Source organism: Struthio camelus, chromosome 3 (assembly GCF_040807025.1).
Source record: "Struthio camelus isolate bStrCam1 chromosome 3, bStrCam1.hap1, whole genome shotgun sequence".
Taxonomy (NCBI): Eukaryota; Metazoa; Chordata; class Aves; order Struthioniformes; family Struthionidae; genus Struthio; species Struthio camelus.
Window position 1 is genome coordinate 112,756,713 of NC_090944.1, and position 144,179 is coordinate 112,900,891.

Here is a 144,179-nt window from a genome sequence, read left to right on the forward strand (position 1 = left end):
GCATATATAAACAAATATGTGCATTCAGGCCTGAGTACATTCCTATGTATGTAAAGGCAACTTGAGTCTCAGTCAGTCCAGGCAAAGCTGATGACAGAGGCTCTGACACATATAGACTGTGTATCCGTTTACAAGTAATAATATGCAGCAGTGATACGAACAGTTCTAAACCGAACTACTCAACGAGCTAAAGTTACTGCATGGGTCTGGATAATTATTAGCATTCCCTTTACAACTAAACTGGTCTATGTAATTAGGAGGCGATGTGTTGAATTATCAAGGATGCATCGAGGATTTTCACGTAAGTACCTTCTTTACGAGCGAAAAGTCAGCAGCGTGAGGCTCTAGGCCAAAGTAACAAAGCTGTTTCTCCTGGCTAAAAAACTAGAGATCAAAAGGCCACTTCAGTTTAAAAGCTTTCAGGGGGTCACAGAAGCTATCTAGGAAGACAGACTGATAGAGAAAGTGTTAGTGAAAGATTAAGCAGCGGAAAAGCTTCCTCCTTTATGTATTACGAACAGCAAGCCTTAGGGAAAATTCAGGCAGTCTGGTACCTCAAAAACATTGCTTCTGAAATAAAAAAAATTTGAAGTAAATATGTCTTCAAAAATAGATCTTTACACCAAAATCCATTTATTCTACACCACCGAGATAGAAGAGAACTTCTGATTGCTCTCGTTCTCTCGGAAGGAAGAAAAATGAAAGGCTGGAGTCTGGAGTCATTCCCACAGAAATGCTTACAGGTAGAGCAGAATACACAATTCGGATTTGATCTGAAAGTGAAAAAATTTTCACAAAGTGAAGTGCAATTTTCAAGTGCATCCAAAAAATAATCAAAGGCTTGACCAGACTAAAAGATTTCAAAGGCGTTGTGGGTTTCCCACCTCTCATTTCCTCTCAGCTCAAAGATAAATTCTAGACTGAGGAGAACTGCGAAACAAGTATCAGAAGTGAGTACATGTATAGAATGCAAATCCCCAAGAATACTAGTTATTGCTATGTAACCTCTCAACAGAAAGTCTGTACGTTTAGCACACTTGATGCAGTATAAAGGGAGCTCCAAGTGGCTAGACCACAGGCGTTCCTTAGAAAGGTGAATGACAATGCTCAGGTTTTACAGTCCTGATCTCCAACCACTGTGGCTAAATCATAGAAGATCTTAACACGGCCCATCATCTTTGGGACTTTACTGTAACAGAGATAAATCATTTTGCATATTGTCTGAAGCACCTGGGAATGGAAAAAGGCAAAGCCCTTAGGGTACAGAAAGAAATGAATATACAAATTGTAGGAAAGAAAACTGATAGAGTCACGTTTTGGTTCCGGTGAAAATTATCAAGCTTTGGGAGTTCAGTAGGTCAGATCAAGGGATAGTCTCATTGGAAAAGACTGCAAAGGAATCATATGAGCAGTTGTGATATGAGGACTACCAAGAAAGCCACCTTCTTGGAAAGGTATAGCCGTGAGCACATTGCCTGCAAGGACTAAGGTCAGAAGTCACTTAGACACGGTGCCTTAACGACGTAAAACCCTAAATTATATTCTTGAGAACTTGAAGAATTCTCCATTGAGAGCAATTTTTGATATAGGAAGCTAGTTGGAAGAGAGAGTCGTTGGAAAACCAGTGGATAGCCCAGTATCTAAAAGGATGAAGAACTACTCTCAAGGAATCCTTATGCAGTTCTGACTTATCATCAGCCTAAAAAAAATGGGTTTATTTTGCTAGGAAAGTGTATTCTGTAGAAGCCTGCTGCTATTAACCCTAGTATCCCCATGTAGCATGAATACACTCCTATTGTGTGATGAGAATCACCCAGAATTCACATGAAGGAGGTTTGGAAGATAGCATTTTTCTGCATTCTGTGGGAAAAAGACTGCCAGAAGAGAAAGGGTCCTTGTGTCACTTGCCAATAGGTCAGACGGAACAACAAGCACTTTAAGTGTTCTCACTTTTCAAAGTATAGCTAAGAAAAGAAGACCGAGACAAAGTGCATAGGTCAGTCCTGCTCCCCCCACCCAAACAGGGAGGCCAGGCTCAGCCTTGTCTTAGAGGGCATGATACCCAGACATTTCTGCTGCAGCCTGAAGTAATTAGATCAGTCTTGGATCTTTTCCACTCCCCCCCCCCCAGGAAACTGCCCCCCAAAAATCTCCCGCTCTCGGCCACAGCCAGGTGAGGTCATCCACCGACATGTTCACCAGCTCACCCAAACTTAAAACTTCTATCCTGTATGTCCTAATGGGTACAGAGTCCTGTGCTCTGTATCTGGCCTCTAACAGCACGCAGTCTTAGCTGCGTTGTAGGAAAAAAAGTGTACGACTATTTGGATTGGATTCAGCAGGACTGAAAATAAACTGTAAAAATATTATGAGATTAACCAATCACATAGCACTGGAATCCAGAAACACTGACCCAGACAAAGAGAAAAAAGTTTCTACTTGGCAAAGAAGAATTCCCTGTATGAAACCTTATTGAGGTGTACCTTATAGACACGGTCACAGTAAAAATGCACATCACGTTTGTTATTTAACTACAGTTACGCTTCAGAAGGACCCAAATTTTAATTGTGCAATGCTGAAATAGTGAGGCAGGAGAAAAATCATCAATTGTTACTTGCAATAAAGTTGAAATCTTTCCTCCACTGACAGCAGTGAAAATGTTTAGGTTAGGTCACTGAGTTCAGTCTTGGCCAAACTGTTTGGGCATCAGAATAGGTTTTTCGTTTGCTGAGACATTAAATGCCCTGTTTTGAAAGTACCAAAAGACAACACCAAAAAACTGCGGAGGCGTTTTTCAGTACTCTTGGGCTTACCTAAAATAATATCCGTTTACTCTGAACGTTAGAAAAATAAATGAATTTTAAAAATGCAGGAAATTCCACATCATACTACAGAAATACCTTGAAAGTGTTATTTAAAAAAAAAAAGAAATCCAAAACTCCCACCAACAACCTCCACATTAAAAGAAAACAGAGGTCATATGTGAATCTGAAGAATAGTAAGTTAATAAAAGTATCCTCTTCCAAGCTTCCAGGAGAAGAAAAACAGAAGGGGGTGTTAAATCTTTGAATAAATCTCCAGTAAAGGCAGCCAGAAATGATGCTGCTTTTAGCTACATGAAAGAGAATAGAAGGACTTCTCTTTTTAAATTAGGCTTTATTGTCTGCTTCGTAAATCGTGAGCGCATGTGGTATGTATTACCATGAATTTTTATTGTTGCTATAGCCCCGCTTCTTACACTTGGTACTTTCTATTTATCTTAAAGAGGAAAAAGTGCAGAATTCCTTCAGTTCTGTAACTGAAATTTTATGGCTGTGGACATAGTGGAGGGTCACAGTGACAGCCACAGGCACTGCAGAAAACAAATTACACATGCAATTCCGATGCAATGCAGTCGAAAGAATTTTTTAGACAGGTTGTGTTATTTCATCCTTCCATTTCATCCTGGTACAGATACCTTTTTATAGGCAGGGTGGGAATTCTAGTCTAATAAGATTTTTCTGTGTAACTTAAGGACTTGCACTGCCTCCTCTAAAGCCCACCAGAAACATTCCATTATGCACAATTTTTTAAGCCCTTCTACAACTGACCAAACCCTTTACAAACTCGCCAAACAAGCAAAGCCAATTCACAGATTGACACAAATTCACCTCCCCACTGAGGCTATGAATCACCACATGTATAAAACTAAAAAGAGACACTGATGTGACCGTGGATAAACACATTCCTTGCATTTTTTTTTTCAAGTTGGAAATTGACCTAGGTTTGGTTTGAATTAAAGATTCATCATAGTGAAACAAATAACTAAATGGAAAGATATGAGTCCCTTTGAAGAGCGTGCAAATCAAATTTGGGTGATAATTAGCAGCAGACAATTGAAACCTACTGTTTATTTGCACAGAACCTGATGTTACTGAAACGCGGCTGGAATCTAGGCGCACTGAGAACTGAGGCACTGAGTTTTCAGGAGTTAATTTAACAGTTTAATATCTGAGGTAGAAGCAATCACACTTTTAACAAAATGAGACAGATGTATACGTGCTTAAATCCTTCACTTTAGCTCCTATCCCCTACTGTACAGTCCCTGTGCTTTCAAGACTTTATACGCTGTAATTTTTTCCCCCAGAACAGCCCTCTCTTGGGAAAGTGATGCACAGTGATGCCATAATTGGAATGGAGAATAGCTGCTCATAGTCAAGTTATAATGAGGTACTACCTCCTACAAAGTCTGCCCAACTTAGTCCCTGTTCGTTTAACTTAGTTTGCCAGGGAGCATAAATACATGTGTCGTCAGCTACATGTTTGGCAAACTGAGCAGTTTTTTCTTGAGACGTGTTTGGCCTCAACATGAGAGGAAGCACAATTTTGTAGCACAAGTGAAGATGAGAAAAATGGGTCTCCAGCACAGAGCAGGCTAGAGCAGCAACCCCCCTATGATAGATTTGGCCAGTGCAATGAAATGAAGTTTGGTATATTTTTCACTGCACTGCATGTTTTGCTGAATTTTTAGTCACCCTGGGCCATCAGCAAATAAAAGAAGGTCTGATAAAGAAATTAAAAAAAAAAAAAAACACGCTAGCACCTTTGTGATGAAGGAGGCTCACAACGGTGCAATCAAGATAATGAGTTACAGAGGAACGAACGCTGCTGCAAGCTTTAAGACACAGATCTCCCTCTATCAGCAGACTGCTCCCAGCTTCAGCTACTAAAGCCATCATCCCAAAACGAGGAGATTTAGCAGCGATGAGCAGCATTCGTTTCACACTCAGATTTATCTGCTGGAGGTCTGAATTGCGCTGACGAAACGTGGTTCCCATAACGTTCCTCACTTTAAATCAATCTTCTACGGTGACAGAGATGAAGGCACAATCATTAGCGCAGCAGAGAATGCAACACTTCTCCAGCGCCTCCTCTCGCTCCTCGGCAGGAGAGCGAGAGCAGCATCCCCGACCGCACGCGCCAGACTGCTGCTTCCCTGTGAGCAGTGCCAAGCAAACAGAGCAGCGTTGCTGGCGCTCCCAGCCCTGGGCAAGGATCAACAAGGAGCCTTCCCCCTCCAAGGGTGGGGGGACTAACAGGCTGGTCCTTGCTTCAGCCTAACTCTAGAAGAAACTAATCAGAACTTTTTCTATAGCCCCTCGCTATTTCTGGCTCCAGACCCGCTGTTGCTGGAGAGTTGGAGACACTGGCACTCTCCTTCTCACCTAGATGCAAAGCAGAGCAAAGTTTTAGGGCAACTGCTGTCCCACCTGGCTGAATGCTAGAGGTGCTACTTCATGGAAGAACTGATTTATCCTCCCATGGCGGTATGCAGCTCTGGAGCCCTGTAAAAATAAGAGCTAATAAAACAGCAAAGCTTACATACTCATTCAGGTCCCCTGGCATAAGTTTTGCCTCTTCTATGACAGATAACTCACATAAACTGGCTCTTAGCACAGCTCCAGAGGTAAGATATCACTAGGCAAGGCTATGTTCTTCAGGATAAAAGCGCTCTCCTTAAGGTAGTTTTGGAGGGTATTCCCACATATTTTCCCATCCACCCCAGGAAAGCATATTACTATTTAATTTCCATATTACTGAAGCAGAATTATTTCTGTTAATGATAAGATTTATCAGTTATGACTAAGATCACCTAAAGTTCAAGCCTCCATAGAGGAACTAGGGCTTGGGCATCTGTCTGATTTACCACACTCTTAACAGGTGACCACTTATCACCTGAGCCTTCAGTAACAAAGTGTGTATTCTCTTCGCAGTCACAGATGCTAGGAAAGCTCGACTCCTGCCAGCCTCTTTCAGTAAGGTTTATGTTAACTTTATCTGCTTTGTCAGAAGCTAACAAACACAAGGGGCAGTGACCAAACGTCACATGAAGTACAAATCACATATCCAAGCTGTTAGAAATTTCAAAGCCTTGGCCAACATCTAGATGTCTAACTATTGTAGCTATAATCAATCAGAAGCAAGAAGAAAGTATATCCCTAAGCGGTGGAGCTATGCTCAGAGAAGTCCTCACGTACATTTGAAAAAATAAGTACTGTTGCTTATTTCATTTGCGAAACAGGTACCAATTATACTAGTAAAGAAAAAAAAGAAAGCATCAACTAAACTAACCAAACCACTCCCTGCCCCTCCTTCCAGAAAAATAAAAGCATCAGGACCTTGTGCCCCGTTTTATATTTAAGAATAGGTTAGGGTAGAGTTCACGAACATTTCCTCTGACAGCAATGCTGCTTACCATGTCCGCACCTTCCTCACCTCCCACTTCTTCCTGCCCCACACTGCAGTTCACAGATCCTTCACTTATGCCAACATCATGTTTGTGGAAACAGAGAAACAACCAGCTCACAAAAAAAAATCTGGGTTGAAAAGAAGCAAAAAAAGCTTTTGTGTAAATTCATAACAGCAATCTCAGACAAACTTCTATCAAGAATGTTATAGGTATAGTAGATCCTGAATCAAAGATGAAATTACTTCAAGATCCCATCCAGTCTTCTTTCCTAAGAATTTACTGTGTTAGTCTTCAGTTCTACTTATGTGTTTGCATACTGAATGCCACCCTAATAACATCCCATTCCAATGGCTCGTTAGTCTTATTGGCCTTCTTTCACAATCGAGTTAGCACCGTGCAACTGGAAAACACCCTTAATACCACTGTAAATACATTTTAACACCTTGAAAATTAAATCACATTATCTGCCGCAAGATGACCAGCTAACAACAGAAGCAGTGCTCTGTCATGTCTACATGGGTATTAACAGAGATTTAAAAAAAAAAAAAAAAAAAAGAAAAACTCCACTCAGAAATTGAATTGAAAACTAACCAATATTTTCTATTTTGCGCCAACTATCTCATTAATAACACAGATAACTGGCAAAAAAAAAAAAAAATCAGTTGAGTAATATGGTTTAAGATAAGGAAAGGGAATTTCAAAAGACAAAGTTTTTTGATTTTCAGGAGCTGAAAGAAAAACCCAAACACACATGCATTTCAGAGTCCTGAGCTCAGAATTAGTTGCACAAGGCTCCTTCAGCTCCTTCAGCACCGGTAGTCAACCAGGAACGAGGTACTCGGCTGACAAAAATCAGATCCCTCAGCCAGCACCTAGGACAAGTTATTTTCAGTACAAACCCCCACTGTTATTTTTGCCACTTGTTTTTTATACCCGAAGAGCACCAGTTCTGTAGTGAAGACGACCTCCAGGAGTGACCCAGCAGCACAGGGAGGCCCAGGGCGCGGGGTGTAGCCCCCAGGCCTGCCGGCACCGTGCTGCGGTGGCCCGCGCGCTGGGGCCCGGCGGGCAGCACCAGCCGCCGCGGCCCCAGCGCCAGCCGCTGCCTCCACCTCGTGGAGAACCGTGAAACTGGAGAGTGAACTGCAGTCGCCAGGGCTTGATCACATCTGGAGATGCTGAGCACAGAGAAACAACCCTTCCCCAGCCCCGCCTGGGCATCTCCAGCATTTCTGGAGGTTGTTCGCTGTTCTACTCGACGCTAATTTAAGTGGTTAAAACCCTTTGGGTTTGGTGTACAGTTATTAGAACAGAACATCATTAAATTGGCAAGAAACTTGCAGAAGAAACTTAAGAGACCACTACTGAAAAGGAACAGTCAGTTCTTACAGTACCTTGAAAGTTGTAACTGCTATAAATTCTGTTTTCTCATATGAAAAAGTACAGACATTTTCGTCATCCAGGGTTTTGTTTTCTTGTTTTTGTTTTCCAGTCGCACTGACCAGTTTCAATAGCTTGTAGCAGTAAACTCCACTGCTGTTCCAAAAGAGAGCAACTACTAACCTGTTATTTTTCTAGAAGAATTACAATTCTTAATAAAAGGTTTTTGACCTCACTTGATGCTTATCTTTGTTTCATTAGCTGTCCTTTTTCTTCTGTATGACAAGTTTAAACGGCATTCTCGGCGTCAGTCACTATTTCATCAAGCTCCCTTTAATACGATTCCTTTCTAAACTCATGAAAACATTTTTTAGTTTTCCATCTCTCAACGCCTTCTCTTTTTGCTACGTCTTCCTGACAAAACGTAAACAAACACTTCATTCAAATTAATTGTAATAGCATTATATTACCACCAGCTTTTTCTGGCTTATTCCCTTTTCCATAGCCTCAGATTTTGTTTCCTCTTTGACCGCTCCCTCATCTGAAATGGATGTTTTCATTGAAGTGTCCATATTGACACCTACCCCAACGCCGAGTGTGGTACCACACAGCTGAACTAACCAAAAGTATTAACCGGGTGTTAACTGCATAGCAAGCAGCGGTGAAATTAGGTTTTAAAATCAACACTCCATTAAGACAGCTGGGAGAAAGTCACACTTTTCAGTGCTATTGTGTCTGTCTGGTTAGAGACAGACACATGCCATGACACATGCCATTTCTTCAAGCAGTCAAAACACAGGGGGGGAAAAAAAAACAGGTCTGCAGAGTAAATTTTAATTTTTACTTAGATTCTAGCATTTACATGCCCCTATTCCTTCTGCTTTCTACTGAAAAAAAAAACTAAAAAGTAAAAAAAACACTACAGAAAACACTCTGCAGTCCTGAGGTACAGGTGATTTAAGCCTAAACTCACTCACCTGGCTGAACATAAAGGTAACCAGACCTCTGCATCAGGCCAAGAGCTGTCAGGTGTTCCAAGACCTGAGAACGGCTTTAACAACTGCACCAGACCGGCACCTCCCTTCCCCAGGCTTTCAGTTTGTGAGGACCCTGACACTGGAGGGACTGAAAAAAAGGGCTATACATTCCTTCCTACACAACAGTAGTGTGCAATCTTGAATAAATTTGGCAAGAATCTGTACCAAAACTACATGCAACTGTAAGGAGCTATTCACAACTACCAGAGGTAGCTAATGCATTCACTACCACCTTTATAGGCAGCAGTTCACAGAACGGTTGAGGTTAGAAGGGACCTCTGGAGATCACCATCTAGTCCATCCCCACCGCTCAAGCAGGGTCACTGAGAGCACGTTACCCAGGACTGTGTTCAAACAGCTTTTGAACATCTCCAGGGAAGGAGACTCCACTACCTCTCTGGACAACCTGTGCCAGCGCTCTGTCACCCTCACAGCAAAGAAGTTTTTCCTCAGGTTCAGATGGAATTTCTTGTGTTTCAGTTTCTGCCCGTTGCCTCTTGTCATATTGCTCGTCACTACTGAAAAGAGTCTGGCCCCATCCTCTTGACGCCCTCCCTTCAGATACTTGCACACATTGATGAGATTGCCCCCTCAGTCTTCTCCTCTCCAGGCTGAACAGGCCCAGCTCTCTCAGCCTTTCCTCATACAAGAGATGCTCCAGGCCCTTAATCATCTTAGTAGGCCTCCGCTGGACTCTATCCAGTAGCTCCATATCTCTTTTGTCCTGGGGAGCCCAGAACTGGACACAGGACTCCAGGTGAGGCCTCCCCAGGGCTGGGTAGAGGGGCAGGATCACCTCCCTCGACCTGCTGCCAACACTCTGCCTAATGCAGCCCAGGATGTCATTGACCTTCTTGGCCACAAGGGCACATTGCTGGCTCATGGTCAACTTGTTGTCCACCAGCACTCCCAGGTCCTTCCCTGCAGAGCTGCTCTGCAGCCTATACTGCTGCATGGGGTTATTCCTCCCCAGGGGCGGGACTCCACACTTCCCTTTACTGAACTTCATGAGGTTCCCCTCTGCCCCTTTCTCCAGCCTGTTGAGGTTCCTCTGAATGGCAGCACAGCCCTCTGGTGTATCAGCCACTTCTCCTAGTTTTGTATTATCAGCAAGCTTGCTGAGAGTGCACTCTTGTCCCTTCGTCCAGGTCATTGATGAATAAGTTGAACAAGACTGGACCCAGGACTGACCCCGGGGGACACCGCTTGCTGCAGGCCTCCAACTACACTCTGTGCCGCTGACCACAACCCTCTGAGCTCTGCCATCTAGCCAGTTCTCAATCCACCTCGCTGTCCACTCATCCAGCCCCCAATTCCTGAGCTTGCCTAGGAGGATGTGATGGGAGACAGTGTCAAAAGCCTTGCTGAAGTCCAGGTAGACCAGCCACTGCTCTCCCCTCATCTACCCAGCCAGTCATTCCGTCATAGAAGGCTATCAGATTGGTCAAGCATGATTTCCCCTGGGTGAGTCCATGCTGACTACTCCCGAGTCAGTTCACTGACTGGACTCATAATTTTCCCTGCAGTGGCTCCAAGTGTCTAGTCAGCTGGACAGCAGACTGCACTTTAGGTGAATCAATTGCAGTGCAAAGGGATTAAATAAATAATAAATTGTATCACAAACACATAATTTCAAGGGGCACAAAAAGCAGAGGCTCAAGGTCTGAACGAGGACCTTCTAAGTTCGCTGTGTGTGCTCAGAGAGCAGTTGCCAGTACTGGTTTCACCATAAGCTGAAGGACAAGACCAAGTCTGTTCTCAGGGGGCAAGCTGGAAGCTTCTTCAGTGACGGGTGACAGAATAGCTAACAGACAAGAGACTGTGGATGAGGATGCCATATATTTTTAATGATAAAAACAGGCAGGGCCTGTTAAAACGAAGAGTATTCGTGTTCCACAGTGAACACTTTGTGAATGACTGCCTGGAGTTAGGAGCTATAGCATACAGTAGACGCTCCAACAGAGGATCCAATAGCTCTGGCATTTCGTGATGGTAAACATTCAATAGCCAGTTCTGTTAAAATTGGCATCTACCTTACTTTCAGCTGCTGCTTTGGCTTCACAAAAACATCCTGCTCAAAAGAGATTCCACTGGACCAATTATCAGAAATGTATGAAGTATTGGTGCAGTATGGAAGAAACTGTTGACAGACTCACAGCATCACTGTGCTTGCACAAGGCACTGATCCACCGTTCTCAAGCAACAGCAGCAAGGTCAGGGGAGGGAGAAAATGAACACACCTTCATCTCCACGATTAGTGCAAGACATCTTCCTTCCCAACCAGGAGGCAACAGCAGCAGTCATAGGAGTCTGAATGAACACCTCCTCATGATCTGAAGTTGTAGAAGAGCTGCTCAGAAACTTAGAGAAGCTATTTTTCCAAGGGGCAAGCTACCATACAGCTACTGCAGGTTCAGAAGCATGGCACTGCTACCCTACTGAAGGTACTGAGAGTCCAGGGATCAGTGAAACCAACTCCCTCTTCCTAGCAGAGTCAATTGTTAAGGTGGAAGTTTGGCTTTTAGAAGAGGCTGAGGGAATGGAAATTGAAGCCAAGCATTTTGCTAGGAGAAAGATTCCTATCTAAGAAATGGAGATATTGGTCAGTTGCGGCTTCCGCCTCATTAGGTTTGGTGGAACTTTTAGATAGCGCTGAGACAAACTTTCGACTTTAGACGAGCCTGATTGCAATGTAAGGTACCTCTACCATCCTGTGCACTAAGACAGGCATCCTTGGAAAAACAGCAGGCAGCCATGTAATGAAAAAGCTGTCTTACAGCCAAGGATACTTGCAGGTCCTAAGCGCTGAAATGTGGTGAGTCCATACAGCCACATGAATGCACTGTAGGACAACGTTGACACGTGGCACAAGGCAGTGCTAACATATTCTCAGCACTTAATCTACAAGTGCATCAAAATAAAAACAGGCCCTCTCTAAACAGGATGAATGGTCATACAGGCAGCTGTAATTGTTTTTTTCTAAAATACTAAGCAGTTGACTCCTTTCACTAAATCTTTTAATGTTTCTGAGGTACGTTTTCTCTTTCTAGACCATAAAGAACGGAGAGCAGCGAGAGCAACGTGTTTTTCAACATACCTATCACCTTCGTGACCCCAGGAAGTTCGATTCGCCACTGCAGACGGTGAAAACGAAATTAAAATTTAGTACTGAACACCTTAAATTTATCTTCACAAAAGTTATTTTGCTAAATATTACTGACACAGTGCTGCTAGTGCTCACCATCTAGCAAGTCAATCACTGCATGAGGTGTCCTCACTTTGACTTATTTTCTCATTATACGCCTGTGCTTTGTAGTTGGTTCTTTTGGGGAGAGGAAAGGGGGGCAACCAGTTCTTACATGTTTCAGGGACTTTTTAGTCAGTATCTCTACAGCACAGAGTAGCAAATAGCCTGCCTGCAAAAGTAAAGATTAAAAAAATATATATATTGAAGTAGAAAGAAACACGTGCACGCAAGGAAGTAATTGATTTGATTTTGTCCAAGGGATAATAATGGCTGGAAAAGGGGATAAAATTGTACCCACAGTGAGATTCTGCTACGTCTATATAACTTTTAAGACTTATCCTAGTTATTCTAGAGCCCACCAGAAACATTCCATTATGCACAATTTTTTAAGCCCTTCTACAACTGACCCTGGCCCTTTACAAACTCGCCAAACAAGCAAAGCCAATTCACAGATTGACACAAATTCACCTCCCCACTGAGGCTATGAATCACCACATGTATAAAACTAAAAAGAGACACTGATGTGACCGTGGATAAACACATTCCTTGCTTTTTTTTTTTCAGTTGGAAAATTACCTACAGCTGATTTGAACTAAAGATGCAGCAGAGTGAAACAAATAACTCAACAGAAAGATACGAGTCCCTCTGAAGAGCATGGAAGTCAAATGTGGGTGAGAATTAGCAGCAGAGATTTGAAACCTATTTGTTTAATTGCCCAGAACCTCGCATTTCAGAACTGCCTTTTGAATGGACATGTGTACTCCATGCCCCCCTCCCCCCTCCTTTTTTTTTTTTAAAACTTTTACAAATGACTTTAAACCAATTCATCAGTTCAAAGGTACAGCAGTCTTGCAAATAAAGGAGGCAAAGCAAGAAACAAGCAAAAACCCCAACCTCAAGTTTTCCTCGTTTTGGCTATTCTGAAAAACCGACCTTTAACAAAGTACTTCTGCAGCTTTTCCTCTCCCTCTCCATATGCACAATGAAGTAGTATTCTAAATCAGACAACGCCTTTGGATTCCAGCACAAACAGGTAGAACAATATTTGCCTTTTAGCATTTTGAGTCCCCTTTACCCTGGCCTCACCATTCATGGAATGGTGATTCCAACCTTCAGCTCTGTTTGAATGCCTAGACCCTGGTATCAGAGTTGCAACAGACAAACAGCCATTAAGCTGCCACTAGCACCTTTGGTTCTGAAAGAGCACAGCAGACGAAATAAAAATCAAATCCCCAGATCTCACCATCTCCAAGTTTACCCTGATATCTAGATTATTACTTATTTCTATTACTATTACTTATTACCTATTACTTATTTCTACCAAGCTAGCCAGGAAAGAAAGGAAAGACCTTGGTCTTACTTGGGATATACCATAAACACACATGCATGCAATAGCAACGGGGGTCCCTGGCTTAGACTTTACAAATGAAAGAAAAAAGAGATCCCCCCCCCTCCCCCCAAAATTACCGTATCTCCCTTTTAGAAGCAGGAAATTGGAAGACAGATAAATACTTCCTTTGTGATTATCTGCATAATCGTACGCGATCAGGATGGCTCTGAAATCAAGTGAGCAGCCTCTGATGGAACACTACTACAGAAACAGGTGAAAGGGTAAGGGAGAGGTCTCCAAGAAGGCTTATTTACTTGGGGGGGGGGGGTTAAAATTAAATACAACAAACGACAACCAGGGGGGCTCTCTTTTGGCTTTGACAAATCAAATGTGGTGTAATTTAAGTTCAGAAAGAGCAGGTCCTCAATTCCTTGGGAGACATGTAAGTTTTAACTCTCAGATTGGCTGTGGCAGTTAAAACTGCCCTCCCAACAAGCAAAAGTAACATTCTCAGAATACTGATTACTACAGGCTTCATAAGGTTGTATATGTTGCAATTAAAAATTCAAAATTTGCTTTGCATTATATGGAAGAGTTGTTTTTTCTATCAGTGGGGAAAATTCCACCTCACAAGAAAAAGAAGAAAAGCATAGTAACATACATATTTGACCTATTCCTTGCCTCTTGTAAGAAATGCTGCTGATATCATTCAGTACCATGAAAACACTTCCCCAATATTCTGGAGTCTAGTCACAATGTGTAATAATCTGTGTTTACTCAACGATTTAAAACCAAACCTTGCCTATTACGTATCTTCTTTCACAATTAGCTCTTTCAAACTGTGTGTTGAGCCCACCCTTGCAATAGCAAGACACACAAATCCACATCCAAGTAGAACATGCATCATATTGTTAGATCCGTTTTTCATCCAACCCCTATGGAATCCAGGTATGTTCAGAAAGGAGTGAGGGAGGAAAAGACACTGTTTAAGTAATTTCAATATGCTAAGTATATGATCTAATAGAAATGGACACAATGATCTGTACAACTTCCTGTGTATAAAATGTATCTTGTTCTTTGAAAAATCAGATTTAGTCATTCAAATCTCAAACAGTATGACCCTGCAAAACCCATCCCAAACAGTAAAACCTACCTACCTACCCTGCTTGTCTCCTCCAAAACCTGGAGCCTAGTTTCCTTCAGCTTATTGAAAGTACTTCATCTCAATTTCCCTCTCTGTACGCAGAGTTTTCAGGGTCCCTCTTCTCAAGTAGTCAGTCAATATCTAACCCTTCTCAAACATAGCAGACTCACCTGTTACTTACCCCTGCTATGAGGGGCCTTCCAAATCCCCTATTCTCTGATGAATTTTACCTTGAAAGCAAGGTGAAATTGAATGGTTCAACCTTAGTAATATTAACCAGATGCGTTTTTACTGTTTGCCATTTATCAGCATCAGGAATTCTTAGCGATAGCAAGCTAGAAATGAAGTACAACAGGTTTCCAGTCTCATTCTGGTACGCCGCGCACTTTAGAGGATATGCATGTTCTTTGCAGATCATCCACAGTACTGTAAACAAACCCTAAAAGATCCACAGGATCTATTGCATCTATTAAGAACTTAAAAACAAACAATAATTAGTTTGTGGGTATTATCACATTTTGGAATGAGACTTTGGAAGGTAAAGTTCTAATCTGAGGTGAAATCAGCTTCATAATGAACTGAAAACACAACTGCTCCAGTTCAGTATACTGAAGAAATACTAATAGTGTACATCATTTGAAGTACTCTAGAAAGAAACACAACTTTGACATTGATATGCTATTTTGTTAGTGCTGGCTCAGTGGCTGAACAATGCAATGTAAGAAAAATAAATATGTACATTTAGAATAGAGCCACTTGATTTCAGGTAATACTCACTGAAATCAAAATGGGCCACATTTTCTGAATTCCACTGTAACCTGTAATTTGCCAGCGTGCAAACAAGCACATGTCCAATGCAGCTTGCTAGAAGCCCACTAGTTGCCCAACTGATGAGCAAACGGAGGGGTTCCCAAAAAAAAACTGAAGTAACTTGCAATTACAGCTTTAGAAGTTATTTTAAAATGGCATAAATTGCTGTTGTTTCATTAATTTCATTACAATACTCTAATTCGGATGAGAAGGCCTCCCTTTGTAGTCCTCTCTTTTTACATCCCAAAGAAAATTCTTGCGGCACAAAAGCAGTGAAGGCAGTGTATTACATTCCAGAATGCTAATAATCTGCAGAAACACTAACCATCCACCTAACACAAAAGCTAGCACATGAGGTCAAGCTAAGAGTATTCTGCAGAAGAGCCCTATAAAGTGTTTCTCCATTTGTAAAACATTATTTCTCCTAAAAATTGTGCGAAATCTCAATTCTATAAAAAAACAGACTCAGGTTTTACATTCAGCATATCTTTTTTTTTTTTTTTTTTAAACCAAAAATACTGGTTCAACAGGATACTTCCAAGAACAACTTACCATTCCTAGATCTTTATCCTTTTCTCCCCTAGTACAGCAAGTCTGCCTGCCTTTGCTTAGTGGTTTCTATTTCCATTAGTTATGATGGACACGTTGTTATCAATTTGCAGTGAGGTGATTAGTTGCAAGACTAGTAGCAGAGCGAGACAGATACTAATGCATAAATTACAGACAAGTAATTTGAAATTCGTGTATACTGCATTGTTTCTGTGCATTATACTAGAGATAGCAACGTTTAGATCTTCAGTGGAACTTGCTTACTTTATCTTCTCCAATGACTTCCTTTAACCAAAATGACAGCTGACCCTTCAAGTCACGAAGACAGTTTCTTGCATTTCCCGAAGCTGTTTGACAAAAGACCTCATTGTGAAAACTCCAAGAAAGAACATGCACAATTCTGAAGAAAAAAGATCAAAGATTTATACAGAAAACATTTCCTCAGGAGGAGAGGAATTTCTCTAATGTTTTAATTTACTTACGTACCTTTTCTTGCGCTGAGCTTACTTTGGCCTTTTTTTTTTTTTTCTTCAGATGGATCCTCATAAGCAAACGTACGTGTTATGACTTCCTTAAATAAGGTATGCATGTGCCCAGATCTTCAGAAACTCTGCCCCGAGTGTTGGAATAAACATAACAAGCCCCTCCATAAAAATGTTACCAGAAGGCAATTAAAGAAATTCTAAAGTGAAGACAGCTGCATAGTAAGCTGTACGTCAAGTGTTTCACAGTCCAGAAAGCTTTCCTGGTAATTCTACGGAGATAACGCAAAAGAGAAAAAAATTTCCAAGTGGCTAAGCCATCCTAATCCAAACAAAGATTAAAGTAACATAAAACCAATTTCATTGATTTTGTAACTGACCGAGTCCACGTGAAATGCTTTCAGAACGTAGATTTATTTTGCCTCACTGGCAAAATAAAGGAATACGAATCATAAAGATTTCCACCTTTTCATACTGTAGGGTCTAACCCAAGTTGTAAGGCAGTGCACTTCACCAACCCTTCATGTTCACAACCTCCAAAAATAAAGCGTTCAAATTTCAACCATAAGAGACTTACTAGATCAGAATCTCACCATACTTTCTGAAAAACTGAACCACAGCAGGAAGGAAGGGGAAATACTACAAACACAGGTATGCCTAGCCAAATACATTATGCACAATATAGAAACCTGTGGCACTGATGATGTGATTACTCATTACACCTGAATAGGCTCTCTTAATCCATTAACACAACACAACCCCTCTCTTTTCTATTATCACCCCTAAGCGTAAAGAACACGATGCCTCTATTTTGTGAATACGTAACAGAAGAGCGTTTCTCTCTCAAGTAACCTGATTGTGGTAAGATTTCTAAAGACAGAATCGCATGACCATTGCCAATCTTGTTATTTTGAGATCAACATTACTACGTGGAGTAGAATGCCGTATGAACCACGTCTAAATAGCATATATTCAGAACGTTACATAAAGAGTACGAAAAGTTGGCCTATTACATACTTTATAATACAGCTGCATTATAAAAAGCACAGAAATAGGAATAGTTTGCAACCATATTACCGAAAACTGAGAACAATCTTCTTTTGGAAATGTAAATATTCATACTGGTTAAATCAAGACAATCACAGATACACATTTTTCCCAAATCTTTGGCTGTATTGCAATGGTTGTTTCAATTTGTAATCTCCAACTAAACATTTCCTATCCATGGATTAACAATATATTTACCGACTTGTGTCTTTTAACAGTATTTATCCAACATAACAAAATAAACTGCAATTTGTTATACTTTTTTTTTTTTTTTTACAAAACATTTTATAAATATTTTTACAAAATGTATACAAAGCAATTTCAAGTGAGACATACTTTACAAATGAAGGTATTTAAGCAAATAAAGTCCATACCACACTGACAATAAGTGACACATCCTCTTTAAGTGAAGTCAGTCTGTAAGGCCTCCCTAATCTAACAGATAAATTATACTAAGATCTTCAAAATGAACATATTTTCTTAATTGCCAGTTTAAAATTTGTTTTAATATTAGGCAGTATTAAATAACATTGAAATCACAATGCTGATCCAGCAAAATAATGAAAACATGTTTCAAATCATGCACATTCACAATACTTTGCTGGATTGGAGCCCATATGATTAATAAATTCATACTTTCTAAGCACAACAAAAATACAATTCATTTACTGCTTCACCACGTACCAAAATTCCTTTAGAATTGAATTCAAAGGAGTCAACAACAGAACATTAACAATCTAAGACTAATCTTGCTAGAATTGTTCAATGGGTTCCCCTCACAAGTAGTTCAGAGAAATGTGTCTGACCAAATCAACAGTGATTACTTTTTGTAATTTGTCCTTTTTATATGCCATTGTCCCCTATCCTAAAATAAAATTCAATCGAAGACACAGAGTCTGATACTTCAATTACGTATTTGCTGCGCAGATGCTGGAAACCTCAAACCCATTTTGAGGTGGTACAAAAAGCAAGTGGATCAATGAACGTGCAACTTTTCTTTTTTCCTACAAAAGAAAAATGTAACTACTCAACATATAGCTGTGTAACTTACTGTTTTCCTTCCTAGATAGTTTAGAATGGTTAAATTTCCAAGATCATAAAATACAGATGCATCAGGATACACAGCTATAAGCATATTATTAAATCTAAAAAGGCAATAGGTGAAAACTATATTGTCAGTTTTGCCAATAAGAAAACAGCCAACTGCCTGAGAGTCTATTCTATTGACACCTAACTAGAAATTTAAAACTGGCAATACTTATTATTACTTTGAATATTTTATACAACACTTGGGAATGCTGAGTTTCTACCAACATGTACTTTTAAATTGGCACAATTTTTTTAAATGGCAATTCATAACATATAAAAAACAGTATATCCATTTATGCTGATGGGGAAATGAGTTTCAAATTAAGTTTTATCTTTCTCACGTTGCTTTTTAGATTCGGTTTCCTTCAGTGGTCAAACAGTGAACGGTAACTCAATACCGAGTCTGCACTGTCGTTTTCTACTGTCGCACGGATCTAATTCTGCTTTCTTTTGCAGTATTCAGATGGACTGAATTACATGATAGCAGGACTTTACCTTTTGTTTTCTTTCCTGGCAATCTGACAACCACAGCTTGTCACAACGAGCCTCTATGAAAATGCCTATGAAAACGGCGATGAGCAAGTCTGGAAAATGGTAGTTTCGCTAAGAAACTGTGGGGAAGGTCTGGGGGAGAACATGAGCACACCTTAGAAATCACAAAAGCTATATCCTCCTGAGCAGACATATGTACTACGTGCACGTGACTAACGTCAGCGTACTTATGTGCACAAACAGCACTGATGACCAAAGTAAACTAGTAAAAAGCAGCACGGGCAGCAGAAAGATGTCACAGATTAAAATAAATAAATAAAATAATAAGATTCTATCTTATCAACATGACAGCAAGCCAAATACAAACCATGCAATGGTTTCATTTGGCTCTAGAATATGAATTAATAATTACACACTTTTAGATATGTTTTAATAATGGGATTGCTGATCAACTTTGGTCTGTACATATCTCAGTAATTATGACTGCTATGGTGGATGATTTAACATTCTTAGAGAGCAAAAAGCAAAAAAATCAAAAATAAACACTGGCCTTTAAATTTCATCAGAGTAAGGCTAATGTCCTCTTAAAAATATAAGCTACTAATATCATAACAGTTTTCAAATAAAAGTGCTTTTGACACTTGGTCTAACAAAAAAAGAAAAAACACAAATAAAAAAAACATTTATACCACTTCAGAAAGACTCAAGGCTGACTACATCCAATTATAAAATGCAAAATCTTTTCCTCAAGAGTTAACATATATATGTATTATATATATAAATTCATGGCTCTATCATGGCCTCATCCTTTACATTTTTGCCACTCACGGGCTTCCATTCTACCTTCCTTAGTCAAGCATTCATTACTTCGTATTATGCCACTGTGACTAAGATCATAGATTATCGTCCCACAGACGACATTTACCCACTACAAGCATTTCATCAAGTACTAGTTTCTGCTCAGAAAGCAATAGAAAAGCACTTTAAGTTTTAAAGTATGAAGCCCTGTAAACACACTGATGACATCCTTCCAACTCCGAGAACAGATAGATTCATTTTCACTTCTGAATAGAGGTACAGTGGGTTTCCCAGAAAAACTGAAATTTGATGATTCGTGGAAGAGAAGGGTAGGGGAAAACTGTTGCTTCCATCACGTTTAAAAATGTTTTCTCAATAAACGTATCCTTTCAAATGACTGTGATTGTCAGTATATTACCACATTATAAAGGGCCTAATGATGTGCAACCTTGTTACGTTGCAGTACTGCACAATTATCAAAAGCACTATCGTAACAATACTTGAAATAATAAGGCCCTAACAGACTGCATTCTAACAAGGATTAACTTTACTTGGATATCTCACTGTAACCACAATGAGTATTGCTCTCAAACACAGAACAGAATCTAGTTTAGAAAGGTTAACCTTAAACATATGTCAGGCTGTACTTGTGGTGTCATTCACATTTGCTTCTGCTAAGAGAAACATAACTTGTCCATGGTACTGCAACTATTAACACTCTAAGATACTATTTACAGCTGCTTCTAAAATAGAGTCAGTTTCTACACCACCTTCGTTGTGGTCTGGAATAAATTTCTCCAGGCAGTTTTCCTGTGAAGCAATAGGTGAAAAATTAGGAAATTCTAATTCAACAGAGCCACTGCTAGTCGCCTCACTTTGTGGCTGTCTCCCAGCTTTTTTAAGTTCCAAGATATTTTTAAATGTAGTTTCTAAACTCTTACTGAGCAGTAAGTCTTGCTGGGCTTCACCAGAGCCTTTCACGTTATCAGGGTGCAAAACCTCATTCTTTGGAGAGCTCCTCAGAGTTTTGTCTTGGAGGGAATTATTACAGGTTACTTTTGAGTAAGACTGAACTGTATTCCTTGATATTTTATTCTGTGTTCCATGACCAGCTCTTGACAGAGTTTTTGACAAGTCTTCAGAACTCGAAGAATTCTCAATGGACTTGGCGAGATCTTTGCCAGCCATCTTTTCCTCAGAAATGGCCATGTACTGGCTCTCAGGAGAACAATTAGGCTTCTCAAACTTTAAAGCTTTAGTGAGGCTCTCTGCTTTTTTAGTAGAAACTGTTCCTTCTTGCGGTGTCAAAATGTTGTTAGGCACTAGAGGAAGTTTACTGTGATTTGTGGACTCTGCTGAGCTGGATTTTGGTCGGTCTCTGGCTTGGGTCTTTGCAGTTTGACTTCGAGAAGTTAATGGTTTGCTAGACTGATGGTCACTTTTGCTGGCCTGTGCTTCATCAGCTGTTTTATCAAATTGTTTGGCAGAACAACAAAAATCGGCCTGATAACCATCTGAAAATTAGAGTAGCAACATTTTATTTAAGCTACCTATGTATCAAAATAACAGACACGCCAACTTTTTACTGACTATTAAAAATCAAGTAACATCCACAGAGTAGAAGGTACATGTCTTTAAGAGATGTGCCTCATCTTAAGCCCAGGCTTAAGTGTTCTGCTGCATTAATGCTTTAGTGAAAGAGAATATCATCAAATTAACCAGCAAGCTATGCAAGCGGTGTCACTGTAAACCTAAACTAAAGGCACTTCCAAGCATTCTAAATAGCCACATATGGTATTAAGAAAGTAGTATTTTATTGTCTGGACTTTCATATCAAACATCCTCTGAATATCTTTTAAAATATACAGCACATTAACAAAATAGTAACTTTTAGCCTACGTAAATTACATGTTTCTTGTTGTTACACTCGACAACAGACCATTTTAAAATGTCATTTAATTGGCTGTTATGTTCTAAAAGCAACACTTCATTAAGATTAGTAAGAGTATTCATGCTTCACATAGCTGCGTTCTTTCTGACTGCCAGCAAACTCAGAGACAGATTCTTCCACATTAGACTCGAAATAGTGCAGGAAATACGATTATCGTCAGAAGAATTTCAAAGACATTCCTCTGCTGACAGGACTAGTACTTCTTTTTCCTAATAACTTAACTTATCTAGTGTCTCTAGATACTTAAATTTGGTAGTTATTAAAATTTAAGTTGTAATTGCCTATTCAGTATCTCAATTAGTGGAATCCTTAACTGTCAGTTACTCACCATAGTCCTAGGATATTCTAAACACCCTATACTTATGCTGCCTTCATCTTTCAGATTTTGAAGTTAACCATAACTCACCAGGATCCATTAGTGCAAGACGCTTATCACGGGACAGAGATGCCCTTTCTTCCTGGTTAAACATCCTATCAATCATAACCATTTCAGCAGAGGGATTTATCCGCTGGAGGGAAAGGAAAGAAACGACCATCTATGAAGTCACTTCCTAAGTTTATACTAAACTAAAACGCTTAGAGCTTAGTAACTCTTCAGAGAAAAAGACCAACTTTCATTATACATCTGTAGAGAACTTGGATGTATTTGTAACAGTATCCGGAACAATCTTGTCTGTGACTCCAAGCATTACGGAAACTCAACCATAAATAAAGTATTATTCGTAGTTTATGGTACCTTTTATTTGTTGAAGATTTAAAAAATTATAACACAAACTTTACAAATTATAATATGACTGGAGGCCTCAGAAGGGAGCTTTTCAACATTCTTTCGGGCACTGACACCTGCAGGAATGTATAGAGAAGGACCCTAACTCCACGAAATCACCTCCCCGGTTACTACAGCCCATTCAGAGCGAGAGCAAAGTACACGCACAGAGCAGAAGTTCGTGCGTCTTCCACGTCTATGGAACTTAACAGGCACCAGCACCAGTGCTCAAGCAATACGCACAATGTGGGCTCAACTCATTTCACTGATTCTAAGATGCGAGCATATATTTTTAAGATATATGGCCACTGATGATGCTGATAGAATAAGAAGTAATCAGACTACATATGTATACATTGAAGTGATAAATAGTCTCAGCAACATGAATTCTTTTAAGTACTAGCTCTCACCTTCCTGCAGAAAAATATTCAGCAGGATACTAGGCAGGTAAGTTCCACCAGTTCTATAGGCATTACTTACTGTGCTGCGCTTTAAAGTCTTCAAAGCTATCATATCCCAACATTATGTATCTTAGGAATCTATTACAATGGAGTTACAGAACCTCTTTCAACTGTGCTGCCGTAGCTGCACAATACTAGAGGAACCAGAGAGAAGCAATATATTTCAGCAACATGTTCTCCCAAGAGAGATCCGCAAACAGAAAGCTAAGCAAGAAATGGGAGACTACGCTGTGAAAAGATCCAGCTCTAGCTTCAACCACAGAAATGTTAACCGAGAATCACCTGAAGAATTTTTCTGAAGTCCCTGTTCCATACTAAGGAGTGCCTGCAAAGACAGATGCTCCTGAGGCAAATTCAGGTTGAATTATTTACCAAGTAACATCAAGATCCTTTATATTATAATAAGCCATCTAACAACAGGGCTCAGAGAAACACAGACTTATTACTGTCATAATACATCTACTTCAATAATTCAGGACACTTCATACAAACTGAATCATAGCCTATAAAATATATCTGGGTTATACACCTTACCATCGCATCTTCTAGAAGCAAACACCTGTACTTGTTCAGCATAGCCTGTGTCCTCTTTAGAAGCTGCGTAGCTACAGATTCAAATTCACTGTCCACTAAAAAGACAAGAGAATACTTTCAAACACTGTTCTTCAGTAACCAGAAGGCTCAGTAACCTGTACAAACTTTAACAAGTTCCCTTGCTTACTGCTTTAACTTATATAAAGAATTCTCTTGATACGTTCACTACCCTATTGACAATTTTTAAAGGAAAATTACCTTTTCTTAAGTCTTCCTCTGTTGGCAGTGATCCCTGGCACACGTGATATGAAAGGAGTCTCTGAACGGCATCATTTAATGATCTGAACTGACTTTTATCGGGTGTCACAGCATGCACCTGATCCTTCTGTAACTGCTGTAAGATACTACAAGGAAAATTAATGATATTTGTAATTAACACACAGTCTAATTCTAAGAGAAGTTTATACAGTGACAAAAAGTAAAAGGAGATAAAGGTTGGAGAAAACGTCTACAACAGAATTACAGAACAAGGATATAACTTACAAAGCTCCTTTAGTTAACTGTTTAGCCGCAGGCCTTTTCTGTCCGACGATATGACCGTCCATCTAAGTGCAAAATAAAAGACAAATTACATTTGATACTACCCCCTCCCTCGCAAAGCCTAGGTGTCAGCATTTAGCTCTGCCAATTAAGTATATTACCAATATTAAGTGTAATCACCAAGTACAAACAATTTCAACTCTCTTATTTTCATAGGGTACTGTAGTAATGAAATAGGGAAATCACTTCTCTTACATAAACCAAAAATACATGACAGATATGTTGTTTATAGGCAAGTTTCACTGTGGTGCATACACACGCTTCACTGGGAAAAACACGGGTCATCAAATTCAGCAGGTGAGAGAAGAAGAACTGCAACCAAAAACTTCTGGCAAAAAATTTGCTCTTGAGAACTATCCCTGTACTTCTCAGCTGAGGCTTTCTTGCCCAATTTTGATGGACCAGAAGATCTGTCAGGGAAGCAGGCTAAGGCTGCATACCAAAAATCTCGAAAGTCATGGCGGCTGGGAAGGGCGGGCAGTCCTCGGAACTCTGGTTCGACGGCAGTGTTACAGATATACCTATCAGAGAGATCTGCAAGATTTTCTCCTTTCCTTACACATTTAGGAAGCCAAGGTTTTGCAGAGGAATGCTTCCCAGGATGGGAGCTTCTCTGAGGTGGTACAGACACATGTTTCCACGATATGAAAGGCACTATGGCAATCCAAAGACTCCCAAAGAAGCCATTACAGATCCAAGGGTCTTTGTTTAAAATAAAACAGTGTCCTGTTCCTTTTTTTAAGATGTCGCCAACTACTCTAACTAACAAAATCAGTTATAGGGCAAAAGTTATTTATGATTCAGAAACAGGTAACAAGAAAGCTCTCTTAAACTACAACATGGTCAGCAGGAACAAGCAAGCATACAGTACAGAGCATCCTTTTCGGCCTGGCAGGAGCAGCATGAAGCAAATACACTGTAATGGTACTTGCTGGCCAAAAAGCTTCTAGCTTCAGGGCATAAAAAGCATGCACCAGCACAGGTGAATGCAAATCTGGACAATAATTCAAAGAACAGATTGAACTCGGAATTGAGTACTACTTAAAGTATTTTCTGCTTTGCTATTAGAAAGCTAGAGGAAAACATGTATGTCATACGGCATCAAAAAAATACTTTTAACGGCAAGGAGCAAAAATACTGAAACAGATTCTCCTTTGGCGTCTTCTTTAATTTTATAGTTTAGTTCCATCCACAACCAAGCCTGCACTCTCCACAGCCTACTTCAAATCCTTGCTCCTTGCTCTCAGCTACTCAGCCCATGAATGTAACAATTCTTTCTCTCCTCCCTCCAGAAGCACTTGTATTCCCCGCCCCAAAAAGGCTGGCCTCCCTTCCAGCCCTAACCCCTGGAAGCGGTCTTAAATTTTTTCAGAGTTGCTATATACAGGAGAACTTGGGGGAAGGGGGCAGAGGACAGGGGAGGACACTGGGGCAAAAAAGCAACACAAGAAAGCATGACAGAGACAAAGGCCAGATGGAATTTTTCTGTAGCTGCTCCCAAACCATCCTCTCCCAAACAGCTGGAGAATTGCTGAGTTGACAGACGCGACAGTAACAGTGGGTCTAACTTACATCCAACTAAACGAAGAATTATAATGCCGTATGAAATACTTTCAGGAAGTAGTACAGTCAAATTCCACTTACTGAATAAACCTCAACACAGCATTCAGAGTATCAACTGGCAAAACAGTCAATGTTTATTTCGTCAAGGTATCATTTAGAAATCTTGAAAGGCTTTCTATAACCTAAAAACTGGAAGGACTCATAGATTATCACTATGGCACTGGAACATCCTTAGCTTCACTAAAATTTAAAGGAAAAGGGAATACTAACAACAACAAAACGCCCTACCTGTATATTCTGCTGAACAGGAGACGATCCTATTACTTTTTCTTGTTGTAGCTGTGCTGTTCCTAGAGGCTGCTGGATGATTTTTCCTCCCGAGTCCTGTCCTGTAAAGCGTATGTTAAAAAAACTGTTATCTTAACCAAGAACAGAATAAATTTCTGGTACTTAGCCCAATGGTGTTACTTGAGTTTTCAGCTTTTAGGAAAGAAATATATGCACATCATACGCTTAAAAGCCCCAGTGCAAAAACCCTGTAGAGAAACTGGCACATAAAAATGAAATAGGACTGATAGTATTTTGCTGCAAGCTACAAAAATGCTTACCTATAAAGAATGTCCTACCACACTACTGCTATATATATATATATATATATATATATATATATATATATATATATATAAATAAATTTAAAAAAAGTATCATACATGTAACGTCCCAAAAGTTTGCTGAAAAATACACGGTACATTTTATCCAGCTTTTCAATACTAGCAAAATGCTCCTACAAACATATAAACCTGAATTTTGTTGAGCTCTTCCAAATATTTAGATAGCAGCCATATTAACATTTTCCTAGATTTTAGATGTGCAGACTTCTTCCAGCTGTCAGGCTCAGGAATACAAACAGCATTCTATCAGTCATGCACATTACAACCAACATCCAAAGAACAAATAAAATAGTTCTTTTTCACTAACATATTGTATCAATTGTAAAGAATGACTGAACAGCTTGCACACACCAGCACACACAAAAAATAAAAAGCAAGCAGATTATGAGACCTTATTCAGAAAGGTTACTTATGTACAAAGGCAACAAGAAAGCTACTGCATTTTTTGTTTGCTTTGCATCTATCATGATGTGCTTTTTGTTTTGTTTTTAATAGCATGATGCCACTTGAAAATCTGAGCATTCCGCCATGAACGATACCTTAACTATTCTAACTGAAAGTGGAAAAACTTATTCAAAAGCAAACCCAGTGACGACAGGCTGCCTATAACCTTGTAATCACTATTTTTCTTTCCTCTGTATCTGAAGCAGCCATCGCAAGAGGGAGCCTAGAAGTTTCAGAGAGCACTGTAGCAAATGTCTGTATTTTGAAAGTGACCTACTATTTCTAATGTCCTAAGCTGAAAAAATAGAGAAATAAAAGAGAATAAATTTGGGTTTTATACAGGGGAAATAATTACTTACTGCACAGATTCCATTTATCAGTTTAAAAAAGGAAGCAGACTTACTAGCTGCCCTGGCTGGGAAAAACCAAAGCACACACTCAATACAAAAAAACTTGGTTTGAATTCTTCTAAAAATAAAATTCTGGTAACTTTTAGGACCCTATCAGCATAAATCATCAATTCAAGTCTGACACAGTGAAGGATTAACCCATTTCTATTGCTGGAGAAATTAGAGAAAATAATTATAAGAAGACCTTAGCTGACCTGATAATGTGTTACTCAGAAGACTTGTTAGCTGAGGCTGTCTCAAATTATCCTGCGTCTTTGATGCAGAAACTGGTGATGTCTGGTTCATAGATTTTTTCTGTGCCTGTGAAAATACCACACACACACCAGTCAAATATCGGCTGAAAGCTTTAATACAGAGAGAAAACGAGCAAAACAAAGACAACTACAGCTCATCAGTTCTACGCATCTTTCCTTCACCTCAACTTTGCAAGTGGTGCAGTCTCGGCTATCTCAATCCCTCCTACTCAATTCAAAAATTTTTAGGAATTACATCAGAGAGGAATAGATACTAGACTAACAGCATAAACAAACAAAGGAAACGCTCTAGGAGAGCCATTATTTACCATGATTCTACCTAAAAGTGGCCTTCCGACAGGTGTACTTTTGACAGTCTCCAAACTGCAGAAGATGTCTCAACAAACTGTCTCAACCAAAAAAAACCACACAGTGGCACAAACCAGGTAGTGTTTGGTGACTAAACGATACACACACATTTGACAATACAGTACAATATTTAACATGTAAATACAAACATCCTAAAAGGATTCTAGTAAACAGCAGAATCTGATCTCTGTAGTTAGCTACAGCCAAATTTCCACCTTAAGGCTCTGAAATTTCAGCAAATAAAATGTTCTTCCACAGCAACGGGAAATATTTTTTGCTGAAACGCACTGACCTCAGCACATACCCTACCAATGGGAAGAGAGACCCACCAGGCAGGCCCTTAAGTCACCCACCTACAAACCAACTGTTACGATCTGTGCTAACGGTTTTGGCAAAGACAAAAATCTGGTGCTACAATAGGTTCTTCCTTCTATTCTAAATAAAGCTACATTACTTTTTGGCCATTTTGGTTTTCGGAAAAGGGACACCGGTGCAAGTGCATTCTGGGACATTTATTGTCAATATTTCATTATGACTAAGAAAAGAAAAGCCAAAAAATCAAAGCAAAAGCCACAGAAGTGACGCAATAGCCTATTTCTAATTATGTGACCAGTCATTCAGCTAAATACTGGCAGAGTTTGGAAGCTCCTTTATGAAAACGGACATGCTTAAACTTGAGTCGAATATATACACTGTAACTGCACCAATCGGACAAATAAGAGCTGTTCTCATTTTATAAGTACATTCAGATCTTTTTTTTTATTTTTTTCCCTCCCTCTTACTTAACTGGCCTCTTCCTGGATAAAAGATTTTTTCAAATATTATCTTCTGCAGCAGTTTGTACAAGGGTGTTTCCTCTTAAGGGCTGCAAGAAACAAATCTTTTGCTGTTTGACTGCTTAATTTCAAATCTGAAAGCTTCAGACTGCTCAAGACACAGAAAACCATAACGGACCAAATGCCAAAACGGTGTGTTTAACGATTAACTCTGTAAGGTAAAATAACAGATTATATGGCCTGAGAAACCTTCTTAACCTTGCATCTGAACAGGTTAAACCTTGAAAACATATGCGTAGTTCTTAGCGAAGTGTAAAGACCTGTATGTGTTAAGAAGGTACCCGACCTCTTAGTTCTAGCTCTACAGTAAGATTCCCAGGAGTAGCCAGGGCTGTTAGTCTCACAATGCCCATTAGTTTAGGTGGGAGCAGAAAAAGATCAACACTAAAGCAGTTTCGAAAATACCTCCATAAACCAGCAGTAAGATGTTCTGAATTAATTGAAGACTCATTCACTTAGCGATACCTATTTTAGAAAATAGTGAATGAAATTGCTTCAACTTGGATACAGCAATTTTCAGCGGTTCCACAATATTTATAATTAATAAAAACCAGCAAAATTGATGTTCTCTGTATTAATACCAACTTAAACACAACCTCGCTAACCACATTTTAGCACAGTTTAAGCAGCATTTCTTCAGCTGTATTCTCAGGAAGTTTTCATACCTGACCAAAAGCAAACTGTTGCGTTACTCCAACTGATGTATGACTAAAGGTGCTGACAGATTTGGAAGAGGATGCTGGAAGACGATGCGATGCACTGACTGAGACTTGAGTTCTGTTCTGTGCGAGCTGATCTCCAGTAAAATTTCCTCCTGATGCGACGGACTGAACCGGTGGTCCCAGGCTAGGATGTACTGAACCAGAAGAACTTACAACAGCAAATCTACTAGAAGCTGACATATTTGAGACTGAAGATTGCCCAGGTGACATCGTAGTAAAACTAGATCTACCTTGAGAAACATTAGCTTGACTCGGCGATAAATGCAACACTGTTGGCGATGCCTGCTGCAGTGGCACCTGACCACCAACAATCTGAGAAGTTCCATGATTTACTATAACTTGGCTTCCAGGAGCTGTGAATGTCTGGCCAGAAACTAGCTGAACAGCTGTGTTCTGATTATTCAGCATCTGTCCTGAATATGACTGGTTGGCCCTTAGCATGTTTGTAGAGTTCCTGTTCAGCATAACATGCTCAGCAGACACTTGGCTAGGAACCAGCTGGGAAGATTGAGTCTGAAGAAGCTGTCCATTTATGGCCTGGACATGATGAACTGAATTAGAACTAACAGACAAACTTGTAGGTATGAGAAACTGGTTTTGAGGTGCATGAGGCTGTCCCATAGGAGAATGGATAACAATACTACCTCCAGTATTACTAACTGTCTGAGGCGTAACTGATTTTCTTGTGTTTTGTTGATTAACAATGTTAACAGACATATGAGGACTGACCACTGAATTCTGAGGTGAGTTTGCAGAAGCAAATGGAATCCCTTGCTGTACGTGATGTTGCTGTATTCCCAAGTTATTCACATTGTATGCAGTTTGCTGACCCATCTGGAGAGGCTTTGGTTGGATATTAACGGGAACTTTATTAGAGTTTGGCGCTAAACCCCTTTGAATGATGATATTATGGACAGGTAACGATGTCTGAAAATTTGTGCTGTTAAATGGAACAGTTACAGGTTGTGCTACTGGACTTGAATTTGAGTTACCAAACAATGAGTTACCATTTGGAGTCTGTCTATGAACCAAGAGGCCACCACTCATGTTTGCAGGTGTTTGCTGACCATTGCCTTTCAGTATAATCTGAGATCCATCAAGGTTATTAATGGTCATCATGGAAGGTTGATTACTAAATGAACCAATTAGCTGTATCTGCCCAGAACCACTAATCTGGCTGCTATTAGACAAATGCTGGCTGGGAACGCTAATTCCGACATGTTGCATAAAGCCATGTTGCACACCGACTGTATTGCTTGCAAAAGATGCTCCAACAGGTTGCTGTACCACTTGAGTAACTCCTATGGGTTGCAACGTCTGACCTGAGTAATTAGAAACATTTGAAGCCTGAGTAAAGGATGCTGATGAAGAAGGATGAAGCTGAGCTTGTGCAAACTGTTGGCTAGAACCTACACTGGCATCCAAATATGCCTCTTCTGCCAAAGTCTGTTCAGTAATATTGGCCTCCTGCAAGGACTTCTGAAGAATATCAAAAGGCTGATCCTCACTAAGATCAGGTAAAGGAGAAGATACAAGTTCATCTTCAAGAAACTGAAGGCTACTGGACAGCTGCAGTCCATCACTAGGCCCCTCTCCAAGCTGACTGCTTACGCTTTTGACAGATGACTTAGGATCAGTGTTCTGAAATGTAAAAAACACATCAATTAAATCACTTTTCAAAAATGATAAGCTCTACATTTTTTCCCCAGCATGATTCTGACTGCAAACAAACTCCTCCTACAAAATCACATCCTTTGCACCATACGTATATAAGGTGACGTGCCTCCCGTACAGGGGGCCAGCACAAACACGTGCAGCACTTACGTCACTTAGGCCCCCCGTAACAGACTGCTGGCGATACTCCTCTCCTTTCACTTCTCAAACCTCCCAACTGCACAGCACGGCTCGGGAGCTGTGCTCTCTCAAGAGAATGTGACACATGCTCTGGACCTACCACCTTACCTTCCCTGTCCTCAAGCTCAAGCACTGTATGGACCAGAGCACAGAAGAAAGGAGGAGGGAAAAGACCTCCACTGTAAATGAATTTGGGGCAAGATTATAGTAGCAGCAGTGGCAGCAGGGAAGAGGTGGGAGAAAGCTACTCTTTCACTGGCTCTATCTATCAAACAAGATCCTCTCATCTCCAAAATTCTGCCAGTACTTCTACAGTCACACAGAGTAAACAAACGGCCGCCTCATAACGTTAAGGAGTTAAGTTAAGCTAAATCTTTATGTTTAAAAGAATTTTAGAAATAAAGCAGTAAGAAGAACAATGCTATAGAATTTCTGTAGTACGTTATTAAAAAGATTATGGAGAACTATACACGTTGAAACTACAGTAAATATCAAAGGACATCTTGAATGAAAAATCCTTCATATCTACAGCTCTAAGTATTGCGTTAAGGAAAATCAGAAGTTTTTTTTTTTTTTTTTTTTACTTTGGCCTACTGTCCATAAAATTTTCTTCAAACAAAACGCTGTCCAGGAACTCTTTGCAACACAGATGTCAGGTTTCTAAAGAAGGCTGGGAATGTCAAGTTTAAATGAATATGGAACACTTAAAATAGTCAAGCTAGATATAGTTCACCTTTCTAAATTCCAAAATCTCAATCATTCCAGAACAATATCTAATTTCCTTTAAAGCCAGGCTAAATGCAAACTGTGGATGCGGAATTAGGAGCACATTCATATTCTGAACCCTTACTTCTTGCAGATCAGCAGACATCTATCTTCACCTCAGCTAAACAGCGTGAAGACGCTGCAAGGCATAATTATCACATGCTTAAATAAGCCCCCTACCCTAACGTCAGTTCCCTAAGCATCACAGTTACTTATTGTAATTTATCATTTTATCCCAAGTCTCCCTCTGATTCTATTTTATGAAACTTCATTTATGTTTTAGACTATTAAGAGCCTGTCCTTACAGTTCAATAAAACATTTTAAAAACACAATTATGAAATTGCAGTAAACTTCTTCACACATCCATTAACAAAAAAAATGAAATTAGTACTTAAATGTCTTGACAGGTGCACCTCATGGAACACCTAAAACTACAAATCAGGTTCTAGACTGCACCTAGCTACCATCAGGCAGAGCAAAAAGGAGGCACCAACTAGGGTTCTATTAGGAGTCCCAACTGTCAGGTTCCTGTGGAGAATTCTCCTACTGTGTCTGTGAAGTGTCTCCAACAACTATGTTTCTACGTTTATCTTTTAGGCACCTCACCTCAGAAGCAGAATTCACAGTTCAAGTTGGATATCTCACTTCCCTACACAAAGTATAAGGAACACTAGCCACGTAAGAACAGGGCTCATAGCAGCAAGCATATTTTATGGAGATATCTAACACCATAAAATAGAACATAAAATCCAACCTGAAATCCTTCATAGCTCTGTAATTTAGAGGCCTCTTTCAGCTTCTACTTTATACGGATATAGGCAATCAGTACTCATAGTCTGAAACTCCCCTACTGGAATGAAGAATCCCAACTTCCATTCCCAGGTCTGTTTAACATAAGAAAACAATTTTGGGTGCATAAATTCTAACTCAGGACCTTCCAAGTTAGCAGCTGAATCTCCACTGCCCAGGTCCAAAAAAAAAAAAAACCCAAAAAAGAAAAAGAAAACAAAAAAAACAGGCACGACACCCTACTAATTTCAACAGGCGTTAAGCGCCTCTGTAAGTCTATCTGGTTATCCGCAACCAGAGTCTTACTCTCGCGGGCTCCATGAACAGTCCACTCTCTTACACTGTTCTGCTATACCGTAATAGGAAGGAGGAAGAACTCATTGATCACAACCCAGCTAGTACTGCAATGGCTAGGGAACCCTCTCACGAGAGGTAGAACAGAGACTGATGACAGCCCAAGCAAACAAACCTGGAATCAGTGGAGGTGGCATTAAATCATTCAACTCGGTGGAAAAGAAAGGAAGGGAGGAAAAAAAAAAAAAAAGAGTGGACACTGCCTCCTCTTCCTTCAGCCACTGTATACGCTGAGTTCCACCTTGTTTGTGATAGGTGTTAGCTGAGAATGCTTGTCAGCTGAGGCACTGAACCCTTGAAATGTGTACACTCTGCCACCGAAAGGCATGAGATGAGCATCAAGATACTCAATTCCGCTCCAAGCCAGCAATTCTGAATACATACAAAATCAGAACTTTCAGTGTCTGCGAAATGTTTATGGGGGGCAGTGGGGGAAACTTAGATGCTTTCCACTTTTTAGGCATTTTAAGTTATAAAGAGGGCCTACGAAACCATGCACAATATAGCCTTAGTAGTTTAGATACTCCCTGTCCCTTCATACGCACTACTGTAAGACTCTATCCATGCAATCTGTCATTCTTCACTTAAGTCAGCACAGTGCCTACCCAGGAAAGGCAGGGAAGAGAACACGGCATCAGCATTAGTTATAGAGATGCAAAACGATGAGAACAGAGCATGAGAGGAACAAGAGCTGGAGAGTGAAAGGGAGTAAGCAACCCCAGGAACACACTACAAAACTGCTACTCTGATCCCCTGTCTTCTAGATTAACTACTCACCAGTCTCATCCACCAGAAAACTCTTCGGGCATTCATCAAACGTTCTCATTTTTCCCAACCATCAATCCCTACCCAGCAATCCCATCTACCCCATTATCTCCCATTTCCTCTCAATTTACTCCAGAAGTTCACCTTCTGAAAACACACAAGAAATACACCCTTACTTCCACCCACATACTCATGCTTATTAGCAGAATCTCTGCAAAGAACAACTACAAAGTCCAGCCTGCGGCAAACGCATTTCATGCATCGCCCTTTTTTTCCCCATAATCTTATTTTTCTTAGGAAACCTCCTCAAAACTCACCTCTGCCATGTTGCATACAGGAAACTGCTGTCTGATAATGGCTAGCCTGGTATCAAGCTGTGACCACTGTTCCTGATCAGCTGAAAATTGGGCACACCCTATTATTGTTGGTACCCCATTTTCCCCACCATCATCCCAACTAGTCTATCTGTCACGTCTTGCATCCGTTAGCCTGTAAGCTCTGTGGAGAAGGGACTGCCACGCAATGTTTATTCGTTCTACAATACGTAGTAATACTAATGAAAGGAGAAGGGCAGGGCAAGTATTTCAACCTTACAGTACTGCAGCTAGAGAAAGCCACTAGATCTCCACAGGCAGGTATACAGTTTACAGGATTTATGTTCACCAATTAAAGTCCCTACAAACCTACAGTATATCCACAGATCTGTTAAGAACATGGGCTAAACATGCACAGTCAAGACAGCAGTAAAACAGAAAGAGGAACTACGGGGAAAAACCCTACTGTATGCACTCATATTACTGGACTGTGGGACGAAGAAGTCAATTAAAAAAATTGAAAAAAGAGGTTACAGAAATGCGGGTTGGAAGGGACCTTTGGAGTCATCCGGTCCAACCTCCAGCTCAAAGCAGGACTATTGCCAGCACTAGATCCAATCAGCCATGGCTCTGTCTAGCTGAGTCTTGAAAACCTCCAAGGATGGAGGTTCCACAGCCTGCTTGGGTGATTTGGCCCACTGCTGCAATAGTCTCTTAGCGAAGAAAAAATAATGACGACTACTTAGAGCGGCTAATAAATTTTAAGTGACTTTTTAAAACCTTCCTTAAGGGTAAAAAGTTACATACACAATTAATTCACAGCCTAGTGTGAATCAGGAAATAGTCAAGAGAAAATCCCTAATACTGGAGTTACAGGAAGAAAACATCCCAAGCTAGCTTTTCAGCCTAAAGAACAAAAAATAACATTAATTCATTTTTAAAAATGATTGCTATCTGAGATTCTACTTAGGAATAAAAAACAAAAATAAAACAAAAATATATATTTCGCATAGGAAATGTATGAATGACTATGACTTTATGATTCTGAGCACTACTACATCTGTGAACACTAAAATGACAGGTCCAGTTCACTGGGCAGAGTTACACTAGAGAACGTTTACACTGCTCAGCAAGCTGTTTTTGCATACTCAAGAAAAATGGCCCAAGTGCGCCACCAATTTTTTAACACCCCCCTGAAAACCCAGCGCTTGAAATGAACAGCATGAGGTAGTTCTACATTAGCATTCAGAATTTTCATACCAAAGAAGTCAAAGCCCACACCTACTTCGGTCTTATAAAAAGCAAATACAACCGTAACAGAGGCATGCCATCCCAATAAAAATATAATTTCTCTCCTGACTACTTACATTGGAGTTGGCGAAAATTGAATTTGAGTTGGCTACAGAATATTCTGCATTAGTCAAGTCTTCATTGCTCTGGTAAAACATAAAAATCATGTTCAAAAATAAGGTACTCAATAAAGTTTATGCATGTCTAATACACAGGAATGCTACTTACAGATTTACTACTAGGTCCATGAAGAAAATAATTCAGTGCCTGTGGGTCCCTTAAAAAGAAAAAAAAAAAATTGCTTTTAAGGAGCTCTTTCCGCTAATAAGGCTAATTTAACTGAGCCCAGTATTCTACTCACACAAATCAGGTCTGCCTCACTGACTCTAATGCAAAGCTGAACATTTACATCATCTGAGGATCTGCGTTTCTTTACCACCACAATTCTTAAACGTTTATCACACTGTCACTGGGCCAAAGCAGTTCAAATAATAAACTATGTTCATCACAAAATCCTAGTTACATTCAATTTTACTTCCTGTTATGAAGATATTTTCTCATATTTGCTTAAAATACATAGTATTTTACAACAGCACAAAGCACAAAACAAAAGGAAAATACTATCTTCAAATAATATGAAAACTAAAATTGGGAACCATCTCTTCTACTGCGATCAGCTATAATGTCTACGTGTTTAGTTAGCATCTCAGTCAATTACGACACTTACAGATCTTTAACATATCTTCTGCCATCCTGATCACAAAAACTAATGTTCACAAGAGTAACAGTCCCTTCACTTGGGCAGAAAAAGCTACACCTTTTCCAAGTGAAATCAGCTGTACATATATATATGATTAAATATTATGAAATACTATTTCAGTGCATTTCATTAACTATCACAGAATAAAAACCGGGATAAAAATGTGATCTGAAAGAATAAGTATTCAACATTCCAATAAATTAAACACACGTTAATATAACCACACATACAGACCCATTAAAATATATTCAAAAGTTACGTTACATGGATTATTTTAATACAGCAATGACATGGCATTTCCAAACATGCTCATTAGCAGGAAGAGCAAAATGACACAGTTTTCTGATTTTAAAATATCTTTATTGGTCAAAAAGTAATAATAAAATATGCTTGAGAAGCAGGAGCTTCCCATGTAAAAATATTAATTCCAAACATCTCTTCTTCATTCTTGACCATCCTACAAAATAAAGAGGGAGCAAATTAAAGATCTTTCGGGTTTATAACTAGTCTTCTAAAAGCCCAAACACACCTCTATGCCTCTTCTGTTTGTTTCATATTAAAAAAAAGAAGAATTCACAGGTCTACTGAAGACATGCCAAACAGACACAGAGTCCCTTGGCAGGAACTCTACAGTAGAATTTGGCTTACGATGTGAAAGCCGTTACATAGATTTTCAAATGCAAGTGTTATTTTCATAGCAGAATAGACTAAATTTCAAGAATTAAGGAGAAAGATTTCAAGATCACAAACACAGCTCTATCATGCTTTTGACTTTTACTGATACATAATCAAGCCGTTTTATACGTCCATCAGCTTTAAATAATGAAAAATGCAATTAAAAATGACAAACACTTTATCACCTTACATGCTGTCTTTAGTAACTAGGGAATTTTAGAAGGCACTTACCAAAATCAAAGATCTGATGGAAAGAACGGTCTTCCATTCTTCTAGATGCTTTAGACAGTAATTCCTGCAAGCAGCAGGAAGGGGACATAATTTTTTCACACAAATGCTCAGCTAGATAGCAATTCTTTTCTGGATCACCTGTGAACTTGTACCAGGATCCTCACAATTAAGTGCTCCATCATGAGCATGAATTGTCCCATGCAGTCAGTTATTACTGTTTTGTTCCAAGCAAGATGTAAGTATTCTCCTTTTCAGACTACACTCAGTAATCTTACACAGTACACTACACAGACCATAAGACTGGAAGACATGACTGGCAACACTTTTGTTACATCAAACACATGGCAAATACAAAACACAGCACTGTATTTTGAGCTGGTATATTGGTTTCTTCTGAAGTCAAAGCTCTCACTAGTTTTGCTGGAAGCTCTGTGTGCATAAGAAATACAAAACATCATTTACTACATTTAAGATAGTAAGTAACTGCTGTATGAAGTGGAGAAGATATTTCAGTAGCTGCTATGTGACTGATGCCATATTGATTTCTGTCAGTCTGAATGAAGTACTGTATCTGGGAGGTTCAATTTCTTCTTATGCTTTAAATGCATTACAGCAGATCATCTGTCCTTGAATACTTGACAGGAACGTTAGCCAAAGGGAAGTAACTTTGCCACATACGAAATCCAAAAAATTCTTGCTTATGCTGCAGCTTACCTAATTATTGTTTAGTGAGATTCTCATATGGAATATATTATAAGCTACAAGCAAACGTGTTACGGAAACAACGCAAACAAATAGGACTTAAGCTTCTTCCACTGCATTTAAAAGCCCCTATTTTATTTAAAGTAAGCATCTTTGAGCAAAACACTGAGGAATACTTGCTTGTTGCTAATACTTAACAATAACAGACAGCAATTCTAGTCTTGTAACATTTTTATGCAAGTGTGTATTATTAATAGACGTTAACCATTTTTCAATTGAGAAACAAATTATCATTTAATTTTGCCTTTAAAAGTACAAGCACAGTGGTTACGAAGTTTCTATCGCTTCTACTCCAAAAGCTGAGGTCTCCTATTTATCCAGAAAATAGTTCTTTTCAATGAACTTTTTAACAACACCCTTAGTAACATGCCTCCACACTGACCTGGTATTACCCCAGCTGAAAAGAGAATCCAACCTCCACACACAGTCATTCCTTACCCTCCCTTGAGCAGAATGCCAGCAAGCGGACTGCCAGTCAGCCGAAACTGGGGTAGAAATTTTTGTCATACATACATCTCCACATGAAGAAACTAAAGCATAACTACTCATTTCATTTGCACGACACCTAGTCGTGAGACAATACTGGGGGAAAAAATCGCCTTCTGGCAGATAATTTTGGAAGATGATTTTTCCTAACTTCTCTGAAAGAATTGCTTAAGGAAAACTTACCCGATAAGATCAAGGAGACAGGATTCATCATCGTCATCATCCATGACAACTAAAGCAAAAAGGGAGAGGACGGATATTTGATCCATATCAGACAGAAGATTGCTTGCAACAATAAAACAATTTTTAGAGTATCTCAATAATTTTTATTATTATTTATGGGAGTGGACAGGGGTTCACTATTGGCAAAGTTCTTAAATTAACATGCATTTTCTACTGAGATCCATACACATTCCGAATATTTATCTCGCAGCCAAATTCAACCATGTGTAATGATCTACGAAATTCCATTTGAGGTTCCACCCTGTAGTCATTTAGGTATTTAAAACTGGAGAAAGACAAATGGTTAACCAAACTGACTAAACAGAACTTTTACAACCGAAAAAGAAGTGAAAAATCAACAGTGAATGCTATCTCAAGACTCTCATTAAAATGCCTCTGTGGGGATTTATGTTTAGTGAGGGTTGACATGAACACTACAGAAACTACAACGTCTTCAGAATTATTGGCTTTATTACTGACCAGCCAAAAAGATATACAAATTTAGGTTAGTATCATGACTGCACCCTTACAGACAAGAAACAAAACTATACCCGATGTAAGCACTGCAAAGGACGCTATTATTCTAGCACAGGCTTCTTTAACTATTGCTAATCACTGATACACCCCCTTTCAAATTCTCAATAATATTCAGACAGGTATTACAGTAAATCTGTGATTAACGGTAAGACTCCTGAAAAGCCTTTAAAAAAAGGAGTGGGGAATTCATTTGCATTACTCAAACTGAATGTAAGCATCCATTCACTGGATGAAGAGCATTTTTAAACTCAATATTATAGCCATCTACTCTCCTATTCGCCGCTTACTCAGTTTGGTACTGGCTGTACAAAGTACGTTCATCACTTTTTCCTCTGACTGCTGTCTCCTCTAGGCTTCAGTTTGCACAGTCCTGGTTCTCCTGCTCACCGTTAAGTCTCAGAATTTCATCTGAGAGTTCTGTAACACTTTCTCCCTTTTTCCTGTCAGGAACTCTCAGGACCTCTTTGTGCTCCCTCATCTTCTCTGCAGAGATCCCTTCTAATCCCACCAGTTACATTAACAACCCATGCTAGCACTTCTTAAACCTATGTCTGCATACCCTGACTTCCACTTAAGTTATACAATCTCACCTGCACAACACCTTATAATCAAATCAAAATGATCTCTCCACATTCCATGCTTATTCTTTTTTCTCTGCTTTCCTAAAAAGGCTGCTACTATACTTACCACTCAAATTTATTAATACAGTTTTGGCTTTAACTCATTTCACTCCATCTCTTCTAATACCCCCTCTCTTACCAAGTTCTGTAACTCCTTGCAGAATATAAACTTTTACTCTCCTTGATCAGCTCCATATGAATCCCGCTTCAGGATCGCTCTCTTACTGATCTCTGTAATGATGATGATGATGATGATGATGAAGGGATCGGAGCAGATGAGGAGAGGCTAAGAGAGCTGGGAGAGCTGGGATTGTTTACCCTCAAGAAGAGAGGGCTGGGATCTTACCAATGTGTATAAATACCTGATGGGGGGCAGAGGGGTAAAGAAGATTAAGACAGACTCTCATCATCAGCGGTACCCAGTGAACGAACAAGAAGCAATGAGCACAAATTGAAATACAAGAAAATCAGTTTAAACATAAGAAAAAAATTTTTGCTGTGAGGGTGAGCAACGCTAGAACAGGTTGCCCAGAGAGGTTATGGAGTCTCCATCTCTGGAAATATTTGAAACCCAACTGTACCTGGTCCTGGGTAACCTCCTCTAGCTGACCCCACTCTGGGGAGGAGTAAATAAAAAAAAAATCTCCAAAGATTCCTTCCAGCCTCAACCGTTCTGTGATTCTATGTGATTCTGTCATCTTTCATGCCTTTTTTCTAGAACTCATCAATTCTTACACTGGTTTATCCTTTAGACTAGCAGAGAGTACCCTGTCCTCTATACTGCACAGCATCATTCAGGTTTTTTCTTCAATTCTCTTCACTGTAGCTTACAGAGAGGGTGAAGCAAGACCAGAGGATACATCACTATAAGGAACCCTCACTACTACCTCTCTGGGAGAACAGCAAGAACGGGAAAATAAATCATGGCTACAGAGGACTACTTCCAACGTTAGACTAAATCGGCATTCATGATGTGATTCTGCATTGTGAGAAAAATAATTTCTCTCTTGATTCAGTAGTTCATCTGCTCACTGTTGTGTACAGCTACCAGCATGAATACTGGTCTTGCAATTTAAGTAAATTGCAATATGACATTTTAGGATGTCGTTAAATTCCAATGTAAACATGCATTAGTAAGAACAAATTATTAAGCGACTTGCATTCTGTTTTAACCGCATTGTTAGCACTACTTACAGAAAGCTGTTATTTCCTTTAACAGAAAAGCAGTATATCCATCTCAAGAAGAGGTTTCAAAGACATTCAGCTATCAAAAAAAAAGAAACCCCCAAAAAAACAAATTCTACTGAAGGTCAACAGGATCTGTATTTTCATACGGCAAGCCTACTTTTGAAAATCCCATCCTATGCTATTATGGCAAAACTGACATTGCTATTTGGGGAAAATAAAATAAAAAAAAAAAAAGGCAGTAAAATGTCTTTACTTTACCCAAAGAAATATTCTCTGTGACTATACACCACAGAACGAATGCTATGGAAAAGTCCAAGTGACCACAGAATTTTGCTCAATTAGAATGCCTCTGGCTGTTAAAACTACTAAGGTACATCACTGAATTTGGTAAGTTTCTCAAACTCTTAAAAATCTGCAAATTATGATCAGAAGAAAAGAATAAGCCACATAAAAATGCCAAGGAGATAAAATCCTAATGGCAATACATATTCTTCACTACACAGTCCTTCAGCCAACATCTAGTTGGCTTGATTAGAAAAAATAACGTTTTGATACCTTTTACTCATTCCACAAGTATTTCATACGAAAAATCCTACCCAACATACCGTAGCATCCTACTGCTGTACCACAGACAAAATAAAATGAAGAAAATGCATTTTTGGGAAATGCCAAGAATCACAATCAAGCCCTCCAGAACAGTAATGTTCCTAACAAACAAGAAAATAAAACCGCCTGACAGTTCCCATCTCTTACAGTCTTTTCAGTAGAGTTACTAAGACAAAGTATCTTTATACGATTTTGCACCAGCAGGTGAAATACTGCCTAAGTGTCTCCTCCTAAAACCAGGACCCTATGCTTTACCCTCTTTAATATGTCATTAAAGACTGTTAGCTTTTGTGCTTGTCCTTAATGGAGAAAATCTCTGGGCAGGTGGAATATCCCTCAGAAATACAAACACAGAGGCTTCGTAAGGTGCGTATAGCAAAGGAGCTACAGCATTGTACAAAACTTAACTCTTAAATGTTTTCTGTTCATAAAAAGGTAAACTATCAGTTGTTACCAGGAAGAAATAGATCGTGTAACAACTGACTTTTCCCCAAACAGTATATTCATCTGGGTTTCTTAATGTGACTATGGTGTGGGGTCCATGATTTCACAGTTCCACAGAGAAAAAAAATCCAGAAAAAAAAAAATTAACAATTCTGAAGACAATAGCCGCACAACCAGATGAAAAATGTCAATGCAAGCTATCTGATTTAGGAACTCACATTTTTCCTTGCGCTTTAACAAAATTCTGTACGCATATGAAAAAAGTAATACGCCAAAGGTAATACATTTTTTAATTCTAGTTTATCAAAGGGTTAATCTGTAGAAAGCTACTAGCAAAAAATTGTGTATAGCTGATCAACACAACATCACAGAGCCAAGAACACTCGTACTGGATACATATCTCTTGCTATGTTCAGAAGTTGTTCTGGTCAGCATCCACAGTCTAAGGGGCTATGTACTCCCACACACTGAAATGTGAAAATGAAGCTACAGAAGATTCCTATTACCACCATCTCAAAATCCCCAAATAATAGCTACACAACTTTATACTAACCCAATGCTGTATTGCATTGCTTTTGTGAAATACCACAGGACCAATATGCAACGTAAACAGCACACATAGGGGTATGCGGTCTGTAAAAAGAATAATCAAGTTTACACCAAGCCACATAAACTCAATTCCTATTTAGATTAAATTCTATTCTCATTTCAGTGTGCATTCCCAAATTCTACATAACCCTGTAACTGTAGATTTAGATCTTTTTAACTGATACAGATTTTCAGTGGTGATTATTCTTCTATTAATTCAAAGACAACAACGGAAGAGGTACACAACCAGATTCAGTCAGCCCTTGTACACCCAAAAGCAACTACTAATTCAGTCTGTTTATAAAGAGGACAACTTCAGCAATGCATAACCTTGACTTTAAGATAAGCAGATATTCATTTAAAAGTACATTAATAAATGCAAGCCTACACTGTGTAATTTTCAGATCGTGTTTTCTGCAACACAAATTGTTGGCAACTTTTAACTTAGAAATGCTGACTTTTTAAACACAGAACTTCCAGGTCTGCTGCTTTTCTTGCCACAGACTATCCTTTTAGTTTTTACACACAAGTTACACAATATACTGGGCCAAATTCATTATTCATGTATGAATCATGTATAAACCGTATTATCCCAAGAGACTGTGAAATTAAAACTAGACACAATGAGTAGGAATTGGAAGATGAGGTTTATAACCTAGACTCTCACACATTGACTCACTCCCGGATTTTGATCCAAATCAAGGTCAAGTTTCAGATGGAAGCTACCATTACGGCTGTCAGGGAGCAGCACAGGCTGGCCTCTCCCTAAGGGACAGCGGGCCAGGAGCCAAGCAGGGTAACACAGCCCGGGCAAGGCAGGAATCTCACCAGCCAGGGCCCATCCCACCACCGCCAACTGAGGTGAGCAGGGCAGGCCTGGTGCAGGGAGCAAACAGGTTCATCCAAGGCTCTGGATCACCAAGCAAGCTCGTGGTGATGAGGCAGGTCAGAGGTGAAGCCAGGAGAGTCAATCCACAGGCCAGGGTCAATATCAGGGTCAGGTATGGTTGAGGGCAATCAGGGTCAGACATAGCCTAGTTGATCAGGAAGGTCCACAGCAACACAACAGGTCCAAGGGCAGGCCAGGAAGTCACACTGTGGGTGAGGGTCCAGAGTAGCGGGGTCCATGCGGCCAGGCTGGGGCACGGCTGTGCGGAAGCTGGAGACCAGCACCGTAACGATATCGCTGGGGCAGGCGCCAACAGCCCCTGGGCTGAGACGGGGGCATGGGCCTGGGCCGAGTCAAGAAGGACCTGGGGAGGCTGGTCTGGGCCAATGAGGCCTGCTAGTGCATTGAGGGCCTTGACAATGGCCCAAGCTAGAGTCAGTTGAGGGAAAATATCCATTTGCAAGAGCCACACAGCCCTGTGGAGAGCTGTTATAATACAGCCTAACAAATACCTAATTATCATCAACACTGTTCAGCAGTGTCTTTTTTAAACATATATAAAATTCCATTTAGCGTAACTAGGCCAAACTCAGCCCTGCTGGTATATCCAACTAACTCAAAGGAGTACTGCTCATTTCCAGCAGGACATCCTTACTTATTAATCACAATCCAGTACAGATAATCCCTGCAACTTCTTTATTATTAGCAAGGCCTCTATTATTTCATTTCATACCCTTCTTCCTGTTCTGGAGAAAAGCGTGAAAGCAGCATATACTTCAGCTTGGGTCACATGCACACGAGGAAATAACACTGCCTATCCCCTTCTGGGAAAGGAACAGATCCTCTTCACCACATGCTCCTGAACAGAACATAAGACAAGGCCTTAGGCAATAAAACTGACAATGGAACATGCAACTGGAAGGAAGAGAAGAAATGTACTGGTTCTGAAGTCAGCTGAACTCCAAATGTATTTGCAATTGAAAGCTTTTTTTTAAAGAATAATAATTTATCCATACATTGAGGGAATGGAAGACTGACTCAAGAAAACACAATAAACATTAGCACATTCTTAATTTTGAGGGAGGGCATTACATACACATTTAAACCATTTTTCTCAATCCCCATAATTTACTTTTCTCCTAGCCCCTTTCTAAACTGGCTGATACTGTACAATTACCATATACATTAAGGATATTAAATTTCTTGCTGTCATATTCTAAATGATCTGGGATTGATTCAGCACTGAATCGTCTTCATTTTACGCAAGAAGTGACAACTTTGAACTCAGGTTGTTTCTAAACATCTTAATTAGTGACACACTGATAATCTTTGGCTAAATTAACTTGCACAGAAACACTTTCCTTTAACGCAACATGTATTCATATACTTGCATTAAAACAATTTCAATGTGACTTCATATAGAAACAGTAGCATCAAAACATATTAACGTTTAACAACCAAATTACAGCCATCATTTCTAGAGCGGTCAGACGTGCAAGAACTTTCACAACTCCTCCTAGTCTCAGGGAAAAAAAAAACCCACAACGAACAAAAATAGGGAAAAATTTAAAAGATTGGAGGGAAAAAAAAACCACACCATTTCATCCGCTGAAACACGTATTTATTCTTGGCTTTACCACATTTATTCTTGGCTTTACCACAAAGCCTAATGTTACTGCTTTGATCCAGGAGCAGGACAAGCAAGCAGGAAGGAAGCCAGGGTCACTCCACGGTCAGCTCACCTGAGTCCCTTGCAGTATATAAAGCCAGTTTCATCATCTGATATTCTCTACGCACCCCTATTCCCAACACACCTATGCAGGCTAATGCTCTGAGGGACTGCCGATATCCAGCCTTAAGGCCTCTACTATCTTTTGAGCACTCTAACCCACTATAAAGCGCAAGCCAACAAAAAGAGGAAAACAGCAGTCCTGCCCTTCTCTTTTCCAATTTCACTGAGTTAACTGTAGGCTTTTTACAGTAACCAGGAGGAGAAAATCAGACCTGATAAAAAAAAAAAAAACACTGATTGGTTTCCAATTTGGATTACTTCCTGATTTAGCTTGCCATAGGGTTACAAGAATGGTTGCTCCGGCATAAGAGAAGGGATAGGAGTGAGCGGTCTGAGTAATTTAGAGGGGAAGAGATCAGCATTTCAGTCCACCTAAAGCAACTGCTCAACTGCAGCCTCACATGTACAGTTAATACAGCCACCATTCTCACTTTAGCTAGAGCATACCCCAGGAGGTTGATGGAAGCGATTATTCTCCTCTATTCAGCAATTGGCAGGTCCATTCTGAAATACTGTGTCCAACTATAGTCCCCCCATTTTAAGAGAGATATAGACAGATGGGTGAGAGTCTAGCAGAGTGCCAATCAAATGGTTAAGAATCTGGAGCACACGACATTTGAAGAAGCCTGACGAAACTGTTTCGTTAATCTGGAAAACAGAAGGCTAAGACGACCAGCTGCAGGCTTCCACTAGTTAAAGGGGGGTGCTAAGACAAGCAGAGCCAGGCCAGACTCTTCTCAGCAGTACATAGCAGAAGGGCAAGAGGCAACAGTCACAAGTTGCAACACAGGAAATTTCATTGGATATAAGGAAAAAAATTGGATGTAAGAAAAAAGGTTCACAAACATGAATGCTTAAGCATTAATGCTGTAGAATCTATAGAAATTTGCAAAAATCAAATAGCACTGTGCAACCTTATCCAGTTCTGAAATTTGCCCTCCTTACTGCAAGGCATAGGACTACCTAACATATAGTGAGTGGTCCTGTATAGCTAAATTATTACGTAACGCTGTGTACAAAGGGAAATATTGCCATTTTATGATGAAAGCAACTGCTTCCACCACTGTGCTACGCAAACCAGAGTATCATGTAACACATGCAGGGTCTATATAACCTGCAGAGTCATTAAAATTGGATTTGTCCTGAAATAGTCAAACCATTTACACACATTTCATATATGTATACATTATGTATATAATTTCAAAACCGAAACAATGACTACGTTTGTCAAAAAAGAAAAAAAAAATACACACAGTCATAAAGAAACTTGAACCCTAAGGAAGTTTAAACACTTACAAGTGACTATTTGCAAGACCCAGCTTATATGTTGTTGGGCGTAAGGAATACCTTCCTCAGAAACTGATGCCAGCTATGTTGATAGCTTTCACTATTATACTAGACATTTAGTCAAAACTACTGTAAATACCAAATTTCAAATTCACTCAAATTATATTCAGATACGTCACAACAGAATTTGTTTTCACTGAAGTCATTCATAACTTTATGCACAATTTCACACACAAAGCAGCAAAATATTATTTTTCAATTTTTTGAAAGCCTAGGATAGTGGCTACTTTAGATAAGCAACGTTTAGAGCAATAACTCCTAGTAGTTCGACATAACTGATATCCAAATTTGGTAATCCAAAAGGAAATACATTATCTGTAAAACCTCTGTAAAAATCTACCAACTTAGGAATTCAACGCAGCTACATAGTATCAGTTCCTGACTGGCCACATGCTGGTCCACGACTTCTCAGCATGAAAAGTGACCACTGGAAATCTATGTTTTAAAATAAGGAGATGATTGTTGTCAGGACTGCTTTTTAGTGGGAGATGATCCAACGATACACCGTAACATACTTAGTACCTAAGCAAACGCTCCTTAAGTTACAATATGCTGCCTAAATCTCACCAGCTTCAGTAAGACTTTGTCCAGCCAGAGAAACTCTAAAGAAAGCTTTACTGGGATTTATAATATAATCAAAACATCAAATCATCTGAACCATTCTGCGGTTTTACACCATTTGCCAGAATTTTACTCTACAGTACCAACATTAATAGTAATTCCACTACGGAAAATCCTCAGAAATAAACTGTCACTGTAACAACATTAACCGTCACTTACAAAAATAGAAGAAATCAGAATTACTGTAATATTCACCATAGAGAATAGTACCGCAGTGAACTAAATACTCATCAACTATTAGTATCGCTAATAGTATCACTACTGCAGTGATACTATTTCAACAAATGTATGCCATTTTTATCCCTCAATTTGAATAGAGATAGAAGATTACTTTATTATAAAGAGGAAATATCACAAAACAGAGAACGCTCCTTAAATCACATCACAGAGGTACACTACGACATTAAAACTGATCCTGCACTGACTGCAGAGCCAGAACTCCCAGAGCTGAAATCCTGCCATCACACAAGTTCCCTACAAGACTTCCATTCATTTTAATAGTGCAAAAATTTATGCTCGGTGTGTTTCTTAACTAGGAAAAAAGTTATCATTTTACCACGTATTAGGTAACGCGTATCATCTAAGCAGCACTCATTTCAAATTGCTAATGTGTCCTAACTACTACCTTACCTACAACATGGATTTTATCATGTCAGTTATCACTTCAGGTTCCTAATGAACAAGAAAGCCTGAGATTAATTGAAGGGAACTTACCTGTGCAAGGACTGCAGAATCTTGCTTCTATTCTCTGCAATACAGGAGTGTAAAAAAGAAGTGTAAATTCAAACCCTTATTAGTGTATATTTTGTTTTTAAATTTCAAGTTCATACTGCTAATGAACAAGCTAAGATCTGGCCAACAGGGTAGTACCAGATTCCTGTAACTAACCAAGCACGTGTTTTATGACCAGCTTAGAGTTGCTCACCACATCCACACATTTTATCGTCAAGAACTAAGTTTTACAAAAACGGAATGCAAAGATTTTTAAGACATATTTATTAGTATAAATGATTGCATGCAGCAGAATAATGACACAAAAGTCAAGAGAGAAGAGGTACATATTGCAGAATTTGACTGGAAATGAAAATGCCTGTCTCAGATTTTATTCGGGTAAAAAATATAGACAACAGTTATCAAAAAGCTCTCATTTTAGGACAGTAAGAATGAGACAGCAGTATTAGTTTTTAAGACGTACTTTGTAAAGCAAAGGGCTCAAATTTTCACTTGTAAATCACACTGGGCTTATACTCTAGCAACGTGCTTCTTACATATATTTTCTCTTCCAGAGTAAGCAATAAAAAAACAACTATTGTATAGTTTCTAATTCTATCAGGAATTGTACTCAAAAAAAAAAAAAAAGCTAACGGTAATAAATTTGGGATTCTGAATCAGGAACACAGAACTTAATTTGTGTGAACTTTCTCTATATATGAAAATGCAATTCCAACCTTAGATTCTAAATTTGAGCAGTATTTTTAAGATGAACTTACAATGTCTGAAATCAACTATGGAATTCTCAATTTAAGCACCAGTAGTCTCAACGACTTTCTGCATGCAATAGGTACAAGAAGAAATTTGTAATTTAAATACTTAGAAGAATTATGCAGAACCTCTCGTTACGAAAAAACGTTTCAAAAAGGAAAAAAACGAAACAGAGAGAGAGATGGGAACTACTCAGGAATTAGATAAAGAGCTACAATCATTTAGTAAACACACAAGCGCTACAACAGTATACATCTCAATGGATTCTGAGACTTGGCGGGAGACAGGCACCTAAGACGACAGGGTTCTTATACAATTTTTACGTGCCAGCTCCACGTACAGAAGGGCAAATAAAAATTACACACTAAAGCACAGACAACCTACAATGGACTGTTCATCCATTCCTTAAATTTGACTGCCCACTAATATAGCGCAGAAAAATGATTCTTTATTTAAACCGCGTTTGGCAAAAGCATTCCTAATTTATCAAGCTTCCAAAAACTACACAGTCATATATTAAGAAAAAAAAGGAAACACACACTTCAATTGTTAGTAGCGTCTGTGCTAGTGAAAGTCTAACCACAGACAAGCACACTGAGATCTGTGAACTCCCAGGGCAGCTGTCTGCAAACTGGTTTCCCGCCACACACTTTATATACTAAGAACTGAATTTTTAATTTGTTCGATACAATTTTCCTGACTGAACACAGAGCTCCTCGTGGCTACATCACAATTTTGACAAGACTTTCATCTAAAAACAGGTTCTTGAAATCACACAGAAAATCCAGAATAACTCAGCCTGGAGGTCAGGATGCTTACCTACCCCGTGGAATTCACCAGGTTCAACACTCGGCTGGCTCAGCCCACCTCCCAGATGGTGACTACCCTTTATGAGCATGCTACTGCCTATTCTGGGCCCTGTCTTTAAGCTGGTCCACCTCATACCTAACTCTTGGGGAATCCCAGTACTCACAGAGCATTTTGAAAGGAAAAGGAGGAAGGGTAATCTCAGAAAAGTTGGTTACAACAGAAATGTTCTCCTGCCCAAAGCCAGTTAGATGTTCTTAAGTACTTCTAGGAACAACTACATGCAATAACACAAGCTATTAGAGGATGTTATTTGCGCAATACAGTAGTTTAAGTAACGTCCTGAATGAGTTCTTCAGATGCTTTTACCTGATGTCTAGTATGGAATACCTGCATGTCATACTTTTCATTCCATGCATATCATTTTCAAAGATTCTGAAAAGAGAAAATATATACGCAGTCCCAGAACGCAACTTCCTTATGAACTGATCACTCCTCCATTAATTTGGAAACCAATGCCCAGTTAATACCTTTTTAACACCACTCCAGTCAATACTAGTTTAAAAAACCCACAAGGCTGGTATCTTGCCACAGGCATGATAGCCAGAAGCGACTAACACTTCATTTCTGTCAATAACTAAAGCAGAACAGAGGTTTCTACTCCTTTTAGTTATCACGTTCACAGGAAATCAATTAAAATTTGAATATGATGAATAGACAGATGGTATCTCATTCAGCAGCGCAGTCCATACCACTGCTCCAAAAATAAAAATCCTGCACGTTGCCAATCTTGTCCTTGTCGAAGCCAATGCCTTGCTGAAGCCAATGGGGATTTTGCCACCTAGTGCAGTGGGACTGAGATTTTTCTCTAGTCAACATGTCTCTCAATAAATTCAGCCTTCAACACCAGATCGAATTTCCACATTCGGATCAAGTCCACAACAAAATCAATGCAAGTTCCCCCAAAACAAGGTACAAGATCAATCCTTAAAAAAATAATCAGTCTCTTGCAGTTAAATTAAAACTTTCTTCCCGGACTTTCCCCCACCTTCTTCTTCCCCATCCTTTCTTCATACCTTCCATAAAAGGAAGGCTACAGAGACTTGCCCACTTTCTTTCTTTCTTTTTTGGTAAACACTCCCTTACTCAAACTAACATCCAAAATAGGTCTAGAGGATTTTAAAACTACTATAAGAAGTTACAGGAATGAAAGGCTCACATTGTCAGTTGGTACTAATTAATCTTGTTAACTCTTATTTTGTCTGCAAACTCAGTGATTCTCAATTAAAACAAAAATAACACACACAGAGCAAATGCGTTTTCCGCAACGAAAACAGGCTCATCGATGTCAGAAAATAAAGATACACATATTCATTTAACTATGCTATCCTTCTGAAAATGTACCAGCAAAGGCTGCAGTGTTCATACAGTTATGGTAATACTACAAGAGCTTTACTGATATTGTTTATCACAGCTTTCAACCTAGAACAGCTGTAGTCCAGAAAGAATGTTATTCCACTACCTATATTCTGCTCCTTTACCTCTACTGGAAGAGGGCAAAACTCCTTGTTTCTGCAGACCATCCCCCATGTCTATACTGAAAACCTTTCATGCAGAGATGCAGTTTCTTCCAGCAGAAGAACTGCTAGAATTAAGTACGGCAACTCTCAGAACAGAATGAGCTGCATTATCAAGAAGGTTCTTAAGCCTGGATTCTATCTACCACGTTAGGGGCCCTTCTTTCATGGTGCCACTGCTAATCTTTCTGCCATTCTTTCATGGTCCCACCAACCATTAGACTTATCTCAAGCCTAACGTAGCATGAAAAGGCATGATCATTGACCATTAGAGCTGCATTATAAAATATAACCAGAGTCATGTGGATACAACTTTCTTTCCTGGAACTGAGATGAAAATATACCAGCAAAGTTCTGAAAAAACACCTACAGTACAACGCTCAAGTAGCATACCAGCACGTCCATATTGACAAAGCTCTTCAACTCTAGACTAAGGACTAATCTATGTTTCCAAGTTTTATGGATACAGAAAGTGCCCTTGGAGAAAATGCAGCTTATACTAGACTAGGACTGTTTTTTACCACCTCAGTACAATTAAACTATACAGATGAACTCTACTGAAAAAGAGCACTTGGGAGGGAGGGGGCAGAAAACTGCCATCTATGTGATGGTAATTAATTATTAAGATGCAGCAAAACTGTTTTTGTCAAGCGTGCGGTAACTCTGTAGCACTAACCGGCTTTAAGGCCACACATATACTGAAAGCACTATCAAATCAATAATACACGTATATTACACTAGCCAAGTGCTCATAGCATGAACGCAGCAGAAGACATTTAATATATTTTAGTATCATCCCAGTGAATAAACTGATGTGTACCCAATAAAGCACAACTAGGGCAGCTATCAACATGGTGAGCTTCTGCACTTCTGAATCAACAAAAACAAGCTAAGAGAAACACAGAGTACTACTTTCAAAAATGTAAGAAGAAGAAAAAAAGCTTTTAAGCTCAGACCCGGCCAAAGAAAGGAGTGCATCTAAAAAGAATAAAATTAGTATATTTAAATTCTACCCTTCAAACACCTGAACTCAAAGGAAAATGTATTTTGCTTCAATAAGTGCAGATCAGGGCAAAGAGTATGTCTCTCTGGTCATTTATTCATTATTTTTATGAATTAATGAAAGAATCCACAAGGAATCTGCCAGCCATCAGCGGATATTAGCAAAATTTTATTGTATGAACACACACAAACGTTAAAATAAAAACACTCATACGCTGCAATCCAAGACTACTGTTAGCAATCATACAAAATAATAGCTTCAAGGAAGGGCAAATGTCATGTATTAAGAAGTTTTCTGAAATATGTGAACACTATACTCCACACTTGATAGACTTTTAAATAACCGGTAAGAGTTTCTGTCATGTGCATCAGTCGATTAAAAAAACTAAAACATTAACAATGTTGCCCTCAAGGAAGACTTTAGAAAAGTTTATATTCAGAGATTCTTTTTCAGAATACATCAAGTAATAAAAATGTTTATTTCACTAGAAACGTACTTTAAAACTTTTCAACATCAACAGGCAAAGAACTTAAAAGGCCTTAAAAGTAATCCTAAAATAATAAAACCTGCCACTTTCTGCAGGAACAAGCAAGAGGCATGGGGAGGCCCTCCAATGATGCGTCAAAAAGCATAAAACGAGAATTAAACAAGCATCCACACTCCTTAGTAGGCTCAGCATGAGTTGGTTTGGCAGCACACTTGCTGTTCCTCAATTCAGACGTTGTTGGTATTGAACTCGAGCATCAAGAGCACAGGTCAGATTATACAGAAATGGTCAAAAAACTGAGGGGTCTTGATCCAAAAAAAATACAAGATAATTTTCAGTGCCCTCCCTAAAACACACACAGCACCAAAACAAAACCTAAAAGACCTATTAAAATGGAGCCACCAAGCTTAACCCATTTGGAAAGAAAATCACTTCACGTGGAAGGTAAAGGAGCAATAAGAACTCACCCACAAAAACCTATCAGCCTAACCAAAAAAAAAAAAAAAGTCTACTAGGAAAGTAACAGCAATAGGACTAATTTGCTCACTTACCAAAAAGTTTTTCACCCTTGAACTCTGCAAAGATGTTTAAGGGAATTAAATTTAATACTCTGATGATAATTACTTTACTGTATGTGTCATATTAAAGGACTTTTTAAAAAGATAGGTTTCTTCTTCACTGATACGTCATCATTTTTGCTCATCAGATCCCTGGAAGAGCATGTTCTTTCATACCTACTTTTTCCCTTCTTCAATTATGGATGCGTCTCATGGCAAGAAAATCTAGAGGTGTATATAAACAAGATGTAAATTCATCTTTACAGTTTTAAAAACTAGGGGCCCAGGCCACTCAGGCCTCTAGAACAAACTGAGTTTAATAGCTAAGTAAGTTTAATAGCTTCCAGGATCGCGACCCAGGGTACTCAAGGGATGCGACAAGTCTGAAAAGGAACAGATTCAACGTGAAAGATTTAATGGGGCCGCTTCCTGAAATAGCCTTCGCCCGAAGGAATCTACCCTCCTTTTTTGCTCCCCTGGACAGAAAAAAGAATCGTCTCTCCGCGAAACACACGGGGAAAAAAAAAATCTCTTACATCGGTTTCCTAAAGAAAAATATGTAACTCGAGAGTTTGGGGACAGGATTTCTCGGACACACCGAGGGAGAAGAAATGGCTCGTGAGAGGCGCGGCGGCAACGCCCCACTCGGCGCACTGACAGCAGCAAGGACCTTAAAATGGCGCCCGTGGGGGAGGAGAGTCACAGTGAAACTGCGCAACAAACGCTGGCAGGAAGCCAGACAGCGCCATCTTCCCTGCTCTCTCCCACTCCCGCACGCAGCCGAACCTGCACGGCAAAACGCTCGCAGCCCAGCCCGGACGCAGCCGGAGCGACTGCTGGAAGACCTCTCCTCTCTCCTTTCAAATCCTTTTTTTTTAAGTCTAACATTATTAAATCCCGAAAAGACGAGAAAAATCGGGGTGGTGGGAACGGTGAAGCAAGGAAAGGCCTCAAGATCTCATTCTTTCCCTCCCCCAGTGGTGCTTTAATAACAGTTTTAAGTAAATACAAATGTGTCCTCTAGAAGTCGTTTAATTTTGTTCGGTTTTTAACACAGCGATCTGCCTTTCTTCTGCCATAATCCGCAGTTCTTAAGTGAATTTTACAAATAATGTCGAAAGCAAATTAAACACTGAAACACCCCCCATAACCCAGGAAAAGTGAACAAAGTACTTAAGCAAATCCCCTAGACAACCCACCAACTATTGTTTTTAGCCACAAGTAAAAACGGTATTTATAAAACATTGCTTTGAAAATGGAAAATAATCCGATAGCACAAAGAAGCAGATTCACACCCGGCTCTAAAGGAAAACCAAACGGATTACTCTAGAAATAGTCCGTTTATTGTTTTGCTCTACATAGAAGCATTACAATTAAATATTCTCTCTCCGAAAAGGGAAAAAAAAAAAATCGAAAAACTTGGTTCTGAAGAGGAGAAAAAAGCGCATTAGCCCAAACCTACCGCCCAAGAATTTCGCGCACACACAAAAAAGAGCACCGCTTCCATTCCTTGTTTAAAAGCGTGAAGCACAGGGCAATTCAGAGGAAATTGCAAATAAAGCACCAAACAAATCAAATCAAATCGAGTGGCGACACTGAAAACGAGGAAACGAGTGAAAAATAAATCCCCAGCAGGCACAAATCTGAGACACAAGCTCAAAGAAATGACAAGATTAGGGTGGTGGGAAGTGGAGGGGGGAAAGGAAAAAATTAAGCCAGGAGTGAAAAAGAAAAAAAGAAAAGAAAAATCCTTCCCAGCTCCACAGCCAGGAGAGAGACGAAGTGTCTCCATTTTCCTGAGGAGGAGGAAGAAAGAGTGTTTCACAGACCACAGAGCTTTAGAGAAAAGCAAAGAAACGAGGGGGAAAAAAAAAGAGGGAGGAGATTTGAAAAGATTATTTTTCTTTCTCCCTCACACACTCTCTCTATCCCCCTCTCTCCGTCTCACTCTCTCTCTCACACTCACACATACACACACACACTCTCTCTCCCTCCTCTCCTCTTTCCATCCCTCTCTTGATGGCCATCAAGGGGGCGGAAAATAAAAAAAAAAAAAAGACAACAACAACAACTAATTTTAAACCGGCTCAATCAATGAGTCATTAAAAGAGATTTTTCTTCCCTCCTCTCCTGAATTTGCATGGCATCAGCAAGAAAAAAAAAACCCACCCCAAACCTCTCCCCTCTCTGCAGCTATCAGCCTGGACCTGAAACCTTATCTCTCTCTTCTTCCCCCCCCCCCGCCTTTATTTTAAGAAACAACTTTTTTTTTAAGTGCCCTCAGCAGCCACCACCACTAGTCTCGCTGAAAAAAGAAATATATAGTTCATTTCCATGTGAATCCACATCTGCCCAAACAACAGCCACCCACAAAACATCCCTCTTCTTCCTCCTTGTCTCCCCTCTCGCTCGCTCACTCTCTAGATATATATTTATATACATAGCCCCAGAGCCAATAGCTCTCTGGGCTGAAACCTAATATCCTGGTTTTGGCAACTCCTGGTTGTTAATTTGCTCCTCTTTCTTTTCTGTCTGTCTGGAGATAGATTTCCCCCCTCTCTTTTCCCTCCCCGAAGGAAGGGAGGAAGGAGGTTGTGTGTTTTTTTTTTCCTTGAAATTTTTATCACAAAATTATAATACACTCAAAGGGAAACTCACCGTCATGAAAAAGCAGTGCCTTGTCAACGGGGTTTCTTCGCCATCACATCAGGGGCTGGCAGTGTAAGAGAGAGAGAGGGAGAGCGAGAGAGCGAGAAAGGGAGGGGGGAAGAGAGAGAGCGAGAGAGGGGGAAAGAGAAGAGAGCGAGAGAGGAGAGCAGGGAGCGGAGCCGGAGCCGCAGCTCCGCGGAGAGGCAGCGCGCCGGCGAGGCACACAGGCACGCAGCCGCCGCGCTGACATTGCGAGCTCCGGGCTCCGAGCTCCGGCTCGCTCTTCGCTTTTCATTTTTGAAAGTCAGTCCCTTTAAAAAGTTTAGGCTGGTTTTTTTTTTGGTGGTGGCGAGTTTTTTTGGGTTTTTGGGTTTTTTTTTTTTTTTTTAAGAAACCTCTAGACCTGGCCATCTATACGTGCCTGATCTGTTTACTTTCGGTTAAAAGTGGGGGTCCCTTTTGGGTTAAAGGAAAGCAAAAAACACTTTGGTATTTTTCACTAAAACCATTTTTTAACAGACCTTGGTTAACTTCCTTCATTCTGAAGTTGTAAAGCACTGGACAGTCGGGGCGGGGGCTCTCCAGAGATATATATAATGAAAGGTCACCCTGCAAAAGATGAGGTTTCACCCTCTTAGCGTGTATGTGACTTCAAACACATGTAAATACTGTCAGCTTTGGTTGAAATAAATGACATGTGAATTCCAGAGACAGCTGCATAAAAAAAGTTTTGGCTAACCTAGAAACGCTGGATTTGACTCAAAGCTTACAGCACCAAAAGTACACTGATAAAATTCTACAATTTATTTCACTTAAAAGCATTAATTTGTTAAAAGCTTTTTTATTTTACGAAGCTAATTCAACTTAAAATATTCACTATTCTGTATATGTTCAATATTCTGTATATTCTATATTCAATATTCTGTATTCTTCCACTAAAAATACAATTCATTTTTTTCAGCTCTTACAAGCCTAGTTTATTTAAAACAAAAACATTCTGACTGAAAACAAATTCTTCACATGAAGAGATATGTATGCTAATAATTTTAAAACAAGAAATCTAAAGACCCTTTTTATGCTAATAAATGTAATTCCCAAGGACTTACAGACAGGGGCCTTTTTTTTCTTAAAAAGTAATTTTATTAAAACTCCTTAGAGACAAGGATTTGAAGACTTTATTTAGCAACACATTCTTCTTTATTAGCTTTACATCTCAGAAAACACTTAGTTTTTAGTTTTTTAATTCAACGACGTGAAAATGCTTATGGGCAGTGTAATAAGTGGAACTTCTCCAGGAAACAGTTGGCCAGCTTTTTTTTTTTTTTATGTTTAATAAAAAATCAGTACACGTAAGCTTTATTTTCAATGAAAATCTGGTTATGCTATTTTTTAATTAATCGAACCATTTCATACTCAAATGTGGGTCACAAAGGTTAAGCCTGGCTCCAAGCTTGTGCTACAGCCTAGACTCACCTGCCATTTGTGTTTACATGCACAGCCATAGTAGAAAACTCAGGTGAAGTTTCAAATCACTCCCTGAACAGCACGGTCAAGCCCTAGCAAACAGACCTTAGCATAAGTCTAACAGATCCTTCATGCAGTCTAGACAAATTGAACATGAGCATGGCACAGCCTAGTCCATCAGCCATTATACGAACTTCACTTTTTATAAATCCAAGACGGACATGAAGAGCCAACAATACAGACCTGAAACCCTGCATGTCAAAGGGCTCAGCATCCTAATGGCTCTTAAAAACCCACACTTCTGAAACGAGCGTGAGCAAATCAGAAAGGCCAAACTCCAGGGTCCTTAACTCCTAACTGTTTCAGCAGCCAAACTCTGCCCTGAATTAGAGCCCACTCAGCATCACCGACTTTAGAGAATTTTGTTCAAGTAACAACTTCCGACCTGGAGAGACCCTCCCTACCTTCTTCCTTTTGGCTACCAGGAAGGAGCTGTGCTTTGGAGGGACACAGTTACGAGGCAGAATAGCTGATCAGTACATTCTCACCCTCGCAATCCTGCAGATACCACAAATAGGAAATAGGCAATACAAAGAAGGAACAGTAGGAAGACGACAAATGATTTTCAATTGATTCTCTCATCATAAAAAACAACAGAAAGCGTACATAGATTATCAAAGATTGTACCATAAGATTGTACCAAAGACTGTACACTTACTTTCCCTGAAGGATGTTTCAAAGCAGTGTTAGTAATAATCTTGATAAACAGGGACAGTACAAAACCGGAAGGACAGCTAATGTCTACACAGCAAGGCACCCTGAAACTACTAGATTTCTCAATCTAGATAAGGCAGTGAGTTTAAGGATGAAAACTCTTCACTCTGTCACAGAGTGAACAAAACCAAACCAGAACCCGCTATAACCCTCCACTCCCTCTGCAGAAACAAATTTGCATAGCGTTCTATATTTACTTCTGTTCAGAAACAAGTGTGGCTCAGGTAGAAACAGTTAATAACAAAATCAAGAGTTGGATGTGACTTGTTGGATGTGTCAGATTGCACTGAAGGATGCACTTAAAATTCATGCTATGTTTTACACTAAGAAGTTTGAGTTCTGTTTTCAACTGTAGTGTAATCACTTTCTGGTGAAGTACAGAATTTTCCAAACCACGTTTGGAAAGAATACCTGTTGCCTTCTGCAATTAAACATTCACGCTTTTTTAGGAGGATCACATGGTGTTTCTAAACTGAATATCATTGCCCAAGCGCTCTCCCTCTTCTCACTGCCTTACAACTTAGAAAAGACAACCTGATGTGCCAACGTTCTTCTACCCCAACACCACCTGCCCGGAGCAGTCCTACTCAACCAAAATCTTATTCTTCAGATTAGATGCAGTAGAAAAATTCAACATTTTACAAATGCAACATAGGTGTGCCAAGACACCAAGTCACATTTGGAGTCAACTGAGATACATAGCCTTGGGATGACAGAGAACGCAGAAGTGAAAATTAAGCTTAGATATTAAGAGGGAGAACATAAGGGGATACAAAACACTTTCCCTTCCTTTCTGGCTCCCGGTTCCTCCTAGCTCAAGACGCTTTATTATTAATTCGCCCATTTCTCCTGCTCTTTATATTACTTGGATTTCCGTTCTGGTGCAATCACAAGTTATTACCCTAAAACAAGATCAAGAAGCAGCAAATTCAGACAGAAGTTTTAGGATTAAGCTATTTACATTGAAGGATGAATTCCACAGTCATCCTCAGAGTCTTGCCTGAATAATTCCTTTGTAACCTCAGCTCACTGCATCCGCTCTGAGATGCATCAGATGGGAAAGAATGCCACCCTACTCCTCTGCTGCCTTGCTCCCTCAAGCTGCGTCCAGATCCCGCAGCTCAATTGATGGCACTTCTTTACCTCTCCATCCCTTAACATGTTCCTTGTATCAGCTCATCACCAGACCCACCATTTTTCCAACTGCGTATTTCTTTTAACGATTAGTAATTCAGACAAGCACAAATGCACAGAAACAAATAGGTTATCATTAAAAGGTACAACCAATAGAAAAGTAGAAGTCACAATGTTGTTCCAAAGTTGGGCACTCAAATATAGCGAAGGGAAACAGACTTCAACTTGGAATATCACATTTGCAATGTATCACGTGCAAAATTCTGAATAGTTACCACTAATACTTATATCACCCATCAGTAAAAGTTTCCTAAACCTTACAAACGTCAGACGGATACAATGCCTTACTTGCACAAAATATTACCTACAAGACCAGGTTCATAACTGCATAATGTAACTTACAAAAAGTTGTATGACTCCAATATCAATCATATCAAACACACAAATATCTAACCAATAGATATCTTAAAGGTCAATTAGTTAGGATGTGGGTAGCAAGAGAAGGTAACTAAGAGATTTACAGCAATATCAGAACAAGACCGGTCGGTGTTACTGGAGACTGTGTGTGGCTTTTGGTGAGTCTGAAGAACAGATTCTGGAGAACTGTAAGATGTGGACTTGGTTTTGAAAGTTTTGAAAGGCTGCCAGTAGAAACAGAGAAAAATACAGTGACTGAACCTCACATTGAAACAAATGACACGGCAAAATTATTACTGGGACACGTCAAGGATTACTATCCTATGCTCTAGGCAAAGTATTTAAATGGAGTTGCAGATTCTTCAGTTTAGAGTACCTTGGTACCCGAAAAAGGAGAACGAAGCTTGAAACATTAATAGCTCTACGTGCCGAGTTAGGAGAACAGTCTAAGATACCGGCCACTGGAATGCACTGACAAAAAATCAACTCTCAAGAGAGAACTTTACTACAGTATCTCAAAAAGTAATCTCCACAACTAAGACTACCAAAATTTATAGATGAAATTTAAACTACAAAACGGAGATAGAAAACTGGGAGAAGCTCGTATAAAATCCATAGCTTGCTTAGCATAAAGCAATGGGGAAAAAAAACATGTAAATAAGGATATAGCAATAGTTAAAGGTACATTAATGAGTAGATGGACACAAGCTGGGGGGGGGGGGAAGCACTAGTAATTAAAAACAACAGCCAGGTAATGAAGCTAATGAGAGGACCATTCCTAATACAATGGAGGTGCTGTGGATGATTTAAACAAAAAAGTTAACAGAAGGAACCTAGGCAAAAAATGGAGGTTTAAAACATGCAACCTGGTATTACAGGGACAACAGAAATACAATGGAACATTAAGTCATACTGAAAGTATTCATGTTCAGAAAAGAAAGAACTACAAACAAGCTAAAGTATCATTGTACATGTACGAGGCAAAATAAGAAAGAGAAGGGACATTATGAGTAAAGTCACAACCTTTGAGAAGAATGGTTAAGAAAGGTTTCATTGGATATGGCTGGGAGCCTTCCAGAAAGTAGCTAGGTAAGATCTGGATATGAATAAAGATCGCTTTAACGTAAGTCTTACTACTATCACTAGGAAGCACATCAATATGACAGAAATTATTTTCCCAGATTTAGAGTAAAGAGCAAATGCAAATAATAGAAAGAAGCAGTTTTCCTTGAATATGATAACCTAAATTTTTTTTGTAAAAAAAATAAAAAGCAGAAGGAATAAAACTTCAGTTTTGTTAACTGACAAAAATATTATAAGAGAGCTAACAGAAAATCAGTAAATCTGAATCAAATGTGTACAAGTTCATTCAATTTAAATTAATTATAAAGATAACTGGAATAGGTTTGAAACTCAGATTCACAGTTCCAAAATGGCAGACTTTGATACACTATAGAAACTAGGTAGTCCATTGAACTGACTAGTCTGAGAACTGAATACAATTTTCTCAAATGCCTTAAAACTCAAGCATTTTAAAACCATCTGAAATTTAAAGTAAGGCACTGGGAAAAAAAAAGGGGGGGGGGGAGGGAGGAACTTCAGAGCTAAGAGAACAACTACCTCAAAAGGTCAAAAGGATACAGAGAATAAGCACAGAGTCCATAAGGCAGCATCTGTGGTTTATATGCTTGGACTTTGACATTTAGCTAATGTCAAATAGCAAGTTATAATCTTAAGTACCAGTTAGAAGCTAGGCCCGGACCAAACTTAAGTGCTCTTTTAGGCTCAATCTTTTGTGTTTAAAGTATTTGGGCCTTGCTTTATTAATCTTGAAGTGCATCTTGTCATAAAATGTTATGCTTTGAAGTCGGTTCCTAGTTTTGGAGGATAATTCATTTTCATATAAATTAATGTTTCTCCACCTCTGGCATTTGGAACACCTAGTTCTCAGAAGGGACCAGCACAGACTCGTTTCAAAACGAGTGCACCTTGACCGGTTAGAATATAATTAGTATCTTAAGCATTCCCAAGGATTACATTTCAAAGCTTTCGCATTACTCGCAGCAATTAAGATGCACCAAATAAGTTTTATAGTTGCTGCTCTAACCCTCTAACTAGTGTTCTAAAGAACACACACATTTTACATTCTCTTGCCTTTCCATATGGCCAAATATATAAAGAATATCACTTTAATCCAAACAGAAGCTTTTTTGAAAAAAAAACTGTAACGTTAAAGGAATTTGTTTTTTTTTCAAAAGCAGAACAAAAAGATACAGAGCCCTGACAGTCACTTTTACTGAAGCCCATTCCACCACGAAAAATGTACAGTGTACAATGATAATATAGCTTACATCTCACTTTAATGCCTGATCACAGTGCCAAAAAAGTTTAGAGTCCTTGCTAAAACTGACAGTAGAATACTATGGTTGAGCAAGCCACAGAAATATGCACTCTGTAGCCAGAAGTAATTACGCGTGTCTGCTAATCTCATCTGGAGAAGCTCAATCTAACAGGCATTCAGAGATCACATCTATCAAACAGAGCTCCACGCAAGACACAGCAGCTGCAGCTTTTCTTGAAAACACAACTGGAAGACCAAATAGCACTTTGTGTGTTATGATGCAATGTGCACGTATCACCCTTTGGAATAAAAAAAAATTGTCAGTGTTGGAGTACATAACTTATGATAACGAAGACCTGCATTCACTTCCTCTGCTTAAGAGAGCACAAACCTACATCTCCATAAGATTACGCCGCAGCCATGAAGTTCTTAAGTTTCACAAGCTAGGGAACTGAGGTATCCTTCTCAGGTTTATGAATCTGTTATATACGGCTGGACACTTCGGTGGATGTATATACCTCACTGTTCTTAAAAAAAATGATAGAATTAGACAGGATCTTGAGTCTTCACCTGACCTGTGCAATACAGTATCTCACTTCAAAAGGCTATGAGTTAATACTGTTCTGAGTTAGTTTAAATCAATGCAGTATTTCCAGGTAGACAGCATTCAAGACCTATAACCATGGGATACCAACTGAAACTTGGAAGCATGCGTATTGTAGCTTATGTTTCCAAGTCCCATAGGGCTACACCCAAGTAAGCATATGCAAGCTGCAACTTCACACAAGGCAAATCACACTGTGTGTAGTGCAAGCGGCAGCAAAAGGTCTGACTGAAAACGACTGCCATCTACTTCAAAAGCAAAGAGGAAATAAAGCATTTCCAGGAAAAAAACATAGGAAAAAATTATAACAGAGGCAGAACTATATGGGCTTTGCTTTTATCTGATATCCTCACACAGCTAAACTGCTTCCTGCAATTTACCAAAAGAATCCAAGCTTTGAGCTAGAAGGCTTACTTTTTAGTCAGGTGGTTACCGTTTGGGAAATTGTAAACTCTCTCTTCTCTACTACGTATAATGGAGATGTTAAGCAGCCTTCAAACATAAATGTTGCTGCCAGCAGCGTCAGGAAGAAAATTGTCAGTCTTTGTAGTACCACCAAAAAAAAAAAAAAAGGTATACCACTATCAATTACACCAAAGCCTCAAACTGTAAGCGTGGAAAAGTAATTTTGGAACATCAAGATGAGAAGGTTGGAAGAATGTTATTGCTCCCTTTTTAATTTTTCATTATGGTCATACACTTCATGTTCTTGTATCTGGGGTTATTTTGCTTGTAACCCAAAAATCATTTGTGCGCATTAGCAACGTGAAAAGATTGACTCTCTCTCAGAAGCTCATATTCGCAAGCGTATTTGGTCCTCATTAATTTAAACCTCCAATCACTTCTAGAAAACCCAAGTTAGCATACCTAGCTTTCTGAGTGACCCAATGCAGTAAAAAGTAATCATTATACGGCAGCTTAAAATACAGACTTACATTTAGCTTGAACAGTGTACACTAGCGTTTGCTTGTAATCTTTTCAAACATGGTTATTTCGCCTACTGCAGTTCATCTGCCTGCAAGAGTAACAAAGTCATACTAACAAAGACTCCAATACAGCATCTGGATTTGCAGATACTGAAGACAGCTAAAGACTTTTTCTGCGAGTATTCTCATATATGTGTTAAGTATGTATATCACTGTTACTATCTTTATTACCTACACGAGCGGAAACAAAAGGCAAAAAAGACTGCTAATTAAAATGAAACTTACACACTCTTCTTATGAAACAGGGAAAAAAAGGAATTTTTTGGGTTTTTTTTCCTACAGTAACTTAATTGTACCATATTCATGCCTAATGTAACGTTACCGGGTTATATTAGGAGCAGATTTGACTCTGCTATTTATTATCAAAAACATCTAAGACTTACTAAATGCATAACTTAGTACATTTCAAGAAAAAAATATTGAAGCATTCTTTTTCCTTCTCTTTCTCCTGATGGAGCGCTCTCCTTTTCTACAGCAATACAGCTTTAAGACTCAAAATCTCACCCTTCAGAAGCAAAATTCTGAACAAATTAGCTCTGCAGTGTTGAGACAGTTAAGTGCTGTAATGCACTGAGCACTACATTACCCATCCATATGCCAGCTGAATAGACTATCACCTCTAGTTTGCTGGAAATCAATTACAAAAAGGTAGCATGGGTCCTTTGCAACGACTTTGTCATGCACTAGTTTTGCTGCACGCTTTACCAACCCGCTCCAAAGCACTACTGTTATTACACAATCCCCTGCCATCCCTTGATTTCATGTTTTAACAATGGTGATGAAGAACGAATATTATCTCGCTATTTTTGTGCGCGTCCTTTATGCATTACAAGGATATAAAGGCATTTCACTGCCTTTTCCTCTGTCACCCTAACTGGGCTGACTTCATTACATGTAAGGTTCAGGTTCTCCCTACCCTCTAATGATGATATAGCACATCTGACACAGAGATTAAACCCCGTGTTTCTCAAGAGACAGAAAACAATAGCTTGAGAGAAGGCAGATTAGATGCTTGCCTTAACTATAAGTATAGAGCAAGCTACACTTCCAAAGGGGCAATCAGTAACACTAGCCAAAAAAATTCATGCTACCCCCAAATATAGGATAGTGAATTCAGAATATCTTCTCTGGGTTTACCACGTTTTTGCTTTGCTAGATTCGTGTAGGGGTTACTTTAGGCAATGTTGAAACGTCAAGGGAAAGCAGGTATCTGTAGAACTTCATAGCACTTCCATATATTGTCACACATTTCGAGTGCTTTGTGTCAACTTTCTTTGCAAAAATGAACATCCCATGAGATTGGGATACGGCAATTCTCAAAAGAATATATCATAATGACGGTCACTTTTCTACTTTGTAGCCAGAAGGTGTACTTTATTTCTGTGTTCCTGCTGCAAATTTACTTAAGACGTGTTTCTGAACTATAAAATTTAAAGAAACATGCAAAGAAAAGGTCTTCCTTGCCATAGCTCTCTATGTAGACTTATCATACAGACCTCCTCCTTCTAGGGTACCGTAATCCACAGGCACTGCTCTCACATTTTCCCTCAACTAAATGTTGTTCTAGAACAAAACAATCGAGAGATCAACGACACAGCTAAGAAGAAAAACAGTCAATTTGGCAGCACCTTCGCAGTTATCATTAGCGTAAACGGCCGCTTCCATAACTGCTTTATCGCAGAAGAGGAAAACACTCGGGAAGTTTTTATTAAGAGCACCACATTCACAGAGCCTCCTGACGACACGGGCAGACGCTACCGGCTGAAGGAGCCGCCCGACGCCAGGCCCGGCGCTCTGCGCCCGCCCGGGCAGCGGCCTGACGCCCGCCCAGCCGTACCGGGAGACCTCCGGCGAGCGTCACCCGCTCCGTCCTCATCGCTGCCTCGACGCTCACCGAAAATAAACGGCCCGCGCGCAAGACAAGACGCCCGGGCACGCCAGCGCGGCCTGACGGGGCTCTTAGCGCCCAGCGCTGCGCCCGCACGCCCCGTTCCCGCGGCGCTACGCCACGGCACGCAAGCGGCCCGGCCGCACGAGGCAGCTCCCGCGCCAGCCACCGGGACCGGCGGGGACCGCCGCCGCCGCCTCAGCCGCCCTCCCGCGCCCCTCGGCGGCGGCAAGCGGCCTCCTGGCGGAGCCGCCCGCGAAGCGGGGGGCGCCGGGCCGGGCCGCCCCAACGGCCGCCGACCCGGCGGGCCCCGTGCCGGGCGCGGCCGGCCGGGGGGAGGGGAGGCGGGTGGAAGAGAGGAAGCGGCCACGTACGCGCGCGCGGTGAAGGGGGGGGAGAGCAGGGAATGGGGGGGGGGGGGGGGAAGGGGGTTATTTATAGCCCGGCTGCTAATTTGGGAAGCGGGATAACAACCCCCGCAGACCGCGGCACCTGGCGCCAGGACTCACCCCATCCCGCAGAGAGGCGCCGGCCCCTTTAAAACCGCAGGAGACCCCTCCCTCCGGCCCCTCCTCTCCCTCCCCCACCCCTCCCGCCAAGAGCCCCCAGCCCGCCAATCGGCGGCAGCCACGCAGCCCGGGCTGGCGACAGCCAATCAGCGAGCCGCTTAGTGAGCCGCGTGGAGGAAAGGAAAGAAGATGGAGGCAGCAGGAGAGGAGGCGGTGGCCGTGCCCGCCGAGGGGCTGCGGGCTCCGGCCGCCTTTGTGGCTTCGCTGCAGCCGGAGGTGGCTGCCGCCGCCGCGGTGTTGCCGGAGCGGCTGCAGCGGCGGGAAGCGGAGCGGCAGCAGGGCGTGGAGCGGCAGCGGCAGAAGAAGGAGGCGCAGGTGGTGAAGGAGGAACAGAGCGAGTTCTTCGTTGCCGCCTTCGCCCGGGAGCGGGAGGCCGTGGAGGCGCTGCTGGCGGGGGCCGCAGGCGCCGAGCAGCTGGAGGAGGTGGCCGCCCAGCTGCAAGGGCTGCAGAAGCTGCTGACCGAGAGCGTGCGGTTCCTGGCGCCCTACGAGGTGCGGCAGGGGCAGGAGACCGTGGCCCGGCTGCAGGGGGCCCTGGCGGCCAAGCGCCAGCAGCTGCAGCCCAAGAAGAAATTCGCCTTCCGCACCCTCAAAAAGGAAGCAGCTCCGGGCAGCGAGCAGCGCCCCGCGGAGCCCGTCCAGGCTCCAGCCGCCGCGCCGGCCCCCGGCCACGGCCCCGCCGAGGGGGAGTCGGGCGGTCCGCTGCTGTGCGGGTTCGGCCAGGCCGAGGGTGAGGAGCTGGAGCTCGGCCCCGCTGAGCTGCTGCAGCGCGACGTGGTGCTCTCCGAGCTGCGCGGCTGCCGGGTGCGGCTCCGCGGCAACGCCAACACGCTGCGGGTGCGGGACTGTCAGGGCTGCACCGTGCTTTGCGGGCCCGTTTCCACCTCCGTGCTGGTGGACGGCTGCAGTGACTGCCTCCTGGTGCTGGCCTGCCAGCAGCTCCGCACCCATCGCACTCGGGACAGCCGGTTCTACGTGCAGGTGACCAGCCGGGCTGTAATCGAAGACTGCACTAAGGTCTCCTTTGCCCCTTACTCCTGGAGCTACCCTGGTATGGAGAAGGATTTCGAGTCTTCTGGGCTGGACAGAAACAGGAACAACTGGAACACAGTGGATGACTTTGACTGGCTGGTGAGAGACAAGCCTTCGCCCAACTGGAGCCTGATTCCTGAGCAGGAAAGGATCACCTGCTGGGACTGACTGCAGAGGCAGCTTGGTGCTGGTCGAGAAGAGCTGCTGAAATACATTCATTCATATGCAGGAGAACTTTGGTACCTGATTCACCATTAAAAACAATTGCATTCAGTGTTTAAATTGTGAATTACAATGTATGACTATATTCAGTGATTTAAAAGTGCCAGTCAAATATAGTTTACTATTCTGAAACAACTTGCTGCTATGATCGCTATATGCCACTGTGGAATTTGTCTGCTACTGCAATACCTCATTGCTGCCTTTTTTCCTGAGGGAGGTGGGGCAAGGGGCCTTAGTACACAAATAACAATGTCTGCTTAGAGCTGTGCTGCTGTCACTCACCTGGACAAAATATGAATTACCTGCAAGTAGTACGAGCTGTATGGAAATGGAAAGATCAAATACTAAATTTCTCCTGTGTTCATGGTGCTCATGTTACAGACTGCAGTATGCTATAGAGCTTAACGTTACAGGGAGTGGAGGAGCGGACTTCTGTGCTCGAAGGGACGCAAATTTATAGGGGGAATTTGTAAGTGCAGGCATTATAGGAGACTGATAGGCTGACTGTCTTAGCTGTGAACCAGGTTCTGCTGATGTGGATGAAGTCTACAAGTTGTCTGTTAGGCTTTTATGTCAAGTTGGGTAGCAAATCTAAAGCAAAAAAGTCTCTTAATGAAAATTCAGTGCCCCACTAATAGGATATTAATAAATGATTGGAATTAAGAAAGCTGTAGAGGCTATATAAATAATAAAACTTCACAATCTGAAACTGTTACGTGAGTGGATGCTCCTTCTATGAACAGTTTTAACCTGAGATGAATGAGTATTTCAAGCATATGTTTGAGGACAAACAGTAAGTGCTGGTTAACATCCATGTCACAAAAGCTGGGTAAATTGGTCTGACTTTCATGAAGATGCTAATTGTAGTGTGAAACTTCAGGAAGGGTTTTGTTCAAATTTGTCCTGTTAGTATGCCTATTTTTCCTGTGTACCAGACAATAAGCTCTTGAGTGCTATGGCTGTAATTTATGGTACCCTGCTATTGCGTATAAAAAGCAGTGTTAACTCTGTAGAGGGAGTTATTAGAATGTGGGAACAAAGTTCTGCATTCCAAATTCAGAGTTTCGTGTAACCTTGAGCAGTAAAGGCAGTAATACAGTAACTTGTCCTAGTCTCCTTTTTCTTCACTCATACTCAGTACCAGAAAAAGCAGCAGCGTTATGTTATGGCAGGATCTTTTTACAGCCCCTGTGAATGGTGAAGTGACCAGTCCTCGTATGTAAGGTGTAAATATAGCAGTTCTAGGTTTCCAAGAACACTCCTTAGCTTGCAGTATTTCAAAAGAATCACATTGTTTATCATGCCGAAGAAACAGCTCGGAGCTGTATTTAAAAAACACTGCAAGATGTTTATGCTGCCATGTCATCATATATGTGCCTCTGTAAGGAAAAATGAATACCAACTGAACGATCAAAAATTACATCATTGCTATGAGTACTTGATTGCTTTTGCGCAGCTAAGAAACTTCTATCTATTTATTTTCAGTGTATTTAATTTTAATTTAAAAGCCAAAAAAATTATTGCATATTTTTGCAACCTTTACTTGTGCTGTTTACTTCTTGAATGAATTGGATTTTGCATTTTTAATACTTGTTTTGAATTGTTACAGATGTCCCTTTAATGATGACTTTCCTTTGCATTGATAGCTTCATAAAATAATTTAAAGACAATGCTCCTAGTCTTGCTTTACTGGTACTTTATAGTATCTTTTTAATCTGTTGTTAAAGGGGTGTTATCGTATGAAGCTCCCAAATGTCTTAATTTTAATAAGCACATCTAAGTATAGAAGCTGACCTTGTAGTTATCCCCCGCTACATATCCTGTGTGTGGCAAATCAGTCCCCCTAGCATCCTCTAGTTTTGTGATTGTGGGCTGGCTGCTCAGTCTGAATTTTTTAAAAACTACAGAAATGTATTTGTTCTGCTAGCCAAAACCCATAAACATCTCAAATTTTACTTGCTGCAAGGTTGACGGACACTGGTAAATCTAGAAATGTAGATATTGCTGCCAGGTTGTAGTAGGAGTCGAAGATGTGCATTTCTCACCCCACTTCACAAACTGACATTTAAGTGCACACCTGTATCAGCTGTTGGTCCATACCTTAAAATTTCTGATTTTGTGGGTCAGGCAGCATGCTGTACTGTCTCAATAAATGGAGCATGAGTTAAAAACAGGACATTCAGATTTTAATTTCAGCCTGATAGGCTTTTCCTTTTTGAAAGGTGAGCTGATAGCCCAGTTCTCAATATTTTCCTTCTCAAGTATTTAACTTTCATCAGACCAAAATTGTTAGGTAATACTCTTCAGGAACATTACGGGAGATGTTTCAGACAGTCACTGCTACTGTTAAGTACGCCCTTTCCCTTATAGGGGTTGACATTACGTTTGTAATAAGAAATAGGTAACTGAATCTTGGTTTCAAGCATAACATAAGGCAATTTAATTTGAGCGGTAAGTCTGTGAAAATACTTGGTAAGCCAGAGTCTTATATGTGTATTGGTAGTTCTAAATATGTAGTTTATATACACATGCATACGTAGTTGTATATGCTTCCGTGCACCTTTTTTAAATTTTACTTTCCTAATCTAGAATCATTTTCAACAAGGAGGAATTTAACAAACTGTTTTGAAGCAAAAGTGTTATGTTAATAGACACACTGTGTGAGCACAGGTTATGCACCAGAAAATGTTTGCTAGCTTATTTGTAGACTGTATCAGGATAGAAATAGCTAGCAACTTTTTCAGTAGTTTTTTTTTTATTTAAGCAAAAGCACCTAGGCGTTGCTAGCTAATGAGTTGCTGTTTTTACAATGCTATTTATAGTAACTCTTAATAAAAATACCTATGGAAAAGGAAGTTGCAGTTGGTATAACCAGTAGCAGGAGCAGGTTGTCACCTGTGTGATCTGTGTCCCCCAGAGGAAACATTTCACAGTGACAATAGTCGTGCACATAACTCATTTGAAATACTTCTGCTATAACTCCTAGCGTTCTGCAGGCGTAAGCAGACGGGAAAAATAGGGCTATTATAATGAAATGTGAGTGAGAGAATATTAACTGCACCCCAGAAAAATACTCTTCATTTGAGAGGAAATCCATTCTTCAGTCAAATCTAGTGCAAAGCAGTAATTCATATGTACTGAGAATTAATACACTCATTAAGTTCTTACAAAAGTATTTAAAAGCATGGTAGGATTAAATATAAAAATGTTTTATGTTTATATTAAATATAAAGTTTCATAGTGTTAAAACATTATGAGAATGTTTTCCTCAGCTATTCTTTAATTTCTTCCACTAAGAGGGATCTTTTTTTAATGAAAATGTTGACACATACATACATTAGTTAAACAAACATTTTGAAAGTCAGATGCTGGTGATACTGGACAGATCCAGACTACTCTAGAGTTGTCTAGATTATTTCATTGGAGCTGCATACTGAGTAGATAGATATTAAACACTGAAAGACTGGAAGAGTCTGGTCCACAGTGTTTTTAGCTTCATAGCATTTGGTTACCTTTCCCCTCAGCTGACAAAAGACATTAGGAAGATAGTTTCTGATCTCCAGGTCAGCCCTAAGCTATTTACTGGGGAGGTCATAGCTCAGCTATGTAAGTGATGAAATATGATCACTGAGAGTGTCTGGTTGCAACAAGTGAAGCGAGTGATTTTGTGCTGTTTTCTAGATGACTAGAAATGATCATATGATGGAGCCCCCCCATACATCGCATCCAGGCAAAGCTCCTCAAAAGTGAAGTGTGTGTGACAAGGGACACTGCGCTGTTAGAGGGAGTTACAAGTTGCTGGGCTACTGAATCCTCCTGAAGCTTGTACCCGAGAAATAATCACAGGTAAGATTGGGCAGGGTTCGTGTAGTGGTTGGTTTCATGAGATAGGCCTGGCTGGCTGTCAGTCTTTCCCAGGTCAAGGAGACCTGCAGTGCTGGTCTGATCAGAGCTGCTTTGTGTCCCTGCTAATCTGAGCTTCAGGAAAGGAGGGCAGCGCACACGCTGTTTCTTCCCTTGGAACGAGAAGCAATGCTGACATGCAGAAAATTGCCTGACAACCTCTTCTAGGTCAGGAGTTAGAATTGCTTTTGCTTTACGTCTAACCTGCTAGAGAGAACTGCCAAAAATCCCCTCCCACAGAGACCCATGGGGGAAAAAGGTATTTCGTTGTGAAGGCTTTGTTCAAGCCTGTGTACTGAGGAAGTTTCACGGCTGAGTGGATGGCTGGTAAAATCAGGCTCACAATCTTGCTACAGGGAGGGTAAAAGCAGCTTTGAACCGCTGTGAAAACCCTTCCCTTATGTAGGAGCAGGATGGAAGACTAAAAACATCCGGATGTAGGCGGTCAGGCAGTATTCTGTGGCACCCCCACAAAAGAGCATTTTCAGGGAAGGTAATTGTCCTACTAGTTGATAAGAAAGAGGGACCCACTGTCAGGTGCAGCCAAGGTAGTCACAGTCAGTAGTATCAGTGCCAGCCCAGGGATGAAACAATAGCACCATTAGCACCTTTTTGCCTTTGTCTGTAGGAGAATTTATTAGTAGGACCTTAATCTGTATTAGGCAAAGTCTCCTCAAGAACTTGAGCTCTAGTTGTTTCTCATTGCCACCAGACTAACCAAAGGAACTTCTTTCGAAATGTACACCCCCCCAAAAATTAATTTTGATAGGCTTCAAAAGCACCTGAAAAACAAGTGCCTGCCAGGGACGTGGTTAGGACCATGCTATGAGGATAAACACAGAAATGTTGGCACACTAAAACTAGGTATAAATTGCCCCTGAATACAAGGCCAATTTGCAGAAAATCAGAAGGTTTCTAAACATCGGAGGATTGAGGTCTGGAATAATTTTCCAATGAGAATCATGAGAGCAAACTCTCGTTTTAAGTACCTTTGAAAAACAATCTGGTAAGCCAGCCCTTCTCTGGTTGACAAACTTACAGAAATCTTTAAAGCAAGTGTAATAACCTACATTCACTACAGCAACGTAGCTCAACTTTTTAAAGATCGTATGCATTTAGGAACAAAATAAAACGATTTAATGCAAAAATACACAAAAAATGAGCATACAGAAGAAAATCGTTTTGAGACAATTACTCAGTACTACACAGAGCTTCACATGTTAATATCTGGTGCTAGCATAGAACAGACAAACGGGAGAACCTTGGCTCTGGAGAAGCAACTGAAAGTTTTGCTGCTGCTTTCAGTGAGGCCAGCATTTCAGCTGGACATCCAGTCCCTGGAGAGGCTGGGCCCCTTGGTTCCCCTTGAAGCCCATGAGTATTCAGCCTGTCTGCACCTGGTTCTCTGAAGGCCAGAAACAAAAATTCAGTTATTTGCATTCTCTCTTTCTCCACCCCTGTTTCATTTAAATCGATTCTAGTGTGGGCTAGCTTCTTCCTATTTAGGCGATAGCTGTGTAGCAAGAAGGATCTCACCTTGCTGGCTTTGCCTGGGACTGCTTCAGGTGTTACAGAATACTTAGGCGTTCTTCAGTAGAAGGCGTGTTTGTCCGTACATGCTATGCCCTCCCTTCACACACCTCCTACTTCCGTCTTTCCAAGTGGATTTCTCCCGGCATGTGTGAGTGGGATCTGAGGGAGGGCAGACTTGCTTAGTTTGAGAGCTGGATGCAGACAAGTACGTTTCTTTCCCTCCTTGTGGATCATCCTTTAGCTGCTCAGTTCTGCCCTCATAGATCCTACTTCCTGTCAGGCTCTCCCTGTTTGTCTGTCACATGTGACTTTTTTTTTTTCTTACGTGCAGCCTTCTTAGTCTGCCCGTTTGTTCTGGACAGGAGAACTTGTATCAGTTCTGTCCCCTCTGTACTCTACTAAAGAGCCAATTTCAACATATACAGGGTGATCCTGTAAAAAGGTTAGGAAATACAGCAAGAATAGCAAAAGAATCTGTGCTGCTTGTGGAATTTCAACATTGCCATGCACATCATGATCTAATTTAATTTGTCTGATGTATCATGATCTGATTCTAATTAATCCGATTTACTTGGGGTTCCATCCGTTTTGCTGAGATGTTCCCCAGTAATAATGACTATTGTGAGCTTTTGTGAGCTTCTTTCAGTTCCCGACATATTTCTTCCCTCTTTCTGTAAGTACAAACATGATTTTATAAATCCTGTTCTTTCAACAGCAACCCCTACATGCTAGGCATCACAGTAATGCAAATGAACACTGCTAATGAGCATCTCACAGTTCAGAGAAGAGCTGTGCTTTGTGAACCCGTGCCAGGCCTAGCTGTACATACGGGCAACTGCTGCTGTGTGCAGGGTCTGGGCGTTCCTAGGGCCAAACTCAGCAAGCGCTGACCTAGGAGGTCACTTACTATGCAGTGGCTCTTTGGTCTCTGTTGGCAACATCAGCTTCTTGAGCAGTGCGCTTGTACTGTCATGCTGCATGATACCATCCATACGTGTGGCTATCCGTAATACCGGTATATTTGTATGCACTGTATCTGTATATCTGTGCACAGCAGCCCAAGCAGTGGATTTAGCCACTTGCACTGCATAAATGCCATTTTCTTGTCTTTGCACAATAACTTCCTGCGATGGGTAGAAACAGACACCTTCTTCCCTGCAATGAAAAATAACTACTTTCAGGGAAAGAGAATAAAAACCCGAAGAAAAACACCTATTTCACATCACAAAGCAGTGTGAAAGGAACAGATCAGGCCAGGAAACTAATTTTATTTCCAACTAAAAGCACTTCCATAATTTAGGTACGTAGGATGTTCCTATTTAAAGAGAATTTGGCTTTTATATATGCTTGGCTTTTTACATATGCCTGAAGACTTGGACTGAGGACTTTGGAAGGAGCACAACTGGTCGAGCACTGGGCAGCAGGCTGTATAGCAAATACCAGGTTGGATCATCTGCATTAAAAACAACCTTTTCCTCCCTCTCAACGTTCACTAATAATAACTTTGTAGGTTATATTTAGGTTAGAAGGCATAGCTTTTCCGAAAGGTATTAATATTGCATTGTTATCCATAGAAATGATAATTTTTTTAACAATGTGTTTTGAATTCAAACACTTTCAAGGGGAGTTCTGGCAGATCAGCTATGATCTGATTATTTTATCCTAACATTTTTTTCTCCAAAATGTCGTATGAATTATACATTTGAGTTTACTATGCAACCTCTGAAGGGACCAATAACTCAAACATTCTCGCTGCACTTAGCTTTTATCTGTTACAGCCCAGTTGCAATGTTTTCTGTTGGAAGTAGGAAGTGTTAGTAAATCTGCCCAATTAAAGACAAATCCCAGCCAAAATAAGGATTTGTAAGGAGACCAGATGCCAGGCAGAAATGGTTTTCTTTCTTTTTCATGCTGTCCACACCGCAAAACACTTCCTGATGATCCTCTATAACCTTTCTTTTTTGTAGGTAATTCTGCTTGAAACAGCCCTCAGGTAATCAATTTGAATCTGTAAGTTCAGTTTATCTACATTTTCCTATGGGCCCCAGCATGAGCTGGGCACTTCCCAACCCTAGAAAATGTGAAGAAATTGGGAGCGCTGCCTTCAGATAAGCACAGCACTTGTGCAAACAGCGTCCCTGAGAATGAGAGGATTGCCCTTTTCTGTCTGTAACTCCCTTCTCTCTATCTTTAGGCCTGGTAGTTTTGGCCAATCTGAGCTCCCATCTGGTACTGAATTACTGAAACTACTTTGATAAATGCAGCCAGTCTCCACATCTCAGTTGTTTTGGTTGTGTAGACTGTTCTCTGTGACAACTTCAAAGGAGCCAAAGTATCACCTGAAATCTTGAAGGTCTAACTGTGAAGCATTGGAGTGTCCCTTCCTGGACATGAGGTTAATCACCTGATCATGTCCCAGAAGGCATTAACTATTTATAAGTAAGTGATTTATTAGGACCCCAACTGTTATCTTTGTTTAAGGAGAGGAGTAAGGCAGGAAATTTGGGAGGGATCGATGAGCACTGAAGTGTATGCTACATGTCCTTTCATTGCTTTTTTTCCCAAACTAACCGGAAGCACCCTAGTGAATGCTAGGGTTTTGATGAATCAGTTAAGTTACTCAGATTTATTGTGAACATCTGAGTGTTACATTATTAAGGCAACAGGTATTCAGACTGCCGTCGGTGCTCCTGAATACAAACGTCCCAATATCCAGAGTGACACCAGGCTTACATCTGCTGTGTGCAGGTTTACTAGTTCTTGTCTTACTAAAAGTGCACTGCAGAACGTATTTGAACGTATAGATAGCCCTGTGATTCACAGACCTGACATACAATTCTCTTTTGCTTACTAGTTTCACTCTGTCATCACTGACAAGAAAGGAAGTCATTTCAGGTTCATTTATGTAGGACTGTCAGATAAATACACCTTCCTAACTATCTCGTATTTCCTAGCTGAGCCCTGGAGAAGTCAGTGAAATGGAGCAACATGCATCACAGGGTTATGTGATACTTTGCGGAGAAGCTGGGAGGGATGTTCTTTCTGTGCTATGATTTACTGCACAAAAATATTTAACAGGATCTCCAGAGAAATGGCACTTCTCATCTACTTTATAGCATGGAAAAAGAATAGCACCAGATAGATAGATAATTTCCTTCTTTCTTTCCTCTTACACACTTGCTATTCACCTGCAAGAGCAGCGGAGCCCCGCTGAGCAGCAATTTCAGAAAATCCCAGTTACCAGCTGCTCTCCAGGTCCCCGTGACAGCGCAGCCCGGGCAGCTCAGCTCCGCTCCAGAGCTCAGGACAATGAGAATTTGGTGCTTGCTGGGCCAGGAAAGGTTTATCAAAAAAAATCTTATATTACTTAGCACAGTAAAAAGTGGCGGCTGGATATCCTTTGTCGTTAGTCAAGAAATCTCCTGTATCCCAGGCTCTCCACCAGTAACTGAGCACCATCAATTGAAATGCGCGGTGGCGGACTGTCAAAATACTGGGTTTCAGTGCACTGTTTTAAAACTATTTCTTACGCTGCCTTCCTCTTGAGCGCTCCCCTTGCTGACTGCAACACCCTTTACTTTTCCCTGAGCTTTCTGTAGCTCTTCTGTTTTCAGCTGCTAGAGGATGCCCCCAAAGCAGTCGGGGCAGCCTGAGGGGCTGCAGGTCAGGCTGAGCCTTGCAGGTCCCCCTAGGAGCTACCAGCCACCTGGAGAAATGCGGCCAATCCCCCAGGCCACGATTGCTCCTTCCTAGTGTGCAGCATTAGCACCTGAGCGCTTGCCTGTCTGCTTTGGCTCGTTGCTTATAGGAGCAGATTTTTCTTCTCCTTTGTTTAGTTTAATTGCTTCATGACAGAGCTTTCCTCAGTGACTTGTGAACCAACACAGGCCGTTCCCAGTAGGCCTGAACCTCTGCACAGCGAGAGGGCCACAAGACGGGGAGCAGGAGGGCGTACTTCAAAGTAAGTGAGCAAAGCTCCCAAAGAACTGAAAAGGGCAAAACCCAGCATCCATGCTTGCCTGAAACTGCTGCTCAGCCCAAGGAGGGCTGAGACCGTCTCCCTCCTCTGCTGCCAGGCTGCAGCGTGAACGGTGCACACGTTCACGAGGGTGGTGGGTCCTGCCCTGCCTCCTGCAGCCCCCCGGGCTCTCTCTGTGGCGTTCCCCAAGGACCACAGCGGCACCCCGCTTGTGCCAGCTAGCAGCAACGGACTGAGACTCCCTTCCCGATCCCCGGGTCGTATTCCTGCCTGGCATAAGCAGCTCCTCTCCGCATCTCCTTGGCCAGTCCTGGTTCCCTCCTTGGCCCCATGATTAGCCAATAAGCTGCTCATGTCAGCTCACTTTGGAAAAAAGCGTTTCTAGATTTTAGGCTGTGGTTTATTTATCGAGTTTCCTTGAACTTTCATTTCTCCTCTCTCCTGTCAAGACCTGGAGATTGTACAAACCCTGAAAGTAAATAGAAAATACCAAGCTTAGTTTTTTTTAGGTCACTGTAAACTACACGCTTATCTGCTTCCAGAACACATAAGCCACAGGATGTCATCTAGGGTAAACAGAGAAGGATAACGACTGGAAAGGTGTTCCTGGCTGTAGATGTGAATAAATCAGGACCACGTAGAGGAAGTGTGTTTCTGTATTCAGGCAGCCCTTTTTTTTTTTATCTAGGAGCCTGCTTTCTTCTTCATCAGAGGATCCATATTCTTCTGGTAACAAAGTTCTTTTTATATCTCTGTGTTTTCACATTCTACCAAGCAGCCTCTCAAAAGAAAGAACAAATCTACTAAATAGTAAAATGAGGGATTATTTCCACTCATCTGTTGACAGACATTTCTCTAAATTGGATCAAATGATTAAAGGTATTAGAATGACGTCTTGCAGATCCAGATCAAATCATTTGAAACCTTGAGACTGTTTCTCCTTTGCTTGGAAGGAACCACCAGAAATAGTTGTAGGTCCTAATTGCTAATCATTCTTACTAATGTGAAATTGTTAATTTGGATCTTTGAGTATTTGCTAGCTTGAAACCTAACTCGGGGAGCTCAAGATGGAAGGACCAAGCAGTGGCTCACTTCATACCACGCCGTTCAGCGTCTCTTTAAACGCCTGAATGGTTCTTTCTAGAATTGCTTGCTCTGAAAAGGATTCAGACTGTGAAAACTTTCAGCACCTCACATTGCGAAGATGGCACTGTTGAAAGTCAAATTCAACCAGAAGAAACGGGTAAAACTAGCTCAAGGTCTATGGCTCATGAACTGGTTTTCAGTGCTTGCCGGAATCATTGTTTTTAGCATGGGACTGTTCCTCAAAATCGAACTCCGCAAGCGAAGCGAAGTGATGGACAATGCTGAAAGCCATTTTGTGCCCAATTCTTTGATATTGATGGGTATATTATCCTGCGCCTTCAATGGTTTTGCTGGCAAAATCTGTTACGATTCTCTGGATCCCACTAAATTTGCCAAGTGGAAGCCTTTGCTGAAACCTTACCTGGCGTTGTGTTTCCTTTTTAACATCCTCATTTTCTTTGTGGCTCTGATTTGCTTTCTCATGCGAGGGTCTCTGGAGAGCACCCTGGCTCATGGGCTCAAGAACAGCATGAAGTTCTACAGGGACACGGACACCCCTGGAAGGTGCTTCATGAAGAAGACAATTGACATGCTCCAAATTGAGTTCAAATGCTGTGGAAACAATGGCTTCAGAGATTGGTTTGAAATTCAGTGGATCAGCAACAGATACCTGGACTTCAGCTCCAAAGAAGTGAAAGAGTAAGTGATTTAATGGAGTTTGTATTGCATAGGATCATTATTTGATCAGTGTTATGCTAAGGAAACATACATTACAACACACACTGTGTGGAGGAGTTTTTGCATAAAATATTTCTCTCTTTCTCTCTCTCTCTCTCTCTCTCTGCTCTTGCTTTAATAAGGATTCAAAGCATTCAGCTTTCTCCTCTGACAAATCCCTCTAACGTTATCCAGAACATACAATATAAAGTACCAAAATGCAATTCCTACCCATATATAATGTCAGGTGAACAGAATTAAAAATTGCTTTTTCTGTCTTTTACCTCTTAAAACGAGCTCATTATATTGAGCCACACATACCTGCTCCTAAAATCAAGTGTCTAACTAACTGCAAAGTGTCAAAACTTACCTATTCCTAAAGCAGATTTCAACTGGATTTACTGAGTTAGCAAAAAGGGTCCCCTGAATATATACTGTTGATACCACATTTAAAGCTCCACTTCAGATACTGGCAATTCATCAGTCTCATAGACATAAACAGAAACAGTACCATTTTACCGATAACCCATGCATTTTAAATTCTTAAGATTTAGAATTTTATTGTTAAATTCACTTAATGGATTGTTTCAGCATTGTGACAATACCCGGCTGCCAACAGAGGCAGATGTGTTTTACATTCTCCTACATGTTGAAAATGTGTACTTGTGCTTAATTTTTTTTAAACCTCGTGTGAAAAAATTATTATTTTTTCTATATAAACTATAACAGCTTGTTGACCAGAAACACCTAATGGCTCTGATATCAGTGCTTAAAAGGGTATTAATCTGAAAATGACATTAGGCACAGTAAGCGCAAGTAAAAAAATGAACATGAGAACAAACAAACTTTGGAAAAGAAAAAGTGAGCATTGAGCATAAATGCCTGTAACTTTTTAATAAACTAGCATTTGAGGAAGAGATGTTTACTGAGAGCTCTTTGAGAACATCATTCGTTAGGTTTGTACTCCATGGCAGCACGACGAACATTGTAAACTAGAAGCAGTCTGGTTGTAAAATATACTGCATACATTAAAAATATCTAAAGTGATTTTGAAAAAGAGCTTTGTGTATGTCATGGGATCCCTGCCTGGCTGTGTAAATGGTATTTCATTTGGGTGTCTGTGCGTACTGTTTTGGCCAGTTGGGTGGTCTGGTTATTTTTACAATTCTGAAGTAGGACGCTACCGTGAAAGCTACTACAGGGTTAACCTATTGCACTGCACTGTTATAACAAATACACTCAATGACTTAAGGGAGTATTTGCACTGTGAAGGTATGCCCATGGGTATAAATAGCTACTTGAAAACATAATAAGTTCACCTTGCCAGCATTATATGAAGATCTGAGAGAGCTGTAACTTAATCCAACAGCAGTAGAAGGGCAAAGCACACAGAAAAAACAAGGTTATATCGTCCTTATTAAATGTGTTTAGGCCTATGAGACTCCTGGTGACTTCTTTGTACTACTGAGACAGTAAATAGGGCCTCAGAAATGGGCATTAATCAGTAAATTCAAGGTTTGAACTACACAGTCTCTGGTCACACAGATGGTGGGATATTCTGGCCCCTTTGAACTCAAGAGCAAAGGACTCCTTAATGCCAGGGAAGGTGAGAGTCCAGCCTCTACAATGTGATTTTTAGATTATTCATAAAATCAAGGCCTGATCCAATCTCTCTGAAATGTATGCAGCACTTACCATACATATCTGTGGGAATTAGACCCAACTCAGGGCACGTCGTACATCTGGAGATAAGTCCTGGGCTGCGTTTGGCATTTAGGTAGATCAGGTGACCACCAGCAGTCCCTTCAACCTTAATTATTCTATGATGACTCTTTTCTGATTGCCCTTCATGAAATTTCTCTCTGCCATTCACTTTTCTTAAAAATTAATTTCATCGAAGAAGTGACTAGAGAGGCTGCGTTTCCAATAATGCAGAGTTAATTATAGATTTTGTTCAGCCGTGACGTAGAAAAGGATTTTAGAAAGGGAAAACATCTGGGAAGAGTGCCACTGTATAAACAGGGGATGCAGGGAAATCGCATGGCCAGGAAGCACCGTGGAAAATCTACGTTGCTTTACTTTCCTTTCTTGTTCAAGTTTTCTCCGCTATATCTATGCGTGTCTGTGAGTGTATTCATACTTCCTTCTGCCCTTACCTGCATACAGTCGCATCAAAAGCAACGTGGACGGGAGGTACCTGGTTGACGGCGTCCCTTTCAGCTGCTGCAACCCCAGCTCCCCGAGACCCTGCATCCAGTACCAGGTCACCAACAACTCAGCTCACTACAGCTATGACTACCAAACGGAGGAGCTCAACCTCTGGGGCCGCGGCTGCAGGGAAGCCCTCCTGCACTACTACACCAGCATGATGAGCTCCATGGGCGCCGTCGTCCTCCTGGTGTGGCTTTTCGAGGTAACCCATCAGCACCCATCAGGTCCCCCACCCCACCCCAGCCCGCCCCGCTTTGCTAACGCTCCGGTTCCAAGGGTGGGGGCAGAGCGTTTTCCAACACATACTTCTGGGTTAAAAATCTATTTAAAATAAGCGATCCACCATCACTCTGCAGCTGACAAAACCCACGTAACAGTGAACATCTGTGTAAGGCTGAAAAGGTCCCAGGCTGGGCAGAGAGCTGGGAAACAGAGGTGGGGGCGTTTAGCTTCCAGAGTCCACCTTCAAAGCAGTCCCGCCAGAGCCTGGAATATCCCAACAGCAACAGGAAGAAAGGACCAGTGTTAATACCAGCTTTCGGGCAAAAGGCAGAGCGCAGCGTAGGGAAGGAGGAGGGTGACAGAGTTCAGCCACCAGGCTGCGTTGCTTTTACATGCATCGCCGTTCGTTCGTGAGGAGCAGAGAGTACTCAGACCTGTACATCGGGAAGAGACGGCTGTATGCTGTGGCCCAGAAAAGGGAATTAGTGGTTTATGTGGTGATAAACCTGAGACCTAGAGCGATGTGCAGTGTCCAGTTTCAGATTAGCATTTGTTTTAAGGGTCTTTGTTCAGGCCCATCAACTGTTTTGGTCACAAGAAGTAGCCTAGGTGAAGCAGATGGTTCAGTTTTATTTTATTCTTCTTCCCGAAGCCCCAGCGCGTATGCCTAAAAGGTGCAAATCCCGCACAGTGCAGATAGTTGGGGAGCCCATAACCTGAAGTGCAGCTTTGCTGCTTAAATACTGTTTATTCAATGTGAGGAAAACGTGTCCTTGTGCCTTCGGGTGCCTGCCAATTTGCTAGCTGTGGTGTTTCGTCGGTGGGGACAAGCAGGGAGCGTGGGCTGGAAGCGGCACGAGGGCCGGCGCGTGCGGCACTGGCTGCTGCGGAGGGAGGACGGGCCTGCGTGGAGGAAGGGCTGTACTTCACTGTCGGGGACAGCGGGAAGCAGGCCATTTATAACACCTGAAACGGCTGCTGCCAAATAGCATTGCCGATTTTAAATAATTCAGCCTGCTTTTTTAAAACTCAGACAAATGCAAGCTTAAAAAATGCATTACATTTTGATACAAGCCCTGGCCTACATCCTTCCTGGAACAAGCAGGCTTTTTAAAAAATAATCACCCACCCAAATAATATGTAAACCAAGAGGGAAAACAAACAATCACCAAGTTGCTTCAGGTTGCATTACTTTAAAAATAACCACTATGCCAGGCTGAGAGATATTATTACTTGGTAAGAAGAGAAAGCGAAATCTGCAGCAGGTATCTCAACACAAATTTTAATGAAGAGATCTTGACGAGAGGGGTGTTTCAGCTGTATAACATTGGAAAGCGATTCAAAAACTTGGGGGAAAACTACACAGAAATACTGACGCCAGCTGCAAAAAATCCTGACTCAGGACCTACTTACGGGAGATTGATAACAGTGATATAGTAACATTAATATTATTGGTAGAAGTATTGTGTTTTATTTCCAAGTCTTCGAGGTATGTCTTGGTAGTACTTTCAAGCTTTTCAAGCTGTGAAGTAATAAGAAATACAATCTTTTTTTTTTTTTCATTTTTTTCTTTTTTAAAAGAAACACTGAGATTTTTTTCAGGTAGTCAGAGGACTCTCGGAGTAGAGCTTTAAAAAAAAAATATTACGAGCATTTGCAATCCTGGGCTATATTAACTGGATCCCCTGAATATTTATGACTGGCCCGATATTCTGCAATAAAGGGGCCAGGCTGGATCTCAAACTCCCTCTGCTTTTAAGGCAAACCTGATGACCTTGAAGAGAGAAAACAAGCAGAAAACAGACATAAATTTAGTCTCCCTTGGAATATCACCACTTTCTTTAAATTCTGGTCAGAATAGGAAACAATTTTATCCAGAGTAGAAGTGCAACAGAGGTCTAGACTCCCAGCTAAGGTAAGATTTCACTCTAGACAGCGTGTAGTACAGTGGGGAGTTAGCATGCTAGCTTTACACTTCTTGTTTTATTTTCTCTTTGACTGGTTTGCTAAGAAGTTCAAGAAAAATGCTAGCAAAGTAGCTTCCTGTTTCGCTTTGCTTCTGGAGCCAATGTGAACTCAAGGCAGCTGGACAGCCACAGCACCACCTTCGTAAAACCACTTCTGGGGCCTGCAGAGGACTCTTCCAGTTGGATTAGTGATATTGATATTTGGGAAGTGGTACAAAGCATAGACAAAAATGCTAATCATAGCTGTACTTGGAACCACAGAAAAATGCAACACGCCAAATGGGCATAGGGATCTCAAGGAAGGCCATTTGGATTTTAAGCTTGTACATTAGGTGCACAGAAGAATGAACATATTTTGAAGTATTAAAGCATCTGTTTGAAAACATGCAGAAAGCCATATTTCCTGGGAAAACATTATTATCTACCTGCTGCTTTTACTATCAAAAGCTGCAGGCTTCCCAGAAGGACTGACAATCAGTTATCAGAGTGACAAAAAAAGATCACACCATGCTCTACCTAAGCCGCCTCAGGCTAAACCCTGGCAAACAGATGGGCTTTGCTTTTGAAGGTTAAGCAGAGTGAGGTTGGCTCTTTGACCTGCCCCAGCCTGTGAAAAGAGGAAATTTTGGGATTCAGGGTTGCCCTGAGCAGAGCATTTCAAAAGCAAGGACCGCCAGGAAGGAGGGCAACAGCTGATTTCTAAGATACCCAATCCTTAGCACAGTATACAAATGCAGAGCTCGACAGATCGCGGCCACTGCGATGGCTGAGACCATGAGATTCGTCTTCTGCTCAGCAGAACAGAGCGAGCCCCAAACTGAACTCCAGAAGCTGGGAACCCAGCAAAGCAAGTAAGCGCCAGTATGATGTTGCCCTCTATGTTGCGTGCTGGAAAGCAAACTCCCTGCTGCATTCAACCCTATAGAAGTGGTGGGCTCCTGATAGCCCTCAAAACCAGTCCACGAGTAGCATATTGCAGAAGTCTAGCAGGAAGGGGATAAAAGCATAGCTCAGTGCAGCAAAAGGAGAATTTCAGAGAGGTTCAATCTATTAAGTTGTCAGGCAACTGCGTGAGTTAAAAAAAGGAACCACAGCAGTACGGAATGAAAAAAAAAACCTTAGCCACTGAATATCGCCACAAGCCAAGGTAGCCGGGCTGTCCTGCCTTCCCCCCGCAAAGTCACACACACACAGAGCAGAGGAGCAGGGGGCCGTGCAGCAGGGCAGAAAGCTCATTCTGCTGGAGCTGAACGAGAGGCAGAGCGTGCTGCGGGGGGGCACACCAGCTCAGCTTGGCCCTGTGCAGCCCATCCGGCTTCAGGGAAACACTGCAGACTCGTTCTTCCTGCAACTTTAAAGCTGCTGCTAAAATGACGAGAATTTTTCGTGGCAGTTTGTCCAGGGGAAATTGGTGAAACTACCCTGGCTTTCCAACCCTGACAACCAGTGTTCCTCTACTGGGTTGTTACTAAGCAGGGTCTACAGCTCACGGTATCTTTGCAAAGCTGAAGCATGCTGAGGCATTAACAGACATTTCTGAAGTAGGAGACAACTCCAGCTGCCTTTCATAATTTATTTGATAACGTGAGCTATGCACAGCATGCAGCTCTTCAGTGTCCTGGCCAAGACTTGCACGCAGTAATAGGTGGGGGGCTATGAAAAAGCTTCCTGCATTAGGGCTTCTGGATGCATAATTTATCAAGTAATTTACTTTAGCAAAACTCATGGTCCAAGGCTCTATGCTATCCTATAGGAGATGTTAGATTCATTTGCCAGATACTTGTCTCCAACTTTCTGGATTCTTGTCCACCAGAAAAGGCAGGCTCCCCCACGAGAACGTCCATTTTGCACCGTCTCTTAATGCTGGGGCTCAAACCTTTTCTGAGCAGGACTGCTAAGAAAATGAAGTCTTAAACTGAGAGAAAATGTCCGACTCTTATCTGAGGGTAGGTCAGCTGCACCTTTCCACACAAGCACCTTCCATATTGAAAGTAAAACCATCCACAAAAACTTAAGATTATTTCCAGATTCAGGGTCACTAGGAGCCTTTTTAAAGGGCAAGGAGCGAAGGGTCACATGTTCCTATATTAAACAGGACACAAAAGCTGCCTTTGCATAGGGACGTATTTGATGAAGTGTCTTTGACCAGCGTTTCTCCCTTTCTGATCTTGAGTGAAAGGAAAAAAGCTGACAATTTGGAGGGTAAGCAGAAGTAGCTTTAGTCGTCTAAGAGTCTGGAAACACTGATGATACATAAGCAGGATGACGGGGCAGATAGATAAGCTAATGAATGCTCCAAAGCAGCCCACACTTGAGCAGTCCCCTCTTTTAAAGGGGTCCAAACGCCACGAATGGACTTTGCAACTGGCCATGCTAAGTGGCTGAATCCCAACTTCAGATGTGCCTGGCTGCCTAATGCCGCAATCCCACACGAAAGTTGTTTCCTCCCTGTCTCGTTCCAAAGTGTCAAACAGAGCAGCACCTTGCAGGCCCTGGGCAGCTCTTCAGGGGCCTCGCTGGCATCAGCCTCAGCTGAGCCAGCGGGTAAGGAACACACAGGGACGGCGGCCCCGTCAGCTTTTAGGGTTTAGGGAGACCGGAAGTAATCACTTCCTTGAGAATTTGTATAGGATAACAGTTATTGCTTACAGACCAAATCCTGTGAAGCTGTTAATGGGAATAAGCCATCCAGATCTTAGCTCTACCAAACACACAAAAGACTGAACTCATCCTGTTGCTGCCCCATCATGGCTGCAGACCACCTGCTCTCTCACTGCACCGAGCCGGCTCTTCTGGCCGCTGTTTTGTCTTTCTCTAGTTCACAGAGCGTTCACTCGTCTTCCTAAGCGCCACATCGATGGCAGTCAGATTGTTCTGAACAACGTTAGAAGACAAGGGTTAAAAAGATTCCCATTCTGGAGGCAGGTTTGGGGCTGCTGCTGGTGTCAGGGATGTTACACCCCCTCATACACTAAAGAAAGTCTCAGTCAGGGCTGCCGGGACCGGTACATATTTTATCACAAATAAAAATATGTTTCAGATATAACTAGTAACAGATACAGATCACCTCCTGCCTTGATTTCGTTACTTGCACATATCTACATAAGAACAAAAACAGAATTTGAACTGGGCAAGCTGATGGCCCAAACGCTAATGCTGCTCTGGACAGATGCTGGTGGATGAATAGCTCCTTAATTAGATTAATGTACTTGCCAAACATATTAAGGTAAATGTGAAATGAAAATATTTAGAGTTAGAATAAGTGGATGTTGGCAGAGGATAATACCGTGCACGTAAACAGCTTTATGAACATCTAGTGCGCAGAAGCAGTGGTACCATTAAAACCTCTCTACCCTGTGGATCAGAGGTATTTGGAAAGCCCCCTTCTGCACAGGACCACACAAAGCTGCTGCTTTGCAGCAGCCACACACATGGTATTTCCTTCAAAAGGAGGTGCACGCACCAGCTGCTAATCAACTGTCACTGGACAGAGGCACAGCATACTTCCCATGGTGCTCACTGCTTGCAGACTCTTTTCCTTTCCTACTTGGAAGAGGATTTTTTTCTTCTTCCCACCTCTCTCTCACTCCTCCTGGCCCTTCAAAGGGAAAGGTTGCTCCTCTCGTTCCGGAGTCTCACGAAGCTGTTTGGCACCTTTTGCACCAGCATTGACAGTCGGTGTAGAGGAGCAGAGTCACGCTCCGACTCGCAGAACTGAAACAGGGCTGCAGGGCCGGAGAGGCACAGGGCGAGCACCAGTCCGCCGATAGCGGGGGCTGCCAAAGGGCCCACCGAGCACATAGAGGTTTGCCTGACTCGCTTTGTCTTTTCCATCACATGGCACAGATGTCCGTGATGGTTGGCCTGCGGCTGTTGCACACCTCCCTGGAAAGCATCGCAAATCCTGAAGACCCCGAATGTGAAAGCGAGGGGTGGATTCTAGAGAACAGCCTGAAGGACACTTTCAAGTCCACGTTGGAGAGTTTGAAAAAGATTGGTAAGTTCAATCAGGTGGAAGCAGACGCCGAAGGGGCTGAAGGAGAAGGTGGAAAGACTCCAGCGATCGCAACAGTCAGTTGAGCTTCTAAATGATGCGGACTTTCACCAAAGAGGAGTGAAAAAAACTGAGAATTGTGAATATCTGCTTTTTAAAAGCTATATAACAACCATCAAAATATGCATTTCTATACATGCTTTTTTTTTTTTTTTTATATATGGGAGTATACAACATAGTGCACCTTGGGATAAAACATTTATCCACATTGTGAGTACACCATATTCATAACTTCCAGGGGAAATGACCCCAACAGGACTTGCAGTACTCCTGTGTTGTTCCCTTATCAGGGAGAGTTAGTTTAAAAAATAAAAATAATTTAAAAAATGGCTGGCATCACTCTGTGATCCATCCCATCTTATTTTGAAATTAAAAGTGGTTTGAAAAGTTAGTATTTTTTGCTCAAATTGATTTATCAGCATACTTTATGTACTTTTTTTTTTTTTTTTTTTGGGGGGGGGGGGGAGTAAAATCTTAGAACTCCAAAGAAGAAGGATTTCCAGAATTGTATAGAACTTAGCATAATGGTATTTTGACCAAATTTTCATATAATGTGCTTTTTATTAATATGCTAAGAGATGGTATTTCTGCTGTGTGCTTAAGATGTACATAATGAAACAAAAGGCAAACTTATACCAAGAATTTATGTACTCAGCAAAAATTGTAATTTAATGAAAGAGCAGGAGTAGCATGAAAACAACAATAAGGTAAGATTTATGTTTTTTGTTTCTCAGGGTTATATTCAGCCAGTATATCCTGAATGAGTGTATGGTAGGCTTATACTTCACCTTGTATTTAAACTAGCAGAAGTTTTTAGATGATTCCTCTTTTAGTAGGTGGAATCAATGCTACGAGCATGTGCCAGTTATGGTTATTCTGGACCTAAATATGTAATCTCATAGCTTCTCCAGAGTATTTAAGCCCAACTTTTTCTAAAACAAGAAAAAAAAAGGCTATTTAGAACTAACATTTAACTGTTTTCCAGGATCCTAGCAAACGGATACCATTCATCCACAAGTACTTCAAGCCTCAAACTTTGAGGCAGCAAAAAGTAAGTTGTAATCAGTTCCTGAAAGGACCAGTTTGCAAACTTACAACCTTTCTTTTTTAGTAGGGTACCCTTTGTTACATCTCTTAAGTCAGAGAGTAGGTACAGTTAGCACATGGCTGCATCCCTCCAACCACAGTCAGTTTTTATATATAAAGTTGGAATAAAACATGGAATAGTTTGCTGTGGTGTGTGGCCTCTAGTAAAGGAACATCACCTTGAATTACTCAGCAGCTGCCAGGTAAATTCAGCTGAAGAGAAAGAAGCCAGAGAGAGCAAACCCATACCTGCTCCCTAATGACAATTGCAAACCTTGCGGTCCCTCAGCTAAGAATCAGGCCTCAGACTTTCTTTCAGCTCAGCTGTGCAAAAACCTCCACTTTACTATGGCTTCTGTGGGAGAGTTTTCTCTGAACATCCTTCCCACCTGGCTGGTCTTCAAATGAGCCATGCTTGCGGCTGCCTGACCATTGTACAGCTCAGGAGTTTTAACTCTTAATCACTTGTGCCCTTCCCCCCGCAGTACTCCAGCATCGCAGCTCCTGCAGCGTTTGCTCAAACTCATAAGCAAGTCTTCCTAGGAGGGATAAACCAGTTATCGGTAGGACAGGTAGGAATATGTCTGCACCTCAAGCCATAGTCTCATGTCAGTGGCCAGGCTGTTTCAGGCACCCTTCCACTTTTTCAAAGCTACACTGAAATGCTTTTTTCTTTACTTACAATAATAAAGAAAAAAAAATCAGAAAATCAACTCTGTCTTTTGTATGCAAGAATGACTAGAATGAGGGCACTAACGTAAAAGCCAACTTGCTATTCACCACAGCCTATCTTTTATTGCTTTGCTGAGGACAACTCTGCTTAGCAGAACTGTGTAAAACAAACCAACTGCTTTCTTCTCAGTAAGAAATCTGTATGACCTACTGCTTGTCTCAGCTGGTCCGTTATGGAAGAGCAGACACTTTGAATAGTGTATGACACGTCCACATTTAGCAGAGAAGAGCTTTTCAGAGGAAACACGTATGACTAGGAGTTGCATTATAAGGATTACAGTTTTTCTTTGTGAGGCTTCACTGTGCTGTGATCTATACAATTTACTTGACTAGTCATCTGATTTTTCAAAGAGATCTAGATTTATTGCCGTCCTAGAAGTTTGGCTTAGACCATTACTACAGACAGGACTCCCCAATTACTTGTGGTCTTTACTTCTTTCAGTTTGTTACTACAGAGACATAACAAGTTGTCACATTATTCTTTTAACACCATATTGGAGAAGCCAGTTCCAAGAGCAATGGTCTCATTGTGCTAGGAAGGTAGAGAGACACCTTAAGAAAGAATATTACCGGAACTGGGGTTTCATACAAATAAGAACAAATAGCATATGTGCTAACGCTGTCTACAATAAAGTCTCCTGGTTAATTAAGATCTTTGTAGCATCTTATGATTATTACAAGATTGCAATATGACTGCTTGTATTATATTACATGTAATATATCATTCGTCCAATCTTAAATATATTTTCTTGTGACATCGCAAATGCTGTTCTAGATAAACATATCTATGCTGCCTGCAAATGTAAATTTAGGTATTAAAATTATATTGCAAGTAAAAACCAGTCAAAAGAAAATGTTTAAATATATACAATTTAACACAGATTTTATTTAATTTGCTGACTTTTCGGTTCTGAATTCACTTTTTGACCTGTTTTATGCGTTCCTACAAGTGGGAAGCTTTTTTCCTCTATACAATACTTGGAGAAAGCAAAGCTTCTCATGTGTCAGCAGACAGACTCCAAAAATCACTTTCCTCTTACTAGAAACAGATTTTGCCAGACCATTTCAGTTATCTTCTTGTAATACATAGGAATTGCACCATCTTCACAGGGCTTCACTTCTAGAATTGCTGAACAGCTGAAATCATTGGCATCTTCAGAATCTTTGGAAATTGGTAAAACTACGTTTATTACCTCTTTTTTTTCCCCCCACCTCCTTTAAATCTAACTTGCAACAGGCATTCAAAAGAAAGCATCATTATCATTTTAAATTTACATCTAAAGCTCAAGTAGTCAAACCTGCTTGCCTGGAGCAATTCAAGAACGTCCAGAACCATACCCTGATTTTCAAACTAATAAACTTCAGCTCACATCAACTTCAGAAGCATGTGAGCTTAACTCATACAAACCAGGCCACTTCTTTTTAGGTACCTCCATATGGATTAGCAGCTTAAATCCAAGTACCTACATCTGAAAGCCAGCCTGAGGCCTTGAAGAACAAACTTTTAAGAAACATCATTGACGTTTAAAAATGACTTGCCCCGGAAAAGGGGCTATTCTACTGGTGACATTTATTTGAACAGATATAGAACGTTTATTAAAATTCTTTAACGGAGAAAATATAAACAGCTTCCTTAAAGCTATTAATTCCTAAGTAGCCTTAATACAATTGATAAGATTAGCCTTCATGCATTACATGAGCTTGGACATTTTATAATACCAGACAAATGCATGTGTGCAGCTTAGCAAAGAGCATCGAACTGCTATATTGGGCTCCTAGGCACAGCACACTTCCTAACTAATAGTGAAAGAAGATTTTCAAGGCTGATATAAAGTAAAGGGGATCCCAGAAACACAATTACTTACTTTGTTTAGTAAACAAACAAAAACTCAAAAACAAAAGAACATTGCCCTTACCATAATCAATGTAAAATCAGGACAGATCACACACTTTTTTTTTTTTTTAATTAAAAAAGCATTATTACAGATTAGTTAATTAAGAGATAAGGCCAAAGAAACAGAATGGCGTCATGTGATAACAGCCCTCTGTGAGGAGATGAAGGCTTAGGCAAATTTATTTCCGGTAGAAGGGAGTACAGCTATCTCAGTGAAATCTAAAGTATTCCATATGTGAAGGAATTTTTCAGAAAATCATGAAGAAGGAGTTAAACGCTGGTCTCAAAGATCCTGCATGTGACGATCCCACAGCATTTTACTGAATTTCTGAATTTCATCCCAAAGAGTATTTGTGAGGTAGAAAGACTCCAGGAAACAGCAGCATGGAGCTTAATGTTTGTGGGCTCCCCATCACATGCAAGAACTCCACACCGCACTTCCCCGGGGCATCCAGCACCGCCGTGCACGCCAGAGCCGCCCTGAGACTTCTCCTTGTGTGCGAAGGAACTGCCAACCAGGACCCCATCTAAATAAGCACACACATAAAGAACAAGAATTACCTAATTAACCTGCCTACTACTAAAAAGAGCAGTCAATAAGCATAAGTCAACCACTGAAGTTCATTATCAGCTACATTTCCATGTATCATGGCTCTCAGAGCCAGTTTTCCCAGAGCTAAAGGCTAATGTTGGCATCAGAGGGGTCAGGAGAACTCAGCAAAAAAGGGTCACATGGACAGGTCTGCAGCATATCCTCTGATTAAAGTCATACTTCTTCACAAGGCAGTCAGGCCTTACCAGGTTTGACATTATGCTCCCAGGCAAAACAGAGCCAGTCATCCCAAATCAGGAGACACAAGACACCTGAAATTCAGTTAGGCTCAGCTTCCCACCAGGGGGACAGTGAAAGAATGAGACCAAAGTATTGGCTCCCAAAGGTACAGTAGAAAGCACCACATCTGAGGCAAACAGTTCCCCAAAGAGACTGTCTTGGTGAGATTAAAAGGATGAGAATGAAGTATAATTCTTGAAGAAAGACCCTAGAAATTACTTCAAACTATGCAACAAAACAGAGTTCAACAACAACATCAAAGAGCTGTTATTCCTCCCTGTATATCTTAGCTCTAGATACATCAGACTTATTTTCCATCCAGTAATATTAGCATGTGCAAACAAGATAGAGATCACTCAATGCATTTACCTGCTCCAAGACATTGACAGTCACCAGAATGCAAAACTTTTGTTTCAAAAATTGCTTTTAGCCTTCCCAACTGCTGAAAGTAACCCATTCAAGGGACAGTACTACAGGTCTGGCTTAGACAAATGCTTTCTCAGTGGGCTGTGAATTTTCCTAGTCACACCTTTAGAAATTGTTTGACACAAATGACAATAATTTAAGGTCAACGATGTTAAAAACGTAGGTGCAAAATATAAACAAGGATAATACGAATTCACAATGTTCATATGAAGAGGTCTTTCATAAATGATGTAAATTAATCCAGAGCAGAGATAACTGATTCTTTAATGCTGTTGCATGCACATTTTAAAAAATATTGTCACAATTTACTTAATCACAGAATTCTATGTGTAATTAGTATCTAAAATTTATTCTCCACTTTTCTACATTATTTTTTAATTTTAGTATTTGAGATTATTCTTGAGTTTAGGTAAAGTTAAAAGTGGATTAAAGTAATTTCAAGAAGAATTTGCTCAGAAAAAGACTCCCACAGTTATATCTAGATTTCAGATAAACACTTCTGCCACTCACCACCGCAGCATATCTCCTACTACAGTGGGACAAAATGACTTTTTATCCCACTTTGCAAGCTAGTATTCAGTTAAGAGTGCTCTCATGCTAGTACACATCCATAGCATCACATTCCCTTCTTAAGTATTTTCAGCAACTATGGCTTTGTCATTGGTGAAGACTTACATGAGGATCCCGAAAATCTAAGAGGAGGAAACAATCCCATCCACCTTTCGCTACCCTCACTGGCAAGCCAAAATGCTTAAGTGCACATCAAAGAAAGTGATAGAGGAGGGTCTCAAAGTTTCAAAACTATAGTCAACAGACATGCGGAGAGCATTGGTAGAGAACAAACAAAACTGTAAAAAGATTTGCATCAATGCTCATTACCTGCCACAGCCACTGAACTCCATGGATTTTGTGCTTGATGGAGAGCCGTAAAGACATCAGGGGGGACCAGAACTTTTGTGGAGAAGCTCCACAAAAGCTCCACGCAGACCCTAAGGAAGAGGCAGCCCCCGGAAACTAAGTACACGTTGCTGGCAGTGCTGGGGCTGGACCTTCCACCCTGAGGATGTGCCATGCTCCCATGCAGGGAAGTAACGACATTTGGTTTTGCTGTCTTAGACAGCTACGATACCTTTCAACACCTGCATAACTTTTATACCACAATTGCCCAGCCATTTGAAGTGCTATCCACACTGAAATTTTACTTTTCTTAAATATCTCACATACGTTGATATTAACAGCCACTCACATCAGCCACTCCCTGGCCTCCAACTGAACACCGCGTGCTTCAGCATGCTCCAAATGGCACACACGTTATCACATAGCATTTACCTCTATATTAAAAAACCCTCCAAATTCCTTATTTTCAGTTCCATCCTGTTCAAGCTGACAGTAGGGACGGAAAGGAGCTCAAAGGCTGAATCTTGAAAGAGCAGATAAAGAAAATATAACACAGAGCACTTCGCTTCAGAGTTTGTGCAATCTTCTGATCTTTCAGCTAGCACAGCATTTTATGAAGTGAATCACCAAAACCCGTCATTTAAAGATTTAAAATACACACAAATAAAACGCTTGCCTAGTTCAGTAACATTAAGCCTTGGATGCCAAACAATTCTTGGATGTAGAAATTGTTTTTTCCCCCCTGCCCCTTCCAGTTTACTTTGTGCTAAAATGCATGTTCCAACAGATTTTTTTGCTATAAACACTGCAAGGCAATGCAGGCTTCTCAGAGTTGTCTTCATGGGCAGTAAACATTACTCTTCTAATCCTGCAGTATCTCTGGGTAGAGGATGCTCTAGCAAATTATATTGCTGTACATATTGCTGATATCCTTGCCTCTTATTTTTAAGTAGCCTTTTCTGTGATTTAGTAACATGGAGGATGGTAAAACATGTTTACAGTACTATAAATACAGAAATGTGCTCTACATATTATTTCTCAAAAAAATATGGTCAAAGCAATACATCTTATTTTTATAAGTCACTAAAATATCCTGCCATGGTCTGCACAGATGTCATCACTAACCCGAGCTCAGCTGACCCACTCCACCTGGGGCTCACCAGCTAATTTGGGTTTTGTTCAAGGATCCTACACAAACGACAAGCAAGCTAGAAAACTTACCACCTCCAAGCTCAAGCTATCTGGAAAGAGACTATGAAAATACATACTCCAAAACTGATGAAAAAGTAACATTTAATCACTGCTGCCATGGAGATGAAGATCAGTACTTGTCACTTCTCAGCTCCTACACCTGGCGCACTGCAGAAACTGATATCCTCCCTCTATTATTCTCCTTCAAGGAGAGAGCACTTGACAAACCTCCTGGTCAAGATAAAAAACCAAAAGATCTTAGCAAGTCCTGTTTGCATGCCAAGAGTGGTGCAAGGCAACGGAATAGCAGAAAAATGGCAGAGAATAAATAAGCCACAACATCAAGACAGGTATATCCAGAAGCAGTTTTTATACATGGTGCAAAAACAGGGAGTTGCAGGAGACGTTAAGATTGTTACGAATGAAGTATGAATGGAAGAGATAATGTCCCTAACCTAGTCCTACAATTAAAGTCACACAGCTATTCATTTAGTTTAAAACAGCTGTTCCTCATCAGCTTCTCTTCAGTACAGGGAAGCTTCTGTAAAGCCAGTTTCTTTGAACAGTAGATGACTTTGACTTTGGAAAGGCTTTCAATAACAACATCTTTGCAATCAATTTGGGGAGATACAGACTAGACGTAAGACCGCAAGGTGGACAAAAAGTGGCTTCATTCTCAGGCTCAGAGGGCAGTGGTCAACAGTTGGAAACCAAACCAGTAGCCAGTTACAAGTGGCATTCCCCAGGGGTCGACAGACAGACCAAATCTGATTAAAACACATTATCAAGTGTCCTGAACCATGGGATGCAACGATCCACAGAGTCACTGCCTCTTCCCAAAGGCACTTCCTAGAAAAGAATGGGGAAGGGAGCCCAGGGCAGAAGGGAGGCAAACTGCATACTCTGTTAATCACAAATGCCAGTACACAGGCTTCAGATATGGAGGATTTTTTTTTTTTTTTTTGGGGGGGGGGGGGCTGGGGGGGGGGAGATACAGCTCCCCTTCTGTAATTCAATTTCTGAGCAGCTGAGGAACAATGGCAGGGGCAGGGAGGCTGTCCTTCAAAAAGGAAAAGAGCTAGGATTTTGCGTTGAAGGTCTTTTCATAGTAGGCCAGGCATCCAGCTTCTCCTCTACACATTCACGCCACAGAGGAAACAATCCCAACGATGGAGCTTCTAAATAAAACAGAGTCATTTAGCATAAAATAAAAATGTATGTGAATGAGGCCTGGAGCCTGAGAGCTGGTAGGGATTCACATCAAAAGGAAAAAGACAGAACCAAAGGTCTGTGTGGCCAGACTTGCAGTGGCTCACTGCCCCAGTAAAAGTAGTTAGCTAGTCTATTAGGCCGAGTGGACAGTGTGAGGACACCAACTCTGTCAGTCCAGGTTCTTCCTAAAGCCAGAGTGGGAAAAGGGGCCTGAATTTGACTTGCTTAGTTTCTAGCATGAAGACTAGACTGAGGGACATAAAAGGAAGCTGCAAGGAACGGGAAGAGAGCTGAAGATGGAAATGGGCCGAGAATGCAGGAGCTTGCACCAATTCATCGCAGCTAACGAACACCCAATGCCCATCGCTGAATAAGCAGCTGACAGAGAGCCCTGGGCAGCACTGGTTCTTGGCACTAGTCAGAAGGCATCGGGCGTTATCTTGGTCGTACCCTTCCACCAGAATGAGAGAGAACTTCCTACTCGATTAGGGAGAGTACAAACAAGTGTCGTCTTTAAGTATGAATAGAGTAAAAAAACGTTACTAATGTGAACCTCAACCTTCATCTCTTTATAAAATTCATCTTACAATCCTTTAAAACGATGATTGGACTTTATGGTAGAGGTCAAGAAAGGTTTAGCTGACTGAAGTAACTGACATTAATAATATAATCATCTTACATTTTTAGCCAGGGAATTGCAGATGTTGCACATCCAGGTATTTTTGTTAGCTTGTGATTAACAAGGTGACACATCTGAAGTAACAAGCTCAGCAAAATTCTAAAAATAAAGTTTAAGTAGTACTTAATACCAACAGCAAAAGCATTTATTTGATGCTTTCAGCTTTTTTGATTTCTGTTGTTGATGGTTTATGGTTTGGGTATTTTTGTGCCCCCCCTCCCCCCAACCACATTCCAGATCGTACACATAATCCACAGTATTAAAGGTATAGCCAATTTATTACAGACATTATTTCCCTGATATTGAAATGGTGTTATATATAAGCATTTCTACGATTAACACATGCAGAACAAATCATAAAGGTCTGAGTAAAGAGGATTTTCAAGTACTATGCACAGTAAATTGTTGATATACCAATCTAACTTAACTAGGAGAAGGCAGAGATGAAGCGTTAGTGCCTGTTTTTTTTATCCTGCAGCTTCTGCAGGTCTCTTCATAAAAAGTGACAGCAATATATAAATGATTAGATCTACAACATTTAGTAGAGACAAAAGTAGACTGTATAATACTGTTTTTAAGAAAGGGGAATCAAAATTGGCCAAATTTCTTTATTTTATATATCACATCTTCACTCAATACTGTTACTGAATGTTTGAAAAATTGTCCTGTACACCATGAATATACAAAATTTACCTGAAGCATTAAATCTGTAAAAATACAAACAACCCAGTCAGACCAAGTGTAACTGAAGACACAGCAGACATTAAAGGGATTGCTTATCTGGGCTGAAGATGAAGTCGGAAAGTAAGACTTAACTAAAAGAATCACAGATTATTAAAGAAACAGAACTATGTAAATTAAGATCTTACTACTTTGTCAGAAGATAGAAGAGATAAAGGTAATGGATTTTATTTTATTTTTTTTAACTCAATAAACACCATGTCACTTTTTAGAGACACCTTGGCGGTCTAATTACATACAACTAGAAAACTCACTGCCTTCAGGCACCCTCATATCAAGTGCAAATCTGCGCAGTTATAGAATATATTTATAAAATATACTATATGCAAACATCTTTACAGAGCTTTAAATCAAGCCAAAAAGTAAATATACTTGATGGAACAACAGAAAAAACGAAGAGATCCAAAATTCGGGTAGTGTGATTGCGGCCCTTTAAAGCCAGAGGAAATCAGTGTGTCTGCAACAAAAAGGAGATGGGATTCGCACCTTAAAAGTTGACTGTTAACAAAAATGAAGAAAATATCCTCTGTGCTTCTAAAAATTAACACAAAATTAGCTTTCATCTGACATTTTACGCATTGTCATGACCTTAAAATATCTTCCAAAGCACAACGTCAACCCCTTAACACTAATAACCAATCACATAATTGAAAGTGAAAGGGTTTCCTGGCTAAATTCAGATTACAAACTAAATAATTTTAAGGAGTGCAATGCTCTGCAGAAAGCTTTAAATTAAATTCTTTTACTTATAAAGCTAGTGTTAGGCTTTTAGTAAAAAACAAAACAAAAAAGTAACTGGAAGCAAGAAAGCTGCAAGAGTACAAATGACAAAATCATTTTAAATACACTGAGTGTAAGAGTGAATTACCCACTGATGCAGACAGATACATCCATTTGCTACATTATTTGCTTCCTTACTTCATTCCATTGCATGTACACACAGCTTAAGTATTAAAATGCAGAATAATAAATAAAACGGCTCAGATTACTAGCAAAGGGCAAAACACAATCCATAATTGTGCTCTATCTAGTTTCTGTTTCAGCAGTCTTTTCCTCTTGTAGTTTGTAAGAAAAATCATAGTCAGACTTCCAAAAAGAGTCATTCTTTTGTATCAGAAACTCAAGTTCATTTGCCCAGGTTTATAACCCAAGAGGTTTCTGTGAAGGAAGCACAGTGCAAATTATATGACTAATAAAACTCACTTACATAGAAAGAAGTTTACTTGGTTATTGTTAACTGGTGTCTTTATGAAATACATTGTAAAACAAAGATTAAATAAAAGGACTGGGTTTTTTTTTATTTTTATTTTCTCAGACCTTTTTTTCCTAATACCTCCTTTGGAAAGCTTACTGAGTTACAAAAATCTTAATAAAGTTCCAGTCTTCAGCAGGTTAACTATTATAAATGCTGCCAATCAATGCCAACTAGTGTTTGATTTGCTTCTTGTGCATGTCCAATCTCCTCTGTGATACTGTGCTGCTGCCAGAGTCTTTGAATCTTTTTAAATCGCTCTTTGCACAGATGTAAGGGATTCCCACGTCTGAAAAGGAGACAATACTTATCAGGAATGATAAAACACGGCAACTAGTACACACAGTCAGATGCTACACAAAATACTGAGATAACCCTTTAACACTATCATTCTCTTGTCCTGCCAAATCAACAGACAATATTTTAATTAGTATATTTTTGGAGTGCTACCTGGCCTGTTTTCCCTCCCTTACTGCTCAAGGATCCCCTCCAGCCTTTGGGAATCTCATGGGTGGTTCACCAAAGTGTGAATACAGGTCTTCGGCAAACTTTCCATGCTGAACCAACTTATACCGTATGCTTTTGACAAATTTCAAACTAAGAAGCGTTAACAACATCAAGTTCTCAAACTTATCCTCTCGCAGGAAACAAAGACAGAAATTTAGACACAGAACAACCACATTAAATGAAATCATCTCACAGTATCTTCACTTGATACTAAATTAACACAGACAATAATACAAACATGCTCCATGCAAACATGATTTTCAGCAGTATTTTCTAGGAAACTTCACAGACGACAAAAATATTTAAGGTTTCACACTTCAGGACAACTCTTTACAACCAGGAAGAAATCTTCCGCTATATGTTTTTAAGATAAAAATACATATTAGCATTAAAATGTTTGAAGATATTAGACAACAGCAATGTCAAAATATTGCTTACATCATTTATTAAAGTAACATGCAACATTTATTTTACAAATCAGATACTTTTATTAAGACTGTCTTTAATGTATATTTATATTTTAAATATTTACCTGAGTCCCTGGTCTGTCTCTCCATAGTCATCAAGATAAGGAGGAGGATAAAAGCAGCCCTTTGTTTTTCCAGCTAAAAATAGCACCTGACATTCTCGCACTCTAGACAGACACAAAAAGAACGTTTCAGCTATTGATTTTAAGCGAACAGTTTCTCACGCTTTCATAGATGCTGCTTGCCATTTCTCAGCTACCTTCATTTTGTGCAATATGAACATATAGATTTTTATCAGTACTTTTTGAATTAAAGACCTTACTCTCCAATTAACACTAGTTAAAAAAATGCAGTTTCCCACGTCCTATGTCACTTGAAATCCGTGTAAATTACCCCACACAACCACCACAAGAAAATACAATTTCGCTTTTCACTAATCTTTGCCATGGCAAAAAAGTACATCATCTAACCTCTCCTTGTATATATGTAACAAGACCTATGAGAGAATTACTGCAACATTATGAACCGACACTTCTGAGATACTGTGGGCTAATTCTGCAGGAAGACAACTAAAATTAATTCTCATGTTTCCAAGGAAAAAATCATCAGGGAATTTATCTTCATTATTATGTAATACTTCAGTGGAAATAATACACACAGAAAATATATCCTCTTTAAAATGAGATTTGAATTTTTTAATGATATTTTCTCTTCAGAGAAACAAGGCTGGAATAAACGCAAGTGTAAGGAAGATAAAAACGTTCCAGTTTTTTAAGCAACCCTGTTATTAACAAATTATAGCTTTCTTCATAAAAAGACCCCTACAATCACATTTACGGAACAAACCAGTCCATGTCCACACACACTATCTACCTACCTTAACAATATAATTAGAGGTATTCAGTTCCTTACCTAAGGAATATGCCCACTCCAGAACCACAGCTGTATGTATGTGCAGTACAGGCTCCAACATCTTCTCCTTCTAATTCAGTTTGACAGCAGTAACTCTGAGAACATAGCATGGTCCCACACACAAGGCACAACGTTGGGGCTCTGCTTTTATCACCACCTGACTTTGGACACCTTTAGTTAAGCGAAAAAGAAATTCCATTGTGTGTATACTCTAAGTGGTAAGCAGATTCAGAAGCATTTTTGAAAATTTATACAGTCAGAGTTCAAGATCCCTGCCATTTGTTTCATTGAAATATGCAGCATTTTTGCTAGAAGAGATGACAATCAATATGCGCCATTAACTCCATGACTCTATAAACAGTCTTTGTGAGGGTTTTAGGCTAGGGGATTTTCCAGTTCATCAAAAACAACAAAAGGCTTTAGGGGTCTTCAGTGTAATTGCATACAACTTACGAGAAATTAGACGCTTGATTAATGAGACAGCTGTAGTCATCCGGAAGGTCTATTAGTTTGTTGGATTCTCTTGCATAGCTAGAATGAAACAATCAAATTAACCACTCAAAGTTCAACAAATAATACACACTGATTTCAAAACATGAATGCGTTTCTTAAGTGTCATCTAAACAGCATCTGTGAACAATTAACTTTTTAAATTTAAGCTTTGATATCTTTCATCATTTTCATCCAATGTCAATAGAGTCCACAGCTATAATAAACTAGATACAAAATTACTGTGATACACTGAGCCCTAAATATTCATGTAATAATTACGAATTAAAACATTTTTGTATTGATTATTTGCTAATATTTATTATTCACTAGTATTTGTTAGTGAGCATACTGGAAATATTTGGACCAGTGTAAATTCAAAGACAAAACCGTGAAGAGATTTTAGCCTATAGGTTCTAGTTCTCTGAATCACACAAGCCAGGAAGCAGACCTTTTTAAAAGCAGAGAGTTGTTGCTGATAGGTATAGTCGGTGCCTTTAAGTACTGTTCACTCGGTGGAAGTGGGGTGGGGGAAACTTTCTAAACTTTCTTCTTCTCTGCCATCCAAACAGTAAAATACTAGCAAATATGTTTGATAAAAAATACAAAAGGAATCCACAACATCTTTCAACTACCGTTCCCCAAGTTTCTCTTCCATTACGTTGTATTTGTTATGAATTTGAGAATAAACATAGGCAGAAAGTCAGAACACGGCATGTCATGCACATGCTTTCAGTAACACCTCACAATGAAATCACTACAGGTTTAATTTAGTATTTGTTCTGATCCCTTAGCTGGAAAAGGCAAAGCAAACTGATATCCCTAATATTGAATGGAAAACAGTACAACATTAGTTCAGACAACTTTTATACTGAAGAGAATAAAATATACATGTCATGAAAGCACATATTCAATATCAAATACTTCTGTTACTTAGAAATAATTTTTCTGATGCCAAGTTAATTCTTTTGCAGATGCTACACACTATAAAATTTAATAATCTTTACTTCTAGGAATAACATGAATTAGACTGTGAAATATAAATAGGGGTCTGTAACAGAAGCAATGTATTAGAACATGCTGGGAGGGAAAAAAAAAATCACCAGCAGCTGGAAAAAATTAAATCTCTGGAAGATAGTTAAGAATCAGTAAAAGGAACAGACGTACAAAAATCCTAATACACACAACAGGAAATCAATTATGGAATTAGATTATTCTAAATGTAGAAAATATTCTGCAATAGTCTAGTATGTAAAAAACAGATGAAGTGATTCATTTTTATTTTTGTCACTTAGCCTTATTGCGTGTACAGTCTTGAAAGGTTGACTTTATGTATTTAACAAGATTAAAATGCAACGATAACTTTTTATGACAGCACTGTGAATGTTATTTTTGTTTAAAATTATTTAGATAACAGATTACCACTACTTTCACCCTGCCCTCAAAGAAAAAAATAAAAACCCAAACTCTTCTCTAAGCCCACTATGCATTAAATGCATTCTGCATTCAAACTAATTGCTTAGCAAGCAGAAACACACATGAAAAACACATTTTGTTCTCCCAGTAACTGACACAAAGTTGATTTCTCTGAAGAATGTGAATTCTTTAAAAATTTAAATCAAAAAGTCCTTCAATGCCTGATATTCTTCAGCAAAGATTACATAGCTCTTTCAGCAAGAACATTACCTTCTGATTCAAGAAGGTACAAATCTATGATGGGAATCAGAAGAAATATTATGGCCTTTGATTACTGCACATCACCCTAAATAAAACTGCAATGGTCCACTTTGACTTTAAAATTTATTGATTCAAGCAATATTTCACTTTCCTTACAGAATTCCAAAAGCGCTTCACTTATCTCCCTAACGTGTCTTTGCCATTCAGCAAAATACAACCGATAAGGGGTTTCTGTAAACACCTTTTAGAGAAAGGTATTCAGAGAAAACTGCAGCATTAAAGTTTCTCCCTCTTCCCTGCTTAGAATTTCTCCATGTTTACCTGATAGCACGTCTCTTGCCTTCCAGGTATCTTTTGACATCATTGTTACTACACCAACTGCAAGAAAGAAATGGCATTTTTAACTTCAACAGAGAATACTTTCCCAAAACACATACGTAAAAGTTCTTAGGTACACCTATTCAATACTTCAAAACTTTTGTTTTCAAACATCTTTCTCAGACACTTCAAAATGTATCATTCACTTCCATGTATGCACTCCAGGGAAAATGTCTGTATTATTATCTAGCGCAGAATTCGTTATTATATTTAATTTAAACATAAAACCCCACCTTACCTTTCTATTAATGTGTTCATAATTTCACTATTTTCTTGAAAAAGGCAAGTGAGGTTGTTTGGCAAGGAAAGATAGCTACATAAATGTTCAAATTGGTTTGTTCCATTTACTGTAAATAAAGGAAAAAAAGTATAGTTCTTATTTCTACTATACTAACACAATAAATTATAATTCTTTCATTTTTTAAACAACATCCTTTATAGTAAATGAAATGCAGCCCTAAATGGGACAGCCATCTTTTTAATTCCCCTTTTTCTTTTTATTTCTTTAACAGTATTCCTCGACACCCAGAACGTGTTATGAAAGAGCCCTCATAAAGGCACCAGACTGAACGTGTTGGAGAACTGCAGGCAGCGCCAAACAAGTTACTTCAAACTTCCCTTTGAAGCACGCTTCAAGCCTAGTTATAGAAGAGTCACAGCAGAGTTCTATGGCCTTTACAACTCAGTTATGTCTTTTCTTTTAATGTTGTCAATTAAATGGCTACTTCATGCCCTTTGTAGCCCACGACAAGCTCAGAGGCAGGATCAGTCAACTGCCCTATTGCCATACTCATGATGCTAGTCTACTGGTTTGACCCGTGGGCCCTTGCTCCCACCTATAAGGAGTCCCAGTACCTCTTCTGTGGCACAGACCCTTTTGCTCCACAATAATGGAGTGAAGAAAAAGAAAGCTGCGTCCCCCACCTCCCTCCTCAACAATGATCCCTTTTTTGCCACCCTCTCCATAAAACCCTAGAGAAGAGCAATGGAGGGCAGCTGTGGGGTCAGTGGGTCTGGGGCAGGGGGAGTGAAAAGGGAAAGCAAAACCCCCAGTACCACCCTGACCTTGCAGCCACCCTCAGGACATCCCTCAGGGAGGGGACCTGCTGGGCAATCCAAGTCCCCGGGATTCGGGCGTTGCAACAAAGTGAGGCAAAGTCTTCCTCTTACGCTCTCCTACAATCAACTCTCTGAAGCCCCACTGACCACTAATCATAAGGATACCTCTATGACAAAGAAAAAAGGACTGTTTTAATGTCAGCTGAGCAAAGTATCACACTTAGTTTTAAACATGGGAAGCCTGAAGCAGCGCAAACCTACTTATGTGAGGTTTTAATTAAGATTAAAATCTCCAGATTTACATTCAGGCCCTGCATACACCGTACGCGGAGCACAGTAAAAGAAGTTAGTAACATTGACTATTTACACAATAATGTAGTATTTGTGTATTTGGAGATTTTAAACATTAGCTCAATGCTGACATCAATGCCATTCAGGCAAACAAAAGCAGGTCTCATTTCAGAACAGTGATCAACAGGAGACTTGACATAATCAGAATTTCACTTTTGTTAAGAGAATAATATCAATTTGTATTATAAGTAATCTAGGACAATAAAAGCTTGTTTGGCCTTCACATCAAAAAAACAATGCTTTTTAAAACAATTCCTTTTTTGCCCCTTTTTTTTTTTTTTTAAACGCTATGCAGATGCAATTCTGCAGTGGTAACTCCTCGATATTCATTCCATTCAGCTTTCTCATAAAACAGAATTTAAATGCAATTTATTCTGTCAATCAATCTTTCTGTCTTTTCAAAAGCTGAGTTAGTACAAATACTGGTAAGCGGGTAGTACCTTGAATTTCTGAAGGTGCTGGGACTCCATTTAAGTAATGAAAAAACAAAGCAGAACATCTCAGGAAAGGCATGATTCCAGCTTTTAGATTCTTCCACAGGTGCCAGCCCGAGGAAGTTTCTTTCAAGGCACTTAAAAAGCAGTAATGAAAAACTTTGATTTTATTTAACAGTTTCAGTTTGAGAGCTATAAGTAATGACTCTTCAATCATATTTCATATTAAACAACTTAACTGAAACAAGCATTATTTAATAAATGTTTACATCAAAACAAAGAAAAATACTGAATTAGAGGTTCATAAAGACATGCCAAACTGACAGTAAATTAAGAAAAATTTTGCATAGACATTTTACATCCTAAAAAGTGCTCTGAACTCAGATACTACCAATTCCAGATTCACGCATATCTGCAAACTGACTGAAAAGCACTGTTTCAGAGCACAATGCTGGGCTCAGAAGAAGTTATAGGACCAGTCACTGAAAAAGCTGTCTAGAAGCAGTGCATAAGGAACAAGATGCAGGACTTCACTGAGTTAAAAATCTAAGCTTTGACAGCATTAGTATATACAATTCTGTTTGTAGATAGTGTCAAGTCCAGGAGGGAAAAATACTATAAAATATTATCTGAACATTGTCATTTTACCTTCCTGTACACTGGCAAAGAAATTTATATAGCGTAAGCACAGCTACTTCTTCTTCACTGCTAGTGCTTTCTTGATCCATGCCATTCTCTTCTGAAGAGTAAAGGAATAATAAATTACTTCTACAGTTTATACAGCAAGAATGTCATTTTTCCACTTTTGAGAAAAAGGCCAAAACTGAGCGAGATATTCCACTGGAAAACCCAGGCTACGGTACAGCACACTAGCATAAGTTATTCCGCTGCACATCTTATGTGGCAAGTGTATGCTACTGTCAGCTCCAGTGAGGTATTGGTTCGCTCGCTTGCAGTCTCCTTGGTTTTGGCATACTAGTTTATCCAGTTCCTCTTGCCAGAATATACATCGATTCTCTTCATTAACTACAATCTGTTCATCATGCAAAGCATAAGCCAAGCTTTTGCAGTAAATACTTACAGGCACAGCTACAATTGCTAGAAAGATAGGATTTGTGACTAGCTATGCCACAAAAAACCTTCAGCGCAAAAAACAGTGGCAGACACTGAACTTTCATGAGTATAACTTATCAGTAGCTTCTGGGGACTGAAAAAGAGGAACGTCAGCAATTGTATTTTGCCATTGTAAACAGTATACGTTTACCAATAGCACCTTAGTGTTTTCCAAGCACAGAGTTGAGTAATCGTTTCAATAAAAACTGAAAGACAGTATTAGAAACTTACCTGTTGATGAGGTAAGTAAAATTTGTATTATGTGTGCCATAGTGACAAGGTGAAACAAGCAAAGGTCTCCAGTGCCAAGACTGACCCCTGAAAAATCCTGACAATGTACGGCAGGGAAAGAGAGCACCAAGCTTACCTGTAAAAGAAAACAAGGAAGCAAGTATATTCCTTTTCCTTTTGAATCTCCCCATTTTCTCTATTAATGCTGCAATTATGCCCTTCTAAGCAGGATACTTGATAGGGCTAATTCCGAAAGCAGCTCGCTAACTATGAATTAACAGAACATCAGTCGTTCCTAACCCAGAGTTAAACAGAAAGTTTGCTATTAAATCTTTGACATAGAAGAGTGCATATAGGATCAAAACATTATTAATATATATTATGGAAGACTTACCAACAAATGAAACATATCAATATCAAGTATGCATGGAAGATTTCCTTTTTTTTCATTAGGCACCAGTGCTGAATATTTTAGAGAGAAAAAACAATCAATCAAATATTTATACGTGAAAAGATTTTAATGGATTTGAGCTACAAAATGACAGCCATCTCCTTGGCTAATACACTTACAATACTTAATATACAAATGGGCAATTTTGGGCTAGAAATGTGTGAATTCAAGAGTTGTTCAACATCATTGGAGAAGACTCTTGCTCTACTTGAGTACATTGTACTGAAATGAAGCAAAACCAAAATAATTTACAGCAAAGTAAGCACTGCCTTTCACTACTCCACCCGTCTTTCTTTTCTTGCTTATGTTTGCACCAGAATAAAAACAGACAAAAGTGATAATTGTTTTCCAGATTCTGACCCACAAAAAAGCTTCAACCATGAGTGACTACACTGAAACACGAACTGTTGTCTGTTGCACAGCTGCTAAAAGGAAACTTTTGCAAGTCTCTTAACTTCACTACCAGAATTTGCCTCATGTACATGGACTCAGAAGCAAATCACTAGTAAGTTCTTTACTGATTTTTTTAGGGGTTTTTTTCTAATTAAGACAGAGCTAAGTATTGGTCTCTCCAGCTCTGTAGCACTCAAATAAGTATTAAGCAAAGCACTCCAATGGACAGCAGAACTTCATATGCTCTTCACAAATTGCAAGCACCTCCATTTAAAAGCAAATATAAATTTAAAAAAAAATGAAATTGTTACCGTGTATTTAAAACATCTAAGAACTGTCACAAACATCCTTACTCCAAGCAATAAAATTTGATTTACAACAGAAGTTTTTAATTGAAGCTATGAGAATAGTTTTACAATGTTGCTACATGCATTAAGCTGCCAAGTTTATATAACTACTGAAGCAATGTTTTTAATCAGCCTTGCATTTATCATAGATCATACCTTTGACGGATAGAGAAGTTTGCAGACATGTTATATACCTCTGCAAACACCTCATTTTCTTCCAATACTATTTGAAACAATTTCTTCCCTTTTAAAGTTCCAAGGTATTATTTTTCTCTCATGAAAGACCACATTCCCTTCTCCTCTGCCCTACATACTTGTCTAAAAGCTGGAATACAAATGCTGGGATGAAATCAATAGATATCCTTCACAGCAAAGCATCCATGCTTCTCCTGAAATTTATCTTGGAATTGCAGACTAAAAGAAATGCTGTTTTTCCACATTGCAATGAAATATGTATAGCTACACGGGTAAAAGTACCAGCTCTTGGTCTCTGGGTTAAAGCCACCATATCCTCTATACATGTATATGATCTTTGTGTTATCAAGACCGTAACAATTTTTCCATAACTACGTTTCTATGTCTGCATCTTCAGAAAAAAAAAAAAAAAGAATAAGGTAGTGAACTTACATGCTAAGAGAGCACAAAAGTGACCCTGTACTGCTGAAAGAGATGAAACTGTCCAATGAGCCGCTGCAAATCTTGTTAACGATGTAAGGCAGTCATCCTTTAAAAACAAAGAAAAAGAGACACTGCCCCAGTTAAATACGTTCTTCAGCATGAAAAGGTCTTTTTCACTCTATTCATGCCCCTTTGTGTACAGTTTATGGGAGCAGATTGAGAGCGTCTGTAATATGTGACAAAGATGCTTATGTTTGTGCAAATATATAAGCTCCTTTCACAGTCTTGTTTTGATTGTTACCGTGAGAAACCTTGGCCTTACTAAACTATACGTTATTGGATTTTTAAATAGATTTAAATAGATTGATTAAAATCAGATACTGATTGACTAAACAGTGGGATCCAAAGAAAACCACCAAATAAATACAAACTTAAGACATCCTGCATTAAAGAAGTACAATTCCTTCTTGTTCCACCAATGCAGAGAGAAACTGCTGCTTGATCTCACCTGTCGGCAGGGTAAATGGCCAAATAATGGTTTATCTTCATCAGCTAAAATTCGTTCTGGAGAAAACAAAAAATGAAGGCATGTCAGTGCTGTGAATTTAAACAGAGAAAATATATTTCACTGTGCTGTGAAAACAAATATAAAAGAGCAAAATGAATACATTCTTACCTATTGTCTGTATTGTATAAGCACAGCTTCCCCAGCACATTATAGGTACACGTGGATCTTCTTCATTTGGATTAACCTTCAAACCTACTTTATATGTTGCTGTACCAAAAGTTGTCAACATTTCTCTAATGCTCTCAGAATAAGGATTCCTGAAGGAAAGAAAATAATATTACCAATTTGTTATTTCTCCCACTGTCGGACTAGTACTTTTAGAGATGAGCATATGCTGCCCCATACCTGAATGCTCCGATTTGTAGAATTTAAGTGAGAACTTCAGTATATTACTTGGTATCTACTACTCAAAAAAAAATCTCTTTTCTATGCCAGATGCTCTCACAATTATTTTCATTTTTGAATTGGGACTGGTCCCATTTGATAGCATTAAGAATATCCAGCCCACAAAGATACTATGGTTAAGACTAAAAGAATTGCATGTAACTGACAGCAAAATTTATCATTAAGTGGAATAGGTGTCCTCGGGTTTTGTGTGCAGTTGACAGACATCTGCCAGTACTATGCAATGAATTACTTTTTCTTCAAGTGAAGTAAGGGTAGACACAAACAGAAACATGCCATAACAACTGAAATTACATAGTCATATACTCTCAATTTCACAGTCTTTCTTAATGGAGTACTTTTAGTGCTGAGCTGTAACGGTGAATCCTTAATTCTATTATAAACTAGATGGGGAAAAAAGCTTAATTGTGACATTGAAGTTTATTTAAATAACAAAAGAGTCTTCTCTGTGCACCTATGAACCACATCTACCCCTAAAATTCTATTGCGTTATTTACACTATTTATGGGTTAGTCTTCTGTACTATCGCAATAACAGAATCAGCTTTTCTAATTAAATTAAAATTCATGTTTTTGCCTTAATTATTAAAATATTACAGCACACAATTAACATTTAAATGTTATAGTTTGCTGATAAATTTTCACAATTTATTAAGATATAAAAAACATACTTCGGTTGGAAATCGGGTCTAAATCCTTCAGGTAATTGCAGCTCATCCATTTTTTCTGAACTACCACAGTTACCTATACAAACAAGAGTAATGCGTATTGATTATTCACCTATATATAATTTTTACATTATAAGAAGTCACAGCCTCAGAGCACTAGAAACTGAAATTCCAAGTTGTTTTCACCACTTTTGCCACCGTTTCTGAACTGCACTGTGGTAGAAACATAATACTGTGTCTGTTCCAGGAACGTTATAACATTTTCACAGACAGATACACACAGTTCTTTCGACTTACTTGCACAGTCTTCATCTCTAAGTAAACATAGTGCTTTTATTTGCTGGCATACTGTTTTGATCCAGTGAGCTAGGTTTGGTTGACCTGAAAAGTCTAACCTGTCCAAAAACATAAACAGAATATATCCATTATTTAAAAATCAACTATGATACAGAAATTATAAATATTAATATTGTATAAGTTAGGTAACACCTCTTGTCTAACTATAGGCAAATGACAGTGTGCAGTAGAAGAAAGGGTGCAGAAAGACTGTAGAAGAATATGAGAGAAGGAATCTAAGGCATCTTCAGGGACACCAAGTCCAGTTTCTTGCTCCTAAAGGTAAAATGTAGCTATAACTATCACATCCCATAAAGACAGTGAAGTGATTACTAATCTGCTGCAAGATTATTCGGCTTATAACTTTAGGAACTACTCTCGTTAAAAACTATTTATCTGCTGACCGACACAACGCTCCACTGGTTTACGAAGTACTCAGACCACTAATCAATCAAATGGCTCCTCTAAGTAATGGAATTTGTTTATTCTCCTCTTAGAGTAGTAATATATCCCACACAAAATCTTGTTCTTCTCATTATTAATAGAAACTAAGAGCTTAAGAGAGATATTTTTTTTTTAAACAATCTTCATTTTTAAAAGTTTTGCTTTTTGAACTATCATGTCTTCATCTCCTCTTAGCCTACAAGTGAATTTACTTGTTTTCACTATTGAAGATATATTAACAAAGCGTTTTATTGGCTGATATGCAATTATGATGAGAAATCTGAACATCCAACAGAAAAAACTTAAATCGTTACGACAAAGTTTAAGTGCAATGGCGTTTGTGCTGGCATTAGTAAGTGTCTAATGTGGCATTTGATCTCCTAATCTGCTAATTATTTATGCTTTCTCATTTAAAAAACAGCACTGCTCATGTGCACCACTGGCGCACTAGCTTCTTATATTACACACTACAAACCAAACCAACATCCTAGTTACAGATGTGTTTGCTATACTCCAGAACTTTTACGTGATGTCTGGAACCTATGTTACGCAAGCGTAGATAACAGGAGTTATATAAACCAACAAATACATTGCATAAAATATACGCTACAAAGAACTATCACACAAAGTAAACTGGGAAGCAAAAATGTATTTAACGGGATCAAGAGACTACAAAAGGCAATAAAAGTGAAGTTTGCGATATATTAAAGGCAATAGAAGGCATTAAAAATGAAGTGAACCTCCAAATTTTTATCTGCCCTGATGCCGTAGCAGTCATTTGTCAAATCTACTCCACATAAGGAATTGCTACGTTCTTTCCCCTAAACTACTCTCCTTTTTTTGTATTCTCTTTTCCCATTTACTTTTCTTGCTTCTTCTTTCTTCCTATGAGTCACTTCATGGGCATTCCATGTTTTATTTCTCAACAGGCTTTTACTCTGCTGTTTGCACATTTCTCCATCTTAAGTCTTTTTCCTGCAGGTTCTAACATTTTACTGTCCTTCACACTATATTCCAAATCATAAAACAGCTGAGGAAGCCCCATAAACTAAAAGAAGCAAGGAGGCAATCCATTTCAGATTGTTAAAACAGAAAACAGTTAACGTTTTGAAAAGGTAAAAAATAAAGAAGAGAGAGTTTATTGTTCCTGAGATCATGAATAGCCTTTGGTTTTGCTTTCTGAGGGTTTTGGAGGGTTTGTTTTGTTTTAAACAGTCCAATATCCTAGAAACTGCTGTAACAATGAAAGACTGAATCTGCAATTTATGGTGTTTAATTCCTACAACAGCTTCACTTCAATAAAGTTCTTTAATTTAAAATACCCATTTTCCAAGCACACACGCTGATACGACAAAGTAACACACAGACGTAGCTCATTTAAAATAACTTTGAAGCGGAGCCTAATTTTGAAGATTATTCTTATAGTCAAAACAACAAACGTAGGCAAGGATACCCTAGAACTTTTTTCTTCTAAAACATTTATTGAGGGTGTTCATAAAGCAAACAGACCTGTTGAACAAAACTCTTGGTGGAGGAAGCAGAGGAATAACAGTGTTGCTTAAACATTCACAAAGCGGGCAAAGGAATTCACCGTTTTCCACATCGTAACTTGTGTGTACTCGTAATCTTTGTTGTCTTCGTTGCTCTTTTGCTTGGACAGCATCAAAATACCTTCACAAAGAAAGCACGATATTAATGACATGTTATTAAAACATCATTTTAAAACAAACTCATGAATACTCCTGAAGGCACTGTATTGTCTTTTCCCAAATCTACATAATTGTCTATAGGAAAAAAGATCTACCTTCTGATTGATTAAGTATTACTAATGGCTGGCCACCCCCAATTTCTGTCAGCCCAAATCTATCAGTGACAAAAGGTTGTTGGGTCGTCAAAAAAAAAATCACATTTAAGTCTGAACTTTAGTGATCTCAATTTAGGAAAAGAAACGAGGAAAGGTAAAGAGATTGCTGAAGGATTTAAAAAAACACTTAAATTTCAGTTTTACATAAAATTTCAAGGGAGAAGCCACGAGCATTTATTTTATCCCTGTGCATACTCCATTACAGATCGTTATCTGAGCAGGAACTAGAACAACTGCTGGTTGATCTCTGAATCCTATATGAAAAGGATATCCTATATGCTTTGCTAAATGCAGCTGCTGTTTCAGAAACCTCTGGGATGGTTTAAGAGCATGCCTGATGACCATCCAAAAGCGGTCTCTCTGAATACAGGCGTTCTAAGGATACTTACAGGAGTCAATGGTAACTACACAGGGCTGTACATCAGCTATGTAACAAGACAACAAACACCACACATTCAGTGAGCGGGAATATCAGAGACTGCAAATGAAACCTGCACTGGGATCACTGCACGCTTACGGCCACAGAACTTCGTGGCTTCTGCCTAGACTGCTCTGGGTGCTCCTAAGAGTCTTCTGTTCTTACACTACTGGACATCACCATCAATTTATCCAGAAGGCAAAACTGAAGCCTGACTTCACACTCCTTCCCAGCCTAGGAAAGGAAGAATTGGTCTATATGCTCCTAGGAAGTGCAACATACCTATTAGCCTTCCTGCATAAGCCAGGCACCTTAGAAGCTACACTGAGGACCAAAGTGAGGGTCTAGTCAAAGCCAGAGACTTGACTAGTTTGCATTTGCCACACAAACACCACATAGCACAGAGCACCATACAAAACAAAACAAAACTGACTTTATGTTGAAGGTAAGGTTGAAGTAGGTAGCAGATCTTTCTAGTTTAAGCCAGAGGGGATGGAAGAGCACAATTCAGCACAGAGCACAAGAAGCAGCAGGAACATGTCTATTACTGAACTGCTAAAAACCAAACGTGAGCTTCAGTGCTCAGACACACATGCACCACAGACTACGCACATGGCTGAATATCTAAAGGGAATAAGAACTGCCACGAGTGGCTTCAGACTCTTCTCATCAAGATGAGAGATAGTAAATCAAATTTATTGTAAGTGTTTGTAATATTCTTTATAACTGACTTGCACTTTTTTGTTTAACCTAGAAAACTGCTTTGATTGCTTCATGATATTCCTTTTTTAATTTATTAGGTGGTGTTAATTCTGCCATTAAAATTAGTGTTATTAGGTACACTGATGGCTGACGTGCTGTTTGGATCGAAAACCTGAATACAGCTTTTTACCTTTGCCAACAATGGGCATGCATAATATGCCCGCAGCTACCCGTGTGTGTTCCGCATGACAGATCTGGGTGCATGAATAACGGGTCATATTTTTCTGTATCAAAAAAGAAAAGAAAAGAAATCACTTTGGAATACACATTTATTTATCGGAAAAAAATAGCTTAACTGCAGCTTTACATGCATTAAAAACTTTCATGTACCGCAGAAATATTATTCATTTGATGAAACATAAGTCATATTGCTAATGCATAACAACTTTATCTGTTAAGTCATGTAAAAGTACTATGTCATTTTGTACTGAGCGCATTACTTCATTTAGACTTCAAATTAAGGATCTGAAGGTGCTAAGCCCTGGCACTGGTCACCAAGGTTTACCTGCAGTTTTGGTTGTTCAGTACCATTAAAAATGAGGCTAAGAACATTAATCCTCAATATCGGAGCACAAAATGATTCAATGCAATTTTTCTATGCATTAACATATGTAACAGCATTATCAACAGCATTAATCAAGACATGAGCTGTTTCAGAAACAATTATCTTAAATCTAAGTTTTGGAAGTTTTTTTATTTTGTTCTGTTTACTTGTTATTACGGCTAAGAGCCGTTTTAAATTATATAACTGAGAGGAAGCAAAGACGCATCTTTTGCTCTTCCAGCAGTACATGAACGCTTCCCGTCTGCATAATGTTATGTGAGTATTTAAGAATAAGAACTTCTAAACTTGATGAAGAGTTTTTTAATAGATGTAAATAATTTGCCATAAATGGCTGCCGAAAGTTTTTTAGATAATGCTTTGCAGTTACTTTTTATTTAGAATGCACACTACCGCACACAAAAAATAAAAGCGTTTTGCCACTGATTACAATGAAGTCGTTCACAATTATATAGCTAACATGAGAAAGTGAAGTTATACTGCTTTATAAAAAGTATGTGGTCATTACAGGCAATTGTGAAATTCATAAAGACGACTATGAATACCACTCACCAGGGTCTGGAATAATTTTGTTTCTATTTTTAGATAACACAGTTGATCTTTGAATAAATGCTGCCAAGACCATAGCCCTACTGTCCACTTTAACTTCTTGTTCTTCTTGACACAATATACACATAACAACCTGTCTGTGTTCAGCCACTCTGGTTTGCTCTGGTCCCAAAGCTGTGAGTTTTGCGTCTGAAATTACAGAGCTGAAATATTCAAAGAATACTAGTGAGTGCAGTATTTGGAAAAAAAAAAAAGTCAATCAGATTATGCTTTAAGTGAGATTAATAAACATTTATAGCTTTACGTTAAATACTCGGACAAAAAATAATTTTGGCAAGTATACAACAATATCTATGTCCCCCAAAATAGCTACACAAAAATATTTTTTCCAAAAAAAAAAAAAAACACCTCCCAATAGTGGACGTTTTACACCCTTATTTCTTTCAAATTATATTTTAACAATTGTATTTATCCTAACAATTGTATTTATCATCCACAGATGACAAGCATTCGTCAGCTATTTCTCATTTAGTATGTTTGATAACATTATCTCTTCACAAAAAATTGCCTTCTCTTCATTTCCTCTTCTCATGAAATTAACAATTCTACTGGATGGATTTACAGGAAAAATAGTTATTTATCTGCTTACACTGAGTACTATAAAGACAGGAGGAGGGAGAAATCAGCGTATATCCTACAACTTTGACAGTAAGTGGAAAGAAGAAGCTCCCTTTACTGCCTCTTTTTTAGTCTCAAATTTTTGAATAGCTCTCTGTTAAGACTAAAAAAATTTGCTGTTTGGTTTAAACAGTAACAATAAGGCAATACGATGTAAAATTTAATGAAAACTCATTTTAATTCCTCATTTTATTTTTTTTTCCTTTACCTATTATCATGTACTCCAGAGGCTGAAGTATCTAGTTCCTCCAAAGTCTGCTGAAAGAGTTCTTTATTCTCATTAATGAAGTGCCGTTGCATCTCAGACATCTGGGCCATGATCTTCTCCCTGCGCAGCCTGGCAATTTCAGCTTTCCGCTTTCTCTCAGCTTTGTCTTTATCGCGTGAACTCTGAAATTGCATTGCTCATTTAAAATCTTGTTACAATAGGCAATTTATGTTGCTGACTGCTCCATATAACTTATACTAACCACTTAGCAATCAGAGTCTCATAAAAAGACAAAAAATCCAAATTACCAAAAAATTTTTGTGCCCTCTTTGCTTTGGCTCATGTTAAATGCCAGGTAGAACTGCAGATCCGCAAGCACACTCCCTTCTCCACCCTTGAATTTTATTTTTTTCCTCTTTTCTTCGGGCACGCATAATATAAAACAAAAAGGAAAGTAAATAACAGGTCCCTAGGGCTGTTCTCCCTCCACACTGGTTGCATGCTTAATGCGTTATAGTACTCCAAGGTCTTTGGGTAGCATCTAGAAAGTCATGTTGAGCTACACAAAGTGGTAGAGTTTATCTGCAAAGACCTGCAAAGTAAGCGAAATGGTGTCTATACATTTTTAACAGCTTCCCATACAGTCTGAAATGACGGGATGAGCAGAGTCTTTAAGTGCTATGATCAGTGCTATGAACCAGAACTAGCAAGTATGGTAAACAGTAAACTTGCCAGAGTTTTGGAGATCACAACAGGTAAAGGCAAAGTATTTAAAAACAACAAAAACAAAAACACACAAGCAAACAAAAAACCCCACCACACACCCCCACCCGCCACGATCAGGGACTCTCCCAGTAGGTCTTTCCAAAAAAAGTGGGTTGGTCTAATCCACACAACCTGTGAGACTGAATTCAGATTTCAGAAATCACTGGGATTTCTGGTCTTCGCTTTAAAGCAGCAATTAGAAACATAATTCATTGCTGGTCACAACCCACACCAGTTTCAGATGAGCTAACCGTTATAACTTTTTACCTCCTCCATAACATTTCCTTCTGTCTCTGCCACGGGACTTGTAGAGGAGCTTTCTCTTAGTTTCTTAATAGCATTGAAAGTCTGTAAAAACCAAACAAAACCTTTTTAATGAGTTTGACACATGAATATATAAAAACTGTGCTTACAATAATGCTGGCCAGATAATGCATAGTGTTGGACTCCAGAAGAGAAGACAAGTAGGCACAACAAATCAACATGGGAAATACAAGGAAGTCACCACAGCGTAGTTAGCAAAGTTCCAAAAGTCTTCTTCCTGAGACTTTCATGAACTTTATAGAACAGGTTTACCTTCAAAATCCATCTGATCATGTCCTTGTGCACTTCCAAATGAGGCGCGTTTTGCAGCGTTTCCAGCATAGCTAGTATACTAGGGGAGTTATTGGGTGCCTCTCCCGGTCCTGAGGGGAAAAAAAAAAAAAAAAAACACATGACAACTGATTATATTTATACTTGACAAGTTGATCACTCATAATAAAAAAAAAAAAAAAAAAAAAGAGAGACTTGCATAAATTCAACAGCTGAAGAATCTCTTCAACAAATAGGCACAATGTGTCTTTCATTCCCTCCAAAATATTTTCATAAGTACCCTCTCAACACCAGAAAATTAGAAGGAACAGTCTTAAAAGTCTTGCTTGTTGACTATGTTTTTTTCAAGACCACATACACTGTATGCATTCCCTGGCTGTTTGCCTCTTGGGAGGCGCCATGTACACCTTACAATATTTTATTTCCCACCTATTTTCAGTGGAAGAGTCTTATTAACTTTCATGTCTTCATAAATCTGCAGGAACTAATTAGAAAATGCAGGAGAGTCAAGATTAAACTATTTATTGGCAATACAGCCACGGAATTTGCAATTGTAATGTCTGACCATGTATTTCAAGACAGCAGCAATCTTTCTTGAGATACCTCTTCAAAAAAGATATTAAGAATAAGATTTGCTGGGAATTACTCTATTTTTGGATTTCTTTTCTCCCCTAAAAAAGGGCATACAGCATGCTACTACCACAGAATCTACGCATATATGCAAACTACATATACATACTCATTTTTTTGGTAGAATTTGAGAATTCTGTCTTTTGAACCCCAAGCTATAATACTAGAAAAATTTTTGATGGGTAAACAAACTTTTCGTAAATGCTGTCTCAGAAGAAGAAAATATAATATGCTGGCATTTTCGACTGCTTCAAATTTGCTATGCATTTGAAAAGACAGGCATACTTGATATTTTCTGAGTGAAGGTAAATGTTACGACATTCTCTTCACTGAGATTCTCTAGATGTTGTTTTTCTTCTTGTAGCGCCATTCCAAGCAAATGTAAAACCTAAGGAAAAATGATCAGTTTTAGTCCTTTTCTTAAAGCACACATATATTCTCTGCATATAGTTTGACTAATTCATTAAAAGATAAATAAGATACACATCAAAATTAAATAATAAGAACATATTTAAAGCAGCTCCATAGATACGTCAAACATTAGGGACAACGTGCGTTTATAAATTCTTGAAACTTCACCTGACAAAAGCATTTCACTGTTCTCTGTTTGTCGTCCTGCTTACTCACTGTGAACTCTGTGCTTTGGGATAAATTCCATTAGTTTCTTGTATTTCTCAATTTTCCCTAGCAATGGCAGGCTATTATTGCAACACTCTGGACAGAAGTATGAGGATATTTTTATTTGTATGCATGTATGTGTGTGTGTGTATATTTTTTATTTATTTATTTATTTATATCTCTCTCTACACATACATACATATTTATAGTTGCAGTTATTTGTATATTTATTTATATACCTTTATACATTAATAGATACACACACACGTGTGTCTCTATTTAACTATATACAAAAGTTAATTGAGAAAAAGTTAAAATGATTAAACTAGTTTTATTTTAACACTCCAGAAGCATTTTGAAATAAATAAAAGAGAATGTTGACTCAATCCTTAGGTCAGTAAAAAGTTGCCATTTCGAATTTAACAATTAAAATGATCTATTTCGCTCTAAAATAGTCTGAGTGGCATTTTGAAGTTGAAATACTTAAATTTGGCTGTGTGCTCTGTCACGCCGAATTGACCACTTTCTTCATCACAAACGAACTGCCAGGATACCCTAGGTAAAAAGCCTTACTGAATACCTGGAATTAACAGTGTAGGAAGTCATAAGCGCGAGGAAATCCCCACCAGAACTGGAATAAAATACTCCAAGATAATTAGGGTTTCCACAGAAAAAAAATGGTAAAACGGAATTTGACTCTTGCAGGGTTTTTTGTTTGTTTGTTTGTTTAAACACTCAATTTTCCCCAGCTTATCACATAGCTAACAGGCCTCATCAGATGCAGGCCACCTCTCCCAGATGCCTCATGCCAACCTTTGACTAGTGCTCCCAAGCTGAGAGTGGTTTGCACAGGAAAGTCTAATCGCATGATACTGCTGAACACAAAGCACTATTTCTGAGCAAATACTAGGTCCTTCTCAAACCCTGAATTTTGGGGAACAATACAGAGGCATCCAAACGGCTGAGCATGTTTCAGCTCAGAAGCAAAATACCTTATACCATTTAAGTACTTATTCTAAAGCCTAACATTCTTATGGTACTGAAATGTGACGGCATTCTTCAGTTTTTTGCTATGATTTATAATACTTATATACTGTTCCTTTTACAATAAAGTATTTTATATGGAATTGCTCTCATGTTGATTTGAATTTAGCTATAAAAAGCAATATACTTTTCAATAGACTGAAAATTAATATTCAGCTTCGCAACCAGAGCTATATTTCAAAACAGTATTTCGAAATCTATCAACATTTTCCAAAACGTTGGTTTTGTAGGCCAAACAATCCTTACCAATACAAATAGCCCCTTTGATGGCAGTTTGCCTTTAGCTAACAACTTTTGCACATCCCATCATAGACGACAAAACCTAGAGTAGCTCTCCAGGCTTCTGGAGATTGTTATGAATACTGGGGAACAAACAGTTCAGTTTAACTTTTCAGTACTGAAACACATTCCCGTTAGAGAACTCTTTTGTGTATTTTATAATTTTTTTCTGAAATGATTTAGCCTACCTACATTGAAAATAAGCAAAGAAACGTCAGAAAAAATGCAACATGCAACAATTCGGATATAACTGGTTCTCTGCTATAATTATCCACAATTATTTCAACTGATGCAAGCAGAATTCTTCCCTCTTGCGCGTACCTGCTAGAAATTTACCTCTGTCTTCCATACACTTTTAAAAATAAATTGCACTGGGTGCAGACGGGTCTCCCTAGCCTTGTATATCTATCAAAAAAACACCATTTACTACTCAAACATACACATTCTGTAGATGTTAATACACCAAGTAAGCAAAACCAACCAACCAACCACACCCCTCCACACTATAAACAGATGTTAAAATGCTGAAAAACACACTCCTCCTTTAGCATATGCCGAATTTTAAATACAGAAACATACCCTTTGCAGCATGGACTCCGACCAGGCGTAGCCATTGTGTTCTACTGCCCACTGCAGTATAGTTCCCATAATGCACAGCATGACATCAGATTGCAGAATATTAACCAGACTTGCAAAAAGTGGGCAGAAAGGAGGCAGGGCAGGAGGTGGAAGTGCTGAAAGGGAAATTTGTGTTTTTCACATTTCTAAGACTTGCAAGACCCATATAAAGCGTCCAACTTTCAGACAGCTTAACTCAAGACAGCGTACAGTTGCTTGGTAAATAGCATTACCGATAAGCAATGCATGCTGTAACATTCAGGACTGCTTGCACTTAACATGAAAGTTGAAGGAATAAGCTACTCCTAATGGCTGGTTCCATGACAGATTAGATTCCTGTCTATGACCAGGAAGACAGATTAGAAATTACTACATTTTCACCAACTTCTGGCTAACCCAAGAACACGATGTTAGTCTAAAAGCGTCGGGGCAATATGCAGATCTACAGGGGTTTCCTTCTTCTCCCATCTTCCCCCATAGAGGATGTACCTGTATCTTCTCTGTTCTGTTTTTTCAGCTTTCTTTGTGCTTCCTCTGCCTGAAACAGAGTAAAATTGGCATCATTCCTCAAAATCTGTACAAATATAAAACCAATAAAAATAGCATTTTTATTTTATTGCATTGTTACAGTTTTTCCCTTCTTCTCCCTAGTCTTCAATAATACAAGCAAGTTTCCACGTCCTTTCAGTTTTTCTTGCATCCTACCTGTAAATATCTAGTACTGCTTGCATCTTCAGAAGCAATCTTTTATCTTAAAGCAGCCTGGATTCTTTCTAGCATAAAATCAGGAGCCAAATCTGAGCTAAAATGGTAACTTCCATAAAGGTAAAGGGAAATACAGACTACGAAAATACTTTCAGTAAAATAAGGCCTAATAAAACTACAAGTCCTACATACACAAACTCACTGATTTCAGCAGTTCTGTATAGGGTGCAGCATCTGATGGCACCGAAATCACTACAAAATCTCTTTGTCAACTTCCTTAAATGCCTTACCTTTTCCAAAAAAAAGGCTGGCTCATAATACTCCTTCATAAAATAAAGCTTCAAAAACAGAAAAAACAAGGAAAATGAAAAACAGAAGGTTAAATGATTAGTTACCTTTGATTGCTCTGCCCTTGAAAAGTGATAGAAATACAGATTGAAGTTCTTGGCACATTCTGGTTTTAGTTCGTACAGTCCTCTGCCTGTTAATCCAGGCTTTCTGCAAAGAAAAAATAAAGTTGTATGAAAACAATGTTCAATGGTTATAACCATTTTTACACTGAAATGTTAAACTAAAACAGCTAAAAAGTGCTGCTCAAGATACATCCTACCAATCAAATAAGTAATAGTATTTAGAGCAATGTACAGGAGCAAAGCCATGGAGGAAACAGTGACCCAGCCCCCTTCTTCTGCTCTCTCGTTTTCACTAATTTAGGTATTCAACTTTTAAAACCGAAATACTAGAATAAAGCAAAACATACTTAAAACAGGCAACTTCTTCAATCACACTTTCCATTCCCGTTTCTCTGTTCTCCTACATTGAGTAAAAAGAAAAGACAAGATAGTGCTACTATGATTCTTGAATTAAGTACGTTTTAATACCACATAGTGCTAGATAAATAAGCAAATTAGATGTAGAACTAAGTCATTTTATTAGCACTTCCAGAAAACTCTAGAACATGAAGATAAATTCAGAAATCTCGTATCTTCAGAAAATATTTTAAAATTTGTGCCATTTTAAAAACTTATTTTTTACTGTTTTTCCCTACCCTAGCAAACTTGGGCATAATAGATATCAATAGAAAAAAATTCTTAGTTTACTCAGTATATATTAGGTACGTGTTAGCCAATATTTCTGTTTCCTAGACCTTTAAAACTAAATAAACACAAGAGAATGCTAAAAAGTCATGTCACTGAAAAATGACAAAACCACCACACAAAAGGTAGCAGGAGAAATCAGCTCAAACGTGTGATGGAGCTTCATACGGAAATCACCTTTTAAGTCACATCCCCTTCTTGCGATACACATTCAAAGCAGTTAATAGCCCAGGGAAAAATGTATTTATTTAACTAAGACTGACAACGTAATTAATTTAGAATTCTAGCTTAAAATGTTCTCTTTCATCCAAGCCTAGAATAGCTTTTTAAAAAGCTATTCTAAGTTTTTACTTTTCAAATTTTGTTGTCCATTTAAAACATTTAGAACAATGAAAATAATTCAGAAGATCTTATTAAAAGTGTTACCAATATAGTAGAAGGTTAAGTTTTGAATCTTGACTTTCTCCTCAAATCACGTTAAAAGTTTAATTTTTTAAATAATGTTTTTGTAGTCATTTTTACTATTCTACACAAGCACTTACAGAACATTTCAAATAAATGCTTCATATAAAGGAAGCAATTATGTCACATTATGAAGTATTTATGCTACAAGTCATTATATTTTGCCTAGTATTTTTAATTACTGTTAGGCTGTCAAATAACACAGTTGATATTTTTTGATAACTCTGGCAACAAACTCTTATCTTTTTAGTCAGGGCTGACTATCAGAATGCAGGGACTGCTGGCCAGGTGGTCTAACAAGAAACAGTCTTGAAAAGGAAAGAGCTGAAGAAGCTCTCATGTCTTAGCTCCTGCTTCTTTCAGAGGTTACTTCCTTCTGCAGCTCTTTACTACCTCTCCCTGAAAACTGTAAATCTGTACTTGTGCTAACATTTCTTTTTGCACAATCATGCTGCTCCCCCTCCACATTTAAGGGCGTAAACTTAAGACAGTAATTTTCAGCAATCAGTCTTATAAAGTTGAAGTTACACTCTTCCCAAGTTACTTACATCTTCAGGTAATGCCTTTACCAATTCACTGTGAGCCATGGGCCTGATGCTCAGCTGATGGATGATCTCTCGCTTGATTTCATCTGTTGCATTTACTTGTCCTATTCCAGGACTGAATCTTTCTCCTGTGAACAAAACATAACAATTCTTTTGTTTTACCATTTTAAAAACATGACTTTTATTTTCTGTTCTTTTGCAATTTAAACAAAAAGACCAGAAAACAAATCTTTTTTGTGAAATCCCAACAAGTTCACCCACCAGTGTTCAAAAATATAATTAATCTAAGCTGGTTTCAAGGCCCTAACACCTTTTTTCATGAACAGGATGACTTTGCAGGACTGATACTTGTGCCTTAAAGGAATTAAAATCGAACAAAATTCAGTAAGTCTTTCCATCTAGGAAAGCAGTCTGAACTGCAAGAAACTGGAAATGGAACTGCACTTCAGATGAAGTATAGTCATTCGACACCATTAAACAAATAAAATTTTAAAAAAATGATTAGATGGTTTCTGAACTTACCAACAATCATTATAATGAGGTATAACATTTCTTCTATAAGAGTGTTATTCTGTTGAACAACATCCTGGTTTAAAATAAACAAACAAAAAACAGAATAAACATTTTTCAATTAAGTGTGTATATATACATACATACATACATATATATATATATATATATACACACACACACACATACACTATTATATATAGTATATAATAGATATATATACACGCACATACTATAATATATATCTATATCTATCTATTATATATCTATATAATACATATCTATCTATCTATCTATATATTATTCCAGGAGCTGAAAATATTTTCTCGGTGTTTCAAAAATATTGCCCTTTTCCACATTTGCACTCCAAAATTAGGCTTTGCTGAAATGCAATCACAATTACCTTAAAATTCTTGAACAATGCAATGATTATACACCAGTTTCAGGCATTTACCATTTCAAAATATAAATATATTTATACAAATTTGAAACTCGTCAAATTAAAATAAGGTATAGTTACTTCTGTATTCATGTCAAAAAATTGCACAGAGTTGGTACAATAGCATCTGATACACTTTCAAAAACAAAATTGCAAATTCTCCATTTTATAAAATACCTTGTTAGTATTTTCTGTGCTAAATCTTTTGCCATAGTCTGGAGTACTAAATATCTGATAAAGTTCAAAGCGGCTCAGCATTATCATCAGGAAATGATTTGGATCCATCATAGATACACCTGTCTATTACAAAAGAAAAAACGGTTATTATAAATGGAAGAAATATCAAGTGCTATTAAGGGATGTTTGTAATTCATAGACAACGTTCACAGTATATTCCTTATGAAATTCATTCTCTCTCTATCCTGCTCAAAGAGATTTAATTGCTTAAACTTACTCTCTTAGGACTTCAATAATGCAAGTGACACCACAGGTTTGAGTAAACACAGTCCTCTGCTTTACACTTAAAAGGGCATGAAATTGATAAAATACTCAGGGTTATTCTTTCTATCCCAAATAAAATCCACTAAAAGTTTTTGTATTGTTTCGTCTCTGCTACTCCGTTCCTGCTGCCTCAACTTCTAGAGGTCATATTAAAATGTGTGTTTAGAACTTAACGTATACCATGTACTGATTTAAAAAACAGATTATAAAATTCCAACCCTCCATTCATCAGAAAGACTTTCCAAACTTTCCTGGAAAGAAGAACACCAACTTTAAAATATGGCCACACACATTCACTTCCATTTCTGAAAAACTAACAACCAATATTCATAACTGGCTGATTTGTAAATACTGTTAGTTAACAGGTACGATTTTAGCAAACAGTTGTTTACTATTGATAATAGGACTATCTTTAAGATGTTTACATTTCTAACCAATCTCCTTATATCCACATGATGATGATGAACCTCACAAATCAAGGGCAAGTCACGCCTTAGCGAAACACATCTGAAACGACAAGTAACTCTGGACACACGCATCGTGCTGGGCAGCGCTAAGTGCAGGTAAGATTTGGTGGCCCTCTTGCAAAAGATTTTGCTGCCACGGTCAACTGCAAACCTTCAGCTGCAAATTTTAGCTTTATTCACTTCAATTTAGATGTAATGCATCAGATCTCCCTGTATCAGGGCTAAGTTCACTCTCAGTTTTGGGCTTCAGAAGAGATTTTACAACACGGCAAAACTGGCAAACCGTGGTATGAGCTTTTACCTTTTAACCAGCATTTTAAAGGTTAGTTTTGACAGGAAATGAGAAAGGGAGAAGAGGTAACACATGCAGTGAGCCCAATACTGAAGACTCATAACTGCCAGTATAGCATCATCTATCATTCTTAAAGATGTAGTATTACACAGCCGTTACACAGGAACTCTGCGCTTTCCAAAGCATTATATGTATATATACATATAGTAATGAAGAATACAGTTTTTCCACAAAAATTTTGATTTTTTTTCCTTGTCATTAAAGGGTTTTTGATGGAGTTGTACACACACGCACGTAAACCCCAAAAATGCTCAACAAGATGTAGACTGGTATATGTGGTTACCTGAAGCATGACTATGTCCTTGTCAAACATCTCCCTCCTGCACTTCACATTATGATAGTAATAAATCTAAAAAAAAGCACAATATTTAATTAATATTATATTTATTCTAAACTTATTTTCATTCTGGAAAAATAAACTCTTGTCATATAGCATTACTGACTAAAAAAAAGTATTAAAAATCTGTAAAATTTATATAAATATGTTTGTATACAAAAAGCATTTTAATATTGCTTAAAACAAGCATAGTTGCTGGCTGAGTTGTATTAATCCAACATTTACGTAGCATATACTTAACAGAAGGAAAAATCTTGGAAGTTTTTTGGGCTAAGTTTTAATATATTTACATGTTTAGTACTTAAGAGTTTGAAATTCACGGGAGAAAAAGCCCCTGCAGTCAGAGGAATGTTCGTTCTTTGCTGCACCAAATGCATCAGTTGAGACTGAATCTTTCAAAGTTGCTGGTTTCAGGAAAACATTAGGAGCATGTTAGAAGCACACTTAACCCAAACTATTCTAGGAGTAAACTCAACAGTACGATGAAACAGCAGCCTCATCACCACCAGTGCATGGCAAAAAAGCAGGAAATAGTGATTCCACAGCAATTAGGGAAAAAAAAAAAAAAAAAAAAAAAGAAACAGGCTGTCAAGTTTCTAGGCAGGACTGGGAACAATTTCCAGTATGCTCTACTTTCCTTGAGCAAGGGGGCACCACTTCTCACCAGAATTACATGAATGAGAGAGTAGAGCATGCCTTCCTTCTGTTCCCCAAACTGCAGCTCCACAAGCAAATGCCCATTCCTATCTTCTGGGAAGACATTCTAGAGTATCTGGCTGAACATGAGTTCTCTAGAGTCAACGGAAAGAAAAAGGCTCTTTCAGACCACGGCAGCCAAAGGACTTTAAGTATTCTCTTAAATTTAAGATGCCAAAAATCAAGGGAAGTCAACACAGAGAGTAATTATCTCTCCATCAGAAGTTATGCTGAAATTTCAGATGTGATATGTGTCTACAGTAATATGAATGTTATCATAGTTGTATATAGCATTGCTTTTGCTTTAAAAACGACAACAAAGACATCACTTTGTAAGAACACATTCTTTAGGTTAAAAGGCAAGAGAAGAATTTAAAGCTGTTCACACAGACTGATTTTAGCCTCCAAGTGCACATGTATTGCAACTATCTGATGAAAATGGAGACTTGTGGGAGGGAAAGAACAGTTTTGCGATTAAATCAAGTTAACACCTTACAGAACTAAATCCTATTTCTGTTATAACCTTTGTCTTGCTAAGTAAATCACTTAAGACCATCACCCTGGTGGGTGGCATTGACACTACAGTATCCATTTTATAGCTGTTGTGCTCAAAACATCTAAAACCCAATTTGCACAAATGCAGAGAAAATTTGAGTCAGAAGAAGCTAGTCCCCACAAGCCCGATCTCTCTCTATACATAGATAAAAGCCAAGAAACACTGTTCTATCCTGATTCTGATGCTTCTTTACCTTGTGATCTCAGGATTTTAATTACCTTAGAAATAGTAATAATATCTTACCCCAGGGGTGCATATTTATATATTTGAGACATATTTTTACCTGAAGGTGATGAATGCATTACCAAAGAAATACAGATCTAATTCAGCACTTCTTGACATTGCTGGACAGTGTACAGTAAACAAGGTAGGGGACAGTAACTGCGTTATACTTATAAGCTTCTTTACGAAGAGAGCATTAAGTTCACTGGGCATTGTAGTAGTTTTGAGACTTTAAAAAAAAAAAAAAAAAAAAAAGCAGCTTCCTACTAAGAAATCAAAGATCAGTTTAAAAGCGTAAAGCATTCAAATGATCCAAGTGCCTCACTCCCATTGCCTTTCCATAAGATTTCCACAAGAGGATTTTGAAATCAATACTGAAGTTCTGTTTTTAAATACAGAAAGGGAAGTTCTTGAGGTCCAAAATCACCATGTAGAAAGTTAGCAGAAAAGAGTAATTATATAGCTATTGAGTACTTACCTGATTAACAAGCGAGAATCCGTTTCTTCTCCACATCCCTGCATGCACTTGGGCACATAGGACTAGGCACCGTAGAGGATGTTCTATCAACATAGGTGGGCTAAGTTCACTCTGCATTAAATAAAGAGACATAGTATTTTCATACAATAGAAAAAATTTAAAGGAAATGGGGTCAAAATGGAGGAGAAGGGAGGATATTTATGGTCATTATATATTTTTAGGAACGTGAAAAAGTAGTAAGTCCAAAACCCATGCTACAAAGGTCTGATGAGCTCACTTAACAATCCATCCAATCACTCTGTCAACTAACCTCACGTTTAACCTTGCTCCACGCAAGTACTCTGCGTGGACTTCAGTTTATTCCCAAACCTATTTTTTTTAACGTTATCTATTTAATAACATTGCTATTTTCTCTTTCTTTCAAAGGTTAGTTATTCTTTTAAAAGAAATTTCCTCTGCCAGTTCTGCTCTATTCTCTTTCTATTTACTTCGCTCTTTTTAACTTCCCCTTAAAGCAGCAGTGTACCAACAGGAACATGCAGGAAGCAAGAAACAACTGGGGAACAAGACTAGAAACTCTAAAGTCAAGGAGAAAGAATTAGGTCATGCCAGCAGAAACTAAAAACAGTTTCTACTGTGAAAAGAAAGAAGGTAATGCATGAAGAATAAAATACAAACCTTAAATTTGAGTCTTAAATTATTTAAGAGGGCAACACCGATTGCTTAAGGCCTAGTCATGAATGTCTATTCATCTTTTAAGCGGTAATTCTACCCACCGCACAAAGATGACCTCTCTACATAGAATTTGTAGCAGAAAGATAATTTGTTATTTGTAATAATATTGTACTTTTACATGAGCAATTTCACTTTCAGCATATCAAAAGTATTAATTTGTTATATTTAATGAATATGTTATATTAAATTACATACCAGGGGTAGCAGCTCAGGAAATTTGTATGCCACTTCAGTTTTACTCAGCAAAACATGTAAGCCTATATAAATACATAAAATACATACATACATTATATAGCAATACAATATTCTACATAACTTCAAGAGGACAAAAGAGCCATCTAATTTCCTATCTGACCATTTTCTACACAGAGTCTTCATGAAAGAAGTTTGCAGATTTATCTTGTTGGAGTTAGAGGTTTTCTGAAAAGACATATCACAAAGTACACATTCTGAGAATTAAAGCTTCCCCATTGTTTCTGTATAATATTTGCAGGACAACAGGTATGGGTGTTGGCCTTTTTTTTTTTTTTTTTTGTTGCTCATGTCAAGGTCCCTTAGAGATAGCCAAGTATCCTTGGTCTATCAAGCCAAGCTATCAATGACAGATGCTCCATTCTTTTCCATCAATCTTTAGGTTTATAGAAATAATAATAGTTCAGGAACTATTATGAGGCTCCTGCAAAAGACAATCAAGTTTGTTTTTTAAGCTACAAGGCTTTTGCTTGTAGAGTGAAAGATTCAAAATTTTTGATTCTGAGCTGTTTGATGTCTGACCCAAGAATTAATTTTTTCATTTTATTACCTGTGAATTTATTTTACCGTCAGATAACTTTGATTCCAGTTAAACTAAAATTCAATCTTTAACACAACCGTTCCACAAGTTAGCCACAATACAAGGGGGCAAAAAACCCAAAACATTGCTTAACTTTCCAGTGACACATTGGTTTGTAATCAGCAGATATTTTATGAATCTGCTCAATAACAGAATTTCAGTTAGTCTATTCAGTCTGACAGCTAACCACATTTCAAAGGAATCAGTCAACTACAGAGCGTGCGTGTGTGCGCGCGCGCGGTTTTTTCTTTTTGCATCAGTCAAGTGACACAAAAGCAGCAGTAACTGCCAATGGCACCGCCCACTGACAAATCCAGAGGCACGAGACAATTTCTCCCAGGCCCAAAACCAGAACAAGCTCTCCAAGTCATAGGAACATTTTGCCTAAAGGCTATCCAACAGCTAGAAAATAGCCAAAATACACCCTATTCAGGCTGTCAACAGCTGGTGTGCGGTTCCTTATGGCCACATACATTTAAATTCCATTCAAACACTGTTTTAGTTACCTGAAGTATTTTAAACTAGTTCATACCTGCAAGTAAACGAGAAACTGGGAGATGAATGCTAACTTTTTCCTGAGAAACACAGTATCTGATGGTCTCAACTGAATGTCCACACATACTGAGAACAATAGGTTGCTCTCCATCAGTAAAACCACTGTGACACTGCATCAGCACAGTCAGGCATTTCTTGTAAGCTTCAGTTAGTACTTTTTCCTACAAGAAAGATTGTTTACTCGGATTATGAAGAAAATAAAGCTCTGCAAAAGTCACATAGCCATTATATATACACAAAATCTGATGAATTTGATACAACGTTTTGGGTTTTACCTTTATTAACAGTATTACAAGATTAAGACACGGACTCCAGCATAAGCTGAATCCTTAAGGAGGGCACAGATTCTGAAACCCATCCAGGTATGTCTGATTAAACAAAGACCCACTAGTATGTTTCTCTGTAACTGGTACCATACAACCTTCTGAGCAATGATCGTGTCGTGTCAGTAAAACCTGCAAGCTGACTAAGAATGACAGATTAAGGCCAGCTTGAATGCTCAGGTATTCTAGGATCACTTGTTCCATAGTAATATTTTACTGTGCTGAAGCTCTGCTGTCCTAAAATTTGAAATCCTTATGCTATAGAAACCCAATTTACAACCAGGCAGCACAGGCAGATCCAGGACCTGGTCCTCTACTCCCTCTTCTCCAATAATTATGATCTAATAGTGTTTCGACAGATGATCACAACTTCTGGATGTTTGACAGAACTCTTTCAGCAGTATTTCTTCAAAAGACTTAATCACGTTTTTATGAATTTGTCAGTTTGAGCTCTAAAAAAAGTCTTCAAATCAGAAAAATTTGTACTAGCTAATAAAGGAATATTTTGGCTGGTGCGGTTTTGTTCCACTGCTAACATATTGCTAAGCTTCATCTTTTTTCACATAGTCACATGGAAAAAAATAACCTAGAAGGAACTTACATCCAAAGCACACCAGTCCTGCATCATTGAAATAACAAGCGTTAATTTCATCTGCAATGTAAATGCTGCTTCCCATTCTGGTTCCATTTCAATGTGTTGTCCTACTTGACGAGTTATTGGATCCATGCCCTGGAACAAAAAGAACTGTGCATTTCAGCAATATACCGCTAAAACGCCCTGACAACATTACCATAAACATGGGACAGTGGTTACCTATTCCTATGTATATACTACTGCTACAATACGAAAAAGAAAACTGAGAACATTCTAAAAGGATTCAGACAGATCTAAAATAACAAGAAAATGAAACAGCAAGTGGAGATAAGAACATTGGGACAAGAAAGGTTTCAGATCTGAAATCTATTTATTATTACTTTTAACACCTGGGACAATTTCACCATCATGAGCAGAGCCATAAATTTTCTTTACAAAAACGTTTACGTATTTACATCATCTGACAAAGCCATTTCACTTTTCAAAAAAGTATTTGCTAGGGACATGCTATTAAAGGCAGATAAGTACTAAAGACTGAGTACTCAAGTGCCTAATTAGATCTGGGCCCAAAAAGATAAATACAGTGTGATTCGATATCTGCAGTATATTCAAGAGAAAAGACCATCTTAAATAGACTAACAAAAGCTAAGTATTGAGAAAGACATTCTACAGATGTACTGAAAAATGGAAGACATTCTCATTATACTTTATGATCACATGGCCATTTGCCTGTGTAGAAGCTGCACTGCTTTTAAAACATTCAACTCTTTAAGATAACATGGCGCATAAAAAGGCTGAAAAAACATCATAGTGAAGATGTCTACTTGTATGCCGGGAGACTATATATTCTTTAATATGGAGAGCAACTCTGCTGATATTCGAGTAGCATCTTCAGCACTCAGGAAGAACGAACATTGGCTAAGCTGAATACGATTTTGCTCACACAATTAAATGCGTCTTTTATGCTTGTACAGCTGCAAAACGTGACTAAACTGACACATTTGTTTGAACCGATTTTCCTTTTTACTGCATTCTACAGCAACAAACGGAACTAAAAAGTTAGGTGAAACATTTTATGTTTCAGGCAAACGTGACATGATTCCAAAAGTTATACTGAATTCATGTTATCATAAAATGGAAGTTGCAGTAAATCTCATCAATTTTTAAATCATGAAAGCTAACTCCTGTTTTAAGAAGAAAATGTGTTCTGCAAATTTTATAATTTACAGATTTACATACCTGCATACACTTGAGTAATTCCAAGAAGGCATCAAAACCCTCTAGAAACTTGTGCCTCAAGTCATCTGACCACTCAGTTGGCTTACTTATCAACACATACCTGATACATTAAAAATAAATACAAGCGTTAATTTCAATTTCTGTTAATTGATCAAATCAGCACACAGGTAATATACTTACTTGAGATCCAAAATAAGGCTCTGAACACGTCTGAATTTGAAAGCCTGTAGAGCAGTGTAGCGTTCAAACTGAAACCTGCCTTGGATGTCACGGTGCCTTAAGTGGTCCATGAAAGTTTTGATGATAGTGGTCATGAGATTTTCTTCTGTTATTAGCATTCGAGCCTATGCCAAAGTACATTGAAATGTGCTGTAATTAAAACATACTAGTAACAAGAATAAGTTTCATATTGCTCAGTGAAATTCAGACGTGACATTTTATCGAAAACAGTTAAAACATCAGTATGCTCCTGTTTTAATTATTAAAAGCCAAACTTCCAAATATTCACTGAAGAAAAATGGAATCTAACAATAAATTATCATAATGCAGATCTCTTCTGCAGAATTCTTCTTTGCCACAATACTTACAGAAGTTTGAGTAGGGTTAGGCTGCTGCTAACCTACTACCTTATTGGTAATTTGTACCTTCCTCTAATTATGTGTCGTCTCTTCTCTTAGTACGAGCTCTTTATGGCAGGGACAGCTCTTCTGTTTTCTGTTTATGAACTATCCAGTACAGTGGCAAAAAGCCTGAGCTTTCTGAATTCCTAAGAAACTGTACAGTTTAGTTTCCACATCAAAATTATGTGACATGACCTATGATTCCTATCAGCAGCTACCATGTATATCCATGCGCCGCAGGAAAAGAGTGAGAAAGGCATTGCAAAGGCTGACATTGCCAGATTGTCTCCCATGCCCAACGTAACCCAACCCAACCCCGCAACAGAACACAGGGCACTGAGGAAATTGCTGCCATCTCCTGCTTACGAGCTCTTCCAGAGCTCCCCTTTCTGTTGGCCCTCCAAGGTAAATGGGATGAGCCTTGTGGCTCTCAGGTCCCATGAAGATTTTATTACATGGCTGGTAGATTCAAGATTGGCCACCTCATCTAGCACAATGATACTGTGGTTGCTGACTAGAGCTTCTGGATTCTGCAGTTGCTAATGATACTCCACACCGAGTTTCTGAAATGCTCAGGGCAGGGGGAAGGGAGAGCTAACTCTTAAATCATTTTGAAAATGTTATTGCGGCAGAGGGGGGCGGAGATATTTATATTCTGCAACCTATCAACAAGTTTAAAATAATTTCAAGAGCCCATAAAAAAGGGAACAAAAGTGCTGCTATATAAAATACTACAGTCATTCTGAAAGTCCTGAAAAATGCCCAAGTTATCTGTTTTATTACACATCTGTCTAGCAGACGTGTAATAACATAAGTCTAGAAAATAGCACCATCTAGAAAAAAAACATTTTGCTCAGTACCGTAACTGCCATGCTATTACTGCGTTTTAGATCTCACTACTGGAAAGATTCAAAAGCACTCATTTTGGAAACAGTTCTGACTATGAAAATCAGATTTTCATTTCCAGTACAGCTCCAAAAATTAATTTGTGTACTTTGCGCTAAGGCAAGAAAGACTTATTTGGAGACTGAAACAAAAAAGGAGGTTTCCCAAACAAGCATAAGCTGGTGAAAGACCAGCAGAGTTGGTGAACTGGGAGAAAAATAGCCTGAAGCCCTGAAAGAAAAATTAACTGGAAGCACGAAAGGAGGCTGGTCTGAGTCTAGAAGTACCACAGGAAGTAGGGAATATCATAAAACAACTCTTGCCTGCACTTGGATTGGTTAGAAAACCAAGATAAACACAGCAGATCATTTATAAAACTGCTCTGAAACTGCAGTATGTAAATCAATGTATATTTCTACAAACAGCAACTGTGACCTGGTATGATCAGAAATTAAAGCGTTATGTGTGTCTCTGTACATAAACATTTAATAAATTTAAAAAAATAAAAATAAAAATGTAAAAAGAAATGAAAAAAATATTCAAACCGCAGTACCTGTAAACAGTTTGACTACTTCGCAGCAGCAGCATAATTTCCATTGTAATAAGCTGTCTGGGTTCAATAGCCTCAATAGTGGCTTTTTACATATAAAGATTCTTGGGGTTTTTTTTTTTTTTTTTTTGGTCTTTCAGTACTTACAAGAGAAGGCACTGTGAATATCTGTATCGAGAGGTCAGCAATTGAGAACTCTCTGTCGTGGTCATCTTTCATAAAATCACTCTGCAATCGCTCATAGTTCTATTAAGAAGGAGGCAAAAAAAGGCAAGGAGTGCCAACTATCAGTTTTTAAAAGAAAGACAGGTACTACTCACCAGAGTAGGTACAGTGAAGAGTTGGACAGACAGAGCAGCCACCGATACTGCCCGTTCGTGATCATCCTCCATATAATCTCTCTGCAACTGCCGGTAATTCTAAACAACAAGGGGAAATTCACCTCTAATCCACACTGACCTGATTTTTTTTTTTATTTAAACGTGTGCTCTGGGAAACTAATGTTATGATAAAGGGATAAATAGCTCTCAGATTTTTATAAAAATATCTTGTACAAAGAACATGACAACTTTTCAGCTCAAGCATGAGATCTACTCACTTTGATTTTCACAGTAAAGGCTAGTATTCCACTTGCTACTTAAGTTAGTCGTCTTCAGCAGACAGTGAGTAGAGTTTTGCAGTGCTGAATCAAAGCATTTCAAGTACTAGTTACTGCAGAAATACTAGCCAGCATAACTGCATTTCAAATACTACTTCTGAGTAGCGCTGTAACAGCTTACACCTCAACAGTGCGAAACAATTAGCTCTCAAGAAGTGATAGCCTACATTATTGATTGAGAAGACAAAAACATCTCAACTGCCTTAATTCTGGGAACCTGTAAAGCTTATTCTCTTCCTCAGAGGTGAGAGGCCACGATAACTAAGGTTTTGAAGACAAAAATAAAACAGTCATAGTTTCATTTCAGCTTCTCATACACACACACACCCCCTCAACCTCAACCTCCCCCCCCCCCCCCAAAATTCTGCATAGCAGCTCCTGTGGAGTTCCATTTGCCAGCTAAACTCTCTTGGCTACACCATTCAAGCATTTAATGTCTCTTTGTAAGAAAAATACTTACTCTTGCAAAGCGGATGGCAAAAAGTTTCTTGTATTTCAAATCCATAAGCAGGCTGCTCATAAATAATTGATGATACACATTTCTAGCACCTATCAATAAAAATGAATGAAATATTATGAACAACTACTTTGTCAAAAACATTATGGAAACACTTATAAATGTGAACTCTTATAGCATTTCAGAACAGAAGCTGCTTTGATTTCTGGCAGCTGATGAAGAAGAATACCTAAAATAAAGAGAATTCTTTAAGTAGCTTTATTTATTATGCCTGCATCAGTTAATACTCAGCTGTTGAAAACCTCCACATACAAGGCAAGTCTGGTAAATGAGAACTCTACTGCCAGAATAAACAGAGGATTGGGACAGCTCAGAAAAAAAAAAAAAAAAAAGAACTATTACGGAATGTCCTGGAGATAGCAATAAATTGTTAATTGCTAACAACGTCACCAAAATAATCAGTTTAGCTACTGAATTTAGTTTCAGCTAATGAATTTGTAGCCTGGCTAAACTGCATCCAGAAAATACTATTAATGCAAATAAGAAGCTTGGAAATATATGCATGTTTATCATTTTTTTTCTGTTGGTCACTTGGAAGTCAAAAGCTATTACACTATTTGCTTAATGCAGAGTAACTATGGAATACAGAAGAGGTAGAAAAATGTTTGAAATTACTCCCTGTTTACATTAGATATTACACTAACAAAGCCTGTACTAAAAAGGTAGTGGTTGTCCGTAAAAGTAGTTCCTTTCAGATCACCAAATTTGCAGATAAAAGAAAAAAAAAAAAAAAAACGTCTGAGAGCCAGGAATACATTCTCATAAAATAGAAGGGATTAGAAAAACAAAACCTAGAGGAATCATTCTTCCCATGCTACGCTCACATGCCACCCTACTTCCTCCTCCTTTTATTGTTGCTCCAAGGGGCTCCCAAGATTGACTGTGAAGATACATTACTACTCTCTTGGATATCTGAACCTTGGAACTGAAGAAAACAAAAGATACTGGAAAAAACAAACAAACAAAAAAATCTTCAAAATACTACATTCTGATTTCAATAAGGAAAGGTCAGTTATGCTGTATCATTCTCTGCCTTTGCTTTGTGCTTCTCTATTGTTTTCCTTACAGCTGGCTTTAAATGTCATTTTAGGATATCAATAAAGACTCTATGACAGCACAGAAATGAATTCTGCTTCATCAAAAATTACAACTTTCTGGCCAGTCTCATTACATTAGTGGGGCTGTAAAGATTTGAATGGCTCTAAAATAAAAGAACGGTAGTTTTCACTGCAAGTTCCCAGGTCATTAAGAACACTTCATGAACACAACACATCTCTGCCCTATTCACCAAAAAAAAAAAGGGGGGGAGGGGGCATTTTAGTAGATATGATCTAGATACAAAGACCTTGTAAAGCAAATTCACTCTACTGTTGATGCAATTTTCCTTAAACTGCTACCTTCATCTGCATATCAAATTAGGCCTGAATTTCAGGCTACTTCAAAATATTAGGTCGGAAAAAAAAGCTCCAAATTGTGTTCTTACGGTTCTATCCTCAATATATTTTGAAATGCATGGTGAAAGGACAAATTATAATAATACAGGCAATTGCAGCTGCACTGTACCACAGCACAAACCATCACATATTAACAGATACAGTAAATGAAAACTATCATGCATAATATCCTTTAGTATTTTCCTAAAGTTTGAGAAAATTTACCTTTCCACAGCTTAGAATCACACAGCATCAGCTTATCTACCAGAGAAGAATTTTCACCGTCTGGTCCTTCCTGTAAACCAACCTGACACAATATTCGACGAAGGCCATCTTAACAAAAAGAAATAAAGGAACAAATTTAAAGTTAATTATACCTTAAACACAAAATTAGTACATTATTTTGACGTATTGCAAGTTTTCATAGCACATAATATGCAGCACATCCCATGAAGATGTATTTTAGCTCACCAATCAAAAATGAAAAATTTTTAAATTTTCGCATCACCTCCCATAATAAGAACAGGATAAGCATCATACTAGCAATAAACTAGCTCAGGGAAGGGAAATCAGAAAAAAATATGCATACAAGATAGAAACAGAGGGTTTTCCTTATTAGATAGAGGGATTTTTTTGTTTGATTGTTTTAAGTCAAGAGATTCTTAATCTGTAGATATCTGCTATCTGAAATGTCATGACTACACTTTACACTGTTTCTTATAAATAACTTTACTGTAATTGAAAGACATAGACCAAAACTGAAAATTTTGCATGTTCAACACTGGCTCTTTAACCTATATTCTGGCAACCAGATAGCTGTTTTTCCAGAAAGCCTACATACTCACCAGTCCCACCAAAACTGATGAGAATTACATAGGTTCACGATACTTCTCAGATATTTTGAAGATAGCCAAGTTTTACGCTGTACGTATGCTTCATGTTAAAAAAATTAGTTCGTAATGAATGAAGCATACTACACAAAGGTTAGACAGGGCCTTTTAGCAAGCATTTCAGATCTGTGAATTTTTTTTTTTTTTTTTTTTTTTTTTTTTTTTTTTTACACAGTACGTTTCATCATGAGAAGCTATTGCAAAGAAGTCAAAGTAAGCACTCATGCAGTATCCAGTTTGAGAAGCTTCAACAGCTTGAAATGGGAGACCTCTGTTGCCTCTTTGTCACACGCGCATAAACAGCTTCCACTTACAAAGGAGAAAGTATTCCTTGGCCTAACATGTTATTAATAGAAAGTCTGATGAGTAGTGAGAAACTTCCTAATGCGATCATTTTACTCATAACTCCTTCCCCTATTTGTGTACAAAATCCTGAACGTTGTAACAAGTAAGCGAATGGACGCAGAATATAAATGCTCCTTTCCGTACCTCTGTTTCAAAGGAATCCATAAATCCTTTTCCTGTATCTGACCGACTAGTAAAAACAACTAGTTTTAGTATTTAACAGGCTTTTGTAAATTGTATTTGAAAATATCAATATACTAAGCATTTTAGTAGTTAGAACCACAATTTTTCCCTTTAAATCACCAATTAAAAAAGGAACTGTTGAGGAATAAAGCCTGAAAATTCAATAATCTTTCACGGAACGAAGACAGAAAGGATATTTGCCATTACGAAACTCACGTGTCTCTTGACTCATACAAGTTACTTGTGTAAAGACCAGGCTCTAATATTCCTCTCCTACAATTCTTTTTTTTTTTTTTTTTTTTGGGGGGGGGGGGGGGGTGAGCAACCATACAATGCTGCTCACAGCCTGCTTATGTCATTGAGCTTAATGTCATTTCCAACCAAAAAACTGACATGTGCCACTCATAAGAGAAGAAGTATTCTTCACAGGCCACTGCTTACATTTCTAGCTTTTAAAAACTATAGTTCAAAGTGTCAGGCTTCCAATACGAAAGAAGTTGGTACATACTTTAAATGACATTATTTTCTAAGTGATACATCTTTGTGACAAGGTTTTCTACTCTGAAATTTCATTTCTAGGGTGTTGGAGGTTTTAAATCGTTGCAACCACTTTTCCAGCACTCACTATTTCATAGTCCAAAACAACTATATCCATTTTCTCCATCAATGTTATCAGAGGGAGTTCATTAGAAACAAAAATGCAAAGATCCTTGCGTTTGAGGAGCCACTGATCTCTTCAGCATTATTTCTTCAGGTAGTTTAAGTCACTCTGTAAGTTACAAGTGTCTAATATACCAAGGTATAATCACTGTTTGGCAGCTCTTGGTGACATCCAAGACAGCAAAGGAGAAAAGCGACTACAAACAAACAGACTGAGCTGACCCTAAGTCACAGTAATAGACCTATTAAAAAAAAAAAGAGTTCAAAAGCCTAAGAAGTAGAACCTATAAGTCCATCTTTTCCTTGCCTACTGATTAACACTTGATATTCTGCTGCTAGAACCACAAATATTGTATACCTTAAGTCTCATATTAAGCTTATGAAACAGAGAATGTCATGAAAAATACCAAACAAGAATTTTCCCCTCAAAGACAGCCAATGAAAATGTTGTGCTTTCTTAAAAGTGCGTTGGTTTACCAATATAAGAAGTAATTATACATTTGGCTCATTTCTTCAAAAGTTAATTTCTCCTGTTTAGAGTCCTATCAAAAGGAAAGTGTATAATTCCCCACATGTGACAACAATTAGTTGGTACTTACTAATTGCTATTATTTTTAAAACTTCTCTATGTATTTTTCTAAAGGAAAGAAATAATACATTTTATTTGCACAGTGTAGACAAGCCTACATCTGCAACAGAACACAACACAGACATGCTTATATTAACAATAGGTCCAAGCCTTGGACCTACCAGTAATATATATTTGCTGACATCACTATATTACATATAAGCATTAACCCTTTTCTCTGCACACTACTTTGCCAACTCTACCTAAGAAGTTGAGGTGGCTGTAGCTTGGACAGTTCTGCACTGCATGGTGCAGTTCTATATATTCTGTGAAACCTTACAGCAATTCTTTTGCCTTGCAAAGTTCAATTCCATTTATTTTCCTGTTGTTAACAGAAACCCTACCGCACCTTTCAACAAACGGTGAACAGATCCTTTTTCACAAAGGACTGGTATTTGCTAGCAAGGATGTTATAGTCAAGCCTGTGACAAAAATGTCAAAGTAAGGGTTTTCCTTTACTCACTGTCAAGAGTTTGACACTCATTTTACAGCATCATTTCTCCTGTCTATCAAAACAAGACTCCTCCACAAGCGAATATCCCTCTGGCCAGGAAGATTTCAAGTTTAACCACCTCGGCAGTATGTTTCCTCTACCTCATCTTCCAGAAGAACGGATAACAGGCTGCTTTAAAACAGCCTGGATATTTGTTAAAAGATAAGAGAAAACAAATTTTTCTGAAAGTGCATTTCACAAAGCCAGACTTCAAAGTATATTGCAGGACTGCATCCCAAGGTGCACAAGGCAATTAAAGTAGGTGGGCATGCAGGTCACAGAAATAAGCACATAAGCTTAGTGCTTACCATCAAACACTATTTGTTGCCCCTCTGAATCATAAAGGCAATCAAATTTAATGAAGCAAACTCTAAAGAATTTTGGAAACATCACACACACACGAACCAAACTATGAATACAGTGCTCTCCATTAGCATGTTCAACTAGCTTTTTAGTAGTTGTAATTAGGTGCTGTAAATTAGTTACTCATCAGGCTCAAACAACATGGCACAAAACTGGGCTCAAAGAAAATGAGAAAGACAACGCCTGGCTACAAGTCATGTCAAAAGGAAAACTCACCTCCGAAGCTAAATGTCATCATATCTCTCCTTTATATTCAGATATAATAAATATATATATAGCAACACTGGCAAATACTTCAACAAACTGCTATCATCACTTTTCGAAAAGTTTAAAAATTAACTTATACAAATATAACTAATCTTTCAAAAATAATCTGATATAGAGACCCTGTGCCTGACACCCTGGCCAGTTTTCCAATTATCAGTCTAATATTATCTCGGAACAAATGTTGTACCTTCACAGAATGTATATAAAATGTTGCAGATGAGAGTGCTCCACTAACAACTCTTGGTAACATTTACAGATGTGTAGTACACATTAAGTATACTGCCTACTCTAGCTACACTTCTACATAGTGGCAAGAGTTGGACACATTTTCCTCTTATTCCCCCTCACGCTCCACATCCTTACAACTTTAGGACTCTTAAGGACAAAACAGGAACCAAACCAAAACTGACACGTAACCTTTCCATAAAGATGATTCTGCACAATTTGATTCCTTTGAAGAAGCCTCTTTCTAAATATCAATTAACACTTCATTAGCTTTACATTTATCCAAAAGTCCTCATCTCCTTTGGTTTTCTCTGTTGTTCCACTTAAACCGCAACAAGTCTGAAGCGATCACCTTCAACACCATTCTTCAACTAACTTCTGAATAATTTTGTTTGATCTAAGCAGACCGGTTATTTTTAGCTTTCTGCAATCATTTAAAAAGGACTTAACGCGGAGAACTATCTTGTTGGCATACAGCATTTGACAGCAATTCTCAGATAGATTCTGTTCAACATCAGCTACACAAAAGCAGCATCTGAGCACAGAAAGCAAGACTGGTACCACTTTCAAATGGAACTTACAACTCAGAGCAGCACTCCATAACCACGAAACAGAACGAAATTTGACAAGATATTAATAGCTTAGCCTTACACATTACATATCCGAAATAAGTAGGCCACTGCTTCAAGACGTCAGCTTGCCTCACAGTTTATTCTCTAGCTTATCTTGAAAAAGTTCAAGTCTGCCTACCTGAATATCCAATAATACTGCCAAGCCAAGTTAGGAGCTTCAGACCAAAACTCTGGTGGGCAACAATAGACGAATGCATAACCTGAACCTTCAGTGGCTTTGTCTGACGACTGGTATTTCTCTTAAAAAGAAAAGGAAAAAAGAGTTAATATTTATAAGAGGGCTAGCACACATTACTGTACAGAAACACAGCACTCCTACGATTCATTTAAATAATATGCACTCATCCTAATTACAAACATCACCGCTGAGGGGAAAGCAAAAACCAATAAGTCCTAACTTTGTTTACGCTATCAATGTTTTGAAGGACATTACTAGTTAATAGCAACATATTTAGGCTAATCCATTTTCCACCTTTGTCCTCTTATCAACATACACATAGATCTGCTGCACCTTACTAATAAGCAGCCTCACGCCCAGCCTAAGACAACCGTGCACATTTGCTCCTCACAACATGATACAAAAGTGACACAGCTGTCCATCAAGAAAAGACTGGTCATCCATGGGGTGTTTTCAAAAATAATAAATAAGCATGGAGTTAAAACAAGAAATAAAATTGAAGATGGGAGAAAATCAAAATGGAAGCATTTTGTAATGATAAGTTTTAAGAATATACATAATTCAAAAATTATTTTTAGTTTTCATGCTTGGATTCTATCAGTTCCTAATTTCAATGCTTGTGGTTGTCATAAAAAGGCAAAAATTGTATATTATAGGGAAAAAGAAACAAAATAGTTCAATTTCATTGATCTGAACTACGACTGCATGTTAGAAGCTTACATTTGACGCTCCTGACCAAAGTCTAAGATTTCTAAGTTAACGAGACATGGCAAGCTATATATTTTTAAAGAGTTCATCAGGATTTCACTGGAAAAGGTTTAGAGAAGCAATGTTATAATCTGAATCCTGATTTATAACTATTATTTTTTCAGATTAATTACAAAAATATACTTTTAGTAATAAAGTAACATAATTATTAATAATAATAAAGTAATAATGAAAAGTAATAATAATAATAATTTTTTTAAATATATATATATATATATACTTTTAATATACTTTTATCAAAAATCCAATCCAATATCTATCCAATAGATGTTTTCTGTCAAAGACATGAAGAACAACATGGAAATCTTAACAACCTTTTGAACTGTAATTTTGCATGGAAATATTTCTTCTAACAATTTCGCTGAAGTGAGGCACATTAACTTCTAAGGATGGAGACAAATCATGCCACTTTGATTCTGACCTGTATTTATTTGTTAACGGAGAATATGGCAAAGGCCACTTCCATTATTACATCATCACAGAGTAGTAGAAGAAACTGTTAAGAACACATGAAGTAACCAAAAAAATCTGATTTCACACAACCATCCTCCAAAAAAGAGACTGACAAAGAAAGATATCTGCATTTACATATAGTTATTTGCAATATGAATATTTTATAGAAAGTGATAAAATAATACCAAACTGACACATAAACAATAAAGATTACACAGTAGAAAAATTGTGAAGGAATTTTTTCCTTAGGAAATTATTTTGGGGGCAAATTAGACCATAGGTGATTTCAAAAAAGAAAAAAAAAAATAGAGTATAGACCAGTATTTTATTAGCTATCCCACATCTACCCTAAACAATATCACTCTCCAATATTTTTATTATAAAAAGTCAAGAATAATAATATCCAAAAAAGCATAAAATTTTTGTTGAGATGACACAAATAAGTAAAAAATATTACTTACCACTATCACAGATTTTGCTTGATCACAGTATTGAAAATCTCCATATCGAACGGATCTACGTCCCTTTAAATTTGTAAAGTAGTAGTATTACCACCACTTTCAAAACAAGTACTTCAAACACTATTTTACATTATCACAAAAGATAAAGTAAAAGTTTCAGATGCATGCTAACCTTGCTTTTATGTCATTTTTATTTTTAGAAATACTGTATATAGCTATATACCTGGCTTTCCAAAAAGCAACTTCTACACTTTAAAAGAAAATTATGCCACATATCCATTTACCTGTTATACTAAATTTCCTATGTATAATTGTTTAAATAACATGCAACTATCTTTCTTGATTTCACTGAAACTAATGATCAACACATTAGTACTACAAATAAGTTTTTAGTATTTTTATTTCATACATACCGTTAACAATTGACATTAAAGTTAACTGGCCCTCTTAACTAACACAAATAAGCACATAGTTTGTTTCAAAATGTGAAGGTTTTCACAGTCTATGAGTCTTTCTACATTGTCAATACATATGCTGAAGTACAGAGAGCTATTTAATTCACGCTGGATTACAGACTGAACAGCTTACTCAAATCTTGGGTCTAGTCTGATGTCAAAACAATTTCAGGCATTATCTTCTCATTTCTTTTCAATAAATAAATTTAGAAGAAGGAGAGGGATCAACTGTAAAGAAGTACGTTCAACGTGCAACCTACTATGCAGAGCGTGTGCTCTAGTCAGCACATAATCAGGGAACAGAAGGAAAGCTTTTATTTACTGATATCACAGAAATAAACTAGTGACAGTATAAAAATATAGTGTAGTGCTAATTGTTATAAAGCATTCTTATATCCTTTTCCACTTACTTTACTTTCTTCAAGTTTAACTGTTTTAACATTCTAAAATGACGGTGTCATTCCTTTTTGGAAAATCTCCTCTAAAAAAATGAGCCACAAGCACACAAGACACTAAAGGACATTCAGTTTCAGAGTAGCTTCCTACAGGCTCATGCACAAATAACAAAATGCAGTTGTGTCTAAAAAGTCACCCAGAAGAAAAGAATCCCCTTCTTAAAAATACACACAAGCCAGAAGACAAATAGAGCTGGCAGAGTTCTTTTGATACCAACATACTAGTCAAAACTATATTTAGCATGCAGTGGTTTTGAACTCAGTGCTCTTTCTAAACGTTTTACCTCTTCCTGCCATCTTCTAACAATTATGAGGAGAGGAGGGGGGGAAAAAAAAAAAAAAAGACGCACTAAATTAGAAAGCACAAAAAAAGTTCCATGAGCAGTGGAATGAAAGCAGCTGATTATGGATTTTGCCCCTCATAGTTGACCGGTATTACTATCCCAGAAAATCTTCCCATGCTTAGAGCATGTACAGGGGCTCTTCCAGTGTAATCTCTTGGGTGTATAGCAAAGGATGAGCTAAAGCTGCTGTTTGTCCTTGACTGAAAGAAGGAGGGGTGAGAGACACCCTGTCATCTACACTCACAAAACATACTGGAGTACAATTACATTGAAACATATACTATATTAAGTCTGGTCCAAATAGGCCAACGAGTTAAGACATTTTAGGGTGGCCTGACACACAGGGCTCAGTCACAGAAACCATACTCTTTGGGAAACCAGACTAAAGTAAGCGTAGTCATGTAAAATAAACATCAGGGTAAGTTTAATTAAAAGTTCTAACAAGGAATTTACTTACATCTCTATCTACTGTTGTCGCAAAGCCAATAGCTTCTTTCTGTGTGCAGTTGACAGCTTTCTGAAGAGTATATATAACTTGTTCATAGGTATGGACTTCATCATTAAAAAGCATGCAGTAGTAAGTGTCACTCTTCTCACTTCAAAGCAAGCATTGAATTTATATAATTCAAAGAAATATCAATGAAAAGATACTTCCAGCGTAACAAAGTTTTCCACCAAGCAGAGTACCCGAGCCTAGGCCTTCCTTTGCTGTACTGAAACGAATCTCAAGGATTTTATTTGAAAAGGACTCACCACACCCCCTAGTTCCTATAGGAACATCCAGCATCTTCCTTGCAAAATTAAACCCAAAATGAGCAAAATCTTATAGCAATAGTCTAACAGGTTAGCCTGAGTATTACTCTAGAATACTTGTTGATTCTGAAGTGGTAGTTTCCTACCAAGGAAGATAAAACTACACTGGAAGGAAATCCA

General features: G+C 39.0%; 4 protein-coding genes across 9 annotated transcripts in view; 2 read left to right on the top strand and 2 right to left on the bottom strand.

The window, feature by feature from the left end:
• Positions 1–17,360: 17,360 nt before the first annotated feature.
• BICRAL (BICRA like chromatin remodeling complex associated protein) lies at positions 17,361–65,818 on the bottom strand. Of its 5 annotated transcripts, XM_009668932.2 has the most exons (14): positions 55,666–55,964; positions 47,809–47,842; positions 44,068–44,193; positions 38,424–38,472; positions 35,555–35,603; positions 35,404–35,472; positions 29,138–30,835; positions 27,229–27,334; positions 25,798–25,898; positions 23,890–23,951; positions 23,605–23,750; positions 23,347–23,441; positions 21,992–22,094; positions 17,361–21,148 (listed from the first exon to the last, which is right to left on the bottom strand). In XM_009668932.2, the coding sequence occupies exons 4-14, from the start codon at positions 38,465–38,467 to the stop codon at positions 20,346–20,348; spliced, it is 3,276 nt and encodes a 1,091-aa protein (XP_009667227.2). In that variant the 5' UTR covers positions 38,468–38,472; positions 44,068–44,193; positions 47,809–47,842; positions 55,666–55,964; the 3' UTR covers positions 17,361–20,345. The 5 variants fall into 5 exon arrangements, with proteins under 5 accessions (XP_009667227.2, XP_009667224.2, XP_068795815.1 ...); XM_009668929.2 differs by lacking the exon at positions 44,068–44,193 and having other exon boundaries at positions 55,666–55,965; XM_068939714.1 differs by lacking the exons at positions 44,068–44,193; positions 47,809–47,842; positions 55,666–55,964 and adding an exon at positions 65,774–65,818.
• A 76-nt stretch (positions 65,819–65,894) lies between these two features.
• On the top strand, positions 65,895–68,757 carry TBCC (tubulin folding cofactor C). The gene has a single exon (XM_009669067.2). The coding sequence runs from the start codon at positions 65,963–65,965 to the stop codon at positions 67,031–67,033; it is 1,071 nt and encodes a 356-aa protein (XP_009667362.2). The 5' UTR covers positions 65,895–65,962; the 3' UTR covers positions 67,034–68,757.
• Positions 68,758–70,768: 2,011 nt separating this feature from the next.
• PRPH2 (peripherin 2) lies at positions 70,769–86,845 on the top strand. The gene is made up of 4 exons (XM_009668935.2): positions 70,769–70,933; positions 77,191–78,287; positions 80,472–80,718; positions 86,552–86,845. Exons 2-4 carry the CDS (start codon positions 77,707–77,709, stop codon positions 86,783–86,785), a joined length of 1,062 nt encoding a protein of 353 aa, XP_009667230.1. The 5' UTR covers positions 70,769–70,933; positions 77,191–77,706; the 3' UTR covers positions 86,786–86,845.
• Positions 86,846–95,967: 9,122 nt separating this feature from the next.
• UBR2 (ubiquitin protein ligase E3 component n-recognin 2) overlaps positions 95,968–144,179 on the bottom strand; it is a 59,319-nt gene continuing 11,107 nt past the window's right edge. The window contains exons 6-47 of one of the 2 annotated variants that reach the window (XM_068939717.1): positions 143,704–143,842; positions 141,993–142,055; positions 140,251–140,371; positions 135,672–135,779; positions 133,957–134,045; positions 132,986–133,084; positions 130,964–131,127; positions 130,784–130,883; positions 129,551–129,679; positions 128,604–128,787; positions 127,435–127,496; positions 126,505–126,615; positions 124,499–124,564; positions 123,073–123,195; positions 122,469–122,532; positions 121,950–122,074; positions 120,603–120,655; positions 120,238–120,340; positions 119,627–119,675; positions 119,099–119,253; positions 116,864–116,966; positions 115,931–116,040; positions 115,622–115,702; positions 114,590–114,771; positions 113,707–113,906; positions 112,723–112,816; positions 111,058–111,219; positions 109,066–109,163; positions 108,772–108,844; positions 107,805–107,953; positions 107,637–107,692; positions 107,138–107,234; positions 105,714–105,781; positions 105,320–105,455; positions 104,624–104,714; positions 103,982–104,112; positions 102,370–102,478; positions 102,075–102,131; positions 100,041–100,118; positions 99,588–99,758; positions 98,741–98,842; positions 95,968–97,990 (exon numbers count right to left, since the gene is read on the bottom strand). In XM_068939717.1, coding sequence (XP_068795818.1) covers positions 97,849–97,990; positions 98,741–98,842; positions 99,588–99,758; positions 100,041–100,118; positions 102,075–102,131; positions 102,370–102,478; positions 103,982–104,112; positions 104,624–104,714; positions 105,320–105,455; positions 105,714–105,781; positions 107,138–107,234; positions 107,637–107,692; positions 107,805–107,953; positions 108,772–108,844; positions 109,066–109,163; positions 111,058–111,219; positions 112,723–112,816; positions 113,707–113,906; positions 114,590–114,771; positions 115,622–115,702; positions 115,931–116,040; positions 116,864–116,966; positions 119,099–119,253; positions 119,627–119,675; positions 120,238–120,340; positions 120,603–120,655; positions 121,950–122,074; positions 122,469–122,532; positions 123,073–123,195; positions 124,499–124,564; positions 126,505–126,615; positions 127,435–127,496; positions 128,604–128,787; positions 129,551–129,679; positions 130,784–130,883; positions 130,964–131,127; positions 132,986–133,084; positions 133,957–134,045; positions 135,672–135,779; positions 140,251–140,371; positions 141,993–142,055; positions 143,704–143,842 — 4,597 coding nt within the window. In that variant the 3' untranslated portion in view covers positions 95,968–97,848. Of the gene's footprint in view, positions 97,991–98,740; positions 98,843–99,587; positions 99,759–100,040; positions 100,119–102,074; positions 102,132–102,369; positions 102,479–103,981; positions 104,113–104,623; positions 104,715–105,319; positions 105,456–105,713; positions 105,782–107,137; positions 107,235–107,636; positions 107,693–107,804; positions 107,954–108,771; positions 108,845–109,065; positions 109,164–111,057; positions 111,220–112,722; positions 112,817–113,706; positions 113,907–114,589; positions 114,772–115,621; positions 115,703–115,930; positions 116,041–116,863; positions 116,967–119,098; positions 119,254–119,626; positions 119,676–120,237; positions 120,341–120,602; positions 120,656–121,949; positions 122,075–122,468; positions 122,533–123,072; positions 123,196–124,498; positions 124,565–126,504; positions 126,616–127,434; positions 127,497–128,603; positions 128,788–129,550; positions 129,680–130,783; positions 130,884–130,963; positions 131,128–132,985; positions 133,085–133,158; positions 133,258–133,956; positions 134,046–135,671; positions 135,780–140,250; positions 140,372–141,992; positions 142,056–143,703; positions 143,843–144,179 lie in introns of both variants that reach the window. The other variant, XM_068939716.1, reaches the window with a different exon arrangement.

Coding starts and splice junctions, on each gene's coding strand:
- TBCC (XM_009669067.2), top strand. CDS start 65,963: ATGGAGGCAGCAGGAGAGGAGGCGGTGGCCGTGCCCGCCGAGGGGCTG.
- PRPH2 (XM_009668935.2), top strand. CDS start 77,707: ATGGCACTGTTGAAAGTCAAATTCAACCAGAAGAAACGGGTAAAACTA. Junction 78,288..80,471: donor AGCTCCAAAGAAGTGAAAGA/GTAAGTGATTTA, acceptor ACCTGCATACAG/TCGCATCAAAAGCAACGTGG. Junction 80,719..86,551: donor TCCTGGTGTGGCTTTTCGAG/GTAACCCATCAG, acceptor CACATGGCACAG/ATGTCCGTGATGGTTGGCCT.
- BICRAL (XM_009668929.2), bottom strand. Junction 35,473..35,554: donor ATGGACCTAGTAGTAAATCT/GTAAGTAGCATT, acceptor ATGTTTTACCAG/AGCAATGAAGACTTGACTAA. Junction 25,899..27,228: donor TCTGAGTAACACATTATCAG/GTCAGCTAAGGT, acceptor TACGCTTTACAG/GACAGGACTCGGGAGGAAAA.